Source organism: Ambystoma mexicanum, chromosome 6q (genome assembly GCF_040938575.1).
Source record: "Ambystoma mexicanum isolate Mex_15411 chromosome 6q, UKY_AmexF1_1, whole genome shotgun sequence".
In the NCBI taxonomy this organism is placed as follows: Eukaryota; Metazoa; Chordata; class Amphibia; order Caudata; family Ambystomatidae; genus Ambystoma; species Ambystoma mexicanum.
The window spans coordinates 532,445,483-532,589,661 of NC_090937.1; positions in this window are offsets into that span (position 1 = coordinate 532,445,483).

Consider the following 144,179-nt stretch of genomic DNA (forward strand, 5'->3'; position numbering starts at 1 on the left):
TGTGGTTTAAAGTGACTATATAAAGTTAATGGCAACTTTAACTGTTTCTGGGGGACATGAGTCAGCCCCAGAAAAATGGAATCATTGGGAAGTCTCAAAGACAACCCTGTTTCACTGCACTGAAGGTGCTGTGTAACTAACACAACAAGTCATGCACATGGAGTAGGTGAGGCCCAAGATCACACACAAAGTGAAAATAAACACAGCAAAACACATGTAAGAGTGGTGGAAAAAAAACTCACACTCTTACCAGGTGAAAGAAATAAATCCTAGAAATCCAGCAAAGCTGCTGAGGGACGCTTTAAGTAAGGGAAATCAGCCATTTATGAGAATTTTCCCTAACAGCAACAACTGTGCTCTAGTTGCGGATTCAAACAACTGTCCTTTGTGTCTATTTTCAAAATAAAGGCAGGAGCTTGGTAATGGTTGCCTCCCAGAGCAGGGTCCCTCTGTGTTTGGAATAATGGCTTCATCTGTTCATTTACCCGTGGAAGGTGTGTAATTCAAAGCACAACCTTATGTAAACCCCCTGTATGAATATTAATGAACCGTTTGCCTTAAATAGTTGAGTAAAGCTTAGCTGTTCCTCAATTAATTTTGAAATGGAAAGCTTTCATTTACGGAGAGTTTTCGGGAAAGACTTTATCATCTCGAAACAGATCAATGAGCTCTTCTCTTTAAAAAAAAAAAAAAAAAAAATCCCCGAGGCTGAAAATAACACATACGTGTATTTAAGCACATAAGAAAAATTCGAATGCGCTCAGTGAAAAAATCATTAACGCAAACAGAAAACTTAACATCCCTGAGTAGAAACTGCCTTTCATCATGTGCGAGCTACTTCCCGTGAATGGCATCTGACAGGTCACATTACACATTACCAAGTATTATCTCGAAATATCATGTACATTTTGTGCAGGCCTGAACATGCCATGATCTATATTCAGGCAATAAAGACAATAACATAACATTTCTATCTGCTTTTTTTTTATTAAGGTACTCGTCTTAGAAGGATATGGAAATGTAGTCTTGGTTAAAAAGCACATAATGAGACTGTGGCTTTTCCTGTAAAATGTGTGCACGGTGTTCTCTTTTGAGATGATGTTCAATCAATTTTCCCGAGTGACTGCCAAATCCCGAACCATTCAAAGCAGGCCTATTATTCTGCATTATATTTTTGTTTTGTAAAATATACAAGAGACCGTAGGTATTGTGTTCATAGCGACACTGAATGCATGGGTGAGACAGGCTCTTTAATGTCCAGATCATTAAATACATTCAACTTTGTTTGTGAATTGAATTGATGTCTCTGAGTCATATGGCCTTGCAGATATTGCGTGCACATAATTACATGGTATTGTACAAAATTACCGAATGAAAAAAGTCCGACCCCCAAAAGTCCGACCCCCATTTTTCTGCAGATATATATGTGAGGGGCTAAAATTAATACAAATGTATAGGGGTAAGGTGGGGGTGTTGTTGGGGGGTCTCCCCCCACATATATATTTACGGAAGAATTGAGAAAAAAAATCGGACTTTTGGTAGTCAGACTTTTGCATTCGGTCATTTCACGCAGATCCTGATTCCATACCTTTACATTCAGTCATAGGAAGGTAGGGACCGGGAGTAGATGGGAGCCCAAGTTCTCCAACCGTAGTCCATTGTCAAACAGAACGCAAAAGGCAACAAGTCTGACACAATGCTTAGCAATCTCAATGCCACACGCTCTTGGGTTGTTGCAAAACAGCCATGATCATCTTTAACAGGTACGGGGTGAAACAGATTAATAAAAATATCAACACCATTTAGGGCAGGCATTATGAAATTAAGAAATGCTGCCAGGGCCAGTACGTTCAAATATGACAAGAATGCATTTAAAAATAGCATCAAAAGTATGATAATTGTGGCTGCAAAAAATGCAGATACAAAGCGACCTGAGGTGTCATTTTGGTGACGGGTTCTATGTCCGATTAACTGATAATACTCTAAATGGAGTACAGGTGTCCCAAAGCCGGCTGCCTACCTCATATATTTGGCTTACAGCAATCAAAGCACATCTCCACCTGCTCGAAGAGAGTGCAGTGATTGCCAAAACATTAGCTTGTAGAGTTTAACACTCTCTGCCTGCTTGACTCTGGTCCTAAACACCAACTCGTCCTTCAACACTATCTACTCAAATGTCTAAGAGTCGTCTTCGAAAACCTACTAGCAGGATAAATCGCCACAAATATTTAGGAGATACAACACTCTTTTGGCATTGCTTTCCTCAGTGAAACTCCCATCTTCTTCCACTCTACCTGAAAAGTTAATGTTGATAGAGTTGCTGAAGGCACACCTGACTTGGTACACATTTGGTGGCTAGCCAGCTCATCAAAAAAGCTGGCTACTCAAGCTTTATGCCACATGTGACACATCCAAACAACCACAGGGTTACTACGTTGGCAATCCTTCATACATTGGAGTTTGTGTGTTCCTATGGGTGGGGAATTGAGGAGGTGTGCTGTAAGTAAGTTGAGGCAGAGGGACATACATTATCTAATATTAACACAGGGACATTGCTATTGGCCTTTTCTCAGCCAATTAAAACATGTTTAGAGTGCAGTTAATAGCTACTGGTATTGGCTGCACTGTAAACATTCCTTTAGCAGAAGCAGATAGGGAAACAAAAATGCAATTTCCAGGCAAGATTTGCTTTCACCAAGACACTTTCTCTCTGGCTTGAAGTTTTCTTTTGCTGCAACATGCTATTTAACAAAAAGGTAGAGAAAGATAAAACATGTGATACATGCTTTCACTTTCTTATAGAGAAACCAATTAGTTTTACATGAGACCTAGTGTATGTTCATGTTAAACCTGTTCCAGGTTAGCCAAGTTACAATTAACATGCTTAATGTATGAAGACAACCATGTTGCTTAAATGCTACAAACTAAAATCAGTTTTAATGTACTAACTCAGTTTGTCTAGTTACTTTACTCACTTGTACAACAACATGTTTTACTTCACCACAAAAACTCAAAAACATGCATTGCAACTACCACCATGTTCTAATAGTATTAGAGACCTCATAAGGGGCTGTTATTGCTTGGGATAATGACCCTTCCCTAAATTATCATCCCCGGATTCACCTCAGGCCATTACTTGGTATTGGGTCACCACAAAAACTCCAAAACATGTATTGCAACTACCACCAGGTGTTAACAGCCTTACAGACTCAGGAGGAGTCATTATCGCTTGGGATAGTGACTCTTCCTTAAATTATTATCCTCGGATTCACCTGGGGCCATAACTTGGTAGTGGGTCATTATCCCATGATAACAACCACTCCCTCAGTCTATAGGATTTCTTATCACCACAGACATTAGGCACTGGTTCCATGATGCAATTACCCTTGAAAAAGTCAGTTTTCTTTGATAATAACCAGGAAGTCATGGAGGAAGAAAATGAACTTTTCAAATGCAGCAACTTCAGGACATGCTGCATAAGGTCTGTTTCTTGTTTTTAATCTAAAGAACCCTTTCCACCCATGTGTGAGCTACATGGGTACTAAGTGGGTGCTAGGAGTCATGCAGTGGGGGTCACAGGGTCAGCAAAACATACGTTCTTCGGAACGTGGCCATTTACCAGTGACTACAGCCTGTCTTTCCAAACTTCCTGATTGGTTGTGCCCCCTTCATTGCTAATGAAAAATGAATTCTTCTGAAATATCAAATAAAAACCATGTGTTGGTACCTTTTATAATACATATAAATAAATAAATACATAAATAAATAAAATATTATTGGACTGAGTTATGCCAATAAAAAGCATCACAACATGCATTTTGTTTGTCAAACCTGGACTAAAATAGTGCCAACACGGTTCTCTCCTCAGAAATGTCAGGACCGGTGTAAGTGTTGTTCTATCAATGAATGAACATGTCAAATCAGGAAATGTACATTTGGGGCCTAATACACAAAGTGTTTTATAATGACAAACGCCCATTGGAAAACGTTCTGGGAATCAGGGCCTTGGTGTTTAAGCTCTGATCAGAAAAAGCTCATGCTGAAAGAGATTTGGAGCTCATATGCAGGATTAATGCAATAATGTGTTATGCCACCTCAGTAGAAGTGATATTTTATCCATTGAGACCAGGACAATAAGCAACATTTTATGGTTTAGGGCCAGTCTGGCAGATGCCTGACACTCATGCTGAATAAGCGGAGAACAACTGTCTAGAAACGCTTGGTCCAAACCAGCCATAATTAAATTACTTGGTTAGATATTAGATACTGTTGACCATCACGTCTGCTAAGGCCCTGTTTGCAACAAAAAAACAAAAAAAAAATGTTGTCCCTATTTCTTCAAAGCAATGTTTCCTATTGGTTATTAGAAAATGCAGAATATGGTGCATCTTGTGTTTTCAAACATGTTCAAACATCATTTCATAACCCTAGTAGTTCTACCCATACACCCTTTCAAATTAGTATCACTCCCCGATTGTAGAAAGGCACAGATCATTATAATAGTCTTGTAATTGCTTGCTGAAATAATTTCTTCAAGTTAACCTGGGTTGCAAAAGGAACCCAGAACTCAAAATTGGAAAGCATAACACTTGCAATAAAAGTACCATTACAATAATTAAAAGAGCAATGTGACATTATGTTAAATGCTCAGCACATGCTACACTGAAACAAACAAAACCATAAAAATGCCCAGTCATATTAAACAGAACGAACACACTACGCTTACTAGGAGCTTTCCAGGAGTTGTTGCACATAAGATCTAAGGACATCAACCTGGTCAGATTCGTAGACGACGAAACGCTCAACATAGCAGAAATCAAACTGAAGGCGAAATGTACCATGCTAGAGATAATAGACATCGCAAATCAATTTGATCACATAGACTTTAGCTGTATGACACAAACAGAACCAATGACGACTACAATAACTAACTCTAAAAAAGACCAACAGAGAAACCAGAGAATCTTTTTTCATGAATCAACAGAGAGAAGCATGTACACGGAATACACAGACTCTGTTGTATCCTATATAACATCAACAGCGAGATCTAAAGGAAACCAGAATATGATCCATAAATCAGGATCGACAACTGCAAAGAGAGGAACACAAGATCAAACACATACAATCAACAGAGGCCAACCAGGATGAGGTGAAATTGGTCTCATGGAACACTAGGGGGTTTGGACATCTTTTTGAGCAGACACACACAACGTTAACTGATGGCCACATCATATGTTTACAGGAAAAGTGGATGATGCAGCCACCAGCATGCAAAGGATACATGGTCATCCACAATCCAGCAGAAATCCACCAACAGGGAAGACCATCAGCAGGGCAACTGATGCTGATAAAAATCGATTCACCATGGACACTGATGGAATATAAAAATATAAATCCCTGAATACAGTATGTTATACTACAAAGAGAAGTTGCACATGGGCCCCAGAAGAAGAATGTATGCGACCACCCAACACTACTCATTGTCAATCTTTACTGGAACCCAGTGGCCATCAATGAAACAACCTTCATCGATAAACTCATGACTGAACTCGACTGCATAATCACAAAATATCCCTCCATCGAAATAGTGATATGTGGCGACTTGAACATGCATCTAATGCACCAACAAGGGAAAGCCATAGATCTGGCCCTTTTACCGACTAAAGAAAAATTGTGGATTAAAGAAATGGAGATGAGATCCTTGATGAATGCAGGAACATACTACAATCAAAAAGAACACAAAATGATCCCAACTTGGAAACAGCAGTCAGCAGAGTCTATCCTGGACTATATCTTCATCTCATCAGGGATCTATCAAGCACAACAAATATGGAAATACTACATACCACTTACAACGACCATAGCATACTTAAATTGACATGGTCGATGCACGGCACACAAAGACAGAAACAATATCTTCCACCATTGTTACTTAACATGCAACAAATGTGGCTATGAATCAATCCAAATCAGACGGAAGCAATGATAGGAACCTTCCTGTCGACAGAGAAACCTCTGATCGAAAAGCTCAACTACAGATGGCTCCTGATCCCATATCAGAGAACAATGAAGCCAAGTGTGACCGACAAACCTGTGCACAAACATCATTATGACCCCCTAATCAGAGAAAAAAAAAGAGTTAAGGAACAAAATGCAAACTCCCACAGAAAAACTCCAATATAAGCTCCAAGCAAACAATTCAAAAAGAAAAAAAATACCTATCGAAACTGGTTAAAGACGCATCAAAGCACATTACTACAGGCAGATGCAGAACAAATGCTCGACTGCCTTAAGAATCGGAACACTAGAGACTTATGGGCACTCCTAAACTCAGCATACTCTGCACAACATCATCTTATACAAAATGTGCTTGAAAAGCACTGGATAGAGTACTTCTCTAAACTCTATGGAAAGAGGGACACATCAGTGACTGATAAGACTCTAAATGCCATCAAATGGTCCATTGCCTGTACCAAAGAGGACATCATCCAAATAATCGGCTAACTAAATACATCACAGGCTCCTGGGCCTGATGGGATGTCAAACGAAGTAATAAAGAAGGACCCAGACCAGTGGGCAACGTCGATGATCAAACTCATAATCATAACAAATGAGCACAACACAATACCATCAACCTGGAGGTCCGCCACAGTCATACCAATAAATAAACAAGGGGCAAAGAAAATCCTGTCAACTATAGGCCAATAGCCCTGCTAGATCCCTTGGGGAAAATCTTTGGCACAATCTTGCTGCAACACCTAACAACATGGGCAACGGAGGAAAATCGGTTTGCTAAGAGGCAAACAGGCTTCACGCGGCAAGTAGGTACAGAAATAAACTGTTTCATGCTCAACCTAGTAAAGCAAGAAGCCATGACGGCAAAAACAACAGACTGGATGGCGTTTGTAGACCTTCACCTAGAGTTATACATCACCTAACACCATAAATCGGCAGCTCTTATGGAACAAGCTAGAAAAATGTAACTGCCCAGATCACATCCTGCAGCCAATCATACTGCTATACTCTGAGACTAAAATAAGAGTAAGACTGACCAATGATGGAATACACACAATCGAAACCTCGAACGGTCTTAAACACGGATGCCCCTGGCAGCGACTTTATTTAACTTGTTTACAGCAGAGATAGAGCAAGAAGTGAGTGATCCTGATCTTAATCCACCCAAAGTAAACTCCACACAATTGCGTATAATGATGTATGCCGACGATATAATACTGCTGGACAAAACTCCACGTGGCCTACAACTCAGCATGGACCGATTATTGACATATATGTACAAAAACGAGCTCAAAATTAACATAAAAAAAACGAAAATCATGGCAATTAGGAAGCTCAAAGCCAAGGAAAGGAGCCCAAACATAAGAATCGATGGCCAACAACTAAAGGTAGTAGAATCCTTTAAATATCTGGGAATTACGATTAACCAGACAAAAGACGAAGCACCATGGGCCGAGATGCTCCAAAAAAAAACCCTTGTACTTGCATGACAAAGAGTCATATTACATAAAAAGTATGGGAAATGTTTGTTTGTGCCAATAACAACTTCTACCAAACCAAAGTTATCCCAACATTAATTTATGGAGCAGAATCCTTGTTAAAGCTGGATCCACAGATCTGGGCCAAACTGGAGGCAACATTCTGGAGGAAAATATTAAACCTACCTCTGAGTTTTCCAATACCACAAATACGCATCAAGCTGGCATTACAATCTGTAAGCTCGACAGTGTGCTGGAAAAAACTATGTCTATATCGAAAGATAACAATAGAAGATAACATCCCTGCAATAGAAATAATGCGAACAACTCCGAACACAACCTCTGTCACTATCATATGAAAATGGATGGAAGAGCAGAAGCAATACCTGGTTCAAGATATTTCAGCAGAGATGTTCCTACAGTGCCCACAAAATGTAAAGAAAAAACTAAGATGCAATGACTGCTGCAAAACAATTGTGGAGAAAAATACCTACAAAGAAAACCTGAACTGCACACTTGACACAAGGCCAATAACACAACTGCCAGCCTACTTGATGATCTTTCCAGATCCAAGAATCAGATAATTCTTTATGAGGTTGCGTCTGAATCTACTGCCCACCAGAGCAAGATTGGCGATAATCAAGAAACAGGACAAAGGAGACACTCAATGCAGATTCTGTGATCAGAAAGGAACATTCGAAATCTTATACCACATCATCATGGTATGTCCAACACTACAGGCCCAAAGAACACTATGCAGAACCTACTTTTCCACCAGCAAAGACGCCCACTCTTCAGAAGAACGACGGGCACAAATACTGCTGGGACATGATAACAAACTGATATTTATCATTACATTATTCTGCAAAAAAATCATGAAACAAGCTCCAGTGAGAAGCAGCCCAGACGATCCGTAATCTGAGGACCATGAGAGAACCAGCAAATAAGACTTGAACTATATCAGAGTATCAACGAATAAAAGATATATGAAATGACAAGTTTATATATAAGCTATATCATTTTAAATAAAAAAAAAATATATATATATATATATATATATTGGCTGACAATTCAATGTTAAGAGATGCTACCAGTTAACAAGCAAAAATGTATGCAATGCCATCAGAAATTAAGGAAGCAATAAGTGAGGTTGTCTGGCCCCAATGTGCAGTTATATGCAACCTCCGGCTCTAGAGGTGTTTAGCGCTGTGACTCCCATGCTGTCGCACCATATGAAGGCTAGGCCTGATGGGAGTTGTGGTCCAAAACGTTTTCAGAGCCAAAAGATTGCGGACCCTCAAATGCATTAATAATAACAGTGGGGCCTCCACTTGACAACACAACCTGGAGAGAGATTACCAACTCCAATGCAGTGATATCACCGGGTGACAACTCGAAAGTGCAGAACTCAAGATCTCTGTGATCTCTCCGGTGACAGCCACTCTAGGATCTGATGCTCTCTTGGAGTGCACCTTCATCGTGGTCAAATTCCCAGTGGATCTCAATAATTGCTAAGCCTGTCCAGAGATTTTAATCCCGCAGAGAGAAGCCATTATAGGCAAAGAAGCCTTGCTGAGATGCTGTGTGCTTGGTTTCTACCTGGTGGAGATTGATATCGCTTGGCTGAGAGATGGGTAGTTCTTGCCAGGGACCAGCACAAGCAAGCCCCAGCAATATGCAAATGGCACCTTCAGGATTAACAGCACTGTGACACTCCAACCAGCAGACAACGATGCCCACCCCAACTTCTCCTGCCGTGTCCAGCACGCTTCTCTTCCAGGACCCCTACAAGAAGACATCCAGCTGTTACTAGAAGAGGAGGAGAAAGGAGGGAGCGTTGTGGCGCTCGTTGTGTCCATGGTTGTGATCTTGGTCTTCATCGCAGTTGGATTGTTGCTGTTCAGAAAATACGCAAGAGAAATAGGAGAGCCAGCAGGTTGGACATGAAGATTAAAGAGAAGAGGTGAAATAGAAGAGATCCTGGCCACGCCTCAAGGGAGGAGGCCTGTACGAAGAAGCAAATGGGCAGCAGAGCAGGAGAAACTAACCATGTCCAAGATCAGAGGGCCCAGAGTCTGGACATTGGGAGAACCTGTGCAATTAGTGTGCGTTGGGTTTCACTGCCCCAAAGGCATCGAGATAACGTGGACAAAATTGCACAAGGGCCTTGAGACCATGATCAACCCCAATCTTATGACTGACTGCCAGGATACAGAGCCACTATTGGTCAAAGAAAGGCACAAAGCTGCAACCTACAAAGTTAGAGAAAGCAGAGGCTACATAACTATCAGCAGTGCTGTCATCGTCATGCCAACGATGGGTGAGGATGAGTTAGCCGTGTTCAAATGCAGGTTTTTCACCAAAGACTCCAAAAAAATAAATGAAGAGAAAGAATTCAAGGACTTCAAGATTCAGGGGAAGACACAGGCCATGGAAATTAAGTGTGTCCCCTGTGATGAAAACAACGTGCAGTGCTGTTTGGAACTGCTTCGATTTTACCCAAAGGGAATCAGCTTAAATGGAGCTCTGGCACAGGGAGTTTAAAAGATGTCCCCTTTGAGGAACATGAAATGGGGGAAGCAGCAGGCTTCAGCATCAGAAGCATGTGTGTGATTAATGGAGAAACATTCACGGACCCTAACTTCAAGATTTGCGTGACCTGGGAGCACAGCTCACTCGACGACACGGAATACAAAGAGATCTCAGTAACAGACCTTGCTTTCCCAGGGCGTCCCGATCTGCAGGGCATTCTGGTCCCAAAGCTAATCCATGGGAAAGAAGTCTCTCTCCAGGGTCAGGTGTCAGGTTATTTCCCCAAGAAATTAAAGGTGGAGTGGCTGAGGATGGAGAGAGGAAGTGATGACAGGCTCACTACCCAGGGCGATGCTGAGAGCACTGTCTGGAAACAGGACATCACAGACTGTCGCTGTGAGTCTGAGAAAGGCTATTCCTGCACCGCATGACTCACATTCACCCCTGACCTGCACAGAGACCGGGGTTCGGAGGTCATCTGCAGAGTGTCCCACCCCAGCCTCCAGAGGGCACTGGAGAAAACCACAGGGATGCTGACTGTCCTGGGGAAGCCACAGGCCACGGAAATTAAGTGTGTCCCCTGTGATGGAAACAGCGTGCTGTGCTCTTTGGAACTGCTTTGATTTTACCCAAAGGGAATCCAGCTTAAATGGAGCTCTGGCACTGGGAGTTTAAAAGATGTCCCCTTTGAGGAACATGAGATGGGGGAAGCACCACCCTTTAGCATCAAAAGCACGTGTGCGATTAATGAAGACGCCTTCACAGACCCTAACTTCATGATTCGCGTGGCTTGGGAGCACAGCTCACTCAAAGACCCAGAATAAAAAGAGATCTCAGTGACAGACCCGGCTTTCCCAGGGCGTCCCGTTCTGCAGGGCATTCTGGTGCCAAAGCTAATCCATGGGAAAGAAGTCTCTCTCCAGGGTCAGGTATCAGGTTATTTCCCCAAGGAATTAAAGGTGGAGTGGCTGAGGATGGAGAGAGGAAGTGATGCCCGGGTCACTACCCAGGGCGATACTGAGAGCACTGTCTGGAAACAGGACATCACAGACCATCTCCGGAAGCCTGACATAGGCTATTCCTGCACCGCACGGCTGACATTCACCCCTGACCTGCACAGAGACCGGGGGTCAGAGGTCATCTGCAGAGTGTCCCACCCAGCCTCCAGAAGGCACTGGCGGAAACCACAGGTATGCTGACTGTCCTGGGTGTCCTCAAAGTGAACCCTTGGCAGATTTTGACAATTACATCAACATCCAAAGCTAAGACCCAGAGCCTGGAAGTAGATTATTTTTCTCCTGGTGGAAAAGAAATCCAGTGGTTTTGTGACTCTACAGTGGAGCTGCCTTCCAAACTCCACATGACACACAATCAAGATGGAAACCCCACCGTAAAGAGCACCTGTGAGCCAGACCCAAGCATGACAAAGAAGATTAAAGAGCACGGCATAATAACCGTGATCATCGAACACGAGTCCCTGGACGAAGCTTTAGAAGTGACCGCCCGATAAAAAGGAAAGGGCAAAGGTTGGAAACTGCTGAAGGAGGCTGATAAGCAAGAAAGGAAGAAGAAATGAGGTCTAGCGCCTGGCATTATTCATGTTGCCTTCAATGAGATATGAGTAAAACTGGTCAAGAGGAAGAAAAGGCAACTCAGGGACAGTTAACAGGAGGATGCAGAGCCCAGAGAGTGCAGCACGTGAAGAGATTAAAAAGATAAACAAGCATTGACAAAGCAATAAACTGAAAAAGTGTTCTGCATTGCCAAGTGCGGCCATTACATGCTCAAACATTGGACCTACCTAGCAACACATGCCCCATATCTCCAGACACACACACACTCTGCCAGCTGTTGGCCTGCGGGATGTTTTTACCTATGCATCGAAGCCCTACCATAAAACTGGGCAGTACTGGCATGGAAAACATCATGATGGCCAGAACTCCCCAGAGAATGCACAGGGAAATGCATGAACAATAGGCTGCCACCCAATTTTTCCTATGTTGTGGGCACAGAAGGGCACTGCCTAAAACCACCATTGGGCTACACACAGTAGCCTGAAACCATTGCAAAAGGGGCAATGCTGATTGCCAAAAGCAACCCATAACTATTGGGAATTCATTTTCTTCAGGTCAAGTATGGCTAAATTATGGGCACAAAATTATTTTACTGCAGAACCACATCAGTGCCATGTGCTGAACCTGGATAATATACTTCCATGTAAAATCTCTTGTTTGAAATGCATTAATTCAAGACTGATCCAAAAAAAAATGCATGCAGTACCCGCTTTGGACTCAAGGCGGCGCTAGCGGTCTAAACTCTGACAGGAGAACTGCTACTTCAGAAGCTAATCAGCCTTCTGTGACAATTGGGACTTCAAAGCTTGTTAGTTAATTGAAAATCTAACCACCTGCTGTTCCCAGAGACAATCTGGTTTGATTAACAGGACAAAAGGCTGGGAAACCTTCTCACCTCAGAAAGCCCAGGATATCACATGGTCATGCTAACCAAATGCAAAGTGGCACCCTGGTCTGTTGACCTCAGCTTGCTGGAGCCCACACAAAAGACCTTTTCCCTTGAATAGTATATGGTGATTTTGACTGTTTCCTGTCAACAAAGATCTGCCAGCCAGGAGAGACATGTGATCACTGTCAAGTGGCACAGCGAGTAGAGCGCTCGCTTTGACACCCGTGCAGAGCCTGTTAACGCAGGTTCGAATCCCGGCGGGGCCAAACTCAGCCTTTCATCCTTCCGAGGTCGATAAATGAGCACCACACACCGTGGGTAATAATAAGCAGCGCTCAGATACCTGAGGGTTTGTAGCGCTATATAAAAGCCTAATTATTATTAATTATTATTATTAATTATTATTAATTAATTATTATCCCCAAACTTTGCGGGCGGACTCAAACACTGCAGTACTTTGAATTGAAAGCAAATATATATTTTACAGAAACACTGATAACTCTTGGTAACCAGATGACAGAAATGTGAAATTTGGGGATCCTTAAAATGAAAACTTTGCCCACAATTCAAGCCCAAACTCCAATGTGTGTGATTTTCTAGGGCAAAACCCTGCTATTTATTGATACTACAGACTCTGTGTTTAAGCTAGAGACATGGGAATTTACTGGAGTATGTATGGACAGGCCGTGTATATGTGTATAATTTTTAATGAAAAACCAATGTTGCATAACCCACTAAAATCGAAAATAAGTTGCCATTTCTTTACCCAAGCTCCTAGAAACGCCAGAGTCGGAACAGTGCCTACCTCATGTGATATATGATGTGTGTAGGTGATGTAAAAACAACTGTGTGTTTGGGAAATATGTATTTGGATCAAATATAGATTTGTGCGTAAAGATGACAGGGGAGGGCCCTCTGGCCATAAAATCTACCTCATCACTCTGACTCACAACTCAGTTCCCCCAATCAAGGGAGAGAGGAGGAATTGGCCAATGATAAGTGAGAGGGGCAGGTTTAGTTATGACCAACGCACACACCCACTTTCCAAAACACATAAAAAGAGACTGCTGGGACAGGTAGAGACATTCAATTCCATTTTCTGCGGAGCAAGCTGACCGACGACTTCACATCCAGAGATCCAGACTTCAAATCCATCAATCTCCAGAACCTGTAGCAGAAATTAACTCCAGAATTTGTAGCAGAGAGGCCTGAATCCACCAGCTGAATCCTCTTCAGCAGGCCTCAAAACTAACCAAACTATTCAACAGCCGGACGAGCTGTTTGAAGTTTTGCTGAGAATTTTTGCAAGAACCTGTAGCAGTACCCAGAAAGCAGTGTTACATCCAGAATCCAGAGAGGCTTGACCAGCAGAGCAGAGCTGACCCAGATCGCTGTGAGGAGAACTGGTGCCTGATTGACCCGCCGAGCAGACAGAACCGCAGCCGGACGTGTTGACCAGATCCGTGACGAGGCCAAGTTCAAATGTATATTGTGAGTACGTAGCAGAACTGCGCAGAACCAATCTCTTAGTTAAAATAATCTAATCCAAACTATTTTAACCTAATTAGAACAGCCTCCTAGAAATCGTGTCATCTGTCATTTTTAAAGCTGCACAACTGTCACCTGTCGATTCTGCAGCTGCAAGCTGTCACCTGTCATTTTGAGTTTACTTTAAATCCGAAAAACTACCTTTATTTAATCGTCCATATCTCTGGAACCGTTTGGGGTAGGAACCAGATTCAACTTATACTCCTTATACTTTTTCCGCAATCACGATTTACGCACTCGCGAAATTTACCGCGATTTGCGATTTTGGCTCAATTTCTCCACTTGTCAAAATAGCAGCTCCATTCTTTCTTTTGTTAAAATCCGTTGCAACTTGGTAATAACTCATAGAACATTGCTAAAGTGAGCCTGAACTAATACCAACACGCATCTCCCACTCACCCTGAATCTCTAGAGGGAATTAAAATCAGTTGGCACATTTTCCCATCCATTGCCATCACATTTAAAAAGCATTTTGGGCCTGTGTTTCAAACTCCTACCTGTTTTCTCTAAGCTTGCTGGGGGGGAACTGAATTTCATATTGTATTTGATTGCATTCCTGAGAACTGTGTGCTCCTCTTTCCATCTCCTTCCATTTCTTACATTGCATAGGGGAGGGGGTGAATTGCCAGAGAAAAAGTGATTATCTTATCTTTTGCTAAAATCATATCAAGTATTTCTGTACTACATTGCCTCATTGCTTTTCCCTTGAAATCATAAAAGTATTTTTGCTACTTTATCCATCCTATACTAACTCCTCATTGATTGTAAAGAAGTGTGTTAGTGCCAGATTACCCATTGTTGATCAACATCATATGTCTAAGTGTACTATCAGATATTAATGTATTATAAAGTGTGATATATATATATATATATATATATATATATTGTTTAAATTCTCAAATAAACCTTTTAATTTGCAAAACAAACCTACTTCTTGGCTCAGTGGGGTCATGGGGATTCTAAGAGGGGGTGTTATACAAGGGTGGTCATCCAGAGTACTGAACAAGACATAAAAATACATTAATAAGGGTTTTCCTCAGCATCCCAGACTAGGCATTGACTTGGCTGTAGTGTTGATTGAATATCGCTTACAAAAGTGGGGGCTCGGAGCCGGGATATTCTGGGTTAGATTTACCACTTGTGCAGATTAATACAGTGTGCCAACTGACCAGATACACATATCCGGTTAGATCACCACGCTGTTTTACACTGTGAAAGCATCCCTCAAAGGAACGCTCTAAGGAAACGGTCTGTTTTGCAAAATAAAATACTAACTTCTGTAAGTCAGGAAGGAACTCAAATTCCAGAATGACGACCTTAGTACATATGAAAATAGCCAGAGAGCACTTCTTACATAAGCTATTTGTGAGAGGTGAGTGGACTCATCAGGACCAAACGGTCTGGTTGCAGGCAATCGCGCAACAGGTCACTGAAACAGGGTCAGATATTTGGGGAGATCAGGGTCCCCTACATGTGGCCCTGAGTGAACTATATATGGCCCCTAAAGCCAAAGATGAACATAATAAGATTGCCAGGATAGCAGCATATTTGTATCTATATATGGGAGCCATGCAGGACAAATGTGCTGAAGGCCAAGATCTGGCAAATAGGCAACAGATGGCGTTAGAGAAGGCCCAATCTGATCTGGACTCTTCTGAGCAGAGGCTGCTCAGGAGCCAGGAGTCAGAAAAGGACAGCAGACAGTACATCACTAAAATAAAGGAGGATATGGATGTGCTGCAACAGGAAAAGGCGGACCAGGATACCAGATGTCTGGCCTTGCAGAAAGAGTACCAAGAAGGTTTGGACTCCTTACTGCAGAGCCAGAAAAAGCTGGAGCAACAATTAGATTTCAATAGGGCATGTGCCGAGCAGGTAGTCACCCTGCAAAGCCACCTAGATAGGGAGAAGGCAGAGAGCAATAAACTGATTTTGAAAGACCTGGATACCCAGGCAGAGTTTGACCAGGAGCGCCAGAAAGCTGGTGCCTTCCAAAGGCAAAGGGACGACCTGGCGGCACAGATGCAGGCTCTTAGTCAAGAAAGGGATACCTTAGGCCAGGAAGTCTGCCACTTAAAAAGGAAAATGGAAGAAAATCACCTGGCCCTCCAGGGACTGGGTGACCTCCAAAAAGAACACCAGAACTTGTTAGAGCACACCAGGAGGGTGGAGGATGCTCTGGCAAGAAAGGAGCAGGCCAGTAGGGATGGGACCGAGGAGGTAACCCTCCTGCAGCAGAGACTGGTCCAGTACTCCAGGACCAATCAGGAGGCACAGAGAGAAAATGGGGCTCTCTGTCAGCACAATGATAGGCTCCAGAAACAGGTAGCCATGCAGGAGAGACTGATAGAGTCTAGTAAGGCCTTAACTGAGGAACTGAAAGCGCAGGCTCTTGCATTGCAATAGGAAGCAGGGGCGGATAGAGATGAGGTTCGCTGGGAAAGAGAAACTCTTGAGCATAACCTCAGGAGCCCTAGTACCAGAGGCCTTCATCTCTCCCAGTCCCTGGACTCTGCCACCCCCATGTCCCCTCGCGCACATGAGCCCAGGGCCACAGGGATGGCAGATTACTATCCAGCTAGAAGTATGGGGCTCATAGGCCAGTACCACCCAGGAATGGAGGGGCGGGCATCCGGGTATGGGCACCCAAGCACAGTGCAATTTAGTGGGGAACCCCAGGAGAGTAGGCCCATTAAGGGCATCCTGAAAATCTCTGCCCAGCTAGGTCAGTGGGGGGGTACCCATCAAATCCTGGCAGCAAGGAGGGATCTGAAGACTCCTCTGAGCATTACAGGACACAGGAGACCAGGTCCCCACATTCTGCCAGCCATTCCTCGCTGAGGGTAGAGGGCAGGAGCCCCCCCTCCCATCCACTCTACGCACACGGAGTGCATCCTCTCCGGCACCATCGAAGGGCCTGCCTGACCCTGTCTTCAAGAGTGCCTGACTCCCGCATGCCGGGCGCCGCGCGGCACGAAAGCGAGGCTGATCCTCGCTCGAAGCAGTTTTACACTGCTTCCATCCGCCGGTAGGCGGAACCGCCGGCGGCCAGCACGAAGGCCACACAAAGGCCTGTTCCAGCGCCTGTAACGCGCTTGGGAGTGCGGCGTGGCCACCCCCCCTGCCCAATTTAAGCCTCCCCGACCGCCTTCTGCAAAGCCTGAGGCAAGCTATCGGATCCAAGCATCCTAACATCTCCATTCATACAAGGAGATCCTACTGTAAGTACTTTGCCCCTGTCCTTGTCCAATTACTGAGATTGCAATGTTACGACTCCTCCTCAGTCGGCCTATTTCAGTACCCCTTTTACTACGTGGACCGTCATTCAAGGAGTATAATCACGCATGCCAGTACTAGGGATACTACTGTAGCCATGCTCTCTGAGCCACTATTATCTGAACGTGTTTCCGGCCACCCTTGAAACTCTCGAACTATAGCATATCATAAGTATATTGTGCCTCTGGGCCACTACTAGACCACCTTATAACTGTATTGTGCCTTAAGGTCTCTTACAGACTATTCAATTGTGTTGTGCTTTAAGGTCGTTTACAGACTATTTCAATTGTATTGTGCCTTAAGGTCTCTTACAGACCATTCAATTGTGTTGTGCCTTAAGGTCTCTTACAGACTATTCAATTGTGTTGTGCTTTAAGGTCGTTTACAGACTATTTCAATTGTGTTGTGCCTTAAGGTCTCTTACAGACCATTCAATTGTGTTGTGCCTTAAGGTCTCTTACAGACTATTCAATTGTGTTGTGCTTTAAGGTCGTTTACAGTCTATTTCAATTGTGTTGTGCCTCTAGGTCGCCTACAGACCATCTCCTGTCCCTGCCAACTAGCTCATAGGGAACCCACTCTGGCAGCCAGCACCACCATCATGCACATCAGCGTGCGCCTTCTATTGCACTACCTCCTTACCACACATCTGTCCCTACTCACTCAACCACCCAAGTCAACCACTCCTACCACTGAGGCTAATAACCTGGCCTGCCCTTACCCACTTGACCTAGCGTCACCCACCATGACCTTGACACCCTCACCGAGTCCTTCAGTAACTACCATTGACGCTGACCAACCCTGCAACCAGATTAACCAATACCTCAATGACCCAGCCCTCTGGCTCAAACACTTTGCCACAAAACCTACCCCCAACCAACCCTGCCCTCTCACTCTCAGGAACACGAGACTAGGCACCAGATTCCGCATTCGTCCTTCCCGCACCAATAATACCAAGCAAGCCCCACGCACTCCACCCAGCCCACCTTCGCCCACCGCCACTTGCAAAACTAAGACCACAGGGGCTAAATTGCCTGTGTTCAAGGGTGCCCTCATCAATGCTAGATCTCTCACAACACACGCTCTTGACATAGCCGACCTTATCACCACTGCCGACCTTGACTTCATTGCCATATCTGAAACCTGGCTACATGCCGCCTCTGGCCCTTCTCTATCCTTGGCCTTACCGCCTGACTATGGCATCACTCGCTGTGACCGCTCCTCTACCCATACTAGAGGTGGCGGCGTGGCATTCATCCACAAAAACTCCCTTGACCTAAGAGTGGTATCCGAATCCAAACTTGAATCAGCTGAACTGCTGACAATCAAATTACTACTGACACCTAACCAAACGGCCACCCTTCACCTTATCTACAGGCCTCCAGGGCCGGCACCCACCTTTGTCAGTGAAATTTCCACTCTTCTTCTTGACAAAACAAAAAACAACACCCAAACAATCATCTTAGGTGACTTCAACCTTGGTCGAGGTGACCCTAAGGATCCTGTAGCAACTGATCTGGAATATGCTCTTACCGACCTTGGCCTCACCTTGTACATACAAGAACCGACCCACATCAAAGGCAGGACCATCGATTGGTTAGCCGGTTCCAATTGCAACATCCAGGTCCTCAATAACTCCCCTTGCTTATGGTCTGACCATCACATCATAACATTTAACATTGAAGCTACCCCGCGAGCCCTAACACCCAAAGCCCCAGCCCTCCCCACCCGTAATAAAAAAAACATAACAAGAGAACAACTCCTCCCACTGCTACTCCCCTCTCTTAATGCGGCGACCAACGCCTGTTCTGATCCCACCTCCCTAGCAGACATCTACAACCAAACGATGCTCACGGCCATTGACACCATAGCACCAATTAAAACCAGGAAGGCTAAACCACGAGCACATCTCAACTCATGGTTCACTCCACAGCTAAGAATCCTCCGCAAAGCCAAACGCTGCGCGGAAAACCATTGGAAAAGCCACCCTTCTGATGAGCATAAAGACGGCTTCCTTCTCGCCTCCCTCACTTATAAAGACGCCATCATCACTGCTAAAAAAGAATCGTTTAATAATCGTATCATGCAAGCCGACTCTAATTCCAAGGAACTCTTTAGAGTCCTAAAAGAGCTCGAAACCCCAGTCTCCCCGCCAGACACTTGCACGAAAGACAGCAAATGGTGTGCTAACATTCAAGCAGCCCTTCTAAACAAAATCTCTACGCTCCAATCTAAAATAAATAAAAAACAGGACTGCCTGAGGCGGGACAACCGCTCATTCTCCCCCACTAGGCCCACCTTCTCCAACTCTGCCAACATCAAACCTTTCACCTTCGCACCGCTTACTGTCACCGAAGTAGAAAACATCATCCTCAGGATGAAACCTTCCAACTGCCAAGGTGACCCGTGCCCAGCTCCCATCATTAAGGACTCCGCCCATGACCTAGCCCCATTCATTACAACATTCATTAACTCATCCTCTGAAACAGGTATTGTCCCGGACAACCTTAAAGATGCCTGGGTGATCCCGTTACTAAAAAAACCGTCCCTTGACCCAAGCATACCCACGAACTTCCGACCCATCACTACAGTACCATTTCTGCTGAAGATACTGGACCGGGCAGCTTATCTGCAGATCCAAAACTACCTTGAATCTAACAATCTGTTAGGTCTACGACAATCCGGATTTCGGCCCAGACATGGGACCGAAACGGCTTTACTAGACCTAAAAACCCAGATCGAAGTCCTGAAGGACAAGGGCAAATTAGCAATGCTATTACTCCTCGACCTCTCCGCCGCACTTGATTTGGTTAACCACCAGATCCTTTGCAGGCACCTCCACTCTGCTGCCAACTTCTCTCCCTCCGCAGCGGCCTGGATCAAATCCTTCCTGAGTAACAGATCTATGAGGGTCTTTGCACCTTCCGCTGCCGCAGCTCCCTCCCCTATTCATTGCGGTGTTCCTCAGGGTTCTTGCGTGTCACCTACTCTTTACAATATCTTCACGAAACCACTCTTTGATGTGCTTGATTATCTGGGTGTCTCCTACACCAACTATGCGGACGACACCCAGATACTCATTCCCATTTCTGGTGATTATCTTGCCGACACCAAGGCCCTCAATGACGTCTACTTGGTCATCCAAGCCTGGATGGCCCAGCACCAGCTATGTCTGAACGACGATAAGACGGAGCTACTTATCCTGGGTACTTCACAACGCCTTAGCAAACTTGAGCCATCCTATCAGTCATTCACCATAGACGGCAACTCCATACAAGTCTCGAAAGACACTAAAACACTAGGCTTTTACCTAGATTCCACCTTATCCTTGTCAAGACAAACTAATGCAGTCAGGTCCACCTCCGCCTACACGTGCAAACTCATTTCAGCCTGTAGACCTTTCCTCACCACCCACAATAGCGTCACACTAGCGAGAGCACTTATCATGGCAAAAATAGATTACTGCAGTGCTCTATATTTAGGCACTAGCCAAGAAAATCTATCCAAACTCCAAACCACCCAGAACAATGCAATTCGAGCGGCCCTGAACATCCCTCGTAACCACCACATCTCAGAAGCCAGAACTAGCCTTAAGTGGTTACCCGTGAAGCAGAGAATTTCCCTAAAAACACTGGCCCTCACGCACAAATGCCTAGCCAACAAGGCTCCGATCTATCTCTGCAGTCGGCTTTCGTGCCACTCCACTGCCCGTCCACTAAGAACTGCCCAGACTAACTGCCTTACTATCCCCAGGTTTAAGCTCCAAAAAGCCGGAGGCACCAGCTTCCCTGTCCTAGCATCCAAACTTTGGAATACCCTCCCCGCTGCCATCAGAGCTGAAGACTCCTTCAACACCTTCAAGAATAAAACCAAATCCTGGCTCTTTGACCAGCAATAGTTGTTTCAGACATTTGTCCTACTTACCCAGCCCGCCTGTTCCCTTACATGATTTCCGGGCTGCTACCCTCCCAACTACCTCAGGGATACCGCCTCTGCTGAGCCTAGGGTTACTGTACCCTGTGTAATATTTGTAATTATTAAGTTTGTTTTTTTGCTGTTTTGACACACTTTTATTGTAATTTATATCCCTGTATGTTCTTTTCTTGCAACCTTGTACAAATTGCGCCCTGATGCCCTTGGGCCTGTTGGTTTGCGCGTTATAAATAAACAAATACAAATACAAATACAAATTCCCAGGCTCGCAGAATCCGGGAAAACCTGGAAGATCAGACGGGCACCTCTGGGAGCAGCGCTTCTGAGTCGGAGGATGAATGGACCAGGGTTACCCGAACCAAAAAGGCCAATAAGGCAAAAAGGGCCTTGCTTAAGGACCCATTGAAACAAATAAAGGCAATAAGGAGTGTCATCACGCCTTATCATAAGAACGCCAAGTATTCTGTTTGGGAACACTTGGAGCTCTATGAGCAAATGATGGAGACTTTCCATTTGAAGGACAGCCAAAGCTGTATTCAATATGTAAAGTGGACCTTCTCACCAGAATACTCCAGTTTCTTTGCGGGGCTGGAGGATCAAAACCATTCAAGGTGGTCCACATACAGGGTGGCCATCTTGAAAAAAATTTCTGTGCACAGAAATCCTCAAGAGGCTCGCAAGGCAGCCTACAATTTACAATGTGGGGAGCATCAGGCCCCACAAGAGTTTGTGGAAGAATTAAAACGTGCTTTTGTGCAGACCACCAGAAGGGTGCGCACGGATAGCAGAGAATTTATCAATACGTTTTTCCATGCCTTACCCAAATACATAATGACCCAGCTCGTGAGAGATTTTCATGAGAAAAGATCTTTAGACAGGGTCATTGAACAGGCTACCCGGATCTATGAGGTGCAGAAGCCTATCAAAAATAAAAATAACGCGCCGAAAAACCCCAAAACCAACAGCACCCCTGCTGCTGCCAAGGTGGCAGAGGTAAAGGTTGCCCCCCGTTTTAGATTTGGAGATGGGGGGCCTAAAAACCTGCCTGCACCAAATAATTCACAGCCCAGAAGGCCCTCGGGCCAGTCACAGACAGGGAGTCGAGGAGGTAGTCCCACAAATGGGGTCCCCCGCTCCCCCGACTATGTAAGTCCCCGCTACAAGGGAAACCGACCAATCCTGGGTTATGCGTGGACTCCTCCAGCCCAAGGGGGGGATCCAGCCAAGCACCTGACCCGCGGAACTACCCTCCTAACTTCCCCCAGGAGGGCAGAAATTCACCAAATCCTGGGCAGAACTTTTTCCCCAGGTATCCACCCAATTTCCAGCCCAAAAATCATCCATCCTTCTTTCCCCAATTCCCTGAGCCCAGACAACCTAATCCGGGAGAGGGGAGGCCAAGGGAGGAGGGGTACCAAAATCTTCCCAACGAGGGGTACTACCAGAGAAGGGATAGCTACCCTTCCCGGGATCAGCCCAGGGGAGAAAATAGAGCCCAGTATCAGCCTGAGCGGGTTTCACAACTTGAGCGCCAGGTCCAAAATATGGCACGAGATCTGGGTCACATACTGAGGGCTCAACAAACCCTCAGATGAGCATGCCACCGCAGAATGCCCCAAACTCTGGACCTGGTGCTCCAGAACAATGACGGGGGCAGCACCCCGATAACCCACCCGTTCCCAGGGAGGAGGCACAAGGGGAAGGGGGGTGTAAAGCCTTGGAGGAAGCTTCCTTCCTAACTTGTAAACAGCCCCTGGAAAACCAGGAACCGGAAACAAAATCTCCTGCCCCTGAAAGCCTGCCTCCCAAGGAGCAGAGGCGGGGTAGGATAAACAAAGGACCCAAACAGACCCACTTTGTGGAGGAGGTACAGGTCTTCCAATTTGAGGGAGAGGGATCCTCAGAAGATCCTGGGAAAAGGATCTTTTCCTTCAGAGATGGGGGAACTCCTCCCAAGGAAAAATGGGTCCCAAGGGATGTCAATTCAGACTGGGGAGATGTGGAGACTGAGCTACCGCCGCCCATCATCTCATCCCAGAACCGACAATACCAAAATCCCCTGGTTCAAACCCATCCTGGTGACTGCCTCCAAAAAGGGGGTGGGGGGGCGGCCCAGAACCAGAACCAGGGGAACCCACAAGGGCTCTGATCTCCAGTTGCCAACATTTTCTTTCAGATTCCCAAGGCTCTCCACAGAATTCTGCCCAAATCTCTTCGCTAGCAATGTCCAAAACCGGGAAGTTAGCCCACCAGTTGTCCAAAAATGTGCATTATTTGTGCCCCCTTAAGGAGAAGGAGGGAAGATGCTATGCCCCGGTACAAGTACAGGGGCAGGGTACAATTTTGGCACTGGTGGACACTGGATCCCAAGCTACCCTTCTGTCCAAAAGGGCCATTGAGGAACTAAATGCAGGAAGGGGGAGAATTATCGTATTCCTCTCACCTCTCTTCCTGGACAACTGCAGAACTTTGACGGGAAGGAAATTCCTGTCGAGGGGACTGCAGATTTGGACATCAAATTTGTGCGACACAAGTTGAAACACCCGGTCATAGTAGTGACTCCAGAGGGCACTCCTTGTTTACTAGGGAATGACCTCCTGAGAAGGTTGTCACCCCTAATAGACTGCGTAAACAAGGTCCTCTGGACCCAGACTAGTCGACCAATAAAATTAAAACAGAGTGTCAACCATGTTAGTTTAAACGGCACCTGCCACATGGTTGAACAAAAATCTGACCAAGTAGAATTTCACTTCCAGAACAACCAGATTCCAGACGTGACAGTTTAGTTTAGTTTAGTTTATTATTTGTATAGCGCCCCCTGGCCCTAGGGCTACAGTAATAGCAGTAGGACAACAGACTGGTGATGGGAGGTCCTCTCTATTTCTGAAAATCAACCTTCCTTCCAGTTTAAGGTGGTATTCCACACTGGAAGGAAACACTCTGAAATTCTTCACCAATCCACAATCAGACACTCCCATTCCGATAGTCCAGAAAGATGTGAAATCAGCTCAGAGCCTGGCTGATATTCAGCAAATTGGAGAGCAGTTGTTCATCCCTGTTCAGTTAAATGATGGGAAGGACTCTGTTCTCGCTCGAGTGTGTGTGAACAACGGTAAAAGCTTCATCAGCGAAGCCATGTTCCGCCAACTCCCAAAAGATCCAGCCATTCCCACATTCAAACTGATAGACTAATGGGAAATGGACCTGGAAGCACCTAATTCCAAACATATCCTGCCAAGTAGGTGTATGCTCAAAATCTCCATTGGCAACAAGAGCATAGTCCATAATTGTTGGGTCGTGCGAGACGTCACTGCCGCCTTTTACTTAGGCAGTGACATTCTCAATCGCGTTGCCATTAGTTTGGACCTAATAAACTTCAAAGCTTGGTCCCGATTAGCGGATAATCCCATGGGCTTTGATGATTCAGAAAAAGCATTTAGGTCAGCTCAATTGCTACCTTATGCAGTTGAAATTCAGATTAAAGAGGAAGTCACCATCCCAGAAAGGACCCGACAATTCTCCCTGGGAGTTAAAGCTAAAAGAGGACAAAAATTGAAAAACCCTGATGCTTATATTCATCTAAATGCTTCTCTCCAACAGCAAGGGTTAGGGGTAAACCCAACACCATTAGTCAACATAGAACATGACACCATTCCAATAGAGGTGGATAACAGTGACTTAAAGAGTATTACTCTAGCCGCAGGCACCATTATTGGAATGGCGGTTGATGACCGACATTTCTCCATTGATTTAGGAAATGAACTGTTAGGACCGATCCCCAAGGACTGTGTTGACAGTGACAGTGAGGACAATACAACAACAGACAGGATTTTCACCCGGCATGGGGGGAACTTCCGGGTGTACACTTCTTGCCCTTATGGTAAGGAAGATGTGACTTGTGACTTCAGGAGGGATGAGGTGATTTTCCAGGCCCATGAGGGCTGCCTTTCCCACCTGAAGCCTCCAGTCCAAATCAGCACTCTGACCAGGGACTTCTCCACCCAGCTGGAGGAGGCCGCTCAGATAGCCAAACCGGAAGTCTTTCCAGGCTTCAGGCAGATGGTGGAAGAGAGAGTCAACCTAGCTGATGCCTGTGTGACTCTGGAACAGAAGCAAAAGTTGAAACAAGTTTTCTTGGTTTTCCAAGATCTCTTTGCGGTAGACTCATATGACTGTGGTCGCACCGACATCCACACCACAACAATTCCCACGAACCCTGGAATGACTCCAGTGTTTGTGAAGCAATATCGCTTGCCTCTCGCATCCATGGAGTCCCTTACTAAAATAATTAAGAACCTTGAGTCCCGGGGAATAATCTGTCCAGTCCACAGCACTTTAAATAATCCGCTGCAGTGGAGACTCTGCACCGACCTTAGGGAGCTCAACAAACGGGTCCATACTTCCCGATGGCCTCTGCCCTACATTGATCAAGGGCTGGCCCAGATTCAGGGGGCACAGGTATTCACAGCAATAGACCTGACCAATGGATACTGGACCGTGCCTGTCAGTAAGAAGGACCAATATAAACTGGCTTTTACCTTTGGGGGCCAGCAGTACACATGGACCTGGACTCCCTTCGTATACCTCAACTCCGGCAATGAATTCAACATTTTCCTACATAAGGCCATGCCCGACCTGGGTGCGAGGGGTAACCTGGCTTATGTAGATGATGTCCTCATCAAAAGTTAATCTGTGGAAGAACACATAGCGGAGATCCGTTATGTTCTGACACAGTTGAGGGCCACCGGAGCAAAACTTTACTTCCAGAAAGCACAGTGGTGTAGAACCTGTGTTAATTTCTTGGGGCATGAGATTACTCCTCAGGGTCTCTGTCCCCAAGAAAAGAAAGTGGAAGCACTCCAGAAACTGAAGGATCCCACAACTCTGCGGGAACTAAGGAGCCTCCTTGGACTGACTAATTACAGCAGAAAGTTCATTGAGGGCTACGCAGAGATCACTAGACCCCTGACTCATCTCTTGAAGGGGGGGGTCAAGTGGGAATGGGGTGCAGAACAATCTGAGGCAGTAAGACAACTCAAAAGAAGCCTCTCACAAGCGCCTTGCCTAGCTTACCCTGTCAGAAACAAGGAGTTCTTCCTGGAGACAGGGTTCTCTAATACGTGCTTGACGGCAGATTTATACCAAAGGCATGACAAGGTCAATAAAGTAATCTCCTATGCGAGCAAAACTTTATCCTCTGTGGAGGAAAAATTCAACGATTGTCAGAAGGCACTCCTGGCAACGGTGTGGGCATTGAAGAATTACCGCCCGTTTATCCAGGGGGAACAGATCATAGTGGAGACTCCACACCAGCCTCTGCAATATCTCCAAAGTGACAGAATCCGGGCCGGAAATGTGAGTAATTCCCAAATTACTTCCTGGATTCTGTCAATGCAAGGCTTTCCTGTGGAGGTCAGATATGGCCAAAACAAGAAGAGTCCCCTCGCGCAAGTTCTGGCTGACTTGCATGATTGTGCCAGAGAAAACTGTCTCGAGGACGAAAGTCTAAAAATCAAGGACAACATGGAGGCATACCTTAATTCCCCACACAAAGTCTTTGAAGAAGACAAGTGTGAGGGAATGCCCACTGTCTATGTGGATGGATGCTCTTACCATGTTGACAACGACGGGGAGAAAGAACTGGTGGCTGGCGTAGGGAATGCATGGGTGAAGGAGTTCCCAGAACCCTCCGCTGGATACAAAATTGGTCCCCGAAGTAGTCAGGTGGCAGAATTGATGGCTTTGCATCAGGCCATCCTCACTGCTGTCCAGCATCAACTCCACTAACTGGTCATAATCACAGATTCGGATTATGTACGGAACGGGTTCGTGGAGCACCTGGTTAACTGGAAAACCAGAGGCATGTTATGTGCTAATAACAAACCCCTGAAACATGGGAAGCTAATCCAAAATATTGATGATCTGGTCACATCGAATGGGATGAGCATCTACTGGAAAAAGATCAAGGGTCATTCCAAAGTAGAGGGACCAGACAAAACTGGAAATTACTTAGCTGATCAGCTGGACAAAACCAGGGCCATCCAAGGGGATCTAATAGAAATAGAGTCCCTGTCGGGGGAAATCCAGGTCACTGCTATCACTAGGTCCCAGACAAATGCTCACAATGATCAACTGCACAATGGAGTAAGGAGACCCCTGATGCTGATTTAATTACAGCTCAGAAGGGGGATCCAATTATTGGTAAGTTTTACCAATGCCTTGAGGACCCTGAGAACTTTCCCCTGACGGATACCGATTACATTGGGAAAGAGGACCTAAGAGTGTTGATGAAATGTCCAAAAATGTTCTGAATCCAAGACGGTTTGCTGGTAAGGAAATCCAAAGCTGGCCACGATCAGTGGGTGGTTCCTACCTCATTCCGAAGCCTGATGTTAAGTCACGCCCATGATGTGGCCACCGCTGGTCATAGGGGGTTTCACACAACACTGGAATTCTTAAGAGAGGTTGCATACTGGCCACACATGGGGCAGGACCTCGACCAATACTTGAAGCGGTGTCTTGTGTGTGCACACTTTCAGCCATCATCCCACACACACCGTGCGCCTCTCCAAAAGAGGGGGATGACACTGCCATGGTCAGATTTGCAAATCGACTTTGTAGGCCCTATGATTCGCTCGTCTAGAGGAAACAAGTACATGTTGACCGTTACATGCTTGTTTACCAAGTGGGTGGAATGTCTCCCGGCCCCAAATTGCAAGGCAGAAACAGCAGCTGCCCTGATGATTAACCACATCTTTTCCCGTGTTAGTCTACCTCAAAGGATTGAGTCAGACATAGGTAGACACTTCACCAGTGAAGTAATGACAAAGATATGGGAGATACTGGGGGTCAAAAGGAAGTTCCATATTGCTTACAGGCCAGCTTCTTCTGGAGCAGTGGAGAGATACAACCGAACCATTGTGAGCATATTAAAAAAGTTTGTGGCAGATTCTGGGCCACGTTGGGATATCCTATTACCTCTGGTCCTAATGGCCATCAGATCTACTCCTTCATCTGCAACCAAAATGTCACCATTTGAGTTGATGACTGGACGCAAGATGGTGCTTCCCCAGCATTTGCTCTACAGAACCCAAGAGCAAACATTGATAAATGCCTCCACAACTCATGAGTATGAGGAGAATTTAAGGAAACACCTTCAGCATGCTTTTGCCTATGCTCAGCGGAATCTAGAAAGATCAGCTGAGAGTATGAAGACCCACTATGATTTAAAAACTACCCGAAAGGAATATAAGGTGGGTGATCGGGTCTATCTATACAATTTCCAAAGGAACCAGGCCAAACAGCGAAAATTCTTGCCTACATGGAAGGGACCGTTTGAAATTATAGACAAGATCTCCCCTGTTGCCTATAAGATCTGCATCCCCAAAGGCAGTCTGGCGGAAGGGGAAGACAAGTGGGTACATATAAATCAGCTAAAGTGTTGCCATCCCAGGCACACTCTGCAACAACTGGAGGAATCCACTGGAATCCCAGAGGGGGCCGCTCCAGAGTAATTCAGTTCCAACCCTAAAATATTCCACATATAGCATATAACATTCTGTGATCCTTGTATATATATATGTTCTTGTCTCCTAATTTAAAAAAAAGAAAATGTATATGTTCATATCTTCTGATTCATAAAATGTATATGTTCGCCACACCATTAATAGTGGTGAAGAAAAGTCTACGAATAGGTATTGCCAGTTTGCTTTATCATCCTAGGAGAGATGAAACCATGGAGACTGACCAAGGAGGACGACCGGGGACCGGGAGCAGAGACCCGAGGGGCCTGGGGTACCGCCCAATCCTCCCATCAGGACCAGCAAGGAGAACTGATTGATCGACTGGATCGAGGAAAAGATGCTGAACTGTGCCATCCATGGAATTGGAAGAAGAGGAGGCGAACATCCCAGATCTTGCGAGTTCAATCAAAGAAAAGACAGAATGGCCATCGCAAGAGGGGGGCTTGTGGGATGTTTTTACACATGCATCCAAGCACTACCATAAAACTGGGCAGTACTGGCATGGAAAACATCATGATGGCCAGAACTCCCCAGCGAATGCACAGGGAAATGCATGAAGAATAGGCTGCCACCCATTTTTGCCTATGTTGTGGGCACAGAAGGGCACGGCCTAAAACCACCATTGGGCTACACACAGTAGCCTGAAACCATTGCAAAAGGGGCAATGCTGATTGCCAAAAGCAACCCATAACTATTGGGAATTCATTTTCTTCAGGTCAAGTATGGCTAAATTATGGGCACAAAATTATTTTACTGCAGAACCACACCAGTGCCATGTGCTGAACCTGGATAATATACTTCCATGTAAAATCTCTTTTTTGAAATGCATTAATTCAAGACTGATCCAAAAATAAATGCATGCAGTACCCTCTTTGGACTCAAGGCGGCGCTAGCGGTCTAAACTCTGACAGGAGAACTGCTACTTCAGAAGCTAATCAGCCTTCTGTGACAATTGGGACTTCAAATCTTGTTAGTTAATTGAAAATCTAACCACCTGCTGTTCCCAGAGACAATCTGATTTGATTAACAGGACAAAAGGCTGGGAAACCATCTCACCTCAGAAAGCCCAGGATATCACATGGTCATGCTAACCAAATGCAAAGTGGCCCCCTGGTCTGTTGACCTCAACTTGCTGGAGCCCACACAAAAGACATTTTCCCTTGAATAGGATATGATGATTTTGACTGTTTCCTGTCAACAAAGATCTGCCAGCCAGGAGAGACATGTGATCACTGTCATCCCCAAACTTTGGGGGCGGACTCAAACACTGCAGTACTTTGAATTGAAAACAAATATATATTTTACAGAAACACTGATAACTCTTGGTAACCAGATGACAGAAATGTGAAATTTGGGGATCCTTAAAATGAAAACTTTGCCCACAATTCAAGCCCAAACTCCAATTTGTGTGATGTTCTGGGGCAAAACTCCGCTATTTATTGATACTACAGACTCTGTGTTTAAGCTAGAGACATGGGAATTTACTGGAGAATGTAAGGACAGGCCGTGTATATGTGTATCATTTTTAATGAAAAACCAATGTTGCATAACCCATTAAAATCGAAAATAAGTTGCCATTTCTTTACCCAAGCTCCTAGAAACGCCAGAGTCGGAACAGTGCCTTTCTCATGTGATATATGATGTGTGTAGGTGATGTAAAAACAACTGTGTAGTTGGGAAATATGTATTTGGATCAAATATAGATTTGTGTGTAAAGATGACAGGGGAGGGCCCTCTGGCCATAAAATCTACCTCATCACTCTGACTCACAACTCAGTCCCCCCAATTTATTTATTTATTCATTTATTTATTCACATTTGTTAAGCGCACATCAGACCGCAGGCATCATGGCGCTGGTTACAGTGTTTCTTAAACTTAGTTACAAACAGTTGAGCCCTTGGTTACATTGGGCAATGGTTATGCTTTAATACATGTACATGGTGAATACGTGAGTAGTCAGGTGCACTTGTTAGTTGAAGAGAGCAGTTTTAAGTTGTTTCCGGAAATAGAGGAGTGATGTTTCTGCTCTGAGGTTGGTGGGCAGAGCGTTCCAGAGCTTTGGTGCCAGTTAGGGGAAGCCTATACCTCCTGCTTTGGATCTATTAATGCGTGATATGGCGAGACGGTTGCTGTATGTAGTTCTGGTTGGTTTTGTGGACTGGGATCTAGACAGGGTGTCGGATAGGTAAGATGGTGCTGTATGGTTGATGCATTTGTGCGTCATGGTGAGGATTTTGAAAGTAATCCTATCATTAACTGGGAGCCAATGGACAGCTTTCCTAGCTGTGGTGGAAAAATTCAACGATTGTCAGAAGGCACTCCTGGCAACGGTGTGGGCATTGAAGAATTACCGCCCGTTTATCCAGGGGGAACAGATCATAATGGAGACTCCACACCAGCCTCTGCAATATCTCCAAAGTGACAGAATCCGGGCCGGAAATGTGAGTAATTCCCAAATTACTTCCTGGATTCTGTCAATGCAAGGCTTTCCTGTGGAGGTCAGATATGGCCAAAACAAGAAGAGTCCCCTCGCGCAAGTTCTGGCTGACTTGCATGATTGTGCCAGAGAAAACTGTCTCGAGGACGAAAGTCTAAAAATCAAGGACAACATGGAGGCATACCTTAATTCCCCACACAAAGTCTTTGAAGAAGACAAGTGTGAGGGAATGCCCACTGTCTATGTGGATGGATGCTCTTACCATGTTGACAACGACGGGGAGAAAGAACTGGTGGCTGGCGTAGGGAATGCATGGGTGAAGGAGTTCCCAGAACCCTCCGCTGGATACAAAATTGGTCCCCGAAGTAGTCAGGTGGCAGAATTGATGGCTTTGCATCAGGCCATCCTCACTGCTGTCCAGCATCAACTCCACTAACTGGTCATAATCACAGATTCGGATTATGTACGGAACGGGTTCGTGGAGCACCTGGTTAACTGGAAAACCAGAGGCATGTTATGTGCTAATAACAAACCCCTGAAACATGGGAAGCTAATCCAAAATATTGATGATCTGGTCACATCGAATGGGATGAGCATCTACTGGAAAAAGATCAAGGGTCATTCCAAAGTAGAGGGACCAGACAAAACTGGAAATTACTTAGCTGATCAGCTGGACAAAACCAGGGCCATCCAAGGGGATCTAATAGAAATAGAGTCCCTGTCGGGGGAAATCCAGGTCACTGCTATCACTAGGTCCCAGACAAATGCTCACAATGATCAACTGCACAATGGAGTAAGGAGACCCCTGATGCTGATTTAATTACAGCTCAGAAGGGGGATCCAATTATTGGTAAGTTTTACCAATGCCTTGAGGACCCTGAGAACTTTCCCCTGACGGATACCGATTACATTGGGAAAGAGGACCTAAGAGTGTTGATGAAATGTCCAAAAATGTTCTGAATCCAAGACGGTTTGCTGGTAAGGAAATCCAAAGCTGGCCACGATCAGTGGGTGGTTCCTACCTCATTCCGAAGCCTGATGTTAAGTCACGCCCATGATGTGGCCACCGCTGGTCATAGGGGGTTTCACACAACACTGGAATTCTTAAGAGAGGTTGCATACTGGCCACACATGGGGCAGGACCTCGACCAATACTTGAAGCGGTGTCTTGTGTGTGCACACTTTCAGCCATCATCCCACACACACCGTGCGCCTCTCCAAAAGAGGGGGATGACACTGCCATGGTCAGATTTGCAAATCGACTTTGTAGGCCCTATGATTCGCTCGTCTAGAGGAAACAAGTACATGTTGACCGTTACATGCTTGTTTACCAAGTGGGTGGAATGTCTCCCGGCCCCAAATTGCAAGGCAGAAACAGCAGCTGCCCTGATGATTAACCACATCTTTTCCCGTGTTAGTCTACCTCAAAGGATTGAGTCAGACATAGGTAGACACTTCACCAGTGAAGTAATGACAAAGATATGGGAGATACTGGGGGTCAAAAGGAAGTTCCATATTGCTTACAGGCCAGCTTCTTCTGGAGCAGTGGAGAGATACAACCGAACCATTGTGAGCATATTAAAAAAGTTTGTGGCAGATTCTGGGCCACGTTGGGATATCCTATTACCTCTGGTCCTAATGGCCATCAGATCTACTCCTTCATCTGCAACCAAAATGTCACCATTTGAGTTGATGACTGGACGCAAGATGGTGCTTCCCCAGCATTTGCTCTACAGAACCCAAGAGCAAACATTGATAAATGCCTCCACAACTCATGAGTATGAGGAGAATTTAAGGAAACACTTTCAGCATGCTTTTGCCTATGCTCAGCGGAATCTAGAAAGATCAGCTGAGAGTATGAAGACCCACTATGATTTAAAAACTACCCGAAAGGAATATAAGGTGGGTGATCGGGTCTATCTATACAATTTCCAAAGGAACCAGGCCAAACAGCGAAAATTCTTGCCTACATGGAAGGGACCGTTTGAAATTATAGACAAGATCTCCCCTGTTGCCTATAAGATCTGCATCCCCAAAGGCAGTCTGGCGGAAGGGGAAGACAAGTGGGTACATATAAATCAGCTAAAGTGTTGCCATCCCAGGCACACTCTGCAACAACTGGAGGAATCCACTGGAATCCCAGAGGGGGCCGCTCCAGAGTAATTCAGTTCCAACCCTAAAATATTCCACATATAGCATATAACATTCTGTGATCCTTGTATATATATATGTTCTTGTCTCCTAATTTAAAAAAAGAAAATGTATATGTTCATATCTTCTGATTCATAAAATGTATATGTTCGGCACACCATTAATAGTGGTGAAGAAATGTCTACGAATAGGTATTGCCAGTTTGCTTTATCATCCTAGGAGAGATGAAACCATGGAGACTGACCAAGGAGGACGACCGGGGACCGGGAGCAGAGACCCGAGGGGCCTGGGGTACCGCCCAATCCTCCCATCAGGACCAGCAAGGAGAACTGATTGATCGACTGGAGGGAGGAAAAGATGCTGAACTGTGCCATCCATGGAATTGGAAGAAGAGGAGGCGAACATCCCAGATCTTGCGAGTTCAATCATTCAATCAAAGAAAAGACAGAATGGCCATCGCAAGAGGGGGGCTTGTGGGATGTTTTTACACATGCATCCAAGCACTACCATAAAACTGGGCAGTACTGGCATGGAAAACATCATGATGGCCAGAACTCCCCAGCGAATGCACAGGGAAATGCATGAAGAATAGGCTGCCACCCATTTTTGCCTATGTTGTGGGCACAGAAGGGCACGGCCTAAAACCACCATTGGGCTACACACAGTAGCCTGAAACCATTGCAAAAGGGGCAATGCTGATTGCCAAAAGCAACCCATAACTATTGGGAATTCATTTTCTTCAGGTCAAGTATGGCTAAATTATGGGCACAAAATTATTTTACTGCAGAACCACACCAGTGCCATGTGCTGAACCTGGATAATATACTTCCATGTAAAATCTCTTTTTTGAAATGCATTAATTCAAGACTGATCCAAAAATAAATGCATGCAGTACCCTCTTTGGACTCAAGGCGGCGCTAGCGGTCTAAACTCTGACAGGAGAACTGCTACTTCAGAAGCTAATCAGCCTTCTGTGACAATTGGGACTTCAAATCTTGTTAGTTAATTGAAAATCTAACCACCTGCTGTTCCCAGAGACAATCTGATTTGATTAACAGGACAAAAGGCTGGGAAACCATCTCACCTCAGAAAGCCCAGGATATCACATGGTCATGCTAACCAAATGCAAAGTGGCCCCCTGGTCTGTTGACCTCAACTTGCTGGAGCCCACACAAAAGACATTTTCCCTTGAATAGGATATGATGATTTTGACTGTTTCCTGTCAACAAAGATCTGCCAGCCAGGAGAGACATGTGATCACTGTCATCCCCAAACTTTGGGGGCGGACTCAAACACTGCAGTACTTTGAATTGAAAACAAATATATATTTTACAGAAACACTGATAACTCTTGGTAACCAGATGACAGAAATGTGAAATTTGGGGATCCTTAAAATGAAAACTTTGCCCACAATTCAAGCCCAAACTCCAATTTGTGTGATGTTCTGGGGCAAAACTCCGCTATTTATTGATACTACAGACTCTGTGTTTAAGCTAGAGACATGGGAATTTACTGGAGAATGTAAGGACAGGCCGTGTATATGTGTATCATTTTTAATGAAAAACCAATGTTGCATAACCCATTAAAATCGAAAATAAGTTGCCATTTCTTTACCCAAGCTCCTAGAAACGCCAGAGTCGGAACAGTGCCTATCTCATGTGATATATGATGTGTGTAGGTGATGTAAAAACAACTGTGTAGTTGGGAAATATGTATTTGGATCAAATATAGATTTGTGTGTAAAGATGACAGGGGAGGGCCCTCTGGCCATAAAATCTACCTCATCACTCTGACTCACAACTCAGTCCCCCCAATTTATTTATTTATTCATTTATTTATTCACATTTGTTAAGCGCACATCAGACCGCAGGCATCATGGCGCTGGTTACAGTGTTTCTTAAACTTAGTTACAAACAGTTGAGCCCTTGGTTACATTGGGCAATGGTTATGCTTTAATACATGTACATGGTGAATACGTGAGTAGTCAGGTGCACTTGTTAGTTGAAGAGAGCAGTTTTAAGTTGTTTCCGGAAATAGAGGAGTGATGTTTCTGCTCTGAGGTTGGTGGGCAGAGCGTTCCAGAGCTTTGGTGCCAGTTAGGGGAAGCCTATACCTCCTGCTTTGGATCTATTAATGCGTGATATGGTGAGACGGTTGCTGTATGTAGTTCTGGTTGGTTTTGTGGACTGGGATCTAGACAGGGTGTCGGATAGGTAAGATGGTGCTGTATGGTTGATGCATTTGTGCGTCATGGTGAGGATTTTGAAAGTAATCCTATCATTAACTGGGAGCCAATGGACAGCTTTCCTAGCTGTGGTGATGTGATCTCTTTTTGGTATGCTGAGTGCTGCTCTGAGCGCGTTATTTTGGGTGGTTTGGAGCCTTACTAGGTTGTTCTTGGATGTGCCGGCTAGGAGCGCGTTGCAGTAATCTAGTTTTGCTCCAATGGTGGCTCTTGCGATGGATAAGCAGTTATCTTTTGTTAGGAATGCTTTTATTGCATTGATGAGTTTGGTGCTCAGTGCCGAGGCCGAGACTATTGCGCTTACTTGTTTATCCATAGTTAGGGTGGCATCTATGTGAACTCCTAGTGTTTTGACTGATGATAGGACTGGGATAGAGCAGTTGTCAATGTTAAAGTTAATGTAAAGTGGGTTGAGGTTGGCGAGGGTGGGCTTCTGGCCTAAGATGAGGATTTCAGTTTTGTCCCCATTCAAGCAGAGGCTGTTAGTGGCCATCCAGGCTTGTATGGTGGAGTAGATTAGTTGGAGGGAGGTGGAGTCCTGATGATAGTTACCAGTCATGGGTAGGAATACCTGTGTGTCGTCAGCGTAATTCGTGTAGATGATCCCCATAGAGTCCAGTTTGTCGAATAGGGGCTTGGTAAAGAGGTTGTATAGCGTTGGGGCCGTGCAAGAGCCTTGAGGAACCCCGCAGTGGATGATAGATGGCGCTGCATGAGCTGTTTTGGAGAAGACTTTCATCGCTCTGCCTTGTAGGAAGGAGGTTACCCATGAGGCAGCGTCTTTGGAAAAGTGTGCTGCATGTCTTAGATGGTTGGTGAGAGTGTTGTGATCTACTAGGTCAAATGCTGCAGATAGGTCAAGGAGGAGGAGGAGAGCGGGCTTGCCTTTGTCGAGGATGTTGGTGATTTTGTTTTTTAGGTCTAGAAGGGCAGTTTCAGTTCCGTGTCCCTTACGGAATCCAGATTGCCTTTTACCTAAGATTGCGTTGGATTCCAGGTAGTGTTGGATCTGTATTTGGGCGGCTTTGTCAAGTAATTTTAGAAGGAATGGAACTGTGGTTATTGGACGATAGTTGTTGGGGTTCGCGGGGTCTAGTGTAGGTTTTTTTAGGAGGGGGCGCACCCAGGCCTCTTTGAGGGTGTCTGGGACGATGCCTGACCTAAATGATGCGTTAATGAACGCAGTGAGGAGAGGTGCGAGCTGCTCAGCACATTCTTTGATGATTTTTGGGGGGCATATGTCACCCTTTCAAAGTGAGGGTTTGAGATGTTTAAGGATGTTGATGACCTCAGTTATGGAGATTTCGGTGAAAGTGAACTTGGGTATGTTGTTGGCTTAGACACTATGTTTCATGTGTGCGTGTGAACTTTGCTTGGGTAGGGAGTTGTAGTGGTGTGATATCTTTTTTTGGAGGAGGTTTATTTTTTCTAGCATGGCTGTTTGTATGCCTGTGCACCCGGCTCGTCCTTGATGATCTCGTCTGGGCAAGTGGGAGGAATGGTTAGTTCTTTAAAGATACAAAATAGCTCTTTAGATTGAGAGTTAGCTGCAGTGATGCATTGGTTGTAGGCTTCGGATTTAGCTAGGAAGATGGCCTCTTTGTATTTTTTGGCTATAATTTTGAATATAGCTTTTGTGTTGTTGCAGGGATTGCATTGCCAGTTCTTAAGCGCTTGGCGTTTGTCTGTGTGCATTGATTGGAGATCCTCTGAGAACCAGGAGCTGGAGTGGAAGGATTTTTTTCCTTTTTACTTTCTAGGGGAGCCGCAGTGTTGACTGCCTTTGTGATAGAGTCTTTAAATATTTCAGCGAGAGTATTAGGGCCTGATGAAAAAGGGGGCTTTAGACAGGGCACGTTAAGTAGTGCGCTGATATTGACTGCTGTGAGTTTAATGTTGTTTCCTACGAGGTGGTTAATTTGGCCTTGGAAGTTGGTGGCTGGGCCAGGTGGCCGGTAGATAGTATGAATATTAATAGTACAGTTAGGCGATGGTGCTAGTTTGATAGATAGGATGTCAACATTTCCCTCCTCTAGGTGCGGTATGGTTCTAATGGGTAGGGTTTATTTGTGTATAAGGGCAACCCCCCCTCCTGTTTTGGTGATTCTGTCTTGTCTGATGATGGCATACCCTGGAGGTAGGGCTAGAGCGATGGCAGGGCCAGACGCTTGGTTAAGCCAGGTCTCGGTAATGGCTAGCATGTCTAGGTCATTGGAGGTTAGTAGGTCATGTACTTCTATGGCGTGAGCATTGAGAGATCTGACATTGAGGAGAGCGCACTTGTATGGGGTATGGCTGGCGTTCTGTGGTCCTTGGGTAAGAGGGTTTGGTGTAGCGGTGGGGTTAATTGGGGCGCAGGTATTACTGCTGGGTATATTGACTGTAGACTTACTACTGTGATATGGGGTAGTGTTCCTTTGAGAGTGTGATGTATTCGTTTTCATGGTACGTGAACTAAGTCTGTAGTTTCTGAGTGTTATGTGTGCAGTATTGGCCTGGTGTAGGAAGGGAGCTGTGCGGGCTCTGAGTCTGCCTGATCTGAGGTTCGTGTCTGGTGTCAGTGCCTTGAGTTGTAGTGGTGGTGTGGGCGTACGCATATGGTCCATTATATTAGGGTGTCTCTGTGATTGTTGGTCGTGAGAGTGGTGCTCTCTGTTGTTGCTGAGTCGTGTGAACATGAGGATTAGTAACGCACACAATAGGCAGGTGTGAAGGAGCGAGGAGAACATACTGAGCGTGAGTTAGATTGAGGGGCAGACTATCACAGTGCTGGCAGGCTATCACAATGCTGGCAGACTATTACAATGCTGGCAGACTAACACAATGCTGAACTATCACAATGCTGGCGGACTATCACGATGCTGGCGGACTAACACAATGCTGGCAGACTATCACAATGCTGGCAGGCTATCACAATGCTTGCAGATTATCACAAAGCTGGCGGACTAACACGATGCTGGCAGACTATCACAATGCTAGACTATCACAATGCTGGCAGACTATCACAATGCTGGTAGACTATCACAATGCTGGCAGACTATCACAATTCTGGCGGACTAACACAATGCTGGACTATCACAGTGCTGGCAGGCTATCACAATGCTTGCAGATTATCACAAAGCTGGCGGACTAACACGATGCTGGCGGACTAACACAATGCTGGACTATCACAATGCTAGCAGGCTATCACAGTGCTGGCTTGGGCAGCGCTAGGCATTAACATTAGCAGGCAGCGGATGTGACTTACTATTGCTCTGCATTCCGTGTGGTAAGACTGTGCGCATTGTATCCAATGGTTATTGGTTCAAATGCCAGAGTTCAACGATGAGTGGCTTCGTTAGAGGAGTGCAGGACTGCAAGAGGAATCATGGACTCACAGTGATAACGAAGGGAAGTGTGCCGTGTTTGGAGGGGGGAGGCGATCGGTTGTAGGGCAGTGTCTCGCGCCGTAACGCAGTGGCAGACAGGGGCAGACAGGAGGGGCCTTTGGCTCACGGGCCTTAGGCTGTTTGGGCCGGCTTCTGCCTCCGGTCTCACGGCCCTGTTGATATGGTTGCTAGGCAACCAGAGTGAGCGTCGGGATGTCGGGAGAGAGGAGGAATTGGCCAATGATAAGTGAGAGGGGCAGTTTAGTTATGACCAACGCACACACCCACTTTCCAAAACACATAAAAAGAGACTGCTGGGACAGGTAGAGACATTCAATTCCATTTGCTGCGGAGCATGCTGACCGACGACTTCACATCCAGAGATCCAGACTTCAAATCCATCAATCTCCAGAACCTGTAGCAGAAATTAACTCCAGAATTTGTAGCAGAGAGGCCTGAATCCACCAGCTGAATCCTCTTCAGCAGGCCTCAAAACTAACCAAACTATTCAACAGCCGGGCGAGCTGTTTGAAGTTTTGCCAAGAATTTTTGCAAGAACCTGTAGCAGTACCCAGAAAGCAGTGTTACATCCAGAATCCAGAGAGGCTAGACCAGCAGAGCAGAGCTGACCCAGATCGCTGTGAGCAGAACCGGTGCCTGATTGACCCACCGAGCAGACAGAACCGCAGCCGGACGTGTTGACCAGATCCGTGACGAGGCCAAGTTCAAATTTATATTGTGAGTACCTAGCAGAACTGTGCAGAACCAATCTCTTAGTTAAAATAATCTAATCCAAACTATTTTAACCTAATTAGAACAGCCTCCTAGAAATCGTGTCATCTGTCATTTTTAAAGCTGCACAACTGTCACCTGTCGATTCTGCAGCTGCAAGCTGTCACCTGTCATTTTGAGTTTACTTTAAATCTGAAAAACTACCTTTATTTAATCGTCCATATCTGTGGAACCGTGTGGGCTAGGAACCAGATTTAACTTTCCTCTGAAAGCTTAGAATCTAAGCTTTCCAACAAGCCTAGAACCTTCTTATACGTTTTCCGCAATCACGATTTACGCACTCGCTAAATTTACCACGATTTGCGATTTTGGCTCAATTTCTCCACTTGTCAAAATAGCAGCTCCATTCTTTCTTTTGTTAAAATCCGTTGCAACTTGGTAATAACTCATAGAGCATTGCTAAAGTGAGCCTGAACTAATACCAACACGCATCTCCCACTCACCCTGAATCTCTAGAGGGAATTAAAATCAGTTGGCACATTTTCCCATCCATTGCCATCACATTTAAAAAGCATTTTGGGCCTGTGTTTCAAACTCCTACCTGTTTCCTCTAAGCTTGCTGGGGGGGAACTGAATTTCGTATTGTATTTGATTGCATTCCTGAGAACTGTGTGCTCCTCTTTTCATCTCCTTCCATTTCTTACATTGCATAGGGGAGGAGGGTGAATTGCAAGAGAAAAAGTGATTATCTTATCTTTTGATAAAATCATATCAAGTATTTCTGTACTGCATTTTATTCCTCATTGCTTTTCCCTTGAAATCATAAAAGTATTTTTGCTACTTTATCCATCATATACTAACTCCTCATTGATTGTAAAGAAGTGTGCTGGTGCCAGATTACCCATTGTTGATCAACATCATATGTCTAAGTGTACTATCAGATATTAATTTATTATAAAGTGTGATATATATATATTGTTTAAATTCTCAAATAAACCTTTTAATTTGCAAAACAAACCTACTTCTTGGCTCAGTGGGGTCAGGGGGGTTCTAAGAGGGGGTGTTATACAAGGGTGGTCATCCAGAGTACTGAACTAGACAGAAAAATACATTAATAAGGGTTTTCCTCAGCATCCCAGACTAGGCATTGACTTGGGTGTAGTGTTGATTGAATATCGCTTACAGCCCTTAGATGCCCAGGCACTCGCACCATAGGCCGAAACTTTGGGGGGTTGTGATGGGTATATAAGGGGTAGGAGGATAGATAATAAATAAAAGGGAAGGGTGGTGTTTGGGGGGGTAACCTCTGAAATAAAAATTGAATAAATTCAATGAGTTTTTTCGGCGAAATAAGTTCAGCAAAAAACTGTGCGAAATTAAATCCGGGCATGAATGAACATAGGACCTTGCCAGTTACTGATTTAATATTCCCAGAAGCTCACACCAATCATTTATCAGCTACTGCAATCAGAAGCCCAGGTGTTCACACTATTTTCCAGGTTTTGGCACTCTATAGCGAGGAAGCCACATCAATTGCTTGGTATTGTAATATGCCATGGATTGGCATCATATGCTCCTGCACCCACATGGTTTGCCAGTGAATGGCATGAGTGGTATTTTTTAAAATAAAATAAAAAATCGCTGGTATGGCAGACGAGTGTTGTGGCAATGCAATAACAGATAGTCTAAGCAGCGTGCTTGGATGGGCGCTTGCGTTCCGACCACAAAGTGGCAATGTGGGAAGGGAACATAGCAAGTCTTGGCTTCAGGTCCTATGAGAAGAGATGGAATGAGGACAGGGCCCATTGGCACCTGGCATTCCCATGAGAGCGCCTGGAAACTGCCCCTGGGTGGTAACAGTGGGCGGTATAAATCAACAAAACATAACATGATATCGAGGTCTGAGAAGGGCATGACTGGCCCCACTTTTGTATAGGAGTAACTGTGGGACACTGAATGAACACTAGGGACATTACTGAACCTCCCGTCCCAGAGAGACCTGCATAGGCTGCCTGTATTACTTAGCACAGCATTAATGGCTACGGAAACAAAACATGGGCTTTCCTGATTCCACTATGTACCCAGGCCCTCATTAGGACCTTGGCGGAGGACCATGGCGCTATTAGCACCATGGTCCATGGCGCTAAGCTGCCAACTCCGCCATGGGGGTTGGCGGACTTACCGCCCCATTCCGAGGTTGGCGGGGCGGTAAGTCCCCAATCCCCATTTACCCTTCCCCATTCCCATTTCTGGCCCCATAGGGCATAATGGGAGGGGGAAGCCGTTAATTACGCCACCGTAAATTACGGTGGCGTAATTAACAACAAGGTCCCTTAGCGCCATGGATTTTAACGCCTGCTAAAAGCAGGTGTTAAAATCACCATGGCGCTAAGGGAACTCGTACTCAGGCAGTAAGGGGCGCCATGGTTTACGCCGGCGTAAACCCCTTACCGCCTGGGTCCTAATGAGGCCCCCACTGTTTTAATATTTTCCAAAGGGCAGGGTTCCAGGTGGGTAACTGTTTTGGGTTGATTGCCTGCATGCCAACTGACCAGTGGGTGGTGTGTACCCTACCTCCCCAAGGCTTGGATCTTAGCAGGGGGACGTTATATGATTGTGCAACCACGGCAGGCTCAAGAACCTGGCATTCTCCTCCCACTTGAGCTAGAACGTATTTTAATATGCTCTATCTATGTCTTTGATAGTGCTCTTGGCTTTTATATTTGTATTATTGAATTGTTTTAAGTCATATTGCTTGAGATAGCTTGTATTTTACAGTTAACTGGTGCAAAAGTTTCATTGTAAACTACAAAACACCAATACAAAAATAAGAAATAAATTATGTTAAATGCTCAGCACATGCAATATTGATACTTGAGTATGCATGCTGTCTGACAGATATCCATCAATGTTAATAGAATTCAGATATTTTGCAAGCTATTGTGAGGCCACATTTTATCTTTTCAAGGAAAAATAACCTGATGTGTATACTCTTCATTTGCACTCTGCAGGCAAGTGTTGGTGCAGATAGGTGGACAGGAGGAATTCTTCACCCTGGCATTACAGTCTTTGATCGCCACTAGCGTATCAATACTACAAAAATAGGCCGCACATTTTGAATCAATAATTTCCCACAATGCCCAACACACTGTAATCACGTCTGTCGTGCCTTGTAGACACCACCTCTTCTGTCTTGTTGGGGCTCATTGCTGGTACATGGATGTCTCGAGAGGCCTCAATATTGGTCCTGATGGGCTGTCATGGTCCTTTTATGGAGATCAAGTTCGAGACAACGTGGTGACATTGAGATTAATTGAACAAAATGGGCTGCTTTTCCACAGGAATGTCCTGTCAAGCAATAAATGTCAAAACCAATTAGTTATGCTTTTTCTTAGGCACTGGCAATCTCACCTGTCCTGATGTAGCCTTTATATTAACAGGTGACGGCTCATATTCTAAAGTGCTGCCATTATATGCTAGATGCCATCTCATATCATGAGGTATATTTCTCAAATGAATTGTGCAGCATCATTGATGCAAATGTAGCCACATGCAGCCATCTGAAGTCCACTCATGTTTGGTTCTAGTGTTTTGTGCCATATGTAAGCCATGCCTTCTCAGGGCTAGGCCACACACGCACCCTTTTATGGTAGGTACACCCTCAGTAGCCCAGATTCACCACTAAAATTCCGAGGTTGGTAATTACAGACCAAAAAACAGATGGTTGAAACATACATAAATTAGGGTTGATTCGCCCGCCCACCCCCACTCCTCCCAAAATGGTCAGTACAGCTGAAAATGCTAGATTGAATTACTATGGCAGGATACCATTAGCAACCTCAAACATATTTCGGCATCAATAGTTTTTTTAAACATTTATGTTGCATGCCAATTCCTGAGGCATCAGGGCGCTGGTTGCATGGATTTCATGTAGAGATAGAAAGGGTTACAGTAATACAACATTACAGCAATAGAGTTAAAGAGAAACAGAAGAGTAGAGAGAGATACATACAGAGAAACTGGTACATGAGGGGTTATCTATGGGTTGGGAGTGAGAGGAGTGTGGTACTGGAGTCAAAGAGAGCTGGATGTGCATGCAGAAGCTAGTGTCTAGGTCTCATTAGGCTATGGTATCCTGTGCAAACAGGAACGTTTTGAGCTGCTTGTGGGAGATCCCATGTGATGGTTCTGCTCTCTTTTGGGAAATTGTTCCACTGTTCTGCAGTGAGGGTGGGCAAGCTGGCATCTCCAGGTCTTTTCAGTTTGTAGGGCGGGATGGTTAGTCTGTTGGAGTGGATCAATCGAGTGGGTCTAGAAGATAGATTTTTTAGTATTTTTTGTGAGAGATATCTAGGTGCTTTGTTGGTTATGCATGTGTGTTTGTGATGGCAGTGTTTTGAAGAGGATGCACTGCCTAATGCGTAGCCAGTGGGCCTTGTTCCTAGCTGCTGAGATGTGTTCATGTTTTGGAATATTAAGTGTGGCTCAGAGGGTGTTGTTTTGAATTTCCTGGAGTTTGTTAAGGTTTTGTTTTGAGGTGCCTCCAAATTGTGCATTGCAGTAGTCCAGTCTGGACCCTCTGAGGGCCCTCGCAATCGTGAGGCAGCTGCCTTGGGGCAAGAACTGTGTTAGGCAGAATCATATGCAGTAACCTTTAGGGAACACCACAAACAATTAAGACTACAAGTGTCAGTACAATTTCACCTTTGGAACAAACCTGTACTCCACAGTAAAGTGGTAGCGATGGCTTAGCAGCCATACTTATCTCAAGAGTAAAGTGAGCAGTACAAGAGATTACACAAAGGACAACAATCACTATGGTTCAAACAAACACTGCGTCAAGGTTTCTGAGTAAAAGAATATACATTTATTTACACCATCAGTTATAAAACAGTTCACTATCATAAAGCAGCAGAAAATGACAATCTTAATACACTACAACAACCCCCAATCAATTCTGGACAACTTAGGCTCAAAATGAAGTGTGAGCAAAATGGCACTCCCGCAATTTAAAAGGGAGAAAATACAAGGTTATTCAAAATCAACAACACCAACGAGTTATAGGCAGGGTAACTGATAAAAGGCTACTACAACTAGGATTCAAGTCAGTAGACCTGGGCTAATGCTAAGAGTCTTTGCAGAGGATTACACAGTTCAATGTCTTTCGCGGTTAAGTCTTTGCCAAGAGTTGAAAGCGAAGTTGGTGGGAGGAAAAATTATTCAAAGGAGAAGAGAAGGACAAGCCTTCAGAGAGGCGAAAGATTTAAAGCATTTTCACCGCGGTCGGACAGAACAAACAAACGGATTTGCACAGTACCTTAAATGGATAAAAATGCTGTAGTTAAGACAGTTGTTCCTGGCAGTTCCTGCAGGCTCATGGTTCCTGAAGCTTCAGTCAAGATGACGAGAAGGAGGACGTCTGGAGGGTCCTGCACTGTCCAGGGAAGAAGCCAGCAGCGGAGCAAAAGGTTGAATAAAAGGTGCGCTCCTTAAAACCCAAACAGGTCCCGTTCACCATGGCTATCCGTTTCACTGCAGTGATGGACAGCAAATTTGACCAGGAGGGGGAGGCCGGCGTTTGGTGTTTGGCGAGCTGGTTGGTCCCACCAAGCACAAGGGAAGAAGATTCCTTGCAGATCTTCTATGTCGTTGAAGTTTTGTGCAATTCGGACCTGCAGCAGGGCTTCACCGGGATGTCCAGTAGTTGCAGCAGTCATTTTCCTTCAGCTTCTCTTCGGTTCTCTCGATCCAGTGGTGACTCTGCCTTCCAGTCCCAGAGACTGGCTTTTTATGCACCAAATCCCCCATTCACACAGCCTGGCTGTCAATCACACAGCAGGGCGGAGCCACCTAGCCAATCAAACTAGAGTGCGACATGGGTCTCCAAGGAGACCCTGTGCAGGTGGCCTAAAACCCCTCCCTCATATCCTGCCCACCCAGACACTCAGGTGCCTAAGGAGGGCTTCTGTGCAGAAGCTCACCAAAGAACAGCGAACAAAGGAACCAAACCTGGTTTGGCGCGCAGAGTAAAACACGAGAAAGACCTTTAAAATAGAAATGGCGAATAAACCCGACCGGAACCAAATAAAAATAAAAGGGGTCCAGCGGGTTAGTGGTTGAGACTACCACCATAGCCTCTAACAGTACCGAGGCTATTTTCATAGCTTGCGGTAGAATAACAAGGGTAGATACCACTGCCACCAGCAAAATCTTAGAGAAAGGGGAACAAACTAATGTTCCATGAGAATCAGACAAAAGGGGATAACTATTAACCCCTCCAGTACTCTATTGGAAGATAGGGTGTACTGGGTCTGTACATTTAAAAAGACTAGTAAAGTCAATAGCAACTTTACATGTTCTGGGAGACAGTAGTCAGTCCCAGAAAATGGAGTTTAAAGTGGGAAGTCTGAAAAGACAACCCTGTGTCACTGCACTGAAGGTGCTGTGTGACACACAGTAAAAAGATGATGCCTTTGGAGTTGGTGAGATTCCATATCCATGAACACAAAATTGTACAACACACAGCGAAACACATGTAAGAGTGGGAAAAAAAGACTCACACTCTTACCAGGTGAAAAAATAAATCCTAGAAATCCAGCAAAGCTGCTGAGGGACTCAGTAGGTAAGGGAAATTATCCATTCTGGAGAATTCTCCCTAACAAACGGTCTGGAGGTGTGAATGAGTTTTGTCAGTATGCTGCTGAACAGGTGATAGCGCTGACCTGTCTGTTCAGAGACAGGGTGGCATCCAGGTATAGTCCGAGAGTTTTTATGACGTTAGAAACTGGTATGGTAATACCGTCAATGGCAAAGGCTTTGTAGTTGTCCTCAAGTTTATTGAGAGAGGTCTGTGAGCCTGTCAGGAGGATCTCGGTTTTGTTGTCATTTAGGCAAAGCATGTTGGTAGTCATCGATGCTTGGATAGTGTGATAGATGGAGTTTATGGCAGTGGAATATGTGATGTAGATGCCTGCGACGGGTATAAGTATTTGTGTGTCATATACATAGTTTGTATCTGATATACTGAGACAACCACTTACAATATTGCATGAAACTGCTAGTTTTGTTTCAAGATTAAACCATACAAAGCATTGTACAAAACACATACATGTACTTACAATTGATAAAACAGTGCTAGATAAACAACAAATACAATAAGTACATATCTTAAGTCCATTCAAGTGTCAAGATACCTATTTATCTAACAGAGACTGTTAAAAGACCTTAACAGCAAGAAATCACAAGCAGTATCTATCAATCAGAGAGAGAGAGTGCAGATCTTATGACATTACTGTTAGTCTTGAGATAAAATCTGTTAATGATATGCTATGAATATATATCAGGCATATCAAAGTCGAAGGTAAAATAAATTAGCATGCATAAAGCATCACTTAAGGTGTTAAAAAGACTGAACTAGCTTTGATCGTATTTTCAAATCAGCTTTTACAAAAATTAGGAATGTATGTTACGCAGCTGGAGATGACAGGGGAAACAGTTCTCTTTCAGCATCATTATACCATGCAGGATTAATAGACTTCAAAAGTGGAATAATTCACTTCTTCTCAGGATGCTATACCATGAACAGAAAAGGATGAAATGAGTGCTGGATACTCCGTAGCCCTTACACAGAGACTCTCTCCTCGGTCAATGGATAATGTTGTTGTCCATATTGCGCTGTCACTATTGCAGTTGGTTTAGGTGTTGTCTAGTGAGTATAACTCGATCATCAGTCATCGGTATAACTTCAAGATATGAAGAATTAAAATTAGTGTTTGTCGTCTCCAAATAGCTGATGTCGAAGCCCTTGAAGAAATGCGTCACCCACTGCTCGCTTATCCTAGGTGATGTTGCACTGTCCTTGATGCTACTTTCTGTTGGGTGCCCATTTCATTGGTGGTTGAAAACCATTCCTCTCTTCCGCATACATTCATTTTTTTGTTTTGTTGATATTTTAGCCATGCACTCTTTTGGGATGAATTTCTCGACCAAAGGTCCCTGAACAGCGTGCTCAAGAGTACATTTGGCTTTGTCATCCAGAGCTTTACGTTAAAGGGTCAGATCAAATCATCAATATAAGGGGCGTGTGTTTCAGAGTGTACAATTACATTATCGGTTGACTTAGCTACCTCCCAGTAAGCGGTTTTATGAAAAGATGTTCAACTCATGCTGATTCCTCTGGGCCGTGGAGACCCTAATCCTTACACCCATAAATTACTTGCAATATTTCTTTCGAGTTGAATAGTGTGATAGTTGGCCTAAATAATGCTTCTTTTACCCTCGATGACATCTACAAAATGCATGACACAGTAAAAAAGCTATGTCCAGAATGACCCACCAACGTGGGGCAATATCACATATGAACACTCATCATGCTAACTTTACCCTTGATGCCCAGAAAATGATTATGTCACAGTAAACAAGAAGTCCAGGATATCTATACCAATGTGGGCCAGTGCATTGAAAGAAGATACATCATGCTGCCTCCACCCTTTATACAAGTAAAAAGGAAAGAAACAGGTGCACACTAGCCACACGAATGTGGGCTAGGCCTCCAAAAGAACAAATAGCATGCTGTATTCACACTTGATACCATTAAAAAAAAACATGCCACAGCAAAGAATTATGTCCAGAATGGCCCTGCCAAGGTGGGCCAGTAACACATAGGAATACTCACCCCGGTGCATTAAACCTTGAAACCCATCAAACAATGCAAAGTCACAGTAAATAAATATGTTCGCACTGGTATAAGAACACTCATCATGTTGTCTTAAACCCTGATGCCCAGTAAGAAATGACACAACACAATAAAAATATATGTTCAGACTGGTCCCACCAATGTGGGCCTGTACTATGTAGGTACACTTATCATTCGGCCTCCACACTTGAGGGCAAATACATAATGCCATGCCATTGCAAATAAATGTGTGGGTCAATGCCATGTAGGAACACACATAATGCTGCCTTTACACTTGAGTGCAGGTAAACACGACTATGTTACAGAACATAAAGTCCAGTCTGGACCCAGCAAGGACCACATAAGAACATTTTTCATGGTGCCTTGAACCATGATTCTCAGTAAATATATGTCATTCCACCATTGATGCCCATTAAAAAAAGACATGCTAAAACAAGGACACGTGTCCAGACCAGCCTCACCAATATGGGTCTGTGCCATGTAGGATCAATCATCATGCTGCCATCACCCTTGATACCCAGTAAACAGTGCAATGCCACTGTAAATAAATATATCCACACCGGTTCCACAATGTGGGCTGTACCATGTAAAGACACAGCATGCTGCTTACAACCTCAATGCCCAGTAAAAAATGCATTGTCACAGCATAGAAATATGTCCATACTCACGCCACTGATAGGGGCCAGTACCACATAGGAACACTCAAAGATGCCTTTAACCTTGTCACCCAGAAAAACGTGCTATCACACAGTTGTACAGACTGGCCCACCATTGTTGGTCAGTACCAGATGGGAACACTCATCATGCTACCTACACCCATGATGCCCAGTAAAAATAAATCCCACAATAATGCCACCTCATCAAAGGGCCGCTGGTAGGCCCAGCACACGTTCATCAGCATTCATATGGTAATCATTGTTTGTTCACACACACGCATGCATCAGCAGTCATGCTTCATCCATTCAATCATTAATTCTCACATTCACGTATGCACCCATAAATCATTCATACGTGTGCCGATTCAACATGTCCTCCTACACAATAAGCACTCTCTCATTCATGCACGCCCTTGCAAACGCACATCCTTCATACACCCACAGACCTGCAGTCCTGCCTTGGATTCCAGCCGACTCTGCCTCACACTTCTCTAATTCTTTCATATGTGCTGTGTGGACCTGGAGCACCTCTATCATTCCACTTCTCAGGCCCTGGATGTGTGGCTAGGCGTAGGTCATGTGAGGCTAGGGAAGCAAAACACCCTCATCCTTGAAAGGCACAATGAGCATGTACACTTGGGTCATACACAACTGTCAAAGGGAAACTATTTTTCAAAGTCAGCGGTGCCTGCTCCATGCACGCTATACCAGATCCAGAAGTGCTTTCAGGACCTAAGGATGCACCAATGATCAACATGTAGTGCCTAGTCACAGGAGGTGGTCAACCGCTACCAGACAAATGTGGTTACGAGATGAGCAAACTCTGAATGTTATCAATGTCAGCAACCTTGAAGGAAATGATTTTGAAGGTGTGTGCATGGCACACATGGAGTACAAAAAGCAATTATGTGATTTGTAAAGCGAACGAGTGGGCAAGGAAATTGTTCCTCTGACACAACTGTGCACAAACTTTGAAGTAAACACCCAACTGCTAAGGTACCAATATTTAAGTCAGGCTGAGCAAATTCAGCTGCACATCCCGAATAACCCACATTTGTATTCTATTCAGGCGTCACAGATGTTTTTATTTATTTTTTTATTTATTTGTTTGTACTGCCCCTAAAGCCTGCGGGCATCTGGGCACCAACACAAAGATACAGACGGTGACTTACGGATAGTCGTGACACAACAAAAACACATGTAAACAGTACCTAGGGTGACCTACACTATTCTAACAAGCTTCACTTGAACACGTAAGTTTTACATTTGTTTCTAAAGACTGTGGGCCTCCTTATAGGTTTGCTGCTCCGGGTAGTATGGTACCGGTAAGCTTGCCAGTACCGTAGTTCCCGGACCGGCAAACTACGAGTCGGAACTGGTGGGCAGAAAGGCATCCACGAGCACAGCATGTCAGATGCACCGGTACCATTATAAACAGTGTTGGTGCATCCAACCTCTCCATTCCCATTCGGCCTTATGGGGCCGAACGGGAATGGGGAGCATTTTTTTCCGGCGCCCGCAAATGAGCAATTAACAGTTTCGGCAAGGCCGTAATGACCCGTTAATTGCTCATTCGCGGGCGCCAGAAAAAAATGACACTGGTGGCATGGCTACCGCCGATGTCATAATGAGGCCCTGTGTATTTTGGTTCTAGTCTTAGATGTTGGGGTAGGTTGTTCCACTTAGTTACTGGGAAGGCCTGTCCCATTCCGTTTGTTCACTTGTGGGATATCACCATCATCTGGACCATCACTTCAGATCTCATGGATGGCCCTGGAATGTAATGAGTTATCTTATCCTTGAGGTAAACCGGGGCTTTTTCATACAAGCATCTATGAACTAAAGTCATGGCTTTAAACACAATCCTATCTTCCACCGATAGCCAGTGCAGTGCAACTCTGTCCTTGCTGTTGTGTTTGTATCTAGATTTGCTCTTCACAATTCTGACAGTGTTATTTTGGATTACTTGACATTTAGCTATACACCATTTGTTGGCCCCTAATAAGTGCATTGCCATAATCCAGTCATGACAATATGGTGGCTCTGGTGACGGTCACACAATTATCTATGCACAAAAACGGTTGAATTGCTCTTAAGTTCCGAAGGTCGTATGAGCAGTTCTTGCTCACATACTCATCTGTGCTTCTGCACTCATAGCAGAAGCACAGATCCCATCGTTTTCACTTTGCCTACCACAGGTATGGGGGAATCCTTAATGTAGAACATCTCATATTGGGTTGCCAACTTGACCCAAGCTTGATGGGAGCCAAAGATCATCAGCTCTGTTTTGTTGCTATTAAGGCACACCCAGTTGTTATCCATCCACATTTCGATTGTATTGTACAATGCCGTCCATTTAGGCCTATCCAGTGGGTAACTTCCACTTAAATCCATCACCAGCTGAGTATCGTCTGAGTAGTTGGTTAAATGCGCACCGATGTTATCCAAGACTACGCAGAGAAATCGGAGGTAGAGATGTTGCCACATTTTTAAGGGAATTGTGAGACAGATTTGCACAAAGCTCATTAAAATGTCGTGCTGATGAAACGTTGCTGTAAAGCAGTGCTTTAAACAGACAAAACCCTTTTTTGTCAGGAGCAGCACACACAAAAAAAAACATGAATGGATATGGTCTTAAAATGCCCTGCTCAGGATGCCCAAAGAAAACTATGTGGCAGATTCTAATAGCATGTTCTGGTGGACGTGATGAAAGCTGCAACCCAATCCATAAAGGACATCTTAACGGGCACATATTAGAAATGCACTTTCAGATGCATCTTTCACTCCCATTGAACTTTTGCACAACTCACAGGTAAGCTAAGTGCTTGCAATTGATATCTGGGTGCAGCCTGCTGTCGCTGGTTCGAATGCCAGCAGTGTCAACTCTGCCTTTCATCCTTCAGAGGACGATACATTGAGTATGGGATAATAATGTCTTCTATTATTTCAACAGAGACCTATTGGTGTGTAGCACTATATAAGAGATACATTGTTATTTTTATTCTAACACGAATAGAAATAGATGTTTCGCCGTCACAGCATTTTACTGTCACAGGCCTTTTAGAGTCTATCACTGTGAAATGCACTTCCAGCAACTACTTTGTTGTTAGAGCCAGTCATAGATTATTGCCTGGAACATTCTCCTGGTACTAAAGTACACACAGGGATTGGACTGTGCAGCTTTTGCACTGGTGCCCTGCCCCTAACATGTGCAAGGAACCTTTTAGCATATGGTGGTCTGTGGGCGTCTAACATGCACCCACATGAAACAATTGTCATCCTCTGGATTGTTTTCATTCACATTCAATGTTTAGAATCTTCCACGATTTGGATAACTGAACATGGCTTGAACATGGCGGTTTCATTAATGTAAAATACACAATTAACTCATTCTTCTCAGCCGATAAAAAAGTAACTTTAAAATAAAGCTGAGTGTCGAATTATATCATCTGTTTTTCTCCAGGTGCAAACATAGTAAAACTGCAAAACTGCCAGACTAAATGGTATTCGTTTAACCATTGTATGAGGAGATAGCAGTCTGCACTATACATGCATGACATGTGACTGAATCTATCTTAGCCACATTTATTTTCATTTTATTTTTGTATTATCTATAAACGTGTTTTTACGGTTACAAGACATTTTTACGCTCGATTTAAAACAAAAAGACACATTTTTGATGTTTGACTTGCACACATGAAGTCGCCTAGTTATAAAACAATTAACCTCAGTTGTCCTCATGAAATTAAACTCAGTATGATGAAACTTCATTCACACCTGAGCCGTGACTGACTTTTCCACAGCCCACTAGGCCTCATTACACAGAAGGCGGTAATCATGGCGGTATTAGCGCCATGGTTGCCGCCGGTAATTTACCGATCCCGCCATGGTGAATGGTGGAATTACCGCCCCATTCCAAGGTTGGCGGGGCCGTAATTCCCAATTGGCTCTTGCCCATTCCCATTTGAGCCCCCATAGGGCTCAATGGGAATGGGAAAGGCGGCAATTACAGTACCGCAAATTGCGGTACCGTAATTGCCTCCAAGGTGCCTTTGCGGGTCCCATCCTTAACGGCTGGTAAAACCAGCCGTTAAGGTAGGGACCAGCAAAGCAACCTCGTAGTAGGGCGGTAAGGGATTACCGGCACCGGTGCCCTTACCGGTGCCGGTAATCCCTTACCGCCATCTGTGTAATGAGGCCCTATGTCTGTAATAAATTTCCCATTGTGTAATACTTGACACCTTAAGAATAGTCAATGCATCAACTTCTGTATGATGCAAAGAAGATCTTTGCATGCCCCAAATGTAAATAATTCTTTCTGTCTAACATGAAATCTTCCCATCAACCACTTCACCTTTACCAAATGGATCAACAAGTGGATTAAAGCCTGAGTTGTTCATACCCGGATTCAAATTTGGATTCAAATATCGCCCAGACACCCTAGGGTTGGGTGCGCTATACAAATGAACAAATACATAAATACATAAATTACATCTATGAAATGTAGGTGAAATAGATCTCTGGAGTAGGTGGATTAACCTAATGAGATATTTTAATGCAGAGTTTAAAATGATGCCCTGTGTTGATAACATTCACAGATATTCAGTAACTCATTTCCTCTTGATAACACGCCAATCCAGCTCTCCCTTCTCCCTAGCCTTTCTCCCTCATCCTGCAGAATTTGAAGTTATTTACAGCGGGTTTAGTCCCAATAATCAACCTGAACATGCACACACTTCTGCTGAACTTCCCTGAATGTTTATGCGACGTAATTGAGATTGAGGCACATTTAGGGTGGAAAAATAATAGGTGAGAACCTGAAAACCTAACCACATCTCACTTGAAGATATCCTCTGACCCTTTTTTGACACATTTTTCTCAATCATGACAATAGTCATGGACATATACAACTATTCATAACTGCTCTCCCAAGATAAGACCCTCCTGTCTCCCTCACATGAATGGGACCACCACGTTACGCTACTTGCCCTGTGAACATGGACAGATGTTTACCTCGTATACACTAAACAGTCAATAGCCACACCCCTGCCACTCGCCCGTCTGAACTGGTTGCCTGGTGCATCTGGGTATTTACAGTATTGGCGCCAATATGCCAGCAAAAATACAGCCAATGTAGCTTGCAAAGAAGAGATGTCCAAACTCATATGTAGTATTCCCAGGGAGGATGAATCCAACACCTAACTGTGCGTCACCAAAAAGAAAGATTGTGCATGGGACTCTACCAAGATTGTGTAGTGCTTGTGTTTACCACGTGGCAGCTCGAGGGCCACTATAAATAATTTGAAAATGCTCAAAGTGGGAAGCAAAGGCATCTACAACCGTGCACTGCACCCTTCTCTGGGCCACTATACATGTTTGCCCTCCAAAGTGCAATGGTCATTTTGTGCGCCCCCAAAGTCGCAGTAACTGCGGGGGCGCACAAATGAGGGTGACATTTTTGTACGATTCCCAATATCTTCAGCACTCGCAGAACTAAAGGTACTGTCATGGTTGCTTGTCTAGAGATACAGCAGATGCGGGCTGATGACATCCATGTGGGGGTGTAGGACAACATTCCAATGAAGCAGTGCCTTCCCCTGCCAACTTAGAAGCTTGCTGAATCTCCTAAAGGTGCCCATGAATTTGTCCTTATCCAGTAACAGGCAGTCATGACCCCCTTCCAGCACTTCAACCCATTGCGTGTGCCCCTGCGGCTGACAGCTAGCTGACATCATTGAGGGACTATCAAACACGGGTGTAGCCCATGCATACATTGAGGAAAATGGCAACTGGTGGATGCCTGATCCTTTTTTGTGCCAGTCATAGCAAAGGTCCAGAAGTCACTGTCCATTGTGCAGAACATTTCAGAAGATACAACTGGTTGAGGAAAGAATTGCTAGGGAATGTACAAGAAGAAACGCAAGAGGCTAGCATTGATATTTAATGTACCCACAAGCAGTCTTCACCAGAAGCAGTAGGAGCCTGTGTTCAAGGCAGGGATGGGCCTCACTCTCCCAGGCCCATCCCACTGCTGCAACATGAGATCTGTGTTCAGGCTCATGAGGATGCACGTGTGACCCAGGATCATGCCTCTTATGAGGCAGGAGAGGATGGGTGCCAAACCCAGCGGCAGTCATAGCAAGTTCACCTGCCACAATCCACATGGTGCAAATGGATGATACATATGGAATTAAGAACAAGTACAGGTTGGTTAATATATACATAGTGATGTCACTACTAGAGGACGAGACTCTGGAAGAAGAAGGATATTTGGAAACATTGTTAGATAAACACTGAGACGAACCACCGCTACTATTCAGAGTCTTCAATATAAACAATGAAAGGAATTTCACTGATCTCATTGATATGATATTGGGGGCACCGTGTTTTTGTTATCTTAACCTGAAAATAGATGGACAGGGAGGTTATTGGGCAAATGTATGGGGAGGTTTGGTCTATGCTGTTCATTGTAAATTATAAGGACACATAGCAGCTCACCCAACTTTCAACACTGGGAAAGATATTTCATAAGCAGTCTGACAAGAAAGGCACCAACCAGGTCCTATATGAAGGTAGTAAGCTAAAACCACAAAAGATGCACTTGAATGACCAATGTACCATATTGAGAGACCTAAGAAAACAACACTGAAAGGGAATCCGTTCGAGACAAATGTATGTATAACTCACATCGCGTCAGTGGACACACGCCACAGGCATGCACTCTACAATGCAGCTTTGGCTATGCAAATACGGTCTCGCAGCTCACATAGCTGTCCACACTGAAACCCGTGACGTACCTCAACACCTTTGTTGGTGAAATATCCACTCTCCTCCTCGACAATACCAAAAATAATTCACAAACAATCATCCTAGGCGACCTTAATTTAGGTCTTGGTGACCCAAAAGACGCCGTGGCTACAGATCTGGAGAATGTTCTAACTGACCTCGGTCTCACCTTGTACATTCAAAAACCCACCCATATCAAAGGCAGAACCATTGACTGGTTAGCCGACTCTAACTGCAATATCAAGGTACTCGACAATACCCCTTGCTTATGGTCTGACCATCACATCATAACTTTAAATATTGAAGCAACCCTGCGAACTACGACATTGATAGCCACAGCACTCCCTACTAGAAGTAAAAAGAACATAACTAAGGAGAAACTCCTCCCACTGTTACTCCCTTCCCTCAATGCAGCCATCAACACCTGCTCTAATCCCACCTCCCTAGCAGACACCTACAACCAAACTATGCTCACGGCCATAGATTCTATAGCACCCATCAAACTTAGGAAGGCCAAACCTCAAGCACATCTTAATTCATGGTTCATCCCACAGCTAAGAATGCTCCGCAAAGTTAAATGTTGTGCCAAAAATCGATGGAAAAGCTACCCTTCTGATGAGCATAAAGATGGTTTCCTCCTTGCACTCACCTACAAAGATGCTATCATCACTGCAAAAAAATTATCTCTTAACAATCGCATTCTGCAAGCTGATTCGAACACAAAGGAAATCTTCAGAATCCTAAAAGAGCTAGAAACTCCAGTCGCCCCCCCCAGACACTTGCACGAAAGATAGTAAATGGTGTGCTGACATTCAAGCAGCCTTACTAAACAAAATCTCTACTCTACAATCTAAAATTAAAGACAAGCAGGACAGCCTGAAGCTTGACAACTGCTCACTCCCCCCTGCTAGGGCCTCCCTCCAGACACTGCTAACACCAAACCATTTGCCTTCTCACCACTCACCGTTACCGAGGTAGAAAATATCATCATAAGAATTAAACCATCGAACTGCCAAGGTGACCCTTGCCCAGCTCCCATCATTAAGAACTCTGCACATGATCTGGCCCCATTCATTACGGCCTTCATCAACTCCTCCTTTAAAACAGGTATTGTCCCGGACAACCTTAAGGACGCTTGGGTGATCCCACTGCTCAAAAAACCTTCCCTAGACCCAAGTATACCGACTAACTTCCAACCTATCACCACGGTACCATTTTTGCTTAAGATTTTAGACCGTGCAGCATACCTGCAGATCCAAGATCACTTGGAATCTAACAATCTGCTAGGTCTTCATCCCAGACATCGGACGGAAACTGCTCTAATAGACCTAAAAACCCAAATTGAGGTATTGAAGGGCAAACTAGCAATGCTACTATTGCTCGACCTCTCTGCCGCATTTGATTTGGTCAACCACCAGATCCTATGCAGGCACCTCCACTCTGCTGCCAACTTCTCGTCCTCTGCTGCGGCGTGGATCAAATCCTTTTTGAGCAATAGATCCATAAGGGTCTTTTCCCCTTCCGAAGCCGCGGACCCCTCCCCAATTCACTTCGGCGTACCTCAGGGATCTTGCGTGTCACCTACACTCTACAACATCTTCACAAAACCACTCTTTGATGTGCTTGACTATCTGGGTGTCTCCCACACTACACTAACTGTGCAGACGACACCCAGATACTCATCCCCATCACAGGTGACTATCTAGCTGACACCAAGGCCCTTAACGACGTCTACCTGGTCATCCAAGCCTTGATGGCCCAACACAAGTTAAGCCTAAATGACGACAAGAAGGAGCTCCTGATCCTGGGCACTGCTCAACGCCTGAGTAAATTAGAGCCGTCCTATCAGTCATTCACCATAGACGGTAATACCATACGAGTCTCGAAAGAAACCAAAATGTTAGGTTTTTACCTTGACGCCACCCTATCTTTAGCCTTCAAACAAATGCAGTCAGATCTGCTTCTGCATATACTTGCAAACTTATTGCAGCTTGCAGACCATTTCTTACCACCCCTAACAGAGTCACACTAGCTAGAACCCTTATTATGGCCAAAATTGATTACTGTAGTGCTCTTTACTTAGGTACCAGCCAAGAGAACCTGAATAAACTCCAAATAACCCAGAACAATGCCATTTGTGCTGCCCTCAACATCGCCAACAACCACCACATATCAGATTCTAGAACCAACAAGTGGCTACCCGTCAAGCAGAGAATTTCACTAAAAACACTATCTACCTCTGCAGTCAGCTGTCACGCACTCGACATCCCAACCGCTAAGAACTGCGCAGACTCACTGTCTATCGATCCCAATGGTTTAAACTTCAAAAAGTGGGGGGTTCTAGCTTCTCTGTCCTAGCCTCTAAGCTTTGGAACTCCCTCCCCTCTACAATCAGAGCTGAAGACACATTCGACACATTTAAGGCCAAATCCAAATCTTGGCTTTTTGACCAGCACTAAGACCTCTACGACCTGTCTTACGCACTCTGGCCTGCTGACCTCTGTATCATATGTAGATAGAAAATCTGTTAATATTTCTGTTAATTTAATTTTTATGTCTGCATATATGCATTTCTGTAACCTTGTACAAATTGCGCCCTGATGCCTCCGGGCCTGATGGTTTGCGTGTTACAAATAAACAAATACTAATACAAATACCTCCACCATTAGTATACAGCGACAACCTACGTGCACAAATTTGGTCTAGCTGGACACACATCCAATCTCCTGGACTAGCACTCTATCCTAATCCACCAACAGCACCCACCCACAGGCCTGATCTCAGGGCTGCTTACTGCGCCCAGCCAACCACCCTAAATCCTAACCTGGCAGAATGCACACACACATCTTAAACTTAATTCTTAGAACCTCCCACACATGGAATTCGGTCCTCTAGGGCGTTCCAGTCACAAAGTGCATTGAGCCCATCAAATGGGGATAGGGTGCTATATAAATGATGATTGCAATTACAATTACAATGTCAATTTACTATATTACAATCAATATTTCTAACCTGCACAGGTGTGTAGGTTACTAGTGATCAGATAGAAAGTTACCATAATTCATTAAGCTACATTTTAAGTAGGGAAGTGGGTAGGGCTATCAAGAAAGCTAATACTTCAGACCTGACGAACCTAGAGTAACAGCTTGGCTATTTTCCAAAATATGTGTTAGCAAAAGCACAGATTGGAGAAGCCCTTAGTTCATGTTTGTAATTTAAATAAGAGATTTTATGTAGCAATTATGTTAAAGAGGGATGGTAGTTATGTGAATTTGACAAACTGTCCAGATTATTGATCACCAGGGGCACCATAAAAAGTGCAAAACCTGATCAGCCACTGTCAGGAAAGTTTGGGTTAATGTTTGATGGGGAATACTGAAGATCAAAGCAAGAGCTCCTTTGAATTCTTCACAGTCCAAATCCATTAGCTCCTCAGGGAACAATTTCCCAAAGGTTTAATAAAAATGAAAAAAAAATTGAAATGGCAGATAATAGATAACCCAATTCTCTTGGTTGAGCATTTCTCCCATCTTCCTTTTGATGCTTATATTATAAACAACAGATGGTTAGATGCTCACATTGTGATGGCTCATCCAACATAATTAGGAATATTGGGTTGGCTTAGGGATTTCAAAATAGGGAAGACTAGTGGAGCTCATAACAAAGAATTAAAAATACATGTGCCTTTTCCGCAATGGTGAGCTGTTGTGATGACCCAGGCTATGAAAGCGTGTATTCAAATGCAGACCTTCTCAGTTTCCTGGGGCCTTGGTATAACTGTAGCAATATTTGAAAAAAAGGATGACCCTTGCTCTTATTGGCCGATCACTTTGCTTGACACAATAGGAAGGTTTTCACGCGTGCATACCAGTCAGATTAATTGAATTGATTAAGGGCTATAAAGTAATTCCATGTTACTGGACCGGTTTCCCGGCTGGATTCTCGACAATCAACATTTCTTTTACATTTTAGCTGCTTTGGTTTATAAATGTACCAGGTTTGCGGTGTTAACCCCTTAAGTGCTACGGGCATGTATGTTCCTCCTGAATTCCCATAAGGAATCATTGTAGGCTCTGTCTACTCCCACACTTAATTAATATTAGGGAAGATTTTTTGGATCTATACTACGCTTTTGATTCTGTGCATAGGATTATCCTTTGGTATAAATTAAACAGGATCAGATTTCCAGAGGATTATGTGAAAATAATTCAGTTTGCCTAAAGCAGCACCTTTGCAGCCATTGGATGTGTTTGACAAACAATGAGCTCTTTTAGTCAGTGTTAAGCAGGGGTGCATGCTGGCTCCAAAACAATATATTTTACTGCTGTCCGACATTGATGTGGGCGTTGTAGCAAATACATCTGACGTTCCCATGTTAAATAGTATGAAATACTGTTCACTGCTATGCGTAGACAATGCAATCATGTTTGCTAAAACTTAAAATGGCTTTAGAAAAATGTAGTTGCTGCCAGGGATTATCTTTAAATGATCAGGTTGAATTTGCATTTAGGAAGGTCCTCGAATGTTGCCTTTTGATAAAACATGCTATGTTCTAGTGGTTGCTGAAGGATTCATGGATGGAGGCGATGGACCAGTATAATTATTTCAGTGCTAATTTAAAAAGAAAACTGGACTGTGTAAATAGCACATGGCAAAGATTAAGACATTGCTTAAGAAAAGAATTGAGGCTCCTCTTGATTTTGATTTCAGACTCGCAGCTTGATTCATGGAAATAATGTGCGCTGAAATTTTCAGCGCAAGCGTGCGAAAGCGTGCGAATCACAGTGCCAGTGCGAAAATCACAGTGAAACCCGCGCACAGCGATTCATGGAAGTCCGTGCGCGAGGAAATTCCAGGATGTGTGCCGAAATACTGCGTGGCACATGCTGGCGCACACGTCTTCGAACTGCGTGCGCTAAGCGCACAGCGAAAGCGCACATAGCGCGGCGCACACAACAAAAGTAGGCGTAACACGGGGTGTGACACTCGGAATGGGGAACAATGCATGAAAATGAGGGCGTCATGGAATCGAATAGGGCAAACCAGTGCACGGGCAAAGACGCCCACATACCTAAACACGTCTGCCACATGAAGGCAGGCGGTAGCGTCCTTTCGCATGAAAGAAATGTGCGCCAAAATGTGCGCTAACAAAAAGGACGTATATACAGCCATGATGAATGTCCCATACTGTGGCCCTCTAGGACAAATGACGTGCAAAGGGGTACGTGACAAACACTGACACCCGCTGTGTGAAAAATAGCATGTGCATGTATTTCGGGGGTGCGCGGGAAGTTTCACACGTGATAGGCCTTGGACGAGTGGGGTATGTGTATTTCAGGGGTTTGCGTGAAGTTTAACACGCGAGAGGCCTTGGGCGAGCGGGGTACGTGTATTTCAGGGGTTTGCGTGAAGTTTCACACGCGATTGGCCTTGGGCGAGTGGGGTACGTGTAAATCTGGGGTTCGCGGGAAGATTCACACGCGATTGGCCTGGGTACGTGTATTTCAGGGGTGCACAGGAAGTTTCACACGCGATTTTGCTGTCAGAGCAGGGAACGTGTATTTCGGAGGTGCGCGGGGAGTACTACACATGTATTGGCAGTGTGGGTCCCCCCAGGTGTCCCATCTACCCACTCCATGACCCCTGCAGGCAGCCCACACCACAGGGGACTACCCTGAACCCCTGGTCATGTCCTGCAGGAAGCCCATCCACCATGGGCATGCACCCCAGCCAAGGCACATGTCACCTTGCAATATGATCAACAACTCATGTCCCCCTGCACCACCACCCCCCAACAGTCAGGGGCCCCTGCCAGCAGGCCCCCACTCATGTCCCCCTGCACCCCACCCCCCAGCAGTCAGGGGCACCTGCCAGCAGACCCCCACTCATGTCCCACTCATGTCCCTTTGCACCCCCACCCCCCAGCAGTGCAGGGGAACCTGTCAGCAGGCCCCACTCATGTCCCCTTGCACCTCCACCCCCCAGCAGTCAGGGGCCCCTGCCAGCAGCCCCCACTCATGTCCCACTGCACCCCCATCCCCCAGCAGTGCAGGGCACCTGCCAGCAGGCCCTCACTCATGTCCCCTTGCACCCCCACCCCCAGCAGTCAGGGGCCCCTGGCAGCAGGCCCCCACTCATGTCCCACTCATGTCCCACTCATGTCCCCCTGCACCCCCTCCCCCCAGCAGTGCAGGGCACCTGCCAGCAGGCCCCCACTCATGTCCCCAGCACCCCCACCCCCCAGCAGTGCAGGGCACCTGCCAGCAGGCCCCTACTCATGTCCCCCAGCACCCCCACCCCCCAGCAGTCAGGGGCACTTGCCAGCAGACCCCCAATCATGTCCCACTCATGTCCCCGTGCTCCCCCACCCCCAGCAGTCAGGGGCACCTGCCAGCAGGCCCCCACTCATGTCCCCTTGCACCCCCACCCCCAGCAGTCAGGGGCACCTGCCAGCAGGCCCCCACTCATGTCCCCTTGCACCCCCACCCCCCCAGCATTCAGGGGCACCTGCCAGCAAGCCCCCACTCATGTCCCCCAGCACCCCCACCCCCCAGCAGTCAGGGGCACCTGTCAGCAGGCCCCCACACATGTCTCCTTGCACCCCCACCCCCCAGCAGTCAGGGGCCCCTGGCAGCAGGCCCCCACTCATATTCCCCTCATGTCCCCCTGCACCCCCACCCCCCAGCAGTCAGGGGCACCTGCCAGCAGGCGCCCACACATTTCCCACTCATGTCCCCCTGCACCCCCACCCCCCAGCAGTCAGGGGCACCTGCCAGCAGGCCCCCACTCATGTCCCACTCATGTCCCCCTGCACCCCCACCACCCAGCAGTGCAGGGGCACCTGCCAGCAGGCCCCCACTCAAGTCCCCTTGCACCCCCACCCCCCAGCAGTCAGGAGCCCCTTCCAGCAGGACCCCGCTCATGTCCCACTCATGTCCCCCTGCACCCCCACCCCCCAGCAGTGCAGGGCACCTGCCAGCAGGCCCCCACTCATGTCCCACTCATGTCCCCTGCACCCCCACCCACCAGCAGTCAGGGGCACCTGCCAGCAGGCCCCCACTCATGTCCCACTCATGTCCCCCTGCACCCCCACCCCCCAGCAGTGCAGGGGCACCTGCCAGCAGGCCCCACTCATAACCCCTTGCACCCCCACCCCCCAGCAGTCAGGGGCCCCTGCCAGCAGGCCCCCACTCATTTCCCACTCATGTCCCCCTGCACCCCCACCGCCCAGCAGTCAGGGGCACCTGCCAGCAGGCCCCCACTCATGTCCCACTCATGTCCCCCTGCACCCCCACCCCCCTGTAGTCAGGGGCACCTGCCAGCAGGCCCCCACTCATGTCCCCCAGCACCCTCACCCCCCAGCAGTCAGGGGCACCTGCCAGCAGACCCCACTCATGTCCCCTTGCACCCCAACCCCCCTGCTGTCAGGGGCACCTGCCAGCAGGCCCCCACTCATGTCCCCTTGCACCCCCACCAACCCGGCAGGCAGGGGCACCTGCCAGCAGGCACCCACTCATGTCCCCCTGTACCCCCACCCCCCAGCAGTCAGGGGCACCTGCCAGCAGGCCCCCACTCATGTCCCCTTGCACCCCCACCCCCAGAAGTCAGGGGCTCCTGGCAGCAGGCCCCTACTCATGTCCGCCAGCACCCCCACCCCTCAGCAGTCAGGGGCCCCTGCCAGCAGGCCCCCACTCATGTCCCCTTGCACCCCCACCCCCAGCAGTCAGGGAAACCTGCCAGCAGGCCCCCACTCATGTCCCCTTGCACCCCCACCCCCCCAGCAGTCAGGGGCACCTGCCAGCAGGCCCCCACTCATGTCCCCCAGCACCCCCACCCCCCAGCAGTCAGGGGCACCTGCCAGCAGGCCCCCACTCATGTCCCCTTGCACCCCCACCCCCCAGCAGTCAGGGGTCCCTGGCAGCAGGCCCCCACTCATGTCCCACTCATGTCTCCCTGCACCCCCACCCCCCAGCAGTGCAGGGCCCCTGCCAACAGGCCCCCACTCATGTCCCACTCATGTCCCCCTGGACCCCCAACCCCAGCAGTCAGGGGCACCTGGCAGCAGGCCCCCACTCATGTTCCACTCATGTCCCCCTGCACCCCCACCCCCAGCAGTCAGGGGCACCTGCCAGCAGGCCCCCACTCATGTCCCACTCATGTCCCCCTGCACCCCCACCCCCAGCAGTCAGGGGCACCTGCCAGCAGGCCCCCACTCATGTCCCACTCATGTCCCCCTACACCCCACCACCCAGCAGTGCAGGGGCACCTGCCAGCAGGCCCCCACTCAAGTCCCCTTGCACCCCCACCCCCCAGCAGTCAGGGGCCCCTTCCAGCAGGACCCCACTCATGTCCCACTCATGTCCCCCTGCACCCCCACCCCCAGCAGTCAGGGGCACCTGCCAGCAGGCCCCCACTCATGTCCCACTCATGTCCCCCTGTACCCCCACCCCCTAGCAGTCAGGGGCACCTGCCAGCAGGCCCCCACTCATGTCCCCCAGCACCCCCACCCCCCAGCAGTCAGGGGCACCTGCCAGCAGGCCCCCACTCATGTCCCCTTGCACCCCCACCAACCCGGCAGTCAGGGGCACCTGCCAGCGGCACCCACTCATGTCCCCCTGCACCCCCACCCCCCAGCAGTCAGGGGCACCTGCCAGCAGGCCCCCACTCATGTCCCACTCATGTCCCGCAGCACCCCCACCCCCAAGCAGTGCAGGGCAGCTGCCAGCAGGCCCCCACTCATGTCCCCTTGCACCCCCACCCCCCAGCAGTCAGGGGCCCCTGGCAGCAGGCCCCCACTCATGTCCCACTCATTTCCCCCTGCACCCCCACCCCCCAGCAGTGCAGGGCACCTTCCAGCAGGCCCCCACTCATGTCCCCCTGCACCCCCACCACCCAGCAGTCAGGGGCACCTGCCAACAGGCCCCCATTCATGTCCCCTTGCACACCCACCCCCCAGCAGTGCAGGGGCACCTGCCAGCAGGCCCCCACTCATGTCCCCTTGCACCCCCACCCCCCAGCAGTCAGGGACCCTGCCAGCAGGCCCCCACTCATGTCCCACACATGTCCCCCTGCACCCCCTCCCCCCAGCAGTGCAGGGCACCTGCCAGCAGGCCCCCACTCATGTCCCCTTGCACCCCCACCCTCCAGCAGTCATGGGCACCTGCCAGCAGTATGTGTCCTGCACAACGTTGCAACACACCGGGGCCTGCCGGTGGACATGGTGGTGCCCCCACATCCCCAACCACATGCACGCCCGCTGCACATGGGAGGGGAAAGGGCACAGGGTGAGGCAGCCCGAACACAGCTGGTGGCTAATTACTTCACTTAGAATCACACCCCTGTGGAGTGCACACAGCCCTGCCACATACCAGCTGACAATCAATGATGAGGACATGAGGGACAGTCAACTGTCACAACCATACCATCCTGAGATTGGTCACCTGGAAGTGTCACAATGTGTGCATCCCTACCTATAGAAACACCACCAATGCTATGTCATCAAAAGACACAAATGCTGCTAAATGCATGACCCCCTTGCAAAATACAACATGAGAACAGTGCCATGTCACCCAACCCCTCCCCAGCACCGCCACCCAACACACCATGGCGTGTCATGCTATGTGAGAGCAAACAAAGCAATCCCAAAAACCTGACATAAGTGTCACAAAGTGCAGTGTCCCTAATGGAAACTGGCCACACACAATATGTTCCTAGTAATGTTGAACTAACAACACACATGACCAAATACTTACCAACTAAACAATGCATCTAGACAAGTTCAAACATTTCTAAAACATGACGGTACTAGGTTAAAGTGGTCGTAGTCATACAACCTGAATATGCCACCACATCGCCCCCTTCAAACTGTATTCTTGCAGCCTTCAAAACTGGTCTGTGTACTGCATACAACATGAACTCCATCTCCAAAGTAGACGGCCTTGTGAAGACATGAGGAATGAACCTGCAAATTCAGAGGGAGACATGGAAGCAAAATTGTACATTAATACACCATGCAGTGTACAATACAACAACAATATACACAAGGAATGTCTACACAGTATTGAGTACAGGCTGCCCACACAGCTCATGGGAGCCCAACGCCACTGTGTACCTCACTGTCACTTGGTCACACCCTTTGCAAGCCCATGGAAACGGGAAGCAGGAGGGATGTGTTTCTCATGAATCCAAGCATCTAAACCAAACTCAGGACATGCCTGCATGTGCCCAGCCGGAATACAGTGGATGCCCACGGGAGCCACACAAGGCAACACACTGTCAAATTATTTTTAAAAAAATCAAAAATCAAAAATGGCCATGTGGGGGCCGGGTAGGGGGGGCACCCAGGAGGTCCGAGGACAGGGTGCGCACCAACAGCCACCTGTGTGGATGTTGGGAAAAAACACATTCATGGGCTCATGGCCTGCACGGCTATGCCAATGAGGGAGAATTGCTGCTGTCGCTCTCATGACCCTCTGCTGCTGCATCAGGAGGTGGTGGTGCTATGGGAGGCAGCCCACGCAAAGCCCTGGTATAGTACTCCATGGCAGCAAGCATGCGGGTGTGGAAGGTCTCATTCTGGCGGATTATAGTGCGGAGATCCCCATGCAACACCTGACGTGATGCCCGGATCTCCTCCCGAGTTGCCCACATCTCATCTGAGAGCGTACTTGTGAGGTGCTCCAGCCGCTGTTCTGCCCTAAAATTAGCGGAAGTCTCAAGCTCAAGAAGAGTGTGCTGAGGTTATGGAGTTCTTCACAAAGGGCTTCCCTGTGGGCCTGGGACTCTATTGAGATGGATTGGCGCAGAGTCTCCAGTGCCGCCCGTCAGTCCCTGTTGGATGTCAACATGTCTTCCCTGTCTGATTGGCAAATGGAGTCTGTTGCCTGCTGTAGTTGCTCCATCTGCCTTTCAGGGGGGATAATGGAAGTGGCCACCCTCTCCATTGCCTGAGCCATCATTTCAACTGATGCTGACTGTTGGGTTGCCATAGCGTACATGGAGTTCTCCCATACGCTATTGCCTGGTGGCATACGGCCACCGCGTCGATGGGCACCACACCTGTTTGGGGCAAGGCGATGTGCACCTTGCTGTGCTGGCACCGCCTGAGGATGCAGGACTGCATTCCCCCCTCTGATCTGCTGGCCCAGGAACAGGATCAGATGCTGTGGAGTGTGACCCTGCATCCGTAACCGCCAAAGGCGCCTCTACCAACACTGACATCCCCATAGAGGGATCTACCCCGGGTGTAGGTGGGTTGGCCAGAACAGAATCCCTGCCAGAAACACTTACCTGTGATGGCACATAGGTCTCATCATCCGAATCAGCACCTGAATAGAGGTCTGGGGAGGTGCACCCAGAGACACCCCTGGAAAGTATGGTCTGCAGGAGGATTGGGTTCTCACCCACCACCACACCACGTCCCCCGCTGGTGCCCGGTCATGCCTGGGATTCCTCCTGGGTCTGCACCATCTCCTGAACCTCAACAGCATCAAGTGCGTCATCCCCTGCAAAAACATGAAAGAGAAAAAATGGAAACAGGCATTAGCACCATAGCACACAAATAGGCCTGTCAAGCTACAGAACCAGTGCATGATTCACACATGTCTCACATGACTATAACCCTCCCATGCCTGCACTGTCACTGAGTAGTAAGGGGAGGCAAAAGGCAGACATGTCGGGCACTACACCATCTGGCACCACTGGCAACCCCCAGCCAGAGAAGCAGAGGGCCACCAGCTTCACTGCCACCGAAGTTGGTGTCCTGGTGGAGCAAGTCCTGGGGCAGTATGATGCCCTCTTCGGAAGTTCGGCCGCTGACAAGGAAGGACGGACTGGTATCTGGACGGACATCGTGACTGCCATCACTGTGGAGGGGGTGGCAGTCCCCGACTTCCAACATGTCAAGAAGCACTGGGAGGACTTCAGGTCCAGGACCCTCAACAAGGCCCGGAGGAGGCGGATGCTAAGGAGCGCCGGGGCCACCTGTCGGAACATCAGATCAGGGTCCTGGAACGCATATGCCCAGCGTTCCACGTCCAGGTCCTTGAGAGGCAGACCCGTCTGGAGTCATGCGGTAAGTGTACATGCATACTGATTGGAAGCTGTGCGTGTGGTGGTGTGCCAGTAGTGTGCAGGTTGTACATGTGGTTTTGTAGGGCCATGTATGGATGTGTATGTACAGGGCTGTGAGGCTGACACATGCAAGTCCTGTCATGTGTGAGACACATGGATGGTGTATGTGTGGGTAAGCATGCAGGCCAAATGCAGATGTGTGAGCACACATGTTTGGATTACTGTGTTTGTAAGTTGGCATGTTGTGGTGTCACACATGGATGTTGGTTCCAGCTGCATGTATCTGCACCGTGTACATGTGCATGTGTGTGTATTTGACATGGGTGCAACAGTGATGCAACATGGATGCATGTGAGACTGATATGTAGAAGACTGATTGCCAGATGTGACATGGATGCCAATCTCATCACTGCGACAGTTGGCGGAGGTGTACACATGCATGTAATTGTGGTGGCGTGTGTGCATGTCTAGTGCACTCCCTGTGTTTCATGTGATGTCTGGCTCACCTTTGGCTGCTCATGCTGTTGTATGTGTATCGATGGTGCTGGCTGTTGCAATATGGCTGTGGAATAGCTCATGTGTGTGAGTTGCAATGACATGTGTGTTGGGGATTGTGATGCCATGTCTGAAGTTTGACAATGCCACTCATGTACAACTGTCATGTGTGTATGAGTCCATTGTACAGTGCCCTGATGCCTGTCTCCTATCTCTCCCTGTCTGCAGCGTCAACTGATGAAGAGGGCGGAGAAGGTGCTGTGGAGCACAGCGGCAGGGATCGCACCGCCAGCAGGAGACGCAAGGCCCGACTCCCCTCCCAGGTTGTCATCTCGTCGGGGAGTGAGGAGTCTGGTGCCGCGTCCCAGGTCGCAGCTGCCGAGGGGAGGTCCAAGAGGCATAGGTTGGAGTTGGACTCCTCAGCAGCCGAAGGGGCAGCTGAGACCCCACAGGGCCCGATGGAGGAAGATGACACGGAGTCATCCAGGTTGGTGGGGGCTTTGGTGGAGGAGGAGGCCGTACAAGGGACAGAGACGGGGTCGGGAGGTGGGGATTCCACTGGTGCTAGTGGTGCAGTGCAGGGTCAGGGACAGGAGGCAGCACAGGCCGCCACGGAGGTGTGTGTGACTGCATCATCTTGCACCAGCAGGGATACCTACGTCCAGACCCGTTCTCAGGGAGGGGATTGGCTTACACCAACTGGCCTTCCTCTCCCTGCGGATGTGGTTATCTGGCACCGGGTTGAGCCTGTCCTGGGTGGGATGGCGTTGCATCAACGTGCCATGCGAGCTGACCTGCAGTCTTTTCATGAGGAGACTGCACGTCTTCTCGCATGGCTTGTTGACCGCGTTGACCCACTGGGACAGCTCACCAGGGCCGGATTCCTCCGTTTTCTGGACCTTGTTCTGATCCCCTCCTCAACTGAACCCCCTATGTGCCAGTCGTCCTCCGTGCCATCTTCCCACCCATGTGTCACATGGGTGCCCTGTGGAGCTGCCTCTGACCCTGCGGCCAGGCTGGTGGAGGACACATCCCTGCCACAGTCGGGAGTCGGACATCCAGCAGGGGTGGCCACCTCAACAACTGCACCCCAGCTGGAGGAGGATGTGCAGGCAGCAGGAGCCAGGGCACAGGCAGGGGCACAGCAGCAGCAGCAACAAGGTGGGAGCCATGATGGCTCGGGGCCTTCATCATCGGAGGGGCAGGCAACGGCCGGAGGGCAGGAGGACCCTGGACGGGAAGTGTCTTCTGTGTGGCAGTGGTTGGGCCATGCGATAGATGCGGAGCGGCAGCGGGCGGAAGAGGCAGGGCTCACGATGGTCAGGGCGGAGAACTCCATGCATAGGGCCCTGAGGCAGGCCGAGTGCCTCGAGGCCATTCGCAGGGACCTGGAGTTCCAGATGTCATCGTCCCTGCAAACCCTCGGGGCCATGGAAGAGGACCACCTCCGGGACATCGAGCAGGAGTTCGATGATGCCCTGGCCCGGGACATCAACATGTGAGCCGTTGGACTTGCCCGCTGCCCTTGTAAATAGTTAGATAGTCTTAGGTTTCCATTGTTTTTTTCTTTATTTTGGTTGCGCTTGGACAATGCACCACATTTCTGTATATAGTTTTTCATTAGGTAGTATTTTTGATAGTTTTCATTTCTTCAGTTGGGATCATGGACCCTGGATTGTTCATCTGTATATGGTTCACTATTGGATTCATCTTTTTTTTTTTATTTCCCCATGGAGCAATGGTTTTCACTTTTGTATTTCCCTTGGATTTGTTTTGTTGGAGTGTGACTTTGGACACCTTTCTTTTGGATTATGATTTCTTGTTTTTCATTATTTTACAGACATGCAGCTTTTCTTTTTTTATTCCCATTGTTGTTTGTTTGATTTTAATTCCATTCATGTTGCTTTTAATACATTTTTTTCTTCATACTTCGATGTGTGGTATTATCTCATTGGTTTCATGCATGTCATGATATGGGTTTTCACATTCACTTGCAACCATTTTGTGTGTGTGACGGACATGTGTTAATTTACATACTTGCCATTGGGGTTGTATCATGTAATTGCCTTTTCTATGTGGGTGGATGCAATACTTGGTTGGGTCTTCAGGCTGGGGAGGCTGGCCATGAGGGCCATGATTGAGGATCGTCATGACCTGGGGGAAGGGGGACATGAGTGGGGGCCTGCTGGCAGGTGCCCTGCACTGCTGGGGGGGCGGGGGTGCAAGGGGACATGAGTGGGGGCCTGCTGGCAGGTGCCCTGCACTGCTGGGGGGTGGGAGTGCAAGGGGACATGAGTGGGACATGAGTGAGGGCCTGCTGGTAGGTGCCCCACACTGCTGGGGGGTGGGGGTGCAAGGGGACATGAGTGGGACATGAGTGGGGGCCTGCTGGCAGGTGCCCCACACTGCTGGGGGGCGGGGGTGCAAGGGGACATGCGTGGGGGCCTGCTGGCAGGTGCCCTGCACTGCTGGGGGGTGGGGGTGCAAGGGGACATGAGTGGGGGCCTGCTGGCAGGTGCCCTGCACTGTTTGGGGGGTGGGGGTGCTGGGGGACATGAGTGGGGGCTGCTGGCAGGTGCCCTGCACTGCCATGCGGTGGGGGTGCAAGGGGGTAATGCGTTGGTGATCACTAGTGCAAGGTGACACTTGGCTTGTCTGGGGGGGCTTGCCCATGGTGGATGGGCTGCCTGTGGGACATGACCAGGGGTGCAGGGTAGTCCCCTGTGGTGTGGTCTGCCTGCAGGGGCCGTGGAGGGTGTAGAGGGAACACCTGGGAGGACCCACACTGCCAATTCACGTGTAGGACTCCCCTTCACCCCCGAAATACACGTACCCCACTCGCACAGGGCCTATCTCGTGTGAAACTTGCCCGCACCCCAGTAATACACGTATCCTGCTGAAATCGCGTGTGGAACTTCCTGCGCACCCCAGTAATACACGTACCCTGCTGAAATTGCGTGTTAAACTTCCCTGCACCCCAGAAATACACGTACCCTGCTGAAATCACGTGTGGAACTTCCCGCGCACCCCTGTAATACACGTACCCTGCTGAAATTGCGTGTTAAACTTCCCCGCACCCCAGAAATACACGTACCCTGCTGAAATCGCGTGTGGAACTTCCCGCGCACCCCTGTAATACATGTACCCTGCTGAAATTGCGTGTTAAACTTGCCCGCACCCCAGAAATACATGCACCCTGCTGAAATCGCGTATGGAACTTCCCGCGCACCCCTGGTATACACGTACCCTGCTGAAATCGCGTGTTAAACTTCCCCGCACCCCAGAAATACACGTACCCTGCTGAAATCGCGTGTGGAACTTCCCGCGCACCCCTGTAATACACATACCCTGCTGAAATCGCGTGTTAAACTTCCCCGCACCCCAGAAATACACATACCCTGCTGAAATTGCGTGTGGAACTTCCCGCGCACCCCTGTAATACACGTACCCTGCTGAAATCGCGTGTTAAACTTCCCCGCACCCCAGAAATACACGTACCCTGCTGAAATCGCATGTGGAACTTCCCACGCACCCCAGTAATACACGTACCCTGCTGAAATCGTGTGTTAAACTTCCCCGCATCCCAGAAATACACGTACCCTGCTGAAATCGCGTGTGGAACTTCCCGCGCACCTCAGTAATACACGTTCCCCACTCGGCGTTTGCTGTTTGCCAGCCCTGTATACTGGTCCAGGGTTGGCGCAGCCCTTTGCGCTGAATTGGGAATTTTGATGGCTTTTCCTTGCACGAGGGCCTTCTTGGGGGCGTAACTGGCGCTGCTGCAGGGTCGCTGTGCCACTCTGCGCCACGGCTGGTTTTGGAGGCTAAAATCCATGAATACGCTGTGCGTGGATATCGATTTTAGCGCACGCGGCTGGCGCAGACATTCATACTCGCACACTGTGCGCCAGCCGCGTGCGCCACTTTTGTGCGAAATTCTATGAATTAACCTGTTAAAGTGTATATAATTGTCAAATACACATTTTTATTTTTGTTTAGATTGACAGTTCAGCACTTTTTGGAGTCGTGGGGGTAATCCTGTGTAGCCAGCTTGAAAAGTATTCAAGGAAAGATTCTAAGGGCTCTTTTAGGGGTACGTCAGTGCCCTGTTATGTGTGCTATTAGATTGGAAGTAGGTATACCACTGCTGTCTGTGTTAGCTTTGGCAGCATTAATTAAGTTAATTTATAAAAGATCATTGAATCTAGAGGTGAGTATCATTCATGTTGATATGACTGTAGAACTCTTGCATGCAAGTTACAGGAACACATATCCCTGGTTGCAGCACATTCACATATTAAACATTAGCTAAGCTCTTTAAAAATATGACGGTGTATAAAACATCCTCTGGAGACAGAGACGTATCGAACTAACATGAAATTCCCACCTGTAAGTATTAAATGTGTTAGGGATCAGTTACATTTGCATGGAGTGACAATGAATTTGACGGAGGCAAGGCGTGCAGCTGTAAAATTGGAGGTACATATGATTTATTCTGCTTCTTGCTCTCTTACTTGAAGAACGTTGATTTAAGAAAGAAATATACCAGTCTGCGTCTTTGTTGATATAGAGTCGGATCAAGAGCTGAATCTTTAAACCAGGTCCTAGGTTCTTACGATACTGTAATTATGAAGTGGCAACACTCATCCAATTTTATGTTGCCCCACCATTCACCTGAGGGCCGTCTGAGTTTGGTAGGCTGGGTGTTAGATGTATCATCTATTTTTGGCAGGGAAAATTGCAGTCCATGCCATTTCTGTTCTCGAATGTATTCCTTTGTTTCCAGTATGAGTGTTCTGCCCTAAAAACGCCAAAATATTACTCCGGCTGTGAAAGAGGCGAACAGGACTTGTCAAGACAAAGCAATACAGCAAACACATACCGTCAATACTGTGACAAATCTAGAGAATTCATCCATTCTCCTCATAGGGGAGCCACCCCTTTTGTGGCTAGGGAGCTGAGCCCGCTAGGCAAGACCCTTCCTAGGGGTTTCAGCATGTAGGACCTCACTAGGAGCACTTCCCTCTTGGGGACAAGGATTTCCTTTCCAATAAGGAACTCCAGTCCAAAACACACGTCCTGCCTATACGGGTGCTGAATAGTTTTTGCTATCTCCGGTTATGTCTATAACCAGCAAAGAACCCTCTTTCACTCTATTGGCCTCAGGTACTGCTGAACATAGTCTGAATGCAATAATCAGAGTAGACAGAAAACATTGTTTTTGTTCTGATGACATGGATAAGCGCAGAGCGGAATATGAATGGGAAAAAGACTCATACAGAGGAAGGAAAATCATTGCTACGCAGAGGCGAGCCTATCTAGAGAAGATTTCCGGAAGGGGCAGAGCTACGCCAAACCACATGACCAGGGGTGGCAGGGAGGAAGCAAGACCAGTTTGCTGGAGGCTGAGAAGTAGGCACACTATCTGAGCAAGACAGAGATTTTCCTCATTGGAACACCTGCACCCTCCTTTCCTGTCACTCTCTGGCCAGCTTCCCTTGGCCCTCTTCCTGCAACCACCTGTGAGTCTAAGAAACTCAGGGTAATGTTTGACTCCACACTCTCCTTTTCTCCTCACATCTCTGATGTCTCTAAGAAGTCAAACTACCAACTGCACCTCCTCAGAGGTATTCTTCCTTTCCTCTCCTCCTTCCCCCAGAAGCTCACTGTCTCTAGAGCTTGGGTTCTCTTTCGACTGGACTACTGCAACAGCCTCTTTCTAAATCTGCCTGTTTATACTCTGCACCCTCTGCAACTCATCCAGCTCAGGGCTGCAAGACTTGTCCTTGGCCTCAAGCCCTGGAATTGTATCTCTCTAGCACTGAAATCTCTGCATTGGCTCCCAGTGGCTGCAGGGATTTAGTTCAAGACCCTCTGCATTGTCCAAAAGGCCCGCTGGGGCCTGGATCCTCAATACCCCCAACTCTCTCTTCGTAAATACCTTCCTATTTAAGCTCTTCAATCCTCCACCTCCAACTCCCGCAGGGTCAGTCACTTCTCCAAGCAACGAGTTGGGGGAAGATCTCTTTCGTAAACTGAGGCTTACTCTGGAACAGCCTCCTTGCCTCTCTGAAACTTGAGGAGAACCCTCTCCGGTTCTCGAAACACCTCAAAACCTTCCTCTTTGTTTCCGCCTTCTCCCTTCCTCTCCCCTGCTGATTTCCTGTCTGATACTGCACTGGTCCCCTGGCTACCCTCTTATTTCAGGCCCAGGTCCCTGCCTGCCCCGTTGCACACCCGCATTGCCTCCCGGCAACCCTTGCACTTGGGTCTGTATCTGTAACCCTACGGTCCACCATATCTGCACTTTTGGACACCTGCTGTCTGCACTTACCCATGCACCTGTCACATGCTGGCTGCACTTCTTGTTATTGTGCCCCTCCCTTTTCCCTTGGCACCCTCCCAGTCCCCTGCACTTGCATGATCTCAGTATCACTTGGCCTAGTAAGGTCGTTGTCTCTGTCCTCACTCTGTTCCCCCTTTCTTGCCTTGTCATGCCTTGAAACAGTTGTGTATAGGCACGTTACAAATGCCATTTCATATCATATCAAGAGGCTCTGGTCAGGAGAGGGACTCTGATGGAAATAAAACCATCTTCCATGGTGGCATTACCACTAGAGAAAGGTAGTGGGCCTGGCACCACGGCAACCGACAGGAGACCAGATGAAGAAAAAGAGCCTGGGTCCCCAAGCTCCACATGGAAAGTGCAGTTTCTGATGAAACATGCCCAACAACCAACAACAGTACAAGAGCCTGAGGGAACGGGACAGGCACCCGAAGGAGGTAAAAATGATTGAAAGAGATATGAACACTGTATATAAAGGATGGGGAAGCCTCCAACAATGCAAGAACCTAAAATAGCCGAATGGGCACATGCCCTATGTACAAAGGAATGAAAGGGATATGTGTTGTTTGTGTAGTGGCTGCGAAAGCTTACAAAGATATGACAAACTGATAAAGTTAGACAGAGATGCGTCCTACAGGGAACAGTTTTGAAAGGAGTATGAATGCTCTGCAACAAGGCTAGCAAGGCTAACTGATAACAACAACCTGTAGTACCTGAGTGGGTTTAAGCTCTTTATTTATTTAATTGAACTGAGAACCAACATACCACAAAAGTTTTGGGTGTCCCAGTGCAACAAAGGTGGTATATAGAGAAGTGTGCTTGAAGAGATACTGGAGGCATTTCACCACTGGTAAACTCGGCGAAAAGTAAAATGTGAAGAATTCTTTTCAAAGGGGGAGGAGAAAACAACACAGAGGATATTTGTATTTTTAACCAACACACTCTTTAAGAAGACTGTGAACTGTAATACCTAATTTACAAAGGAACCTTGAGACTGAGAATAAGTAATCTACGAGTTTTGCCAGGCAGAAGCCCATTCTGAGGCTATTGTGCAAGTCTCCCTTTCTTCTCTTTAGGTAGATTTTCTAAAGTAGTAGGGCCAATTAGTTATCAAGGATTTTTGAATTCAGATTATTTAATTTGTGCTTTGACAAGCACACTTAGTTTTTGTTTTAGAAGGCAGAGAACTTCCCTCATAGCGATATGGACAGATAGGCATTTTTCTTTTTGCAGCTATGTTGTCACATACAGTTATAGTAATTTGATTACAGCAACACTTTCACTTTCCCGGGTGCTGTCATTGTATAGAAAGTATAAGCTTCTATATGCAGGTACTGCCATATTATGCCATTTGCTGCCATACCTGCTAGGTACAGTTATGATATGTAAGGTACAACATAACATCCCATTTTTTATTCCAAATTGGAAAGCTTTCATTAGACAAATACTAGCTAAGTCATGCAGGGCTATTTGCAGTGCAGTATTCAATTTCCTGTGGTCCTCACTACCTACCATGGAATGTGAAGAACAAAGGTGGAAGCACAGGCGTGTAGTCAATATCATATCAAGAGGCTCTGGTCAGGAGAGGGACTCTGATGGAAATAAAGCCATCTTCCATGGTGGCATTACCACTAGAGAAAGGTAGTGGGCCTGGCACCACGGCAACCGACAGGAGACCAGATGAAGAAAAAGAGCCTGGGTCCCCAAGCTCCACATGGAAAGTGCAGTTTCTGATGAAACATGCCCAACAACCAACAACAGTACAAGAGCCTGAGGGAACGGGACAGGCACCCGAAGCAGGTAAAAATGATTGAAAGAGATATGAACACTGTATATAAAGGATGGGGAAGCCTCCAACAATGCAAGAACCTAAAATAGCCGAATGGGCACATGCCCTATGTACAAAGGAATGAAAGGGATATGTGTTGTTTGTGTAGTGGCTGCGAAAGCTTACAAAGATATGACAAACTGATAAAGTTAGACAGAGATGCGTCCTACAGGGAACAGTTTTGAAAGGAGTATGAATGCTCTGCAACAAGGCTAGCAAGGCTAACTGCTAACAACAACCTGTAGTACCTGAGTGGGTTTAAGCTCTTTATTTATTTAATTGAACTGAGAACCAACATACCACAAAAGTTTTGGGTGTCCCAGTGCAACAAAGGTGGTATATAGAGAAGTGTGCTTGAAGAGATACTGGAGGCATTTCACCACTGGTAAACTCGGCGAAAAGTAAAATGTGAAGAATTCTTTTCAAAGGGGGAAGAGAAAACAACACAGAGGATATTTGTATTTTTAACCAACACACTCTTTAAGAAGACTGTGAACTGTAATACCTAATTCACAAAGGAACCTTGAGACTGAGAATAAGTAATCTACGAGTTTTGCCAGGCAGAAGCCCATTCTGAGGCTATTGTGCAAGTCTCCCTTTCTTCTCTTTAGGTAGATTTTCTAAAGTAGTAGGGCCAATTAGTTATCAAGGATTTTTGAATTCAGATTATTTAATTTGTGCTTTGACAAGCACACTTAGTTTTTGTTTTAGAAGGCAGAGAACTTCCCTCATAGCGATATGGACAGATAGGCATTTTTCTTTTTGCAGCTATGTTGTCACATACAGTTATAGTAATTTGATTACAGCAACACTTTCACTTTCCCGGGTGTTGTCATTGTATAGAAAGTATAAGCTTCTATATGCAGGTACTGCCATATTATGCCATTTGCTGCCATACCTGCTAGGTACAGTTATGATATGTAAGGTACAACATAACATCCCATTATTTATTCCAAATTGGAAAGCTTTCATTAGACAAATACTAGCTAAGTCATGCAGGGCTATTTGCAGTGCAGTATTCAATTTCCTGTGGTCCTCACTACCTACCATGGAATGTGAAGAACAAAGGTGGAAGCACAGGCGTGTAGTCAATATTAGATGTAATGCTTTGAAGATTTCTATAATAGGATTATAATGGTCAGCACAGCCACGAGGGAAGAAGGAGACAATGGCAGAGGCGGAGGAATGATTACTTATGTGCAACACATAATTACAGTGAAGCATGTCATGTAAGAAGCACCAAGTTCCTAACAGTATGAGTCCAAGTCAAATATGTTCCACTTGCACCCTTGTTATGATGGCCATGTGTGCCATATATGGTCAGAAAGGCAGATTAGAGTTAGATGCAGGGTAGGTGTTGGCAGGTTATTGATATGTTTTAGGTGGTGTGATCCCATGTGCATAGCAAGCAATCATTCCTGGTTTTACAATAATCTCTCCACTGGAGTCGTGATCCTGTAGTCGTGTGTTATAGGGCCACAGTATGATGAAGAAATTGAGTACTCTGAGGAGCTTCAATGGTGCGAGTATTTAAACATTAGGGACTGCCTGTCTGTATGAGAAAATCAATGCTCTGCCAGTAGGATGAAGATGGTAGGCAGGTTAAAATTGGAGGTGGTAAGGACTGTCTGCTTTGTAGGGCGGCTGGGGCCTGTACATCTTTGTTTTGAAGGGAACTTAGTCTCTCTTATACATTGGCCTGTTTTGGGGTTGCTCCAGGGGGAGATTGGTTGCAGATTAAGTTATGCTCGGGGGCTGTGATGGATTGCTTTTGGGCAGGCTGATGTGTTGCCGGTGGGGTGAGTTGTACAGAAGGTTGATGGGCTGTGTAAGGACATGTATGACATTTTGACAGCATATAATAGCATTTTGCCAGTATGTAATATAGCATTTTTGCCAGTATAATATATAGCATTATTGCTAGCATACAAAGTACACAGCCAGGCCCAGTTTGAAACTGCAGATATTCAGAGCACACATACAAAAATAACTTAGTGTGCTGCCAGGTGAAACTAGTGAGGTGCACCATATATTTTGGATGCTTCATGCATGAAGACTACATTAGAATACATAACAGACTAACATTACTAACCTAACTCATGTACTAAGTGCTATCTTTTAACATGAGAATGTAGTCTTCTATGCAACATGAGGTGAAATCCATGTTTTGGTTGCACTATTTAAAATTCATTTTGAAATGAGCACTAGCATTTTATTCAGCTTGTGGAGAACAGAAAATATGCAAGATGCAGGAAGCAAAATGAAACAGTTACTCTGGACATTGGCACATTCTTTTTACCCTGATTGGTAGAAAATGTAGGCAGACAAGCCACGTCAATAAAGGGATGGGTAAATGTTTTCCTAAGAAAAAGAAATGAAGAGAGCAGTTAGTTCATGCTGGGCAGAGGAGATAGACAGACGGAGTTTGAATGGGGTTGATCACTGACTGAATCTAATCAGTTGGTGCTCCCCCACACAAGTTTACGGAGGAGTTTCACGCTGACACTGGGACTGCAAAAGTCAGCAAAGTCGTGCGGGAATCAGATTACTGGCCTTGGTAAGAGATTTGTGCCAAGTGAGGAATAATTTGTATGCCGTGTGTGTGTGGCTAGGATTTTTGCAGTGCAGAGAAGTAAGAAATCATTGCATGTTTATTTCTCTCTATATTCAAAGTGTGGGAACATTAATTCATGTTTGCAAAATATCTGCTTATTCTGTTTGTTCTTTTATATTGCAGATGGTGCTGTAAATAACACATGGTAAGATCTGGTGACTTGTAAGTGATATGTAATACAAAGCATATATAAAAAACAATTGAGACTTTTGTGTCATTCATGCATCTGTGAATTATTTACATAATTGAAGTTCAAAGAGGAGGTTCATATCAATGCAGTAGTGCATTTACCAATTTACCACTGTAACTGAAATAACACACAAGAGAAAGTTAGTAATAAACAGCTACAAAGTAGAGGGTTGAGTGCTTTGTGATGAGTGAGTCCTTCCTTGCATGCTGATGGGAAGGGGGTGTCTAATTCGACACATAGGTTACTGGATGTACATAATCCAGTAACACCAGCCACAAATTGTAGGAGGCGCTATGAATAAACTCATTGGGTTCTATGAGATGTGCTAAGTCTGGGGCTCCCTACAGGCAAATAGAAAATATTCTAATGCAAAGGAAAGGTTTGTTTTTATAATGGGGTTATAGTATAAAAAAAAGAACCATACTCACCCCCATACCACAGGAATAAGATAATTCTGAAAATACTGCAAACGAAGATACCACTAAAATCACCACCAATACAAGCTAACAAGGTAGGTCACTAATATAGTATAATACCAGGCCCACATTTAAAGACTAATATACTGCTAAATTACGGCCAATAATTTTTACGGTAAGAAAATACCACCAAATCCAGAATTGACCCCAATAAGACAAAATCTCCTACAAATAATGCTGAGTTGGCGGGGAAAGTGACTGTACAGCATCTACTGGGTGTGGCAAGTGTGTTCCACACTACCATACGTGCATTAAAGGGAACTCATTTTATAAGAGCATTGTGAAACGGGAGGTGCATATCAGAATGTCTCAAATGGAGGCCACATTACCAGAGTTGGTAGAACATCTGGAGGCAAAATTATATACACATGGTACATGGTCATCAAATAACGCCACCGAGTGGCATGACCGTATCTATGGGGAAGTGCAGAAAGAACCATTGGACAATATTTTTGCAGAAGGTAGCATAATTCAGGTCTGTCTTCTGAGATTGTTAAAAGCTGCTGATAAACATGCAGAGAAAGATTGTCTGATACAGCTATGGCCAAGACATGGTTCATTTTAAATAAGTCCATGCGAATGCAAGAAAATGATGCCAAGCTCATTAGCAGATTAAAAGTTGAATTAGATGGAGCTAGTGAACAGGAGGAAAAGTTAAAACTAGAACTGGAGGTATGTCAAAAGGACATGCAGTCAAAGTGTAAAGAACTCAACACTCAATTGTCCCAAAGGAAGAAACAGTTTGAGGATAGTGAGCAAGAATTAAACCACTTGAAAGGATTGGTAGATCATATTAGAAAAGATAAAGCTGAGGTTATTTTGGAAATGCACATTTTACAAAAAGAACATTTCAAGAAAGAAGGTGAGCTTCAGAATGTTGAACAAGAGATAGCTAAAATGTTTCAAGAAAGAGACAAGAGAGACAAAGAGCTTAATGAATGCCAAATGCAAATGCGCGATATGCAAAATATGATTAATAAGATGGGTGATGAAAATAATTATTTGCGTAAGGAGGCAGATCGGCTCCTTAAAAAGTGGAAGGATTTGGAACAGCAAATATGCACTTCCAGGTCCCAGGACAAACGACAGGGCACCACATTCAATGGAATTGAGGTAAATTCTATTGCTACACAGAGAGATAGTGCCCCAGTGGCTGTGCCGGTGTCTGAACTTGGTTGTAGTGACTTGGGGGGTTTGACACACCCATTGGGGGCCGCCACCACCAATCCCATACGCCTGAAACAAGGGTTGAATCACAAAGTAGTGCAATCCCAAACATAGCACCAAGTAGTCCTGTCAAGATAATGAAATCAATCAAGACCCTGATCAAACCATTCAAAAAAGGAGGGGAGTGCTGTATAGAGGACCACTTGGAAGTGGTGCACAATATATTTAAAGCCCTCCATATACCCAAGGAGCAATATAGACAATACTTTCACTTAACTCTGGACGCTCCCACAGCCAGTATCATTAGAGGATTAAATGCACAGCAGAATGTGACATGGGCAGAGTTTGAAAAAGAGATTAGATGTCATTTTTCTCCATTGCAGTCATTACAGGAGGCAAAGAAAGTTGCATACACAATTATGGCTGGGCCAAATACGTCCCCTCGTCAATTTTTGCAAGACTTAAAAAGAGCTTTTTCTCACTTTGATGCATCTTTTATTCCCAATTCCAATGAGTTTAAAACTGCCTATTTCTATGGGTTGCAGAAAGATATCACAGTTAGTCTGCAAATGTGATCGTGACAAGTCCCTTGAGTGGATCGTGCACCAAAGTACAAAGTTATATGAAGTGCTAAACTGTCAGGGTAGAGAAAGTGATAAAATGAAAGATACTAGACCAAAATAAAAAAAAGCCCCGGGCGGGTGCAGAGACCAAGTCTGCAGGACGGATGATAATGATGATTGCACCAGCAACAGGGATGATGATCCTTATGATTGCAGGGAGTATTAAAGCCACAGGAGCACAGGTTATCATTGAACCTGGACCAGCATCTGGCATTGCAGTGGAGGAAGCGCCTGGGTTTATTGTAGGTAATAGGAGGTTGATTTTTCAGAACATTTACATACCCATGAACCCTGATCATTTAATTGAAAGATTTATTAACTAAAGTGGAATTGTAACTGACCAGACTAGAGATTGGCTAGAATTGAGAAAAGAGGACACTAAGCAGACAAAGAAAAGCACATCACCACCCTTGCTGAAATACACATGAAAGACGAGCAGCCATGCATTCACATTGGTATAAATGGCCATTCTAAAATGATAAAAGCCACTTTGGCGATTGAACAGGAAAGGAGTTTTATTAATGAAAAACTACTGCAGAGAATAATGGAAAGGGACGAGATCCCGAAATTTAGAAGTAAAAAACTGATTTGGACAATCCAGATTTTGAAAATCGAATTGCAGGAAGATCCATGCTAAAGATTGACATTGGAAAAAAAACATCTACCACAATGAGTGGAATACAAAATGATTTTTATATGGGCAATGATATCATGCACAGAATGTGCATGGTGTTAGATTTCCTTGACCCAAAAATATGGTCCCGACTAGGCGGGCCTGTGCCCGAATTTGAAGATAAAAGAAAAGCTTATCATTGTGCACAATTGGTCACATATGCGATTGAATTACAGGTGAAGAAAGATGTTACTAACCATGCATTCACCAAGCAGGTTGCTGTCACACTAAAGTTCAAGAATGGACAGCAAATGAAAGATTCTGATGCATTTGTGTGCTTGAATGAATCCATTAAAGAGCAAGGTCTGGATTATGAATATACCCCATTGGTAGATGTTGCGGAGGGGTCCGTCAAAATTATGGTGGATAATAAAGGATGTCGGGATATTCATTTAGAAGAGAATTCTTTATTAGGAATGGCCATACACAAATCACATTATACTGCAGATTTCAATTACATGGTGATTGGAAATATCCCTGGGATATATGTAGATGTGCAGGGTGTGTTGCCAGAGTATCTGGAGTCTCAGCCCAAAGGGATCTTCAAAATTCAATCTGTATACCCTTATGATTCAAATGAGACAGTGTGCTGTCATCAGGCGAATTGTGTAGTATTTGACTTAAATGAAAATGAAACAAAGGGTCAGTACATTGAAATGGAGGTTGATGTGCCAAAGTATTTAAAAGTGGCAGATTTGCAGAGAGATACAGCCACACAGTTAGAAGAGAGCACAGAAGTTCCTCCACTGGAGGTGTTGCCAGAATTTTCAAAAATGGTAGAGGAGCAGATTCTGTTAGCAGAAGCATGTGACAGTGAAGAGGATAAGAATGAGTTGAGATACATATTTATGGAATTTAAAGAGGTATTTGCCAAAGATGCATATGATTGCATCCTAACTGATTGACATGTTGCCACATTACCAGAGGTGTATGGTATAAATCCAGTAACACTCCTATTTTGGGTGTGTTAAAGCCAGATGGTCAATGGTGCCTGTGTTCAGACCTGAGGGAATTAAATAAAAGAGTGCCAGTGTCTAGATGGCCACTGCCATTCATTGATCAAGGCCTTGCTCAAGTGCATGGGTCAAAGGTATTTACCACATTAGAGCTTACATCTAGATATTGGTGTGTGCCACTGGCAGAGGACATTCAGAATTTATTTTCATTTTCATTTGATAAAACGCAATACACATGGGCTAGAACACCATTTGGGTATGTCAATAGTGGGAGTGAATTTGGCATATTTTTCAGAAAGGCAAAGCCAGATGCAGCGGAAAGAGGAACTATAGTTTGTGTAGATGATGTCCTGTTAAAAAATGAAAACTTGAAAAGTCACTTTAATGAAATTAGACATGTTCTTGACCAATTGCAAAAAGCGGGTACCAAAGTAACTTTACAGAAGGCCCAATGGTGCAAGAAAAAGGTGAATTTCCTAGGCCATGAAGTAACTGAAGATTGGTTAAATCCACAAAAGAAAAAGGTGGAGGTCGTACAGAAATTGAAAGATCCTAGAAATGTGAAAGGTTTAAAAGGTTTATTGGGATTGACGGGATATAACAGGAAATGTATTGAAAATTATGCTGAAATTACTCAACCATTGACTAAACTATTGAAGCTGAATACGCCCTGGAAATGGGAAAAGGAGCAATCTAAGGCAGTTGCTAAATTGAAGGAATGTCTCATAAAGGCACCATGATTAGCAGATCCCATAAAAAACTGAGATTTCTTTATAGAAATAGGTTTCACTGAACATTGTATGTCAGCAGTGTTATCTCAAAAACATGATTTGTACCACACAATGATTGCTTATGCAAGTAAGTAATTCTTTCAAGTTGAAATTAAATTCAGTGAATGTGAAAAGGCTCTTTTGACCACTGTGTGGGGGTTGCAACATTTTTGCCCAATTATTCAGGGGGAGAAAGTAATCATTGAGACAAATCATCAACCATTGCAGTTTTTACAGAGTAAAAGGATTATGTCAGGAAATCTAGCACAGTCCAGAATTACTTCATGGACATTGGCATTGCAAGGTTTTCCTGTAGAAGTGAGGTATGGACAGAATCAAAAGAGCCAAGTTGATCAAGGATCAGCAGATTTACATGACTGTGCAGCTGAATGTGTATCAGACGAAGTAGAAGTGGAGTCTAGTTTGCAGGAGTTTGAACAGTCACCACACAAAGCATTTGATGAAAATACATGCAAGAATTTACCAACTGTATATGTTGACGGATGTGCCTTTTACATTGAAAATGACAGCAATAAAAAGTTGATATCAGGGATAGGAAATGTCTGGTTGAAATGTGAGAACATTCCTAGTATAGGAATGAGAATTGGGGCTAGGAGTAGCCAGGTAGCAGAGTTAGCAGCCATTTATAAAGCAATTACTACTGAAGTTGATAACAAATTCAGTGAAATTGTCCTGGTGACTGATTCTGATTAGGCACAAAATTGCTTTGTAGAATGTTTGCCTGGCTGGAAAGCAAGAGGCATGATCACATATAACACAAATCCCCTCAAGCATAGGAAAATGATACAAGCTATAGACAAATTATTGTCAGAGAATGATTTAACATTTGAAAACTCCAGGAGAAGATAGGGAGGGAAATGATAAAGCAGATCAATTGGCTAAGTTTGGGGCTGTTATGGGAGAGTTGTTGCCCATTGAACACTTGATTGGTGAAATACAAATTGATGCAGTTACACATTCTAAAGCTCCAAAAGAGTTAGAACAACCATTAGTGCAATGGAGTTATAATACGCCCAATCAAGATCTGATTAGGACGCAAACACATGATCCAATATTGGGGACCTATTATAATTATTTGATGGATCCCGAACAAAATACTTTAACTGAAAATGATTGTACAGGAAAAGAAGAGTTGAGGGTGTTATTAAAGAATAAAAAACGGATTAGAATACAGGATGGACTTATGATCATGGAATCCATAACAGGACAAATACAGTGGGTGGTACCTCTTTCATTCAGAGGGCTGTTACACCATTCACATGATGCAATAACTGCAGGACACAGAGGTTCACAAAAGACTTTAGAGATACTGAAAGAGTATGCTTACTGGCCACACATGTCCCAAGATGTGGAATTATATACCAGGGGGTGCCTGGTATGTGCCAAATTTAAACCCGCTTCACCAATGCATAGAGCTCCACTGATGAAAAGAGGCTTAACCCTTCCATGGTCTGATTTGCAAATTGACTATGTAGGACCTGTAAAGAGGTTGAGTAGGGGAAACCGTTATATTTTGACCGTGGTTTGTTTGATGTCGAAATGGGTAGAGTGTATCCCTGCACCAGATTGCAGTGCACAAACAGCAGCTACATTACTGGTAAATCATAAATTTTCAAGATTTGGATTAGCACAAAGTATAGAGTCAGACAGATGAAGTAATTTCACAAGCACCTTAATGTGTAAGGTGTCGCAGATATTAAGGGTGAAAAGGAAACTGCATATTGCATACCGGCCCGCCTCTTCTGGAAATGTTGAATGTTGCAACAGGTCTGTCATGGAGATATTAAAGAAGTTTGTGTAACGCTCACCTGGTATCCGTGGGGACGTCACTCAGCCTGTTCTGACCTCTTACGACCTCGAACCCTTCCCTGGAGGCTATTCGACTGGAGACTGGGCCTGAAATACAGGATTGGTAGAGTTTAACTCCCTATTGTCTCTGTGTGCTTGAACCCCTTCTCTTCCGGGGTCCAATCCTTCCCTTTGATCCACGGCTCACCTTTTTTTCTTGGATAGTGTGCTCTCTGTCCTGCTTTCAGCGCAGGGGCACGTTGATTGATGCAGGCTCGTTGCTGCATAGTTACTTCACTGGCAAGAGTCCGACAGGTAAGTATAATGAGTCTTTTGAACAGTTCTCTAACTTCGTTCCTTTCCTTCCTTAGATGATGGCCGGTGTCCGGGGATTGCGGCCTGCTGTTGAGATGAGTACCGCTGAAGTTTGATTGAGAGCGCGATGCGCGATGCACCCCTTTCATATTTGCATTGAACTGAGTTTGTTTTCTGTGTCTTTTAGGTGCCGCGACGTTTTCAGCGTGGATGCCGGTTATGAAGAACAAATGCGGTGGGTAAGCGCGGTATGCGCCGCCTCTAGAAGTTTCCACGCTAACCTGGCGTGTCTTTTCCCTCTTGCAGATGGATGAGAAGTTCGGGAGACAGAGTTCCCCCAGAGCGGCTGGGAATCAGGTAAGCTTTTGAAGCTCATACAGTATTTAAAAATAAGCGAAGATTTGCAGAATGCTTACTAATGCCTTTTTTCTGTTCTTTTCCCTTTTCCTTAGGAAGCGATGTGCTGGGATGGTAATGACACCACCGAAGATGCCCGCAGAGCAGAAGGAGCGATGAATGATTGGCAGAAGCGCTGCAAGGTAAGGCTGTTCCTAACAGTGTTCTTGTTCTTGCAGGAGCTGAGCGCAGAAGAAAGATGCAGGCCTACTGGAGACCGAACCGAACACGGTGAGTGTCACGCTGCAGGTGCAGAAAACGCAAAGCATATTTCTCAGCCTGGATGTGGCTTAAATAGTCTCTGGGCATCCCAGGTGTCTCTGGGCTGAACCACACCCAAAAGACTAGACCGTACATGCAGTTCTGGGAACCGAAATATGTGGGGGCATCCATCTTGTCCCCATCAATGCACTACAAGTCCAATCCCCAATGTTATACTATGGGAGTGAGTGAGTCTGGTGCCACAAGCACCAAGTCTGACTCCAAGTGGGTCTTTGGAGGGATGGAGAGGCCCTTGAGGGCCATGTAGGTGATTGTGGCCTGGCTCCAGCCTGACATCTTGGAGGGCTGGGGACATGAGGGGCAGGAATCATGACAGCACTCCCCCCCAAAGCCCCTCTCAAGGTGGCTCTTCTGTCTGGTCCTGGTTTGGTTGGATGGTTTTGATGAAATCATCTAAGCAAGCGAGGTGCATGGATGTACTCACAAGGCTCCCATGTCCTGTCTTGTGGACCATACTCCTTCCAGTCTACTAGGTAGTATAATTTGGATCTGACATACTTTGAATCTAGGATGTCCTTGACTTCGAATTCTGGCTCCCCTGCGACTACTACTGGCTGCGGTGTCAATGCTACCCGGGTCCCGGGTTGAACAGGTTTAAGGAGAGACACGTGGAACACATGATGAATCTGCATGTTTGACGGCAATGCTAGTCTGACCACCACAGGATTTATCACGGAGGTGAAGGTGAATGGACCCAGGTATCTTGGACGGAAAGTTCATGGTCCTTTAATGGACACATGTTTAGACGCCAGCCAGACATTGTCTCCTACTTGGTAATTGGGGGCCTTTGCTCGGTGTTGATCAGCAAACTTCTTTTGGCGATTCTTAGCTTGAAGTAGGTGTTCAGCTGCCCTTTTAAAGGTTTGAGAAATGGTTGTGTGCAAGGGTTTGACTGCTGGTATTTCCAGGGTTGTCGGAACATCCAACTCAAAAGTACGTGGGTGCCTGCCATACGTGGTATAAAAGGGTGTCTGCCCAGTGCTGGTGTTTAGGGAATTATTATAAGCATATTCAGCTATCCATAATAGGTCGAACCAGCTTCCTTCAGCTTGGTGTAACATGCAACGCAGATACTGCTCGAGCGTCTGATTTATCCTCTCAGTTTGACCATCCGTTTGGGGATGGTGACTGGTGGATAGCCGGATGTCGATCTGGGCCAAAGAGCAGCATTTTCTCCAGAAGTTAGATACAAATTGAGTACCTTGGTCTGAGACCAAATCTGAAGGAAACCCATGGAGCCGTACGATGCCTTCAAAAAATACCATTGCCAGAGTGGAAGAATTTGGGAGCCCCTTAAGAGGAATGAAATGTGCCATTTTTGAAAATAGGTCCACGACCACAAGAATAGTGTTAAACCCTTGCCTGGGTCGTAAGTCAGTAATAAAATCAAAGGACAATGTGTGCCAGGGTGCTGATGGGATTTCCAATGGTTGTAATAGCCCAGCCGGTTTATGCTTGTATGACTTGTTTTGAGCACACACTCCGCAAGATAGGATGAATTGGATAATGTCTTTACGCCACGTGGGCCACCAATAATTTTGTTTTACCTTGGCTAGGATTTTTGCGATTCCGGGGTGGCCCTAGATCAAGGAATCATGATAACCGGATATGACTTGTTCTTGTACTTCTTGGTTTGGTAAGAATAAGCGATTCCTGAAGTAGGGCAACTGATCTTTTAACATGTAATGTTCTCCTTGTGCACTCAACGCTTGTAATTGCTCCGGACTCATCAGGTTTTGGATTTCTTCATGTAATTCTTTCTGAGTTATGGTTGCTGTGATTCCTAGGAGCTTGTGACTCGGGATGATTGCTATTGGGTCAGGGGTCTGATACCCTTGCTCTTCCACCCCCATACGGGAAAGGGCATCGGCCTTCCCGTTTTTCACCCCTGGTCGAAATGTAATCACATAGTCATATTCAGCAAAAAAAAGAGCCCAACATAGTTGTCGTGAGGATTGGGCCTTTGCCGTTTTTAGTTACTGGAGGTTCCGGTGGTCAGTTATTACGGTGATTGTGTGTCTGGCGCCCAAGAGGTAGTGCTGCCATGCCTTAAAGGCTGACTTAATGGCCAGGAGTTCTTTGTCTGTGATAGCGTAATTAAGTTCAGGGGGTGTGAATTTACGCGACCAGAAGGCAACAGGGTCTAACTGGCCCGTTTCGGGGTTCTTTTGTGAGAGGACGGCTCCCATAGCCATGCTTGAGGCATCCGTTTCCACCAGGTATGGGAGATCAGGGCAAGGGTGGCATAAAATTGGGGCAGATGTGAATCTTGCTTTGAGTTCCTGGGAAGCCCCCTCGGCTTCTGTTGTCCACTGGAACTTTTTTTTGCTTTTCCTTAGTAATGACGTGAAGGGATACACTATTTGCGAAAATCCTGAGATGAACCGGCGGTAGAAGTTTGCAAAACCCAGCATACTTTGAACCCCCTTGAATGATTTTGGGGATGGCCAGTTCAAGATAGCATCTACCTTGTGTGCATCCATTCGGATTCCATTCGGGCTTAGAATAAAGCCCAGGAATTCCACCTTGGAGATGTGGAATGAGCACTTTTGGAGCTTGGCGTAGAGCTGGTGTTGACGGAGTTTCTCCAATACGGATCGGACGTGTTTAACGTGGTCCTGCTTTGATGCAGAATATACTAGGATATCATCGATGTACACTAGAGCACAGACATCAATCAATTCCCGTAGGACATCGTTCATGAAGTATTGAAATTCAGCAGGTGCATTGCAAAGGCCAAAGGGCATTACTTGGTATTCGTACAAGCCGTATTTGGTGCGAAAAGCGGTTTTCCATTCGTCCCCCTGTTTTACGCGAACAAGGTGATATGCCCCCCTCAGGTCCAGTTTTGTGTAGATTTGGGCATCTTTGACTTGATCAAGCAATTCAGGGGTCAGTGGCAGGGGGTAGCGATTTTTTACAGTAATCTGGTTCAGTGTGCGATAGTCGATGCACATTCTCAAGTCCCCCTCCTTTTTGGGTACGAGGAATAGAAGACTGGCTGCTGGAGACTTCGATGGACGGATGAACCCGTTGACCAGGTATTGGTCAAGATAGCCGTTCAGGTGCTGGTTTTCTGGTTCCGTGAGTGCATAAATTCGCCCACAAGGGATTTGTGCGCCGGGTATCAGGTCGATTTGGCAATCGTATGGTCTATGCGGTGGCAGGGTATTAGCCTGTTCTTTCTGAAAAACATCTTGAAAGGTTGTTCCTAACGGTGTTCTTGTTCTTGTAGGAGCTGAGCGCAGAAGAAAGATGCAGGCCTACTGGAGACCGATCTGAACACAGTGAGTGTCACCCTGCAGGTGCAGAAAACGCAAAGCATGTTTCTCAGCCTGCGTGTGGCTTAAATAGTCTCTGGGTATCCCAGGTGTCTCTGGGCTGAACCACACCCAAAAGACTATACCGCACATGCAGTTCTAGGAACCGAAATATGTGGGGGCATCCATCTTGTCCCCATCAATGCACTACAAGTCCAATCCCCAATGTTATCCTATGGGAGTGAGTGAGTCTGGTGCCACATGCGCCAAGTCTGACTCTAAGTGGGTCTTTGGAGGGATGGAGAGGCCCTTGAGGGACATGTACGTGATCATGGCCTGGCTCCAGCCTGACATCTTGGAGGGCTGGGGACATGAGGGACAGGAATCATGACAGTTTGTAGCGGAGGCAGGTTCCAGTTGGGACCTACGATTGACACTGGTATTTATGGCAATTAGATTGACTCCTGCTAAAGCGACTGGTATCTGTCCTCATGAGGGGTTAACCAGAAGGAAAATGGTAATGCCACAACATTTATTATACAGGTCACATGAACATACACTTGTGAGTGCATCTACAGTTAACAAATATGTGAAAGAACTGAGGAAGCATTTACAACATGCATTTGTGCAGCGAAATGTGGAAAGAGCTGCTGACAGTGCAAAGTCATATTATGATAGAAAGACGTCTGTGAAAGAGTATAATGTAGGGGATCACGTATATAAGTTTAATTTTGGAAAAGGTAAACATAAAAATTCTAAATTTCTTGTGGCCTGGCAAGGGCCATTTCAGATACTGGATAAGGTGTCCCCAGTAGTTTACAAGATATTAAAGACAGAGGGTGAAATGGTGACAGAACTATTTGTTCATGTTAACCAAATTAAGCCCTGTCACCCCTAACATGAAATCAGGAGGCTTGAGCAAGTAGAGACAGCTTAAGTGCCCTGAGTACATGGATAGAAAGACACAGTGACTATTTTTATAGTGTCAAACACCATAACAAAAATATATATATGATGTTTATTGTGGAGATAAATGCAGATGAAAATACCACATGTGAGAAAGGTGTGGTAATAAAAATTGATAGAAGGTGCTGAATCAGGTTGATTTACTATGGTATAATGCTGAAATGTTCTAAATAAAAATTGTTTTGATGTTTAATGATGTCATATGTATATTATTGTTTTCTCTCTAACATGTGCTTTGAACAACATTTTATTTTTGGCGAAGTAGTAAAAAGGGTGAAATTGGTATTGTGCTATGTACTTAATCTGTCCCTTTTCTATTTAATTTAGAAACCAACTGACATATTGATTGGGGTCAGAGGACACAAGAGATGATTGAGTCCTGGAGTACAGGATGAAGCCTGAAAAAAGCTTCCGAACCAAGGTATGGAGGTGAAGACAGAGCGACTGGAATGCCTAAAGAGATAAGTTCTATGGAAAAGCACCCAAGAGCGCCAGGATGAAAGAATTTCACTGAATGATCCAGATGATGAAAAGTTGATAATCAGGACATCTCAGAGGTGCGCTCATAAAGATCGTGAATGCAAATGCCATCAAGGGAACAGTAGTGAGTTGAAATTAAATCTGCAGCGTTCCAGATGAAGCATAGGATAATCCTATGTGACTGAGTATAAGAGAGATGGAGACTGACATGGTTGTTATATTTTAATTATTTGTTGTAGTTAATGATATTAGTCATTTATTTTATCTACTTATTTTATTTTATTATTTTATGAACATATATGAAATGTTGATTTCACACGCATGTGAAAACAAAGATTATAAAGACATCCAAACATACATGGACACTTTGGTTGGAAAGAAACATATGCAATATTTCTATGAGGACTTATGAGCCCGTTTGGGATCTGTTTTAATTTTGTTATGATTAAGCAGTGGTTCATTACAAAATATTTAAATGTTCATTTTATTGAGTTGCTATTATTTCAATTGTGATATATACGATGGAAAAAGAAAGAAGAACAATTTGGGTTTCCTCCAATTGTGGGTTTGATTAGCCAGAATTGTCGGAAAAAGGAGGGTATGTAAGGACATTTATAGCATTTTTGCCAGAATATAATAGCATTTTGCCAGCATATAATAGCATTTTGCCAGTATGTAATATAGCATTTTTTGCCAGTATAATATATAGCGTTATTGCTAGCATACACAGCCAGGCCCAGTTTGAAACTACAGATATTCACATAAAAAAAATAAAAAAATATGCTGCCAGTGAAACTAGTGAGGTGCTCCATGTATTTTGGATGCTTCATGTATGAAGACTACATTAGAATACATAACGGACTAACATTACTAATCTAACTCACGTACTAAGTGGTACATTTTAACATGAGAATGTAGTCTTCTATGCAAAATGAGGTGAAATCCATGTTTTGGTTGCACTATTTAAAATTAATTTTTAAATGCACACTAGCGTTTTATTCAGCTTGTGGAGAACAGAAAATATGCAAGATGAAGCTTTCATTGTTTTGAAAACGAAGGCTGGCACAGGGCACATTCTTTTTACCCTGATTGGTAGAAAATGGAGGCAGACATCCCATGTCAATAAAGGGATGGGTAAAAGTTTTCCTAATAAAAAGAAATGAAGAGAGCAGTTAGTTCAGCTGGGCTGAGGAGAAAGACAGATGAAGTTTCAATGCGGTTGAGCACTGACTGAATCTAATCAGTTGGTGCTCCCCACACAAGTTTACGGAGGAGTTTCACACTGACACTGGGACTGCAAAAGTCAGCGAAGTCGTGCGGGAATCAGATTACTGGCCTTGGTAAGAGATTTGTGCCAAGTGAGGAATAAGTTGTATGCCGTGTGTGTGTGGCTAGGATTCTTGCAGTGTAGAGAAGGTAGAAATCATTGCATGTTTATTTCTCTCTATATTCAAAGTGTGGGAACACTGCTTGTTTTGTTTGTTCTTTTATACTGCAGATGATGCTGTAAATAACACATGCTAAGATCTAGTAACTTGTAAATGATATGTAATACAAAGCATATATAAAAAGACTTTTGTGGCATTCATGCATTTGTGAATTATTTACATAAGTGAAGTACAAAGGGGAGGTTCATATCAGTGCAGTAGTGCATTTACCAATTTACCTGTGTAACGGAAATAGCAAACAAGAGAGTGTTAGTAATAAACAAATACAAAGCAGAGGGTTGTGTGCTTTGTGATGAGTGAGTCCTTACTTGCATGTTGATGGGAAGGGGTTGCCTTATTCAACACCTAGGTTACTGGATGTACATAAGCCAGTAACAACAGCCACAAACTGTAGGTGGCGCTATGAATAAACTCATTGGGTTCTCTGAGATGTGCTAAGTCTGGGGCTCTCTACAGGCAAATAGAAAATATTCTAATGGAAAGGAACGGTTTGTTTTTATAATGGGGTTATAGTATAAAAAAAGGACCATGCTCACCACCATACCACAGGAATAAGATAATTCTGAAAATACTACAAAGCAAGATACCACTAAAATTACCATCAGTACAAGCTAACAAGGTAGGGTCACTAAAATAGTATGATACAGGCCCAGTCTAAATGTCAGACTAATATGCCGCCAAATTACCGGCAATATTTATATGGTAAGAAAATACTGCCAAATCCCCAATTTAACCCAATAAGACAAAGGGCCTCATTACCATGGTCATTACCGGCATGTCGGAACAAGCAGGTCTATGCTCATATGACGCCGCAAATAGCTGGTGATTACGAGTGTGCGAGCACGTGCGAACCCCCATGCCGGTAATGGCCATACTGGCATGCTGCTAAAGGCCCGCCAACCCCCAGATAGTGGCATCACGGGACCCGCCGATACCGCCACCGCCTAGGAGGAACCCCTAAATACCAAGCCGGTAATACCAACATGCTAATACCGGGCTTGTAAAACCAGACCCGGAAATAACGTCATTGCGTCGGAACGGGAAACTGGCCAGCGGCCATCTTTAAGAACACAATCCATTGCAATCCTCCCAAACCACCAGTCGAATCCTGTTGTTCCCTGTGGAAATACCCAGAGGATGTCCAAGGCTACCCGGAAGACCACCCCCCGGCAGTGCAAACACCGTTTCTCCGACGCAGAGCTGAATATGTTGGCAGACTCTCTCGCTGCACATGCAGACATCATTAAAGCAAATGATACGAAGCGTGAGCCCCAGCTCAAGAAAAAGAAAATCTGGCAGGAGGTTGCCCAGAAGGTGTCGGCCGTGGGGACCACCCCACGTACAGTCCGTGACTGCCGTAAGAGGTGGGACGACCTCTGCTTGAGTGTCAGAAACATCCTGTCAAGCAACAGGAGGGCAGCCATGGCGACGGGCGGGGGTCCACACTCACCTGCAAAGATGATGCCCTGGGAGGAGACTGCTAACAACTTCATCGACCTTGAGTTGATTGAGGGTTTTGGGGAGATGGGTGCGGCATCACCCCCAGAAGGAGGTGAGTGACCCTGCACATCCCATTAGGGGAAACAATGACGTAGCACAAGTGATGTGGAAGAGAGACTAGGCAAGGCAATGCATGTCCCTACACCCACATCAACATATCCAAGTCCAAATTGCAGGCCAAACCCTGCCACACAGAAATGCATGCTGAATGTCAATCCCATAACGAACACATGGCCAACACACCTGGACCATGCCCATGTAACACATCACACAAACCCCAAATCAATGGCATGCCACCTGCCATGCATTGAATGCCAATATACCCCCTCAGAACATCAAGTGTGACACACCTGTAAGACATTGATGCATGTATGTATGAATATTGAACAGCACAATTGTATGCCTCTGGCATGTGATACCATCACTGATGACCTGCATCTCTTCTACCCCCCAGGCAACGATGAGGAAGATGCCAGTCAGGAGAAGACCACAAGGGCATCCACATCACACCATAAGAAAATGTCCACTGCCACCACCACCCCCCTGGCATACAAGCAGGCCACACCCACAGGCAGTGTGCCTGACCAGTTGGAAGCACAGGCACCAACACCTGCTGCCAGTGTGCCAGACACACCTCAGGCCTAGCAGCCCACACCAACGCCAGTGGGAGGGGGTCCCTTCCTGGGCCACCCACCACCGAGGATGTCTTGGCTGGCAATGTGGACCTTGAGGGAGTCACAGTAGTGACTTCTCCACCCACCCCAAGCCCCCAGGACAACCCCCCCCGTCCCATATGGAGCCCAAAACCACCTACAGCAGTGATGATTCCTGCCTCCACGTGAGGGATTCAGACCTGTGCCCCTTTGAGGAGGACAGCACCCAGGATGTAGGCCCGTGCATGCACCATCCACCACTCCAGCTCACACCGCTCCGGCTCCCACCACTCCAGCTCCCACCAACACCCTGGAGTCACACCTGTCGAGAGTGGAGGCCCGACAGGATGCCATGTTGGATCTCCTGCGGCAGTATATTGCTGATGGTGAGGACACAAGGAGGGGTATTGCAACTGCCATTGCGGGGACCACAGCGGCCATCGCAGCGAACACAGCCGCCGTGAATCTGTCTGCTGTGCTCATGAGGGACTGTCTGGCGGCAGTAACCCAAGTCCTCACTTCCATCCTGCTCCATATGCAGCAGCCACGTCTTGGAGCAGGCGTGGAACCTGCCTCGAAATCATCCACTGCCACCACACCCGCATCCTCAGTCCCCACAAGCCCAGAGCGCCCGACCCAGAGGAGTGCACGGCACTCTGAGATGCCACCCCCGGACAGAAAAAAGTCCCAGAAGTAGTGTGGCCAGACAATGGGAGTGGGACACATGGTTGTGGGTGAAGCGGACCATTTCATGGGGCCTTATTACGAGGTGGGCGGTAAGGGATTACTGGCACCGGTAAGGGCACCGGTGCCGGTAATCCCTTACCGCCCTACTATGAGGTCCCTTAGCGGGTCCCTTCTTTAATGTCTGGTTTTACCAAGCGTTATGGAAGGGACCCGTTAAGGGACTTCAGAACTAATAACGGTACCGCAATTTGCGGTACCGTTATTAGCACCTTCCCATTGAGCCCTATGGGGGCTGAAATGGGAATGGGGAATGGGTTTTTCAATGGGGACTTACCGGTCCCGCAAAGGTCGGAATAGACCGGTAAGTCCCCATTGAACCGGACCGGACACGGTACCGGTATTGGAGGTAGTCATGGCGCTAATAGCGCCATGACTACCTCCAACCTTGTAATGAGTCCCATGGAGTACATTTGGGGACTTTCGGGGTTTGTTGGGTAGGTTTGGGAGTTCACTGGGGTTTTTTGGGGTTTGTTGGGTGGGTTTTGGAGTTCACTGGGGTTTTTTGGGGTTTGTTGGGTGGGTTTGGGATTTTTCACTGTTTGACCAAACACACCCGTTGTGTGCAAAAAAATCCATTTAATCTGTGACGGTGGTCAGTGGCCAACTCCCAACAATCCCAGTGTGCATGTCCACATGGACCCAGTGTGTCAGTGACACATGTCTATTATAGTCCCTGTGGTTCAGAAGTATTCGTGAATCAGTGCTTGGCGTACTGCATGGCCATCCCGTGCATCACGTACTGGCAGGGGGCCTACTTCACCTCCGTCTCCATCCTCATCATCCTCACTCGGTGCATGCATGTCAATGTCAGGTGGCAGTGGTACATTTCTCTGGACGCACATGTTGTGCAGCATGACACAGGCCATGGTGATCTTTGCCACCTTCTCAGGATATATAGGAGTGCCCCACCAGCCCTGCTTAGGCAGTGGAAACGTGCCTTCAACAGGCCAAAGGTCTGCTCAATCACAACACAGGTACGGGTGTGCACACGATTTACTCCTCTTCATGGCTGTTCTGCGGGTTCTGCACAGGGGTAAGTAGCCACAGCCTCAAGAGATATCCTCCATCACCTGCAAGCAAATACAAATAGGTGTGTGTCACTCTGAGCTGCCACCTTGAGGAAGCACAGTCATATCCGCAGCTATTTGGTGTGGACATGCACATGTCCCTGTACGTATGCAAGATTCTTACGTTGATGCATATTATACTGTTATGCGGTGTGGTAGTCTGTATGGCTTTCAATAGATGATGCAGGGTGTAATAATGCATGCTGAGGCGGATGTACTGTGGTTGTACGACAATGTTTAGCCTTCCGTTCATGCTGTCTATTCTACACTTTGCATGGTCACACTAGCCACATTAGCACAGTGTCAAGCTTGTTCAGTCATGCGTTGCTTGTGATACCCATGGTGTCGTGGTCGCGCCTCTTACTTGTTGTCTTCAATATGCATAAATGGTAAAATGTGTGCCAGTGATGTGTCATGTCCAGTTTGGGAGGTTCAGGTCAGGAGTGTTTAGCTCTGCATGCATTCTACAATCACCAACATATGCCACCCCGGTGGAGTATGCACCCCACCCTTTCCCACCCAGGTGGAGTATGCATCCCCCCCACTTTCCCACCCAGGTGGAGTATGCAACCCCCCCTTTCCCACCATGGTGGAGTATGCAACCCCGCCTTTCCCACCCAGGTGGAGTATGCATCCCTACACATCAGTGCCCCAAAGCACTGCCATGGGCCAGTTGGGCAACTCACCAAGCAGCCAGGCACGTGGTCCAGCATGTCCCTCCATGTGACGAGGTAGCGTGGAGTAGCGCAGCACCATGGCATCATGTGTTGATCCGGGAAATCGGCTGCAGCAATGTGTGATGATCTTGCTGGATTCACATACCATTTGCACATTGATTTAGTGGTATTGCTTGCGATTGCGGTACACCGCCTCTATTGCATGGGGGACTACCAATTCCACATGGGTGTAGTCCAGGGCACCAACACAATTGGGCATGCCTGCCAGTGCATGGAAGCCTACTTTGGTGTCGGCTATCTCCTGGGCAGTCCGTGGTATGGATATGTGGGTGCTTGCATGCTTCAGGAGGGCATCCAGCATTTGGTTCAACATGCGTGAAAATAGTCATTGTGAAATGCCATGCAGCTGCCCCACTGTGTGCTGATAGGTGCCTGTGGCCAGGAAGTGGAGCATGAACACCACCTTTAGTAGCGGGGGATGGCAGTGCATATTTCAATGAGTCTGGCAATGTCGTTGTGTATCATGTCCACTATGGTAGTGATGGCGTCCGGTCCAATCAGTACAGGGTGTGGATCTGCTCTGGGGTTAGGTTGAATGGCCTGGGTCTGATGTGAGGGATTGGTGGCTGCCTATGAGGCACTGCTGGCTGCACTGGTGGTAATTGCTGGGCCTGTCTCACCCTCCTTCTCCTCCTGTGTCTCCTCTGTGCTGCCTGTTGTTGCTGCTGTGGTTGTTGTTGTAGTTGGTGTTGTTGATGTAGTTGTAGCAGTATAGGCATGTCGTCCAGCGCCATGATTACAAGAGCTAGTGGTAGCATTTTGGTGTTGGAAGGGGTGTGGTGTGTGGGTTTGCTCGTTTTATACTGGCCCATCCTCTATTGTCTCCACCTGTGGTGATTGTGTGCACCTGTGGCAGTTGGCTTGATTGCTGATTTCTGTTTGCGGGTGGTCCGTGAAGCCTGTATGGCCGGCATTGTGCAGCCTGTGATTACCAGCTTCTGGATGCCGGTATTTGCATGTCCGCGTGGGTTGGGATGTCCTCCTATTACCGGCATGCCGGTATTTGCTCCCTGAAGGGGCGCGTGTATGGAACCATGCCGCTATTAGAGGCACCGTTATTTAGGGTGCCGCTAATAGCGGGTTGCCGGGTCATAATACACCGGAGCGGTAAGCGATGCCGGTAATCCTTTACCGGTATCGTTTTTCCATTACCTCCAACCTCGTAATGAGGCCCACAATCTCCTACAGCTGCCTGCAAGGAAGCTGTAAGGCACACTGATGGGCGTCTTGCTGGGGTGTGTGTTGATGGGCTGTCAGTATGGGGCTGTTGTGCAGACAGACAGAGGCATGCCTGTGAGGAGCTGCAACCCATGCTAATGGGCTGGCTGCTGGGTTGACAGCTGTTGCTGCTGTCCCAACTGTGTTAGTAGGAGGAGTTTTTTGTAGTGCCCGGGATAGTTTAAAAAAGGCCCTACTCCTTCTAGGTTGCATGAACATTGAGGCTTTGTTGTTTCTGTTACTATGCACTGCCCCCACACCCTAACTGGTTGTTTGCTCCTTGTGTGGTAGGATGGCTTGATTAGCTGATTCAACCTACCTGTGTGTATGGCCACTATTCGACAAATAAATACCACCTGCAGTGAGCATCTGTTAATCAGTGCTCTTCCCTCCATGGTCTTTGTCAAATCAAAACCCGGGTTCTTAATTCCAAATCTGTTCCCCACTCTGGTTGCACAGCTGTGAGTGGGTGTCTTTGGACTACTGTGCTTTTCTCTCATAGTTCTGCTCCCTTCCTCTGTTCTGAGCCTGCTTGCCTGCAACATTTGTCTCACATTCATCCTGTTTGTCAGGTGTATGTTGTTCATTAACCTCACTACATAAAGAATCAATGATCAAGGTTCATCAATACGCTGGCATGTACCTTTCAAACTGCATGGGACAGGACATGGTTTTCTGATCTCCCCCTATGTTCACTGATTTCACACTTAGTGCCATCTTTGCTGGACACAGGTTGAAGACCGACCTTATGGTCATCACATGGTTTGTGACTATACAGTGGTGCTACATGTAGTATCACATGAACAAAGACAGGAACAAAAAACTGCAGAAAGCTGCTTCCATGCACATTCTGGCAGTCATTATTTCCTGTACGAATGGGAAGGATACCTTCTATCGAGTAATACATCCAGGATTAAATCTTAGTGCAATCATTGTTTTTCAGAGCTTAACATATTTAGGCGATAGAGGGGAGCAAACAAGCAGGTAAGAATGAGATAGAAGAGCATTTCCACAGCGATAAAGAGGCCATGGGAAAGATTTCCTGATGTGACAATTCTGTCCTTGCGTCCGTGTTTCCTTATTACAGACAAAGGCTTACCTCTGGTGCTTCTAATGAACATGTCCACTGAAGGGGTGTATCTGTAGTTCTGCTCCCTACATAGTAGGATAAAGGTACCGAACACCCCGGCAAGGCTCTCAGTTTGGTAGTATAGACAGGCAACCAGGCTTAAGCTTTCAGGAGATGAAACAGGCTGGTTCTTAAGTACAGTTTTTCCCCAAATCCCCCATTAAGGAATGCCCACACTATGTTAGTTGATAACACAGATTCTTTATATAAAATAAGGTTGACACCTCTACCATAAATATATGCATATCAATAATAACACATTTTACTTATTCAAAGACTGGGAAAAATATACAATCTATGTGGTACCACACATTACTTAAATCAGGTGATAGATTCACTAACTGCAGACAGATTTAAATAGGCAGGTGAATTCTTAAGTGAGGTGTAACAGCATAGAATAGGAAAGAAAGCCAGGTTAATGGTGAACAGTGGCAGAATACTTTATGTTAGCTGGATAGATAATTCTGAGTGAGGATCCCCGACCTGGGCAACCAGCAATGGAAAAGTTAAGGAGTAACCGATTCTCTTTTATACAGCCCAATCCAAGAATGTTTAAGAACCTTGTTCTTTCTTTAAAAGCTTCTACCATCCCAAAATACCTGAGAGGCCACCTGAGAACAGGATTAAATATGACTCTGGAACCGACACCTCCTGAGGCTAGAAGAAACTCTTCCTTGTCACAGTACCTTTGGTGCCTTGGCAGGCAAAGTGGCAGAGTTTCTTGGTTGCACTACACAATTCCCTCTGAGGATGGGAACCCTTTGGAATAAGGAACCACTGGGATGCTGAACCGTTAATACAAAGGAACCAAAGTCTTTCTGAAGTGCAGCAGTTTTACTCTTCGCGGTGCTCGACTTTGGTCGACAATTTCACTGACTGTAGAAGTCCCTTAAAGATCAAACTTGCTGTGGGCTCCATAAAGGCTTGGTGGGTGAAAGTAAGACCCTGGCAACCCTTCAATGACTTTACGTGGCGATGAGTACATAGGTCATTTTTGGTTTCTGGATTTACGCTGTTATCTGACTTTTGGTTCTTCCGTGCTGCGGCCGGAGCATGGACATCTGGACAGCTTCTAGTGACCTGGACTCGACCACTCGAGTGGACCTCAGACTATCACCAAGTCTGGACCCTCGGGGTGTCTTTGTTATCTTCGGTGACAGGAAAACCCACCGGTGGATCATTCTCTGCACACAACGCTCTCTCTGGTGGGAAAAAGTGGTCAGTGATGATGGCAATGATGTTCTTTGAAATGTTCTTAGGCACTTTTGAACTTTTGCAGCTCCAGGTGTCCAGCAACACTATGCCATTGTACCCCCTCTTCTGGGTGGTAGACAGTATCAACTGCCAGCAGGCAAGAAAAATGCACCTCCAGACCCTTGGCAACAGTAATGAACTTCTTTCACCCAAATATCTGGGCACTCCTCTTTAGGATTCACAAAGACTCCTTTTCCAGATGGCAGGCACACAGGACTGGCATCCAGGACACTTCAGATGAAGAGTAGAAGGTTTGCACGATGGTCCCTCGTAGTTCAGGGAGAGGTCTCCTTTGCAAGTCATCTCTGGATTAGTCCTTGGGGGACATGACAAATTTCAGATTACTTGAAGAAATTGCAGCAGCATAGTTCTCCTTGAGCTGGATTTAAGGAACAGCTTCTTCTTGCTAAGCTTCAACTTCAGCTTCTGAACAAATTGGTAAGTGAGAGGTCCCCAGATATACACATCTGTTCACCATTAAATGTGGCTGAGCCAGCAAAGTCAGTCAATCACACAGAAGGGCATTCATTCGGGCAGGCAGCCAATTAGGCTTACGGGCATTCAGGCCATTCACTCCACCCAGACAACCATAACAAAGAATGTGGATTGGGGTAAGTACCCAGCCTTTAGCACATTAGACTGCATTCTTGTCAGTTTCCATCTGTGCTGTCACATTCATTGTGTCACTCACACAGAAACCAGACACCCATAACTGAGAATGTGAGTTGACTCTCAACTCCATTCACACAGGTTCCACTCCTAGGGTGTACCGACAACACACATCCCCTGCGAAGTATCCTTTCAGTATACCAGGAGGCAGACCCAGAGCCAATCAGGAGGAAAAGGAACAGAGTCAGGGCTTCCCAGGACTTTGGTAAACAAGGTAAAAGACCATAGAAACCAAGAGGCCACAGTGGCCATCTTGCCTTTGTGCAGGAATCAATTGATTTCAATGGCAGAGCCTGGGTATCCCACAATGGAGGACACTCAGAGCCATTGTCATGTCACCATGTAGCTGCCACCAGCCCAAACCTTGCTCTGTGGACAACTCACAGGTACCCAGAAACACACATAAGGGGTACACGAGTGCACCCCCACTCATTGGTGCCATAAGGGTATCCCATGGGTGTTGTTCAGCAAAGGATAAAATGAAGGGCTGCGCTGCCAGATGTCCAGGCTTGCAAATTATAAAATCTGCTATTTTTCACCAGGAGAAACAATGCTATTTTTGAATCCACTACATCAGCTTTACACTAGGAATACGGATGAAAATCCACTGGTTCCCATAGCCATGCATGGAGACTGGTAGATATTCCAACAGATTCCAGGCAGCAATTTCCAGTAAATCCGGTGTTGTTATACATTAATATAGAAACGTTTCTATTGGCAGAAAACTGACACATTTTAGAATCCACCCAACTCTAACTGAGGCCCTATAATGGGTTTGTATGAAAAAGTGTCATATATATATATATATATATATATATATATATATATATATTACACGGCCATGGTAGTGGCCATGTAGTTATGGTTAAATTGGTGTTTCCATAGGAAGAGCACTTTTTGGGCGGCCTATAACTTCACTCTCCCTGGACGAATCCGCACCAAACTTTGCAAAATAAGTATTTGGATCACTCTGAATTACTTTGCAAAGTTTGGTGAGGATTCGTCCAGGGGGGGCAAAGTTATAGGGGGGGGGCAAAGTTATAGGGGGGTCCCAAAACTTTTTTTTCTTCCCATAAACTGAATGGGAAAAAAAATTTGCTCGCGTCTACAGCCCAAACCGATGGAAGGATTTTCACCAAATTTGAACCCAGAGCATCGGCTTGGTCCCGAAAGTGTGCTTTTGCAAATTTGGTGAAAATCCTTCCAGTAGTTTTTAAAAAATGACCAAAAAGTAGGTAAAAAAATATTAATGATATCTGTGTCCGCTTCGCGGACACACTTCCCTGTTCGGTCCGCGGACAGTGTCCTGATTGGTCCATTGACTTGCGTGATGTCCGTGGACATGCAACGTGTTTGCTGATTGGACGGCGTGGAGCGTGAAGCGCGTCAGATTTTCGGTAGGGCCCGCCATCTTGGATTCGCGGACGTGAAACTTGGTTCAAAATTTGTATTTAGTAGGGTGTGTTGGTGTGTAGGAGTGTTTGGGGAGCGTGGGAGTGTATGAGGTAGGATGAAAGTTGTGTTTTTTTATGTGTTAGATGTTCTTTTTGTGTGCGATTTGTCTGCGGACATCACGGGTGTTCTGAAATGTTTTAAATAAACTGAATGGGGGGTGTTCTGAGGGCTCAATATGTGTCCGTTTTGTTCGCAAGCAAGCTGAAACTGTTCTAAGAACACTCGAAGTGTCCTGAAATGTTTGCAAATAAACAAAATGGGGGTGTCCTGAGGACGCTGTCCGTATTGTTCGTTGTCAAGTTGAATGTGTTCTAAGAACACTCGCGGTGTCCTGAAATGTTTGCAAATACACAAAATGGGGGTGTTCTGAAGACGTTGTCGAACACTCGCTGTGTCCTGAAATGTTCGCAAATATGAATGGGGGGTTGTGGCTGGCAAGTTTATTGTGTTCTAAGAACACTCGCGGCGTCCTGAAATGTTCGCAAATAAATAAAATGGGGGTGTCCTAAGGACGCTGTCCGTATTGTTCTCTGTCAAGTTGAATGTGTTCTAAGAACACTCTCAGTGTTCTGAAATGTTCTAAATAAACTGAATGGGGGGTGTTCCGAGGACTCAATATGTGTCCGTTTTGTTCGCAAGCAAGCTGAAAGTGTTCTAAGAACACTCGCGGTGTCCTGAAATGTTCGCAAATAAACAAAATGGGGGTGTCCTGAGGACGCTGTCCGTATTGTTCGTTGTCAAGTTGAATGTGTTCAAGGAACACTCGCGGTGTCCTGAAATGTTCGCAAATACACAAAATGGGGGTGTTCTGAAGACGTTGTCGAACACTCGCTGTGTCCTGAAATGTTCGCAAATATGAATGGGGTGTTGTGGCTGGCAAGTTGAATGTGTTCTAAGAACACTTGCGGTGTCCTGAAATGTTCGCAAATAAACAAAATGAGGGTGTCCTGAGGATGCTGTCCGTATTGTTCTCTGTCAAGTTGAATGTGTTCTAAGAACACTCGCGGTGTCCTGAAATGTTTGCAAATAAACAAAATGGGGGTGTTCTGAAGACGTTTCTAAGAACACTCGCGGTGTCCGTGGAAAGTGCGTAGGGGGTGTCTTGAGGACGCTGTCCATATTGTTCTCTGTCAAGTTGAATGTGTTCTATGAACACTCGCGGTGTCCTGAAATGTTCGCAAATACACAAAATGGGGGTGTTCTGAAAACATTCTCGAACACTCGCTGTGTCCTGAAATTTTCGGAAATATGAATGGGGGGTTGTGGCTGGCAAGTTGAATGTGTTCTAAGAACACTCGCGGTGTCCTGAAATGTTCGCAAATAAACAAAATGGGGGTGTCCTGAGGACGCTGTCCGTATTGTTCTCTGTCAAGTTGAATGTGTTCTAAGAACACTCACAGTGTCCTGAAATGTTCGCAAATAAACAAGATGGTGATGTTCTGACACAGACAGTGTCCTGATTGGTCCATTGACTTGCGTGATGTCTGCGGACATGCGACGTGTTCGCTGATTGGACGGCGTGGAGCGTGAAGCGCGTCAGATTTTCGGTAGCACCCGCCATCTTGGATTCACGGACGTCCGCGGACAGCGCGGTGAAACTTGGTTCAAAATTTGTATTTAGTAGAGTGTGTTGTGTTTAGGAATGTTTGGGGAGGGTGGAAGTGTATGAGATAGGATGAAAGTTGTGTTTTTTATGTGTTAGACTTTCTTTTTGTCTTCGATTTGTTTGCGGACATCACAGGTTTTGTGAAATGTTCTAAATAAACTGAATGGGGGGTGTTCCGAGGACTCAATATGTGTCCGTTTTGTTCGCAAGCAAGCTGAAAGTGTTCTAAGAACACTCGCGGTGTCCTGAAATGTTCGCAAATAAACAAAATGGGGGTGTCCTGAGGACGCTGTCCGTATTGTTCGTTGTCAAGTTGAATGTGTTCAAGGAACACTCGCGGTGTCCTGAAATGTTCGCAAATACACAAAATGGGAGTGTTCTGAAGACGTTGTCGAACACTCGCTGTGTCCTGAAATGTTCGCAAATATGAATGGGGGGTTGTGGCTGGCAAGTTGAATGTGTTCTAAGAACACTTGCGGTGTGCTGAAATGTTCGCAAATAAACAAAATGAGGGTGTCCTGAGGATGCTGTCCGTATTGTTCTCTGTCAAGTTGAATGTGTTCTAAGAACACTCGCGGTGTGAAATGTTCGCAAATAAACAAGATGGTGGTGTTCTAAAGACGGTTCTAAGAACACTCACGGTGTCCTGAAATGTTCACAAATAAACAAAATGGGGGTGTCCTGAGGACGCTGTCCGTATTGTTCTCTGTCAAGTTGAATGTGTTCTAAGAATACTCGCGGTGTCCTGAAATGTTCGCAAATAAACAAGATGGTGGTGTTCTGAAGACACTTCTAAGAACACTCGCAGTGTCCTGAAATGTCCGCAAATAAACAAAATGGGGGTGTTCTGAGGAACCTGTCCGTATTGTTCTCTGTCACGTTGAATGTGTTCTAAGAACACTCGCGGTGTCCTGAAATGTTTGCAAATAAACAAAATGGGGGTGTTCTGAAGACGTTTCTAAGAACACTCGCGGTGTCCGGGGAAAGTGCGTAGGGGGTGTCCTGAGGACGCTGTCCGTATTGTTCTCTGTCAAGTTGAATGTGTTCTAAGAACACTCGCGGTGTCCTGAAATGTTCGCAAATACACAAAATGGGGGTGTTCTGAAGACGTTGTCGAACACACGCTGTGTCCTGAAATGTTCGGAAATATGAATGGGGGGTTGTGGCTAGCAAGTTGAATGTGTTCTAAGAACACTTGCGGTGTCCTGAAATGTTCGCAAATAAACAAAATGGGGCTGTCCTGAGGACGCTGTCCGTATTGTTCTCTGTCAAGTTTAATGTGTTCTAAGAACACTCGCGGTGTCCTGAAATGTTCGCAAATAAACAAGATGGTGGTGTTCTGAAGATGTTTCTAAGAACACTCGCGGTGTCCTGAAATGTTCGCAAATAAACAAAATGGGGGTGTCCTGAGGACGCTGTCCGTATTGTTCTCTGTCAAGTTGAATGTGTTCTAAGAACACTCGCGGTGTCCTGAAATGTTCACAAATAAACAAGATGGTGGTGTTCTGATGACGTTTCTAAGAACACTCGCGGTGTCCTGAAATGTTCGCAAATAAACAAAATGGGGGTGTCCTGAGGACGCTGTCCGTATTATTCTCTGTCAAGTTGAATGTGTTCTAAGAACACTTGCGATGTCCTGAAATGTTCGCAAATAAACAAGATGGTGGTGTTCTGAAGACACTTCTAAGAACACTCGCGGTGTCCTAAAATGTTCGCAAATAAACAAAATGGGGGTGTCCTGAGGACGCTGCCTGTATTGTTCTCTGTCAAGTTGAATGTGTTCTAAGAACACTAGCGGTGTCCTGAAATGTTCGCAAATACACAAAATGGGGGTGTTCTGAAGACGTTGTCGAACACTTGTGTCCTGAAATGTTCGCAAATATGAATGGGTGGTTGTAGCTGGCAAGTTGAATGTGTTCTAAGAACACTCACAGTGTCCTGAAATGTTCGCAGATATGAATGGGTGTTGTGGCTGGCAAATTGAAGTGTTCTAAGAACACTCGTGGTGTTTTGAAATGTTTGCAAATAAACAAAATGGGGGTGTCCTGAGGACGCTGTCCGTATTGTTCTCTGTCAAGTTGAATGTGTTCTAAGAACTCTCGCGTTGTTCTGAAATGTTCGTAGGGGGTGTCTAGAAGATGCTGTTCGTATTGTTAGATGGCAAGTTGAATGTGTTCTTAGAACACTCACGGTGTCCTGAAATGTTCGCAAATAAACGAAATGGGGGTGTTCTGAGGACACTGTCCGTATTGTTCGTTGTCAAGTTGAAAGTGTTCTAATAACTATTGCGTTGTTCTGCAATGTTCGTAGGGGGTGTCCTGAAAACGCTGTCGGTATTGTTCGCTGGCAAGTTGAAAGTGTTCTAAGAACACTCATAATGTCCGCAGACATTAAACGTTTCCATAGACCATAGTTGAAATGTTTGACTCTATGGATGTGATATGCTGCAGTAGTTGTGGCCAGGGCATAGAGTCTTGGGTGCATGGCCATTTGGCCATGCACCCAAGACTCTATGCCCTGGCCACAACCACCGCAGCATATCACATTCATATTTGCTTATAACTTTGGGTGAAAAACAAATGTATAAGGAACAAAGGTATTAGATACTATGGATGTGATATGCTGCGATGGTACTCCTTATTATTGTATACTTACTGTTTGGTCTAGTAACCGGAGTACATGTATTTCTTGTTAATTTCTGTGATAAAAGAAAATAGCATGTTAGTATTAGTATTTGTAATGACTTATTACATTGTATAATCAACATATTTTTTTTTTTTGGACCCTCATATTTAGTAGATTACAAATCAGAGTACTGTGCAATTTGCTCAGTTTCTGTGTTTGTTGCTAAAATCATTGGGTCTGTGGGAGAAAAAAAAATCCATGTTGGATTAAAAAAAAAAAACTTTTTTCTGTTATGCTACAGTTTATTTGTTTGTTTGTTTTTAGTGTTCACTTGTTGTTTCTGGCTAATGCTTTATACTTTGCCTTGTTACATTTTTTTGGAGCAGTAGCATATTATTTATTTGTTTGGATATTATAAAATTTTGGACCAGTTAGATACCAATTGGCGTATTCTCACTGTCTATTTTTTTATATATTTTAGTGGTATTGATTTATCTATTTGGATATTGTTAAATTTTGGGACAGTTAGATACCAATTGGCGTATTCTAACTGTGTATTTTTTGGTCTAATTTAGTGGTATTCATTTATCTGATTAGTTGTTGTAAAATCTTTGAGCAGTTAGATAGCTTTTGGAGTATTCTAACAGTTTATATTTTTTTTAACACAAGTTTACTTAGGGTTTAAATACAGTTTAGTTATCAAATTTTGGTTTTAAGAACATCAAATAAGCGTTTGTAAGATTTGCTAGTAATCTCTGCTTTAGAGTAATGGTACTATCATTACATTCCAACCATCCACATTTCTTTTTCATATATGCGGTGTAGTGCCCTGAATTGGTTGTGGCTCCTGCGTGGTAGATTATACCTATTGTTGTGAAGGTTTTCTTACCAAGTGATATTTGACCATGTGTGAATCCAGTCAGCTTGCAGTTGTTTTTGGTACCATCTGCATTGTAACGTAGAAGCATTAGTATTAGGTATTTACTATGTGTTTGTATTACTAACGTGGAGCGATTATCTGAATTGCAGGTAGAGCATAATCTACCATGGTTTGCATTTTGTACAAGTCGCTGAAATGGAATGGATTCACAATTTGGTATTCATATATATATGAAGCGTTCAGTGGGGATTTCTTCTTGTGTCACATTGTTGCAGAGAGTGCATGTATGTTTCCACATGTATGAAATCTGGAAGATTTCATTTAGAGGTATGTTTTTGTTTTCCAGTACTTGTATTAAGTACATTAGAAATTCCTGTGGATCTTCCTGTGAGTTTTTAGTGAATTTCACCATTCCATCACAGTGTCCAATTTTTGTCTTATTCCATTAACAGGATTGTTTGCTGCATTTCTGTGAAGTACTAACATTTGCATACACAATGGGTCTGTACTGTGTAAGTAAATGTTGTCAACAATTGGTGGTAATTGAAAATGAATATTCATTGCTACATTTGCGTAGCAACTTACACCAACTATATTTGAGAATTTAAATGGTCCAGGTAGTTCTGTATCTAAGTGCTTTTTTTTGAGTTTGTCTTCCTTCTTTAAAGAAGTACCTGGTTTACTTTCCCTAATTGATTCTTTTTTGCTTGTGGTACTTGATGAAGTATTAGTTTCTTTTACTCTCTTTGGAGGATTTGCAGTGACATCCTGTTGCATTTCTGTTTGATTTATTTTTCTTTTATAACGTTTTACTTTTTGTGGAACAGAATATGTGTTTAGGTGGGGGGTGTATAGTGAGCGAAGTCTATTGTATTCTAAAATGCAAGGAATATCAGCGTTTATTTTACTTGCATCAAAGTTGATTAGAAATAGACCGTCAAGTGTAAGTAAGCGTGATAGTGCTACGTAGCTCATGCCTTCTTTAAAGACTGTGTTACCAATATCTATCATTGCTTTGTCTAGGGTAAGACCTTGTGATTTACGAATCATGACTGCGTATGCAAGAGTTAGGGAACATTTTTCTCTGCGTACATACATATCTTTCAAGAGAAGGAATCTAGCTGTTGAGCGTCCTATCCTTTTTACTTCTGAAAGTTTGTCAAAGAGTATATAGACAAACTGAATTTTGTTGTCGCGTGGGTATGTTTGAAAGCCAACAACTGTACCCAGTGCTCCATTAACTAGTCCTTGGTCCACGTCAAGGTTACGTTTAAGCATTACTCTGCAATTTAAGGATAATTTTAATATCTTTTCTAAGTCTGCTGTGTTTGAGATTGATTTTTCTAAAATATTTAGTCTTGTTGTGGCTTGGTCACACATGGGTAGTGTCATACCATGTACATCTAGTTTGTCTGTGGCTCTAATTTCCATGATTGGTTCCATTTATTTACTTAGCATGATTTCATTGAATTTGAAACAGCTTGCAAGAGTTGGCATTAAGGCCATACAATTGACATTTTTGTGGGCTAATTGTTCCATAACATCTGTAGCACATGCATTATCGCCATGAAGTGCATTAATGTGCCGGGTTTTCAATATTGCTTCTGCTTCTTTAGAAAGTATACCAACTCTGATACTTTTAAAAATGTTGGCATAAGTGAGATCTGCAGATTGCCGCATGTTTTCTGTTAATTCTCTGTATTGGAAATGTTGCCAAAGTTTGACATTTCCAATGCTGCCAACAGTTTTACGGCAGAGTTTGTGTCCTAATGTTTTAAACATAGGCTCACCTTTTTACTGGTGTTAATTGAAGCAGATCTCCAAAAACAATAATGTGTATTCCTGCAAAGAGCTCTTCATAGTCTGTTATGAGTAATTCTTGTAATCTGAGGTGAATCAAAGCTAACATCAGGTTGGAAACCATGCTCACTTCATCTATTAGTAGCATTTTCATTTGTTTCAATACTCTGCATAATTCCATTGCAGCTTCTGCAGAAAGTTTGTAATAGTCTAATTTGTTCTGGTGTTCTACTGGTAATAGTAGTAATCGGTTTAATGTAACACCACCTATGTTGTAGGCAGCTAAACCTGTGGGGGCAGTGACAACAGCTGACAGTTTGTTGTTTGTCAATTGTTGAAGGAACTTACTAATGATTTTGATTAGGAATGTTTTGCCAGAACCAGCTTCACCACTGACGTACAGTAGTATAGGTTTATAATTATGGCAGGAACATTCTTTATTTTCATGTTTTACACCATGTGCAATTTGTTTTGTTACTTCTTGAAAAATGCTACTTTTCTCATTGTTTAGTTTTGATTGTAGTATAGTTAAGTCTTCTTTATCTTCATACTGACACATGGTGTTTTCTACTTCCATCATAGCTAATTCTGCCTCATTTATTATTAGTGGTTCTCCCAGTGGTTCTTGGCTTCCTGTTACAGAAGGTTGACTGCTGTCAGGAGTGTCCTTATCTAGTTGGGCTTTGAGTTCTTCTTCGTCTTGCTGTTCATTGTGCAACATTGTTTTGTACTGTGTAAAGTTTGCATCAGTTATAGTGCTTTCATTTGCTTTGAAAGCATCCTCATATGAGTCATAGTTATCTAGTATTTGTTCTTCTTTTCTCCATGGTTTGAAGAGTTGTAGCAGGGACATATAATATACTTCTTTATGTTGAGGAGTCTTTCATGACAATTTGATATGATTAATTAAATTTGGTTTAGTGAGTTTAACTAAGCTGCCTTCACAGTTTGTCACTCTATATTTACCTTTTTGGCAACAGGTTTCATATTATTTTTGTATGTGTAGTTTTGGGCTAAGTGGTATAGACACGTTTTCCAAAGTATTACTTCTGTTTGGGTAGTATGTGTCCAATAAATTGTTTTTTAAAATGTCTTGGCTGTTGGGATCACGTTTGGCTATTGTTTCTATATCTTCATATGATTTTAGAACTCTTTTTCTAGATTTAGCTGGACCAAGACTTAGCCATACTGTATTTTCAGATTTACCATACAATGCAGTACCAGTTAAACAATCAGCTGCTTCATATGATCCACATTCTCTATGGGGGAGCATTTTTATGCCCTAGCTGTATAATTTCTGAGACACTGTTTTATCTGATGACAGGCCATTCCAGAGGTCTTGGAGCTCTGTCTTTTCTGCTTTAGTTAAGTATGCTGTGACATATCGTGCAACTGCAGTAGAATTGTCTGCAATGTACTGCACATCTATCTTTGCATTCCATAAGTGGGCAATGATTGCATTATAATCATTGATATATATTTCTTCTTTTATTTTTATGTAATATGTATTTTTATGTGACTTACCTTTAACACTATGTCTAACTGAAGACATGAGGTTGTTCACTTGACCTTTATTTGTAACTGGTCTAGGGAAACCAAATCGGCATTTGGTGTAGTATTTCCCTTTGTTTTTGTATTTGCGACGACAATATTTTCCACATTTGTGTCTTTGAAATTGTAAAATTTGTGCATGAAGATCACTATTTGTGGCTTCTGATGGAATTTCACAAGTGACATATTTTTCAATAAACTGTAAAACAGTGGCATCACTGACTTGACCAAATTTAGGAGCATCATTAATCCATAAAAGTATGTGGATATGTGGTGCTCCTCTGGCTTGGTATTCTTTTCTCCAAAAGAAGTGTTTCACTTCTCCAAGGGGAGGAAAAGTTTTATTACAAATAAAATGTAGCATAGCAATGAAGCGATGGTGAAAATATCTTGAAACATTAACAGGATCCAAAGAACAAAGTTCTCCAGGTGTTAGTATATCTATGTTTGTTTTGTTTTTATTTGATATGCGTAGGAAATCATGTAAATCTTCCCATGCATATTCTGCACAACTTAATTTAACAAACCAAGTGGGTGGGCCAAGGTTTCTGATCATACAACGTACATCTCCATGACGTCGAAACCAGTACTCTTTAGTACCACGCATATTTGCTAATAGATTTGTAATATTTGATTGTAAAACCTCCTCCTTTTGTTGCACTTTTTCTAATAATTGTGTAGCTGTCATATTTTGAAAGTGTGATCCTGATTTTAATATGTGTGCAACTCCTTAACATAAAGTTGCTAGTTCACTTTCAAAGAGTAGGTGAAATATGTATTCCACATTTTGTCTAAATCTGGGATCTTCAGAATACATCTGTAATGAGTCGTTTTCTGAAGCTGATATTTGAATAGGTCTATCATAATACCTTCCTCCTTTGCCAGTAGGAAAGAGTAGAGGAAAAGCACATGCTTCTATACTTTTTTCCCATACGCTGATTGGCGATCCTTTTGTTTGACGCATTTGGTAGGTTTCCAGTACATCTTCTATGGTGTCATTAGAGTGCAAAGGATGAATTGTATAATGGTCTAAAGTATTTGATATTGTAGCAGGATCTAGTAGCTCAAATTGACCAGCTTCTTGTGTTTCTTGAATTATTTCAGTTGCATCTTTCAACTTTTCTTCAATATTAATTTCTTTGTAATATTCATTATTCTCTTTAAGATATTGGAAGGCTTGTCTAACTTTATGTAAATCTACCAGCTGTTGCCATATTTTTTTGTCTTTTGTAGGTACTCCATTTACTAAGATAATTAAAGATTGCTGCATTGGACGTTGCACTCCTAGAGTATGCACATTTTCTTTTAGATCTAATGCTAAATAAACTACTTTTCCACTAATGCCTTTTACCAATTCAGAGGGAGGTAATTTTGCTGTTTTTGGTTGAAGGCGTATTATTGCTTGAAATGGGTGTACTGTTTGAATTATGATGCTCTCATATAAATTAAGTTGTTGTAGGGGTTTTGGTACTGGGTATAATTCCAAATTATTTGTATAGCACATGAAGGAGTTTGGTTGTTGTCAAGGTTTGGAGTGCAGTAACTGCAAAGTATTAAGGGGTCAGTTATTTCGTATTTGTTTTCTGCTACAAGGTAGAAAGCTATTTCAAAACATTTAGAATCTTCATTGTCTTCTATTTTGTATGATAGGTCTACAGTTTTTGTGTTACTTTTATAAAAAGTTCTACGGCAACATACAGATACAAGGTTTGGTACTTCAGCTGATGTACTTTTACATGTTAGTATTTCTTTTTGGTATGTGTTTAGCAAAAGGTTGCCGTGTGTAGAATTGTTGCTTAATTGGTTTAAAGCTATTTCATTCTGTAAATGGCTTTCACTTCCAAAATATTTTTTCTGGATATAGTCAATTTCTTCAAGTAGGTCTTTTGCTGTACGATATAGAAGGATGTTATTTAAATTTGCTAGTGCTAAAGCAGGACTTTTAGCATAGTACAGTTTATAGACTAGATTTCTTATAGTTGAATGATGTGTTGATATCCTTTTGATATCATGGAAAGTGGTTTTAAAAGTAGGTCCTGTAATGCAGGCCAATGAATGTCCTTGTAGTCCTGTGTACTTGCGCACTGGACAGGTATCCATATTTTGCAGTAATTTAAGTTTGATTTTGTCTTTGCTTTTTACATATTTATTGAGGAATTGTCGTAAAGATTTGAAACATTGGGAATGTTACACATTGACGTGCATGACCATTTGTACACTAGACGTTCTGATTCAGTTGAATGGAGGGGTAATTCTAAGTTTTCAGGGCATATTTTTGTAAGGAGTACTTATTCGTCCATTATAGTATTATTCACTTTTTCATAACCTCGACCACTGCTATTTATGGCAATTGCATTTGTTTGCTTTGTTTGTACGCTTCTTCATTAAAATATGGTTCTGTGCTCGTAGTGTGATTCCATTCACCTGCGCAGATACTTAAGAAGTTCTTTCTGTTGACATTTCGCTTATTGAGAAGTTTTTTTTGTAATTGAGTTATTAGTTTTGTTAGTGGTTTCATTTTGTTTAACACTAAAATAAATAACTTTCTTTTGAGAAGAATTGCACTGTCCATCAATGCTTCTAAGATTAATTTCCTACGATAGGTATGCTTACTTTGCATTATATCAACATTTAAATAAGCAGTTTTATCTGTAGTGATAGCTGGTTTTCTGTTAATTGTTTTTTTGGTTTGTTTTACATTTTGATAGAGGAGGCAAAGTTTTTGTACTTGAAACTTCTTGTGTTTAACTAAAGGACTGTATTAGCTGTTTTGTTTCAACTTTTTTTTACAAACTCTGCTAGAGATGGATGCTTATGTTGGACAGTTTTATTTTCATTTGCTCTACTTCTGCGTTGCTTTCTATGGACTTGACTTTTGGTAGGCATTCTTTAGGGTCTGTTGAAAAAAATAAAGAAGATATGGGTTGGGGTGTTCTGGAATGTATGTGTGCTGAGTGCATGAGTGTTTGAGTAAGATGACAAAGATGTATGTAATGGTGTGGGATTGTGCATTGGGAACTACAACTAGTAGGGATAGATATTCTTGAATTTATGTGTTACTAAACTGGGGTTCAGATGACAAAAAAAAGTAAGCTAGTTGTGTGGAAAAGTACAAATAGTAAATCTAATGTATACAATTAAAACAGTTGTTTGTTCTATAATATGAAAATTGTAGCGGTTCAGTTGAGTAATTTGTGTGTCCAAAAATAGGAATTTGTGGGCCATTCTGGCTGTAAATCGCTGTTTAAGACATGGAGATTTTTGGACAAAATGGTACACAATCTCTATTTTTAGGCACAGAAATAGCTTTTATTAACTTTACAGTATGTTTGAGTAATAATACAAATAGTATGGTGATATTCTACTTACTTTGTTTCTTAAATTAACAGGTAACTTCTTAGTTCTTCTTTGTTCTTCAAATTTGGCTGCTTCTTTTCAGGAGACTGGTCTTCACTGCAATTGTAAACGATTCAAATTAGTAATTTTGTTTGTATATAGCGCTGCTTTTAATTTAGATATTGATTTTTTTATTTGAAATCCTCAGCGCCTTCTTCAAAACCATTAAACTAATTTATTTACATAAGATACATTGCATCAGTTCAGTACATATGATATGTTCTTAATGAACAAATTGTATTGAATGACTAACTGTAGCAAAGAAAATATCTTTACTATGTCTTGTGAAATTTATAATATACCAGTGAATACCACTATTTCTGTAACTAAGCTGTTCTAGGAAATAGCGCCTCAATGTCATGTCTAAATTAAAGTAATTAAGTAAATAAATAAATAAAAACAAAAAAATATGAAATTGTATAAGTATTATTTTTAAAGATTTAAACATAGATTGTGCTTGCATGCAATTTTGTTTGAATATATGTAGTCTATATATTTCATTGAAAAAATGTTAGTTTAACATGATTTGAGTGTGTGCTGTAGGAAAACTATACTGAGTTAAATGTTCTCTGTCCTCTGTCAGAAAACAACTATTCTAACCCTAACACTATAAACCTAACTAAACTAACTAACTAACTAAGTTAACTAAGGAGAAATGTGTGTTTCCTTCACACTGGAGAATGACCCCCTTTTCTGTAACAAATCTCCATGACTGGTCTGGCTTGGAAACAAGAAATATTGTTGAGCACCATGGATTTCACAATGGTTCTATTATGCCTGCTTTTAGAATCTTGTCCACCTCCTGGAAGATTACCTCTTTTCTCACCTCTGGGATCCTATATGGCTTTAGATTAATTACCTTCCTGGGAGGTTTACAAATCTTATGTCTGAACCCAATGACTATTCCAGGCTCAATGCTGAAGACAATGGGGAATTGGTCTAATAAGTCCTGAACTAGGTAATTGTTGGATGTTTCCTCTGATAATAATGCGGTCATTAGAACAGAAGAGGTTTCCATTGGGTCCTCCTTTCACCCCTTTAAGAGGTTCACATGATATATCTGGGTTTTTGACTTTTGGTCCAGGTTGGGCTACCTTATAATTGCATGGATCAGTTGTTTCCAATATCATATGGCCCATACCATATCAATGGAAACAACCTCCTCCATTCACAACAATCAGGATTCCGGAAAGCCCACAGCACAGAGTCCGCATTGATTGATCTGCAGACATAAATGCTTGGCCTCCTAGACAGGGCAAAGCAGGATTATTGATACTTTTGGACCTCTCAGCAGCTTTCGACTTGCTCCACAACCAGAAGCTCCGAGAGGCCCTAGACACAGCGGGAAACTGCTCCCAGGAAGCCATTGATTGGGTATCCTCATTCCTGCAAGATAGACAATCCAAAATAGTCTGGGGTAATCATTCCTCAGCACTTAAATCAGTAGATTGTGGTGTCCCACAAGGAGCTAGCTTCTCCCCACTATTATTCAATCTGTATTTACGCTGCCTATATACACTACTGACCCATATCTGCATATTCTTTACAAATTTTGCAGATGACACCCAATGGTATTTGAACTTAGCAGAGACTACACTCAAGACAACACCAAACTTACATCCTTATACACCTCCATTGAATCATGGATGATATCTAACTGGATGTGCTTGAATGGCAATAAAACAGAGGTAATGATTTTTGGCACACCATGCGACAGGAAGAAACATAGCTTAGACTTCTTATCTTTTAACATCAAAGATACACCCATCAGGGTAGCAGACAAGGTTAAAACCCAAGGTATCTACTTACAGGCATTACTGGGAGCTGAAGCCCAAGTTGCTTACCTCAAAAACAACTGCCACTACTATCAGAAACTACTGAGAAAAATCAGACCCCTACTAAATAAACAAAGCAGCACCACAATTGCTAGGGCTATTATTCTCTCACGGTTAGACTACGGAAATGCACTGTTGCTGGGTGCCAGCAATATATGCATATAACAATGTCAAGTTATCATGAACAACGCTGTTAGGACTATCTCCGGAAAAACATGAAGGGAACACATCACTGATGAAAGAAGAAATCTACACTGGCTAGCCATAAATGAACACACTACATACAAGTCCCTAACTTTGGTTCATCGCTGTCTTTACGGACTGGCTCCAACATACGTGAACAAACACTTCAAGTGGTATGAACCAAATCATAATCTAAGATCAGCAAACAAAGGCACACTTCAAGCCTACAAACCAAAAAAGCAAATGGCTTAGGTCGAGCCTTCTGGACTAAAGCAATAGCTAAATGGAATACTCTGCCTGAGACTCACAGAACTGAACCAAACCTCACTCCTTTAAAAAGAAAAGACCTTACTCTTCAAATAAATCCATCATCTAAATATTAGATATTCAAAACACAGGTATATATGTTGTCCCGTCGCCACTGTCTATGTCTATCCGGAATGCGCTCTGATGCCTGCAGGCTGCAGTGCTATACAAACAAATAAATAAATAAATCATCCTGGGAGCATCTTGTGCTCTGAGGTGCGCAAACCTATAAGTACATTTTGACCGACAGAATGATCTAAGTGCTGCTTTCTGACCATAGTGAGCTTTTTGGGTTTCCTGTGCATGTACCAGTTGTTTCTGTACCAATTCTCATTCAATAGCCATATGTTTGTTTGTTTGTTTGTTTGTTTTATTCACTTATAATGCGCACCAAACCCGAAGGTAGCCGGGCGCAGCAGTACAGAAAATGCGAAGCTTAGGTTGCAGGATGGGGTCATGGGAATACATACACTGTATAAATACAAAGTACAAATAATAGAATGCAAAATATAACAGGAAGGCAGCAGTTGTGGTTTACATGCCGAATAGATACAAAATATGATCAAGAGAGTCTATGTACAAGAGAGTGGGACCATAAAGATCATGATGAAATGTATGTTCTAGGGTGGGGTGAAGGATAAGTGGGCGCCAATAGGCTATTCATTGGCAGTCCTTAGCAAATTAATGTAGTTGATTCTGAATTTAGGGAAGGGCTGTGCCTCGCGTAGAGGATTAGGCAATGAGTTCCATAATTGAGCTGCTTGCACCGGGAAGCTACTACCCCCCGCCTTAGATAACCTGAATCTAGGAATGATGAGGCTGTTGGCATTTGCAGTTCTGGCAGGGCGCGAGTGATTTCTTTTTGTGAGTTTATTGCGGAGATAGCTTGGTGCTGCATTGTTCAAGGCTTTATGAACCAGGGATGCTACTTTAAGGTGGATTTTGTTTTGGGAGGATAACCAGTTGTTTAGACGTCTGATGTTTGAAATATGTGATCTTTTGGGTACACCAAGGGCGGCTCGTAGGGCATTGTTTTGAAGAATTTGAAGTCGGTGGGTAATGGATTTGTTTGCTCCGATGTAGAGGGCATTACAATAATCAATCCTCGAAAGGATTAATGCTCTTGCTAGGATAAGGCAATTGTTGTCGGAGAGAAAATGCTTGCCTGCTCTAATGAGCTTGCATGTGTAGGCGGTGGCAGATGCCAAAGACTTCACCTGCTTATCAAAAGAGAGGGTGGCATCCAGATAGAAGCCAAGTGTCTTAACATCTTTGGAAACCTTGATAATGTTCCCGTCAATTTCAAATGAGGTATAGTCCTGACTGAGTTTCTTCATGTTAGAATGTGTCCCTAGGATGAGCAACTCTGTTTTGTCATCGTTCAGGCATAGACCGTGGGTTGCCATCCATGCCTGGACGATGATATACACCCTATTCACCAAGGCCAAATCCTTGTTGTAGTCCCCGGAAAGTGGGAGGAGAATCTGGGTATCATCTGCATAGTTGGTGTAGGTGATACCAAGATGGTCCAGATCATCAAAAAGGGGCTTAGTGAATATGTTGTAGAGAGTCGGGGAGACGCATGAGCCCTGAGGGACTCCACATCGGATGGGGATTGGGTCCGCCGCTGCCGAAGGGGAGAACACCCTCATGGTCCTATCACTGAGGAAGGATTCAATCCAAGATATGGCCTCCTTGGAAAAGTGTGCAGCAGAGTCTAAATGGCTGCAAAGTACTCCATGGTCTACAAGGTCGAAAGCCGCCGAGAGGTCCAGCAACAAGAGGAGAGCCATTTTACCTTTATCTCTTATTTCATCTATTTGTGCCTTTAGGTCGATCAGGGCAGTCTCTGTACCATGTTGTGGACGGAATCCTGATTGGCGCTCTCCTAAGAGTTTATGTTGTTCCAGGAAGCTTTGGATTTGATTGTAGGCGATCTTATCCAAGATTTTGAGTTTCTTTTATTCTTGGTTTATTTGTTCTATAATTTTTTTACAAGATTTGAGATACATTTTTCCATTTGTAACTCCAATTCCATTTACATTTTTGGGTGTCTCATCCAAGTGGTCATTTGCTTTGGTCTCATCTTGCTTGAGTCCTGCCCAATAAAATTCACATTTCTTCAACATGCCCCCTGTCTTTCCCGGGTCTTTATTTTCCAAGTCAATGTTTCAGAGAAACTGTGCTACTGTAATTACCCATGCTGTTTTCTCACCGCTCATTAGTCGGGTCCACCAAGTTTCTTCGTCGTATGTCCTTAAGTTGATGAAGAGGTGTCTCATATGGATTATTCTTACTTCCGTTGTACCTGTACAAGACAACAAAAGGTGTCTACTTGTTTCTGTCTGATTTTCTCTTTTGCAATAGTGGCATATATTCGTACTTGATTTGCCTCTTATTGCCAGGATTGTGTTTGTTTTTAATAAGTTTAGACGTGCTCTCATGAAGGTATTGCGCCCACCACCATGTGGGCATCTCTCCAGGAACCTCAGAATTTGGTTTGCTTTGTTTGGATTTAGCGTAAGACTGGCCTTTAGTTTGCTTCTTGCTGCTATTTCTTGAGTTTTGATCCAGTCCCATTCGTCTAGTTTCTTCTTGACTTTGGTTGGATTATTCTTGAGTTCTTCTTCTGAATTGCATATTTTTCCAGGTTATTTTTGTTCATCAACTACCAGTTTTGTAGCATTTTGTTTTTGCCTCTATCAACCTCTGTGTGGATTATCTCCAGTATTTTGGATCTATTAGGTGTTGTGCACTTTGTGACATGAGGAGAAGAGCCTCTTCCCAAGTCTCTCAGAGCACTTCAAAGACATCTCTTGGATCATGGCCATAAATGAGTTCAAAAGGGGAGAAACCCAACAAAGCCTGTGGAGATTTCCCAATGGCAAAAAGAGCCCACAGTATCATGTCATCCCAGTTACATTCATCCAATTCCACCAACTTCATGAGAATGTTCTACAATGTTTGGTTAAAATGTTCCACCAAACCATCTGTCTGTGGGTGGCATACAAAAGGCTGTATGGTCTTTATCTGTAGGATTTGTTTAACTTCTGCCATCCTCTTGGACATAAATGTACTGCCCTAATCTGTTAATATTTCATTTGGAAATCTCATTGAGGATAAGAAAGGAATCGAATGTTTAAGAATTTGATGGGACGTGTTGTTCTTTAAAGGAAATGCTTCCAGATACCGGGTAGCATAATGTAAGATTACCAAGATGTAATTATTTCCCACTTTCAAACGCTCTAATGGCCCTACACTGTCCATCAGAATTCTCAAAATGGGAACCTCGATGATAGGAAGATGTTGTAATGGTGCTGGTGGTATTATATGGGTAGCTGTATTTTTGCACAGGGTAAAAGTAGTGACACAAATCTTAATGTCGGCATGTGCTCTTGACCAGTAGAACCGTGGTATAACCTGGCTTTGTGTCTTTGCTGTACCTAAATGTCCTGATGTTAAATGTTCATGTGCCATCTCTAGAACGATCCTGGCTTTGAGGAACCACTATCTGAGTTCTGAGTTCTAGTAATCCTTTCTGGTGTAGTGTCCCTTCAGTTCCAGAGGCATTGTTTAAGGAGAAAAAATACCCCCTTTTGACCTCCCTTTATTTTAGGAGTTGACCTTTGAAAATGCCTCTGAGAGAATTGAATAATTTTGCTGCGCAAAAGCCAGATCTGGGATGATCTCCGTTTCTTCCCTGGTTGATTTACTTATTACAGGGGGTGTCTCTTCAGATTTGTGTTCACCTTGTGAAATACCTACTACTCCTTTCTGCCATTTCTTGTTCCTGAACCTCTAGGGGTTTGGAAAAGATCACACACTCAATGATTCCCATGGTGATGTATTTAGCAGTCTTCACATGAGAGGTCTGTTTCCCATGGTTAAGAAGCAATATGTTTTATATCACACTGCTCTGGGTCTATCACTCCTGCCATCATATCCAAGCCTTATCTCCATGCTAGGCTTGACTTGGATACCAGGTGGATGTAGGTGTCCTTTGGGGGGATACATTTAATCCAGTAGGCACTAGTTGTCGTTCTCCTACAACTTTGGTAACATCACTAATACTATGTAAATCAGATCCAATGGGTCAGTAGTGGTGACAGTGGGGCTGGAAGCTTTATTACTTTGTTTGGAATATTTAAGGGTCCCCCAATGTATATCACTTGGATCAGATTCCATTACTGAAACCATATGTTATAGTGTAGAAGAAGGAGACTGACACAGAGGGATCATGTTATGGGCTACAAACCCACCTCTCCCTACTTCTGAGTGGCTTGCCCTGCTTAAACTTAGAAAATCTTTAGTAAGTTGTCAGATAGTCTGTCTGAGCCAACCAATCTAACCCTAATACTAGAAACCTACATCTTTAACTAATGTGAGGTTTGTGTTTCCTTCACCAGGAGAATGTCTTATCTTGGTTTCCAGCTTCCATCTTATAATAGAGGTAATTCTTTCAATGTCCCATCAGAAAGGGCCTGGTGAATGATTCCCTTCTCCTGGTCCTTCTTTAAATGTTCTCCACAGTTTTATTTAAGAACTCTTGAAGAAAACTTATTTATCTCCTTAACTCCTTCCAGGAAGTAGAACAACTCAAAGCCTTATTTGCCTTCCATTTACAACTTTGATTAGCGTGATGGCTCCCAATCCACTCTAATTTGGCAGAAGTATTAGAAAGGACCACTGCAATCAAGAAGATGACTCCCAACACAGTCTACTTGATCAGTGGTATTGGGTTGACAACTGTGACGAGGGAGATGACTCCTGATACAGTCTGCCTGGGCAGTGGTGTTTGGCTGACCACTCCGACAAGGGAGATCATTCTCAATGCACTCTGCTTGAGCAGTGGAATTTGGCTGACCGATGAGATGAGGGAAACTTTTCCTGATACACTCTGCTTGAGCAGTGGTATTTGGTTGACTACTGAGATGAGTGAGATGACTACCAATGCCCTCTGCTTGAGAAGTGGTATTGGCTTGGCCATTACAATGAGGGTGATAACTCCTTGTGCACTCTGCTTGAGCAATGGTATTAATTTGGCCAATGCAACGAAGGAGATGAATCCCGATACACTCTGCTTGCACAGTGGTGCTTAGCTGACCACTGCAACTCCTGATGCACTCTGGATTCTTGGTTTGGCTTCCCCAAAGCCCACCCTGTCTTCCTGCAATTCCTGTTACCTTGTTCTCGATTGCTTCTTCCTTCTGTTCAGTCAGTTCCCAGCCTCCTCCTGCGACTCCCGGTTTGAATCCCCCGCGCAACAATTGTGTGCTGCTGGTTTCTCTGATGAGAGCTCTGTTCATGCTGTCTACATTATATTGTTGACTCCACCCTTGTGTAACGTCAACACCATCTTGGAAAGTCTCGTTAGGGGGCTCTGTGAGGGGTGTGAGGGAAGATATTTCCTGGGTGGACGTCCTCTTCCCCAGGAAGGGAGCACCTCCCTATGAGGTCCACACACAGATTACCACAGCTAGGGGGGCTTTTGGGTAGCAGCCTCACCTTACTAGCCTCATAGGAAGGGGCTCCCCTCTAGGAAGAAATGATGAGACCTGGTGAAGATAGCAGAGAGCATGGCGTTATCCCTGCGAGACCTCGGGGCTAAAGAACAGGCCGCCTCCAAGACATTGAACAGGAGTTTGATGATGCCCTGGCCCATGAAATCAACAAGTGAGCCATTGGACTTGCCCGCCACCATTGTATATAGTTCATTAGTGTTAAGTTTCATTTCTTTTTTCTTTCATTTGGGGCGCATGGACTATGCCCCACATTTTTGTATATAGTTAGTAATTAGGTAGGTTTCATTGTAGGTTTCATTTATGTCATTGGGCTCATGAATCCTGGATTTGCTATTTGTACATAGTTTTATAGTGGATTTTTCTCCTTCTTTTTTTTTCTTCACCATGGAGCAATGGATATTACACTTTTCTTTCCCTTTGGATTTGCTTTGTTGGACCGTGACTTTGGACACATTTTTATTTGGATTAATTTGGATTCTCATTTTATTTATTTATCATTTTTTGGGACATGCTGCATTTTGATTATTATTGGCATTATTGTGTGTTTTGATTTCATTCCCTTCATTTTGACTTGAATACATTTTTTGTTTCTTACTTCAATGTGTGGTCTTCTCTCATTGGTTTCATGCATGTCACAATGTGGGTTTTCTCAGTCATGTGTTGCCATTGTGTGGGTCTGACAGACTTGTACTCATGCGCATACTGCTTATTTATGATCTATCATGTAATGGGGATTTCAATTTGGAGTGGATGTAAAGCTTGGTTGGGTGTTTGGACTGGAGTGGCGTGGGGTGGAATTTGGGAGGCCATAAGAGCCAGGGATCTAGATTGTGATGACGTGTTGGCTGAGGGACATGTGTCGGGGCCTGTTGGCAGGTGCCTATCAATGATGGGGGGTGCGGGTGCAGGAAGACATGAGTGGGGGCCTGCGGGCAGGTGCCCCTCACTGCTGGGGGGTGGGGGTGCTGGGGGACATGTGTCGGGGCCTGCTGGCAGGTGCCTGTCAATGATGGGGGGATGGGGGAGCTGGGGGACATGTGTCGGGGCCTGTTGGCAGGTGCCTGTCAAGGCTGGGGGGGTGGGGGTGCAGGGGGACATGAGTGGGGGCCTGCTGGCAGGTGCCCCTCACTGCTGGGGGGTGGGGGTGCTGGGGGACATGATCAGAGGTGCAGGGTAGTCCCCTGTGGTGTGGGCTCCCTGCAGGGGCCATGGAGGGGATAGAGGGGACACCTGGGAGGACCAACACTGCCAATTCATGTGTAGTACTCCCCGCGCACCCCAGAAATATGCGTTCCCCGCTCTGACATCAAAATCGCATGTAAAACTTCCCGCGCACCCCTGAAATTCACATACCCAGGCCAATCACGTGTAAAACTTCCTGCGCACCCCTGAAATACACGTACCCAGGCCAATCGCGTGTAAAACTTCTCGCGCACCCCTGAAATACACGTACGCAATTTCATTGGACCAAAGGCCCTTAGCGCGTAAGCGCGTCTGTGACGTATCGCGCACGGGCGTTGCCCTTTCGCGTGTAAAACTTCCTGTTAACCCCAGGAATACAGGTACCCCACTCGCACAGGGCCCTTTCGCGTGTGAAACTTCCCGCGAACCCCAGGAATACACGTACCCTGCTGAAATTGCGTGTGAAACTTCCCGCACACCCGTGAAATACACGTACCCAGGCCAATCACGTGTGAAACTTCCCGTGCACCCCTGTAATACATGCACCCTGCTGAAATTGTGTGTAAAACTTCCCGTGCACCCCTGAAAAACACGTACCCTGCTGAAATTGCATCTAAAACTTCCCGCGCACCCCTGAAATACACGTACCCAGGCCAATCGCGTGTAAAATTTCACGTGCACCCCCGAAATACACGTACCCCACTCGCACAGGGCCTATCGCGTGTTAAACTTCACGCGAACCCCAGGAATACACGTACCCCACTCAGTATATGCGTGCTTTTTATTTGTGCACAATTTTGTAATGCGCAGGGATGCTAACGCCTGCCTTCGTGTGGTGGACATGTTTAAGCCTGTGCGTGTCTTTGCCCGTGCGTGGGTTTGCCCTATTCGATTCCATGAATACGTGTGGTTTGCTTGCGTGTTGGAGTTCTGTGTACTTCCCAGCAGTACTTCGCCCGTTACGCCTTCTTTTTCACGTGTTATTCCCCATTCCGCGTGTTACGCCCCCTCTTCCGCCTACTTTTGTTTGTGCGTTGCGCTATGTGCGCTTTCGCTGTGCGCTTAGCACACGCTGTTTGGAGACGTGTGCGCCAGCGTGCGCCATGCATGGATTTGGCGCACAACCAGTGGGAAAGTAGCGCAGCACCTTCCTTGAATCGCACCCCTGCACGTGCGCTTGCTTTCTCATGCTTGCGCCTCCTTGCGCCTGCTTGCGCTGGGATTTTCGGTGCACGTTTGTTCCATGAACCGGCCCCTGAATCCGTAAATGTATTTTATCAAGTATTAAATGTTAAGTTTGACTGTTGCATTCATTTAGGATGAGATATGAATTCCAAAATACTTAGTTGAATTAAAGTACAATTTTAATCCATATATATATACAATTCCTGTTTATTACAATAAAAGTTAAGAGTTAAGAAATAACATTTCTGATTTATCTTTATTTAATTTATAACTTGAAATGGTAGATAATCATTTTAGGATGTTTAATCTTATCAGGAATCCGTATTTCACGTCTAATAAATTCCAATGGCAGATCCAAGTTATAGGATTAACAGGATATGAGGCAGAGGGCATCCTTGCCAGGTACCATGTTTACGTGTCAAAATGGATTAACAGTGAGCATTTATGAAGATTGATGTTCTGGGATCCAAATATAAAAGTTTAACTAATGCTAAACAAACTATTAGCAAATACATACCAGCATAAAGCTGAAAACATACACCTCTGCTCAACACTGTCTAAAGCTTTTTCAGCATAAGAGCAAATGTGGCATAGTGATTATTAGGTTTCTTTATATTTTTGCTGGCATGTGATAAATCACAGAAAAGTCTTGTATGAGGCATGACCCTAATCTACAAAAAACAACATTTTTTTTTTAATCCGTCCTGGAAGATAGGGGTCAATTCTATTTGCTAACATTTTTGCTAACATTTTGCAATCAGTATCGATAAGGGGTATTGATATATCATTCATGTGCAAATCACTATCCTTCTTGTCTTTGGGAAATATAATTAATAATGCTTCTGCAAAAGTTCCCAACGATCTGCCCTGGAGACACATTTTTTAAAAACAATTCCAGCTTAGGAAGTTAGTGGCAAATAAGGCAATAACCACTAGAAATGTCATCTGGGTATGCTGCTTTAAATTTACTTAGATCTTCTATTGCTTGATACATCTCTTTGACATGCATGTGGGTTTCCAAGAAACACAAGACACTCTCAGGGTAATTCATAGAATTTCGCAGAAAAGTGTCGCAAGCGGCTGGCGCAGAGTGTCTGCGTGCGATTGACTGCGCCAGGCACGTGCGCTAAAACCGATTTCCGCGCACAGCGTATTCATGGAATTCAGGCTTCCAAACCAGCCGTGGCGCAGAGAATCGCAGCGACCCTGCAGCAGCGCCAGTAACGCCCCCAAGAACGCCCTCGCGCAAGGAAAAGCCATCAAAATCGCTAAATCATCGCAAAGGGCTGCGCTAACCCTGGACCAGTTCACCGGGCTGGCAAACAGCAAAAGCCAAGCGGGGAACGTGTATTGCAGGGGTGCGCGGGAAGTTCCACACGCGACTGGCCCCGTGCAAGCAGGGTACGTGAATTTCAGGGGTGCGCGGGAAGTTGCACACGCGATTTCAGCAGGGTACGTGTATTTCAGGGGTGCGTGGCAAGTTCCACACGCGATTTCTGCAGGGTACGTGTATTTCAGGGGTGCGCGGGAAGTTCCACACGCGATTTTAGCAGGGTACGTGTATTTCAGGGGTGCGCGGGAAGTTCCACACGCGATTTCAGCAGGGTACGTGTATTTCAGGGGTGTGCGGAGAGTTCCACAAGCGATTGGCCCAGTGCGAGCAGGGTACGTGTATTTCAGGGGTGCGCGGGAAGTTCCACACGCGATTGGCCCAGTGCGAGCAGGGTACGTGTATTTCCGGGGTGCGCGGGAAGTTCCACACGCGATTTCAGCAGGGTACGTGCATTTCAGGGGTGCGCGGGAAGTTGCACACGCGATACCAGCAGGGAATGTGTATTTCAGGGGTTCTGGGGAGTACTACACGTGAATTGGCCGTGTGGGTCCTCCCAGGTGTACGCTCCACAACCTCCACGGCCCCTGCAGGCAGCCCACACCACGGGGGACTACCCTGCACCCCTGCTCATGTCCCGCAGGAAGCCCATCCACCATGGGCATGCCCCCCAGCCAACCCACATGTCACCTTGCACTACTGATCAACAATGCATGTCTCCCACCACCCCCACCCCCCAGCAGTGCAGGGGCAGCCTCCACCAGGCCCCCACTCATGTCTCCCACCACCCCCAGCAGTGCAGGGGCAGCCTCCACCAGGCACCCACTCATGTCTCCCACCACCCCCACCACCCAGCATCCAGGGTCACCCTCCACCAGGCCCCCACTCATGTCTCCCACCACCCCCACCCCCCAGCATCCAGGGTCACCCTCCACCAGGCCCCCACTCATGTCTCCCACCACCCCCACCCCCCAGCAGTGCAGGGGCAGCAGGCAGTCAGGCAGCAGCAGATGGCAGGTGGGAGCATGCTCGGGGCTCTGGGGGGCAGTAGTTCGGCCTTCCGGGCAGGAGCGTGGTCTTCCGTGTGCTTACGCGTGGCCAGCTTGGTACGGAGTGATTTGGCACGTGAAAATCCTGCACGTCAGCGTGAAAACCGAGGAAAGGCCCTTAGCGCGTAAGCGCGTCAGCACGCATACGCGATTCTATTGGACCAAAGGCCCTCAGCGCGTAAGCGCGTCTGTGATGTGACCCGCACGGGTGTTTCCCACACAGCACGTGATGAGAGAGCACACGTGGAAAGACTGCACGTCACAGTGTAATCGCGTGTGATTGGTGGAAATGGCCCTACACGCAGAAGTGACAAAGCGTGTAATTGGTGGAAATGGCCCTACACTCAGAAGTGACAAAGCGTGTAATTGGTGGAAATGGCCCTAGCGCGTACACGCCGCGTAAGTGATGCTGGACGTGTGGGCCTGTATAAAAGGTACGCGTAGAACACCATTTCCTTGTACGTGCTTTTCGTGGAGAGCGAGTGGGTGAATTCTGTACTTCTTGTCGTTTCACACGCGATTTACTTCACGGCGTTTCAAGTTCGTATTCCCTGTTACCTCTGACAGCTTTTTCTCTTTTTTCTCTTTTACTGGTTTACCTGGGCCTGTTCCCTCAAACAGTGTTCCCTTCTACTGTTGTCCTGTCTCCTCAGACAGCGTACAAATCTTCTTTTGGCGGGGGTGTTGCCAACCAAACGCGCTCCTTTTTCACGCTCTTTTACCTGGCAGACGGTGAGTCACGCACGTATCTAACATCTGTGCTTGCCCTGTGTGTAGCCTACCCCTTCAGAGGTCATTCTAGGCTGAGTGTGACACGCATACGTTCATTCTTGTGTTACTGGGTGCCACAGCGTAGTGCAGGTTTTTCTTTCTGCACACGTGGTCTAGGAGGGGTTGCGTGCACGTCATCTCCCTTTTTTGGGGCTCCTGTGCGTAGCGTGACCCGTCTTCTTTCCCCAGGGGTTACAATCAGCCTTGCAAGAGCACTAGGGTACAATTATCATCTGGTACCCAACCCCTTTGACCCCCAATTGCCCAGGACTATATTTTACAGCCACTCCCATACGCACATTAACATCAGTGCCATGGCTGGGAGGCGAGGATTCCGTAAGGGTGGCAAAGGTGGAAGAGCCACAAGTGGTGGCCGTGGTGGATCCGGTAGGGGACGTGGTCGTTACTTGCAGGGTGAGCCTGTCCCCCCATGTGTGGAGGACCAGTCAAGGGCACCCATAATCCCCCCCCCTCCCGTTGAGGCTGATGTGGCTGACACCATCCATGCTCAGCCCTTGTTGGACTAGCCCATTGTGGCACCAGACCTGGCTGACTCCATGGCTGACTTCCAGGTCAGCAGGCCTATGACACGTGCGCTGGTGCACGTTGATGTCACCATGCCACGTGCATCTGGGGCAGCAAGGTCATCTGCTGCACCAAGTAGGCAGGGCGGAGAGGCTGCAGGGGCAGCTGCGGCTCCATCCACCCCAGCCCTCACACACCCAGCCCGGACAGTGTCGGTCCTAGTCCATGCTGCTGACATTCCCCCTGACACCATCACACTAGAGCCAATGCCTGCACCAACTCCCATGCTGAGTGTGCAATCCCACACTCCTGATACAGAGTCCACCAGGGCTCCTGCCCCTAGTGTCCAGAGCGGCGCAGGACACTCAGGATCACCACCACCTTCCAAGCGGAAGAGGAAGAGTGCTCGTCCGGCACAGGCTGATGCCCCAGACACGGCTACACAGTCCGGCCCATCCAGGAAGCCCAGCTTCACGGATGACGAACTGAATGCACTTGTCGAGTATGTGTCCGCACATGACAACGAGATGGTCATTGTTGCAGGATCCAAGACCACACCTGCACAACGCCAGGCACACTGGCAGACCAATGCGGACATCGTAAGTGCCCTTGGAATCGTGAGGCGCACAGCCAATGATTGCTATAAGCGCTGGAATGACCTAAAGCGCAGGGCAAAGAGTAAGCTGGCCTCAAGTCATGCCGCAACTCTAGTGACTGGAGGTCGGTCTCCAGTAGTAGACATGGAACTCACTCCACATGAGTCAGTCGCTGGGACCTACGTCACGGAGGAACAGATTCAAGGCGTGGGAGATTTGGCTGATTACGAGGCATTGTCCGGTGAGTGCGCATGCATGTGTGTGTCATCCATGTGCATGGTGTGTGTGAGGGCTTCTGTTTGTGTGACAGGTGAGAGTGTGTGCGCCTGAGTCGTATGGGTCAGCCATGTGCTTCATGCAATACATCCTGCGCAGCTGCATTTGGCCATAGCAGTATCCCTTCTGCCAACAGTAGACATCTAGCCCAACTGCACGCCAGTTGCCCTTGAAGTGTCACCTTGCCACAACATTGTTGCTTGATTTTTCACTGTTCATTTAGTCAGATTGTTTGCATTCCACCACTATTACTAGGCATGTCGCAGTCCTCTAGTCACATGTCTGACATGGCTATGGTAAAGTGGAGTGACTTTGTTACCTGGATATCATTTGTTCAAACATGTCCCTGTGCAATTGCACCATTTCGGACTGGCAACTCCAGGTGAAGAATCTGACCTGTTTGAATTAGAAAAGCTATTACATGCGGGAACTGGACTGAATGAATAGGTGCTGCCCTCCTCTCCATCTTCACTCAATAGCAATGGTACATGCCATCTGTGTGATGGCATGTGTGTTTCACCTGCCAATCACAGGCCAATGTGTGATGCCACTGCCAGGCAGCATGCAGAAAATGTGTTCATCTTCCATCTTGGTGTCATCAGTGTGTGCCATTTGCCTGCCCTTCATACGCAGTGAGGGTGCATGCATGGGAGGGTTTTAGTCATGTGGGACATGTGTCAAACAAGTACTGGTTCTCTTGCTTCTCAGCCCTCATTGTGTGCCATGGTGCTAATGCCTGTTTCCATTTCTTTGTTTTCATGTCTTTGCAGGGGAAGACGCACCTGATACTGCTGGGGTTGTGGAGATGGTGCAGACCCAGGAGGGGTCCGAGGGCCGACCAACCACCAGTGAGGGACGTGGTGTGGTGGTGGGTGAGAACCCACAAGTGCTGCAGGTCCTGCTCTCAAGGGGTGCCTCTGGCTGCACCTCCACCGAGCTGTACTCAGGTGTTGATTCGGATGAGACCTACGTGCCGTCGCAGGTGAGTGTTCCAGGGAGGGATTCTGTTCTGTCTCACCCACCTGCACCAGGGTCGGAACCCTCAATGGGGATGTCAGTGTTGCCAGCTACGCCTTTGGTGGTTACGGATGCAGGGTCACACTCCGCGACATCTGATCCTGTTCCTGGGCCAGCAGATCAGAGGGGGAATGCAGTCCTGCAGCCTCAGGCAGTGCCTGCACAGCAAGGCGCAGTTCGCCTTGCCCCAGACAGGTGTGGTGCCCGCCGACGTGGTGGCTGTACGCCACCTGGCAATACCACATGGGAGCAATCCATTTACGGTATGGCAACCCAACAGGCAGCATCATCCGAGATGATGTTTCAGGCCATGGATAGGGTGGCCACTTCCATTGTCCCCCCTGAAAGGCTGATGGAGCGACTAGAGCAGGCAACCGACTCCATCTGCCAGTCACACAGGGAGGACATGTTGGTGTTCCAACAGGGACAGGCGGGCGGCACTGGCGACTCTGCAGGAGGCCATCTCCATTGAGTCCCAGGGCCACAGGGAAGCCCTGAGGCAGGAGCTCCTTCACCTCAGGACGACTCTTGTTGAGCTCGAGGCTTCAACACACCAAAGGACAGAACAGCAGCTGGAGCGTCTCACCCGTACGCTCTCAGCTGAGATGCAGGCAACGAGGGCGGAGGTCCGGGCATCCCGTGAGTTGTTGCATGGGGACCTCCGCACACTCATCCTCCAGAACCAGACCTACCACACCCGCATGCTTGCAGCCATGGAGGAGCAGACTAGGGCCTTGCGTGGGCTGCCTCCCATAGTGCAACCACCTCCGGATGCAGCTGCACAGGGTGATAATGGCGACAGCAGTGATACTCCCACAATAGGGTAGCCGTGTGGGCCATGAGCCCATGGAGGTGTTTTTTTTTCCCAGGATCCACGCAGGTGGGTTCTGGTGTGCATCCTGTCCTCGGACCTCCTGGGTGGCCTTCCCAACCCCCCCTGGCCCTTCAATGGCCATTTTTGATTTTTTTTTATTTTTATTTTTATTTTCATTTTTATTTATTTTATTCCCAATTTTTTTGGGACGATTTGTTGGCTTCCGTGGTTCCTGTGGGCATACGCTGCATTGTGGCTGGGCACATGCAGGCTTGTAATGTATTTGGTTCAGATGCTTGGGTTTGAGTCACACACACCCCTCCTGCTTCCCGTTTCCATGGGCTTTCAAAGGGTGTGCCCAAGTGACAGTGAATTACACAGTGACGTTGGACTCCCATGAGCTGTGTGGGCAGTCTGTAGTCAATACTGTGTATACATCCCTAGTGCATATTGCTGTTGTGTTGTACACTGCATGTTGCATTGATGTGTAACTCATCTTCTGTGTCTACCTCCCAATTTGCAGGTCCCTTCCTCATGTCTACACAAGGACCTCTAGTCTGGAGATGTGGTCCATGTTGGCAGCAGTGCACCTACAACTCTACATGGCGCCAACACTGCACAGTTGGTAGTGGTGGGAGTGCAGGCATTTCCAGGTGGTGAGACTACTAATATTTAACATTAGTGATGTCATGTTAATGGTAGTACGTGCTCAAGTTTGTTGTTGGTCCGGCATTACTGTGAGCATTTCAGGTGTTGCAAGTTTCTAATAGGGACACTGTACATTGTGACACTAGTGTCATGTTGTGGGGATTACTTTGTTTACCTGCAAATAGCATGACATGGCACGGTGTGTGGTGTGGCGGTGCTGGGGTTGGCTGACATGGCACTGTCCTCTTGTTGCATTTTGCAAGTGGGTATTCATTTTAGCTGCTTGAATGTGTAACTTCACAAAACTGCATTGGTGGTGTCTGTGTGGGTAGGGATGCACACATTGTGACACTTCCAGGTGAACAATCTCAGGCTGATATGGTTTTCACGGTTCTTTCTCCAGACATTCAGGGTCAGTGTCAGGTTGAGTCATCATTGATTGTCAGATGGAATGTGCCAGGGCAGTGTGCACTCCACAGGGGTGTGATTTCTATGTGAAGTAATTAGCCACTAGCTGTGTACGGGCTGCCTCCCCCCGTGCCCTTTCCCCTCCCATGCGCAGCGGCTGTGGGGATGGGGGGGCACCACCATGTCCATGGCCAGGCCCCGGCGTGTTGCAACGTTGTGCAGGACACATGCTGCCACTATGATCCTGCACACTACTGGGGGAGCGTACAACAGCTGCCCGCCAGAACGGTCAAGGGAGCGAAAGCGTGACTTCAGCACTCCGAATGTGCGCTCCACTATGCCCCGGGTTGTAATGTGGCCTGCGTTATATCTTACCTGGGGTGGCGTGGTGGGGTTCCGAATTGGCGTCATCATGTGGGGGCTGAGAGGGTAGGCACTGTCCCCTGTGGAGGTGGTGATTGATATAATTGGTGGGGTTGTGACCTTGCTCATTATCTGACATGCATGCATGTGCAGTGGCATTCATACTCACCAAGCAGCCATGTATCGCCATGCCGCCCAGCTTCTAGGTCCCGGCTTAGGGTGGACATTCGGTAAATGAAGCTGTCGTGGGTGGACCCGGGATAGTTGGCATATACTGAGGTGATGATTCCCTTGGCATTACATACTACCTGCACGTTGATGGAATGCCAGTGCTTGCGGTTCCTGTAGATGTGCTCAGATGCCCTGGGGGGACGTAGAGCCACATGGGTGCAGTCGATGGCACCTTGCACTTTGGGGAATCTTGCCACAGCGTAGAAATCCAGGGCGGCAGCATGGCTTTCTGCAGGGGTTCTGGGCAGGTATATGTGCCTGCGGACTGATGGGCGTGCAGTGATGATGTCCAAGACCTGGTGTAGGCAGCGTGACTGGGTGGCCTGTGATACACCACCCACAATGGCACTTGTCTGCTGAAATGATCCAGTGGCTAAGAAGTGCAGTACATTGAGGACCTTCTCCATGGGGCTGAGTGCTTGGGAGCACAGGGTGGGTGATGTGAGGTCATCCTCCCACTCACTCACCAGGTCCAGTATGATGTGTGGTGGAAACCTGTACCTCCCATGCACCTGGTCATCAGGCATCCCGAAAAGGCTGGTTCTGGGTGTGAATATTCTGGCCCTGACTATCCTGTGTGACCCGCGCACCCCTGAAATCCAGTACCCAGTCCAATAGCGTGTGGAAATTCCCGCGCACACCGGGATACAGGTGCGCTGACGTACTTGCGTGTGTAAGTGTCCGCGCACACCTGATATACACGTACATAGGCCAATCGCGTGTACGCGCACTTTTGTCCAATTACACGCGATGACACCCTGACGTGCTGTCCAATTACACGCAATGAGACTCTGCCGTGCTGTCCAATTACACGCGATGACACTCTGTCGTGCAGTCTTTCCACGTGTGCTCTGTCATCACGTGCTGTGTGGGAAACACCCGTGCGGGTCACGTCACAGACGCGCTTACGCGCTGAGGGCCTTTGGTCCAATAGATTTGCGTATGCGTGCTGACGCGCTTACGCGCTAAGGGCCTTTCCTCGGTTTTCACGCTGACATGCAGGATTTTCACGTGCCAAATCACTCCGTACCAAGCTGGCCACGCGTAATCACACGGAAGACCACGCTCCTGCCCAGAAGGCCGAACTACTGCCCCCCAGAGCCCCGAGCACGCTCCCACCTGCCATCTGCTGCTGCCTGACTGCCTGCTGCCCACGTGCACTGCCATTTGCTGCCTGCACATCAGCCAGGGGTGCTGTTGCTGTGACCAACCCTGCTGGAACCGAAGACTCCTGACTGGAATTCCATCGCTCCATAGCCCAGCCCCAGGACCCAGTTGCCCACCCACTCCTGCCTCTGGGGTTGTCATGTCGGGGCAAACACCATCTGTGACCACTGACAACCCCCGGCCAGAGAGGCAGAGGGGCACCAGCTTCAGTGCCACCGAAGTTGGTGTCCTGGTGGAGCAAGTCCTGGGGCAGTATGATGCCCTCTTCGGAAGTTCCCGCGCCGACAAGGAAGGACGGACTCGGATCTGGACTGACATCGTGACTGCCATCAACGCGGAGGGGGTGGCAGTCCGGGACTTACAACATGTCAGGAAGCGCTGGGAGGACTTCAGGTCCAGGACCCTGAACAAGGCCCGACGCCTCTTGAAGGCAGCGGATGCCAAGGGGCGCCGGGGCCACTTGTCGGAAGAACAGATGGGGGTCCTGGAACGCATATCCCCAGCGCTCCACGTCCAGGTCCTAGAGAAGCAGACCCGTCTGGAGTCGAGCGGTGAGTGTACATGCATCCTGATTGTGAGCAGTGCGTGTGGTGATTATTCGGCATTGTGCCGGTTGCACATCTGTTTGTATGGGGTCGAGTATGGGTGGGGGTGTACAGGGCCGTGGGTCTGACACATGCGAGGGCTGTAATGTGTGAGACATGGATGGTGCTTGTGTGTGTGGGCTTGCATGGCAAATGCAGTTGTGCGTGCACACATGTTTGGATGAATGTGTATGTAAGTAGACATGTCCGTGATGTCAGGCATGTATGTTGTTTTCGGCTGCATGTATGAGCACTGTGTACATGTGCATGTGTGTGTATTTGTCAAGGGTGCAACAGTGATGCAACATGGATGCATGTGACAGCGGTATGTGGAAGCCTGATTGGCAGATGTGACATGGATGCCCGTCTGAACAGTGCAACACTTGGCAGAGGTGTAGACATGCATGCAAGTGTGGTGCTGTGTGTACATGTGTGGTGCACTTCCTGTGTTGCATGTGATGTCTGGCTCCCCTTTGGCTGCTGATGCTGTTGTATGTGTAGGGATGGTGGTGGCAGTTGGAATATGGCTGTGGTATGGCTCATGTGTGTGAGTTGCAATGACATGTGTGTTGGGGATTGTGATGACATGTCTGAGGTTTGCCAATGCCACTCATGTGCAACTGTCATGCGTGTATGTGTCCATTGTACAGTGCCCTGATGCCTGTGTTTTGTTTCTCCCTGTCTGCAGCGTCAACTGATGAAGAGGGCGGAGAAGGTGCTGTGGAGCACAGCGGCGGGGATCCGACCGCCAGCCGGAACCGCAAGGCCCGGCTCCCCTCCCGTGTTGTCATCTCGTCGGGGAGTGAGGAGTCCGGTGCCGCGTCCCAGGCCGCAGCTGCCGGGAGGAGGTCCAAGAGGCGGAGGTTGCAGTTGGACTCCTCGGCAGCAGAAGGGGCAGCTGGGACCCCACAGGGCCCAACAGGGGAAGATGGCACGGAGTCATCCAGGTTGGTGGGGGGTTTGGTGGAGGAGGGGGCCGTGCAAGCACCAGAGACGGGGTCTGGAGGTGGGGATCCCACTGGTGGTAGTGGTGCAGTGCAGGACCAGGGACAGGAGGCAGCACAGGCGGCCGCGGAGGTGCCTGTGTGCAATCCTGTCCCCGATCCTGTCCCTGCATCATCTTGCACCAGCAGGGATGCCTACGTCCAGACCCGTTTTCAGGCAGGGGATGAGCTGACGTCAACTGGCCTTCCTCCTCCTGCGGACGTGGCCATCCAGGTCCGGGTCGAGCCTGTCCTGGCTGGTGTGGCGTTGCGTCAACGGGCCATGCGAGGTGACCTGCAGTCTTTTCATGGAGAGACTGCACGTCATCTCGAATGGCTCGTTGACCACGTCAGCCTGCTGGGACAGGTCACCCAGGCCGGATTCCTCCGTCTGATGGGGCTTGCTCCGACCCCCTCCTCAACTGGACCCCCTACGCGCCAGTCGTCCTCTGTGCCATCTTCCCACCCATCAGTCACCTGGGTGCCCTGTGGAGCTGCCTCTGACGGTGCGGCCAGGCTGGTGGAGGAGGCATCCCTGCCACAGTCGGGAGTCGGAGGTCCAGCAGGGGTGGCCACATCAACAACTGCACCCCAGCCGGCGGAGGATGTGCAGGCAGCAGGAGGCAGTGCACGGGCAGAGGCAGAGCAGCAGCAGCAGCAACATGGTGGTAGACATGAAGGCTCGGGGCTTTCGACATCGGAGGGGCAGGCATCGGCCGGAGAGCAGGGGGACCCAGGACAGAGAGTGTCTTCCGTGTGGCAGCGGTTGGGCCACGCCTTAGGTGCGGAGCGGCGGCGGGCGGAAGAGGCGCGGCTCACAATGGTCAGGGCGGAAAACTCCATGCGGAGGGCCCTGAGGCGGGCCGAGTGCCTCGAGGCAATCCGCAGGGGGTTGGAGGAGGACACGGCGTCGTCCCTGCGGACCCTCGGGCCATGGAACTGGACCGCCTCCGGGACATCGAACAGGAGTTCGATGATGCCCTGGCCCGGGACACCACGGAGTGAGCCGCTGGACTTGCCTGCCGCCTTTGTATATAGTTCTTTAGTTTTAGGTTTCCTTTCTTTCTTATTATGATTTGGAGTCGACGGACACTGCTCCACATTTTGTATATAGTTAATTTTTAGGTAGGTTTTTTAGTAGGTTTCCTTTGTTCAGTTGGGCTCATGGACCCTTGGTATTTTTTTACATAGTTCTTTATTGCATGGAGATTTTTTAACTTTTGACTTTGGGCAAATATTTTTTGGATTCTGATTTGCAGTTTTGTGTTTTTATACGGACATGCAGCTTTTTTTTTCTCATTCACATTGTAGTTTGTTTTCTTTCTTTAGCATTCTTTATTTTTTTCTATACAATTTTGTTTCCATACTTCACTGTGTGGTATCATCTCATTGGTTTCATGCATGTCATGTTGTGTGTTTTCCCATTCAATTGCAACCATTGTGTGTGACGGACATGGGTTCATTAGCTTAATGAACATTGGGGGTGTAACATGTGATTTCCATTTCCATGTGGGTGAATGGGTTACTTGGTAGGGCTTTTTGGCTGTGGAGGCTGTCCATTACGCACATGATTGGGGATTGTGAGGTCCTGGTGGGGGCTGCCCATGGTGGCTGGGGGGTGGGGGTGGTGGGAGACATGAGTGGGGGCCTGGTGGAGGGTGACCCTGGATGCTGGGGGGTGGGGGTGGTGGGAGACATGAGTGGGGGCCTGGTGGAGGCTGCCCATGGTGGCAGGGGGGTGGGGGTGGTGGGAGACATGAGTGGGGGCCTGGTGGAGGCTGCCCATGGTGGCAGGGGGGTGGGGGTGGTGGGAGACATGAGTGGGGGCCTGGTGGAGGGTGACCCCGGATGCTGGGGGGTGGGGGTGGTGGTAGACATGAGTGGGGGCCTGGTGGAGGCTGCCCCTGCACTGCTGGGGGGTGGGGGTGGTGGGAGACATGAGTGGGGGCCTGGTGGAGGCTGCCCATGGTGGCAGGGGGGTGGGGGTGGTGGGAGACATGAGTGGGGGCCTGGTGGAGGCTGCCCATGGTGGCAGGGGGTGGGGGTGGTGGGAGACATGAGTGGGGGCCTGGTGGAGGCTGCCCCTGCACTGCTGGGGGGTGGGGGTGGTGGGAGACATGAGTGGGGGCCTGGTGGAGGCTGCCCCTGCACTGCTGGGGGGTGGGGGTGGTGGGAGACATGAGTGGGGGCCTGGTGGAGGCTGCCCATGGTGGCAGGGGGGTGGGGGTGGTGGGAGACATGAGTGGGGGCCTGGTGGAGGCTGCCCCTGCAATGCTGGGTGGTGGGGGTGGTGGGAGACATGCATTGTTGATCAGTAGTGCAAGGTGACATGTGGGTTGGCTGGGGGGCATGCCCATGGTGGATGGGCTGCCTGCGGGACATGAGCATGGGTGCAGGGTAGTCCCCCGTGGTGTGGGCTGCCTGCAGGGTCCGTGGAGGTTGTGGAGCGTACACCTGGGAGGGCCCACATGGCCAATTCCCGTGTGGTACTCCCCAGAACCCCTGAAATACACGTACCCTGATGAAATCGCGTGTGGAACTTCCCGTGCACACCTGAAATACACGTACCCTGCTGAAATCGCGTGTGGAACTTCCCGCGCACCCCGGAAATACACGTACCCTGCTGAAATCGCGTGTGGAAATTCCCGCGCACCCCTGAAATACACGTACCCTGCTCGCACTGGGCCAATCGCGTGTGGAACTTCCCGCGCACCCCTGAAATACACGTACCCTGCTCGCACTGGGCCAATCGCGTGTGGAACTCTCCGCGCACCCCTGAAATACACGTACCCTGCTGAAATCGCGTGTGGAACTTCCCGCGCACCCCTGAAATACACGTACCCTGCTAAAATCGCGTGTGGAACTTCCCGCGCACCCCTGAAATACACGTACCCTGCTGAAATCGCGTGTGGAACTTCCCGCGCACCCCTGAAATACACGTACCCTGCTGAAATCGCGTGTGGAAATTCCCCCGCACCCCTGAAATACACATACCCTGCTCGCACTGGGCCAATCGCGTGTGGAACTTCCCGCGCACCCCTGAAATACACGTACCCTGCTGAAATCGCGTGTGGAACTTCCCGCGCACCCCGGAAATACACGTACCCTGCTGAAATCGCGTGTGGAAATTCCCGCGCACCCCTGAAATACACGTACCCTGCTCGCACTGGGCCAATCGCGTGTGGAACTTCCCGCGCACCCCTGAAATACACGTACCCTGCTGAAATCGCGTGTGGAACTTCCCGCGCACCCCTGAAATACACGTACCCTGCTGAAATCGCGTGTGGAACTTCCCACGCACCCCTGAAATACACGTACCCTGCTGTAATCGCGTGTGGAAATTCCCGCGCACCCCTGAAATACACGTACCCTGCTCGCACTGGGCCAATCGCGTGTGGAACTTCCCGCGCACCCCTGAAATACACGTACCCTGATGAAATCGCGTGTGGAACTTCCCGCGCACCCCTGAAATACACGTACCCTGCTGAAATCGCGTGTGGAAATTCCCGCGCACCCCTGAAATAAACGTACCCTGCTCGCACTGGGCCAATCGTGTGTGGAACTTCCCACGCACCCCTGAAATACACGTACCCTGCTGAAATCGCGTGTGGAACTTCCCGCGCACCCCGGTATACACGCACACGTATTTTTTGTCAGCGGGTGTCCGTGTTTGTGGGTACCCCTTTGCACGTCATTTGTCCTGGAGGGCCACAGTATAGGACATTCATCATGGCAGTATATAGGTGCTATTTGTTGGCGCACCTTTTGGCGCACATTTCTTACAGCCGCAGAGACGCTACCGCCTGCTTTCTTGTGGCGGTCGTGTTTGTGCCTGTGCGCTGGTTTGAGCGTGTGCTTTTTTCCCCTATTCTATTCCATGAATACGTGTTGTAGGCGAGCGTGTGGGCGTTCCGCGGACTTGTGCCCTGTACTTCCCCCGTGACGCCCACGTTTTGGCAAGTTGTTCCCCATTCCGAGTGTTACACCCGTGTTCCGCCTACTTTGTTGCGTGCGCCGCGCTATGTGCGAATTTTGCTGTGGCCTGTGCGATTTTCGCTGTGACCTGGCGCACGCTGTTAGATGGCCTGTGCGCCAACGTGCGCTGCGCACTTTTTTATCGCACATCCGCTGGTTTTCTCGCGCACAGACTTCCATGAATCAACGTGCGCTGCTTTTCGTGCGATTTTCGCACTTGCACTGCGATTTTCGCTATTCCACTGCGATTCGCACGTTTTTGCCCACTTGCGCCGCGCTAATTATTCCATGAATCGGCCTGTCTGTGAATAACATTTTCTATCAACTGCATTGAAAAAGGAATTGAAATCTATTTGAGAATGATTTTGTTCAGAGAAATAAAGTGACTCATAACATTTCTTAGACTCCTCCACAATATCTGAGGTAACTCTGGTAAAATGTCCATTTATAATAGATGACATTTTCGATCTGTCTGTTTTAACCTTAAGGTATGCTGCAAGTGCTTTGTTTTCCTCGTTAGAAATGTGATACATTTATTTAATTTATATTTTAGTATTACCAGCAAGACTGTTCAGAAACCTTTTTATTAATTAAACATCTGAGCGAAAAAATATTATGAAATGTATCCTCTTTTGATTTCTGATTGTATTTCTCAAGATTACTATATAGAGTATCCAGCTCCTTCTTTCTTTCTTTTTTTTTTTCTTTTTTATGACATAAGAGATAATTTGCCATCTCACAGTTGCCAATTAGTCTTATAAATCTGGGCACAGAGATCAGAAAATCATTAATTAATATTGTTACTTGACAGGTGTACCTGGTAAAGTAATTGTTTTGGATGGGTCGTTTATCCATGAAGGATTATTGCCAAAATATTTGTATGTGCACAAGGATTAAGAGGACGTTGACAATAGATCTTAAGATCGTGTGCTTATTTTGGAATGCGTTTGGCTGCAGTGAAGGGATTGAGGGATTGAACACCTGTCATAGCCCTCTTAAATATATTAGGTACACATAACGTAGCGGAAAGCAATCACTGACTGGTGCATTAACCCAAACATAGTGTCTTACTGTTTTTTTTTTTTACTCAAAATTGCTTTATTTCAGCATCAGCAAAAAAAGTACACATCTTCTATAAATAAGTTGTTTTGCCCATTATGCCACCAATGGCTACTTCAGAGAGATAAATGGGCAGCGTGTGAAAGGCATATAGGAGAGTAGGCATAATATGAATCACTCGGGTCAGTGGAATATCCCATGTGCTTGCCCCTAGTGCTACGTTGTCATGAGCTAGTAGTAACATAGACATGTGTTGGTCTCTTCTGAACCTCGGAAGCTCTGACTGTAGGTAGAGATGGGCACTAAATTGCCTACATTTCACCAGTGGCTAATAGGGATTTTGGTTATGATGGAAGAGACATTCAACCAATAGTTGACTCCAGTACAATTGATGGCTGTCGCACGCTGCCTATATTGGGGAAATATTTGAGCATGTGTCATAGATGCCACTGACATACACAAATGCAACAATAATATCACACAATAATATCACAGTGGGAGTCTAGCTGGAAAGGACTGGAACACAAGGAGAACATATACCAAATGAAGATGTCCTGAAATTTCGCCAATTGATTTTAATTGGTGAGCAATTAGACAGAGAGAGAGATGGAGAGAGAGCAAGAGAGTCATGGGTCGTGAAATTGACCATGGCAAAGAGAGGAAGAGAAACGAGACCTGTCTGCAAGAGAAGAGGAAAGAGGTAGGAGTTGAAAGAGGACACCATGTTTTTCCAGTCTTTTGACCCATCTCCTTTCTTCACTTGCGATTAACCGAGACCCATTTAATATATCCCACAACCTTGCACTACCAAAATAAATCCCCCACAGACAGCCACTACAGGCCTTGCCATTAGATCATACACGCTAATTGAGCTATGACTAAGCACACCCATTTACCCCAATCACAATCCCCTGCATCAATTGCTTACCAGACCAGAAATGTGCAGTAGCCTATGTGATCTTGGAATCTCCCAATTGAAAAACGTGCTCCCAAGTATCTCTGTCAAACCCATGAAGCAGGAAGGTCCTAAGGTTGTGTGTACTTCCGACCTACACCCATCATCCCCACCAAATTCACATCTGCATCTCCTGCGTTCTCACTGTCAACCTCCCTCTGTTTTCATAAAGCCACATACAGTAGCCCAACACACATGGGTACTATTATAGCCCACCTTCCATTACATTAGATTACATAAGGTGAACTTCTTCACATTTGTACATGTGGAAATGATAAGCCCATCTGAAGCCCTCTATGACACTACACTTCTATTTGTGATCTGGTGTCTGTCTGTCTGAGGGCACTGAGGCCTATGGGCGTGATGCACTGTAGATTAATGGAATATTAAAAAAGAATACTAATACTAATAATACTAATAATAATACCAATAATGATAAATAATAATAATAATAATAATAATAATAATAATAATAATAATAATAATAATAATAATCTGCTAAACATGGACAAGACATCAAGCTTTTTTCAATGTGTGTCAATAAGTATAAAGCACATTACACATTCTGTGACTAGATCAGCAATGATTTACTTATCCCCCTTTCTATGTATTGTTTGTTATACCTGATAGATAATGGACGAGGTCAGAATAAGGTAAAGCGATGGCAACGCGTTCTCTGAAATAATTGAGCGATGTTTTGGTTGCATACAGAAATGACTGCCTGCAATTTATGAGATCAGTTCACGTCTGATTATGATTACTGGGTCCCCTCCTCCCTTCTTGTGAGTCACACGAATGCCTTATTTTTAGATGCTATTTGCTGAGAATGCCAGGAGTAATGATCTGCAAGCGGGTGCAATTATCAACCGGGAAATTGCACAGGTTATGTGTGCTGGATGAAATGAAAGAATCCAAGTGCATAAATGAATTCCTCCAAATCGATATAAATGATATAAATAGGAGATACACTCCATTCATGATTACCTTTTCAAAGGGACGTCCCTGCTGCCCCAGAAAAAACTGCACGCATTCATAACAGCTGCATGGTCTAAATTGAAAAGTTCTTCAAAAAGTGAAGCCCTGCTGCGCCGGATTGTTTACAGAAAATAGATAGTTTCCCTTCAACAAGGCGTGCACTGCATAACCCTGTGGTCTTTCTCTGCTGGTCAATGCAGCAGTGCTGGTGACAGATGATAGAAAAAAGCAGGACAGAGACAGGGATAGGTCCTACTGCACAATAACTCTTGGGAATAGAGACTCTGAGCCTGTTTAAAAAAAATAGATTGTGTATGGGAAAACCGCATTGAAAAAGACTTTGTTAATCAGGCACTCTCACTGAACCCTTGGACACTTCTGACGAGTTGCAACATTCTGAAAATATGTTTTCACCAACCATTGGCAAAGACAATATTGTTAGCTTTGTATGGGCATTTCATAGGCAATTGCCATCCAATACTTCACATGTTTGAAGAGGTTTTCATGAATTCTAAAAGGTAGGATAATAGCACAATTCATAAATACTGAATACATGCATGCATAATGCATAATGGATGCACATCTACAGGGAACTAAGTCTGAAGATTCTATGCAATATCCATCCACACAGGATTATTGTGGTCCAAGGAAAATCGGAAATTCTATTGTTCTTGGCTATAATAAATTGGAACTCTTCATTTGCTTTCAAAACAACTCAGATCAGGGTAATATGCTGGTTTCTCACAAAACCGGATTTTAAATATACAACAAAATACAAAAATCATCTGTCCATTCAATGAGTAGGAATACAGACATTATGCATAGAAAACATAATATTGTGAAATGTTTAAGTTGATCTCTGTACTCACTGCATAACATAGACCTGTGTCCTTCATTAGCGAGAGGAATCCTCCTAAAGGAGCCAGGTACATAGCACTCTTAACAGCAG